At 34.6% G+C, this 144,179-nt stretch overlaps 1 long non-coding RNA gene across 1 annotated transcript; it reads right to left on the reverse strand.

The window, feature by feature from the left end:
- Positions 1–2,092: 2,092 nt before the first annotated feature.
- Positions 2,093–110,454, reverse strand: LOC144246386 (uncharacterized). Its single transcript, XR_013340098.1, has 3 exons — positions 110,381–110,454; positions 2,562–2,740; positions 2,093–2,110 (listed from the first exon to the last, which is right to left on the reverse strand). It is a non-coding gene; the product is annotated as an uncharacterized LOC144246386 (long non-coding RNA).
- Between the last annotated feature and the right edge of the window lie 33,725 nt (positions 110,455–144,179).

The following is a 144,179-nucleotide window of genomic DNA, read 5'->3' on the forward strand; positions in this document are numbered from 1 at the left end:
TTCATATATATTTTCACTGTATAAGATTAAAAATGAATCAGACCTTTTATCTAACATGCAAGCTTACTTGTAAAGGACACTAAAAAAAAAAAAAAGCTGTGTAGAATAAACAGTTATTGCCAGTTTTTCTATTTCACAATGAAAATAAAACCATTTTGTTTTGCTGAATCTATCCAAAACACATTGTGTTTTGTGTGTGGAACCTGGTTGTCCTGAACTCCTGAAAATTTGGCAACAATGTAAAAACGATCATAAAGAAATCAAATCCTTGCTGAAAATCCTCAGCAAGTGGACTTGCATATCCTTTCAGTGAGTTGCTATGAGATACACACTCTGAAAGTTCTCTTCCATCAGGAATTATTTATCCGTATTCAGGGAAGTCGTACAAAACCAGGGGTATCACCCTGATTGCTGAGCTTGAACTTGCCTCTGTCATCTCTCTTTGTCCAGATGATCTGAAAACATCTGTCTTAAAATCTATATCTTCTTCCCCTCTACTTCACTTATAAACAAAAATAAACAGAGGTGAGTGTCGAGATTTTCCATGCATTCCAGCAGGTGAGAGATTGGTTTTGCATAATTTTGTTTCATCTTTAGCATAATTGAAACACATTAAAAGCTGAATATTTATGTTCAATAATTGAAGAAAATAAAATATATGGGTCTCTAGTTTACAAGAGTGCTCACAGTAATTCCACTGCTGCCCAAATCAAGCATTCTTTAATTTTATTCCTGATAGAGAATGTTGCAGAAGGAATAATAGCTACAAGGCAAAATGTTAGAATAACAGAGAACAAATAAATTATGAAAAGACAGGAATTATAGGCAGTATACTAATGTATTTCAGTTTTCTCTCAGATATAAAACAGCTTCTAGAAATAATACTGAAATAAGCATTTTTCTCATAGCAATAACATCAGAAAAGAACCCTCTCCTGACCTGTAGGTCATATACAGAGGGTATTCTGGTTACTCTTTTGTCAAGAATATTTGCCCACAATTTTAAATACCCTCAAGTAAGATGACTTCTCATTCACACTCCCATCCATATTCCGTGTTATATACATGTGCTCTAGATTTGTAAAATTGTTTTCAGTATTTGAACTTGATTCACTTTGATAGTCAAGCAAAACAAACATACCAAGAATTGATATTTCTATAGAATCTGGTTTAATATTAACAAAATAGTGCCATGTTATTCCATAGATACACCAATTTATGTAACTAAGTTTTGTTGGTTTTTTTTTTTTTTTTTTTTGGTCTTTTTGTGCTTCTCATCATGCTTTTTCTCATTAATAATTTAAATGAGTAGACATAAACATCTGCTGTGGTAAGATCCTAGGGCTGGTGTTTGACAGCCCGTAGAATAGAATTTAGATCCTTATTCACTTTCTCCTGTTTTTCTAGGTGCCATTCTTACACTATTTTAGATTCATATAGCAGATTCTAGTGCTAAAGACCACAGTTCCTGTATGATATCTGTTAGAACCTCTAACCAGAGGAACAAAGTCGTGGAGATATAATGAAGTGTCTTGTACTATAATTAAGTGCCCTTTTGTCCATACAAAATGACAGTATAATTGCAGCTGAAGATTTGACTATATCCTAAGTCTTCTAGTTAGAGGCTTAGGCAAAATAAAACAAAACAAACAAACAAACAAAAAAACCCACTTTTTTTTTTTTTTTTTTTTTTTTGCTTCTAAATAGGACTTTAGTAGAATTGAAGTATAATGCAAATTAGGTTTATTAGGTTTTCAGTGCTGTGGGGCACACAGATAATGGAGACTCTCCAGATCCAATAAAGATGCAGAAGATACACCTCCAAGTGCTCAGGACAAAGTCATAATTTAATATTAGTTCTATTTTCATACTACTTCTAAAATGAAAATTAAAAATAGCTGTAATTTAAGTTCTTGAGAGTGGAAGGCAAAAGATTTCATAAGGATGAAAGAACACTAGAAAACAGAAAGTAAAGAAACTGACACCTTCTGTGGACCTTTATTGAACTCTTTGTGCATGTCAAGATAAAAATGTGATCTTTTCCAATTCAGTGTCTTTGGTCATATAGTGTGCAGCTTCCTTCTTCTTTTTCCATATTTTTGTCCATTTGGCTGCAAAAAGAAGGAATTCACTGATTTAGATGTGAGAGAATCCCAGATCTCCCTCAAACTTGATTAAATGTAATAATTGGTTCACCATAGTGCATTTGCTTAATGCACTTATGCACAGTCAATTGTTTTCACTTAGAATGCAACATTATAAGATTAAATTTAGCATGGAAAATATGTTCTGCCTGCTTTTGGGGTAAAATGTGCAACAGTGTCTTTGATAAGCTTACATCATGTATCTATCATGTTATAATTTACATAGACTCGAGTAAGAAACAAAGCAAGTAAAAACCTCAGTAATTTTTTCTGATAGCTTTAGCTCTGGAATGAATTGTGTGCACAGGGCATCCTATCATATAGGTAAGGAATGCCAGCATTATTTCAATAAATCTGTAAAACCACACTTGGAATTCTAATACAGTGACTCAGAAAAACACAGAGACTTTTAGGTCACCTGGCTCAAATTTCACTGTGACCGGTTGTGAGTCCAAGTCACCACTGCCCAGTGTCAGTTTTCCAGCCCATTGGTGAACCATAATGGTCTGATCAGTCACAGGTGGATGTAGGTCTCATGGCATTCCAGCAGCCATTTATTTCATATCAAGTGGGAAATAAAAACCTGCAAACCCTAAGCTGCAAGCATGTGGCAAGTTAGTGCTTAGTCCTCAGGATTTCTGTAGGCTGCTACAAAGTTATACCAATAATGAATAAATTTTCTCTTAGTTTTGAACAAAAAGGAGAGTAGGAAAAGCCATATCCAGGTTTATCTTTCCAGTATTTCTCCCTCCTATAATATGTGTTAAAGCTATGCCCTTTTAAAAAATTAATTCAACCAGTATTATTAATTAGTGTTTGTAAGTGGATTATAAAAATACCATTCATGTTCTAAGCATATTGTAATATCCCATTTAAAAAAAAAAGAAGAGATAAATATGTTCTCACACGTGTTCTCATGCCATGCTTGAATTTCAGTAAGTAAATGTACAGTTGAATGTCATTAACATCAAGGAGCTGCATGGCCACAAAATGTATGCCATTATTTGGTAACTCATTAGCAGAAATTAATGCAGATGTGATTAATTCAACAAGCATAATAATTTTGTACAGGTGCAGGCTTTGCAAATTTGACCTGCAGTCAGTGGCACATGAAATAAGTCCAGGGGAAAGGGAGGCTGCTCTTTCAAATAGCTTAAGGGCACATACTACACCATGAAATTGAAAATGTTGACACAAAATAATCAAATTAATCAGCAAAATCTTATAAATTTATATGGGACAAACACACATTCATGTAATATTCCTGGCTTTGCCTTTAAACAAATGAAAATTGTTAATCCAATTGTGTATCAGCTGTAATTAATGGAGACCAATGAAAAGCAAAACAAGACAAAAGTTTGACCAAGTTACCCAAACCATGTTCCAGTGTGTCATTGTGTACCTCCTGTAAATCTGATTTGTGTGTCCAGATCAGTTTACCTACAAGGGTGAATGCAATAAAACTTGACGTGGTATCTTAGTGAGGTGAGGTTATGCATCTATAAGGAATTCTGACAGAAATTCCATAAAAGTCCACCAAGAAACAGTAGGAATAACAAGACAATCAGAGAAACAAAGTTAGAATCTGTTCTGAAAGGAAACCAGCAAGCATTCCAAGTATGAAAGACTAGGATGAAAATACAAAAAAAAAAAAAAAAAAAAATTTAAAAAGCCTTGTGTTTGATTTCTACTTCACTGAAATGTGATCTATTGCCCAAAAACATCTCCCATTGTAAGCTACTTCAGTCATAAATCTCAGCTACATGTTTAATTAAGCTAAACTCAATTGTGAACACAAACATAAATATTTGTATCTGTCTTATCCCAGAAGTATTTCAGAAATCTTCAGCTTCTGAAACAGGTGATGAGTTATTCCCTATTCCATGCAACAGAGACTGCTTTGTGATTTCCTCTCACTGCTTCAGACCAGAAAAAGATAAAACTGGTCCAAATCTAAAATTGAGACAAATTTTATTGTAAAAAAACTATTCACAATTTTTAATTAAAAACACAAAATGCATTTTTATATCCCAAAAATGTTTTCTAAAGACTAATGAAAACTTTAGAGGAAGTAATTTGTAGACAGAATCTTGTATTTGCAAAATGAGTTGAAAAATAAAGAATCAATCTTGTTGTTATAGAATTAATTTTTTCTCTATTTGTAATGTTTTTTTTAACATTGGAGAATTACTTCAGCATGTTTCAATTCATAAAAATTCAGAAAGCAAATCTGAAAACAAATACATCAGCTTTATAAATGACAGTGTGACTAACTTGCACCTGGGGATAATTTTTTTTGTAAAAATCTTGAAAAGATATTTTTATCTTGTCCCTGTCACTCTTTCAAGAGTTTTGCAATCTGAGTGGTTATTAATGTCTCTCATTAATCTTGGATGAATTAGGGAGCCAGGATCTTTGAGGCTCAAGTCAATTACGTATAAATAGAGTCCATTATTTACAGCACCATTATGTCCCCAGCTCATTTATTACATAAATCTTTTCCTATCATCCGTAATTTATTCATCCTTATTAACTAACATTTCTGGGTAAATTAAAAAATTGTGACTGAGGTAAATCACATCCCGCTAAGCAGAACTAGATAAGAGTTGTTTATTTCATTTCTCATGCTTTTTACCAGTTTTGACTCTTTTTGACAGGAGATGATTTTGAAAAGAGTAGAGGCAAAATTTATGTATATGCATAGCACAAGTAGTTTCAAACATGCTTTCCTCCTGGAAAAGAAGAGGTTGTGTCCTTGAGACCCTTATTAGCTAATTATGTGATGTCATTGGAAATCTTAACAGCAAAATTTTAAGGAAGAGCCAGCCTAAAATTGTTTTTTTGATATTTTGGATAGTTACTGTGTTATTTTTGCCCCAGCTTGAATTGCAAAAAAAAACAGGACATTGGTCAAAACAGGATAATAAACATCACAAGAGTGCTTAACAAATTACCCTTATTTCAATTAATCAGCATAATAAAGACAAGAATACTGAGCAATTATCTTGATTGGTCCTTTCTTTTATTTTCTCTTTTAGCACAATTTTATACTCCAATTTCTTAATTTTTTATTTTTATCTCACAACTACAATTATCTGATTTTTATAACTATAAGAAGGTACAGTATGGAAATACAGGAAAGAAGTGAGAAGCAGAGATATGTATGTTCCAGACACTGTTCATCTTGGGTTGGGTGAGGAGCAACAAATAGCAAGTTCTTTCCTTTAGTAGTTCTTAACCATAAAATGGGTTTATCTAGCATAAGAAAAGGCCTAAGTAGGAAATCTGTCATGCATAGAAGATCATCATGCCCCTCATAGGTTTTGACAAGTTTTACATATGTACTTTAGCATAGGGTATTAACTGATGAAAATGAAATATTATGGTAAGTGATAAAACAGTATTACATATCTTCACATTGTTTGCTCTTTGCTTTATGTATTTTTTAAACCCTCTTATGTTCACTGATTAGCCTTCTTTTTACCCATCATCAGTCAGAGGCTTCTCTAGCCACATGTTCTTGACACAGTTAGATGAAATTTTGTTGCCTTCTCTTTGTTCACTTGTGTCACAGGCTGCAAATCAAAATAGAGAAGATCTGCATTGTTTTGTCTTCAAGCAGAGCTTGAGAGATAGACAATGATGTCTTAAGAATTTAATCTAGCTTCTTCTGAAAGGTTCTCAATCTTTGTAAATTTTGTATATTTATGATTTTAATGGTACAGTGCCAGCATTGTCTATCATTTATGAGAAACACAACTCAAGGATTCATTCATTGTGACTCCTTGTGCATAATGCCAGTTGTTGCTCTTTAAATAGAAAGAGTTAATTTTAGGGAACAAGGGGAATGGTCTGAAGGCTGTATTTAATTTATAGTGAATTGTTCATGCAGAGGAATGGATTTTACAATTAAATGAGATTCCAGACCTTTCAGCTGCTTAATAAACCATATAAATAGAAGAAATGGATTGGGATTGAACATCTCGGCCCACCTGCCTACTTGCACGTTTGGCTGAAGTACTCTTGGGTAATAGAGAATAAAATAACTTCTTTCCTATTCCTATAAACTAAGACACTCATGAGTAGGAGTGATACACAGGCCAACCAACCAGGCAAATGAGATTTGCTGGTGGTGGGATATTTCAGGGGACATGTCTTTGGTCCACTTCACAGTTCAAATAAAATAATTTTTGAGATATGGACCACAAGGCTTAAAATTTCATATATATGGATTTTTATTCATTATTCTGACCATAATTTTGCATGGTTGTGTTCCAGTATTTATACTATATTTGGGCTTCCGTTAATGACAAAAAATAAAAGATACCCACTAAAAAATTTAGGAATTAGATATGAGACAATTATCTCTGCAACAAATATTCCTACCTTCTCCTCTCCCTCACCTCTGAAAGATTTTTTTGTAAGATGACAAAACCAAAAGAGTTTGACCAGAGCTATTTCAGTATTCAGGTTTTGTACCATGGGGTGAATGCAACTATCAGGTAATCATAATAAATCTTGTTCATTATTAAACAGTCTTACTGAGCCATACACTCCTGAAGGTGAAAGTGCAGAGTTAGGTCCCAAACAGTGATTTGAAAGGAATTATTAATTTATTTTCATCCTTTTTTGGACTGCTAAATTGTCTCCGAACCTTTTCAACTTTTCATTTCACAGTATTCAGGTTACAAAATCAGATGAAGTAGAGAAAAATTTCAAAATGCAACAGGAATTTTCTTTTATTTTCCTACTTTTTTCCATTTTGCCCAGGATTTTTTATTCTAAACCTTTTCGAGGTACCTGGGAGTTTCAGAAATATATTAGTATTTAGAACTATCTTAGGTAACCTCCTGCTGTGAATGCTAAATATCAGAATTGCTATTAATGAAAATATTTTTGCTCAGTGTGTGGATTAGCACATACAGGTAACCAAGGGCAACCATCGAACCCCAGCTGAAATGCAAACAATGGGTTTATTTCATTACCTCACTAACAACATCAGGTGGCAGAGACACACGGGGACCTAGGTTCCATGTGGCTCAGCTCATCCTAGCAAGGGAGGGGGATCCAGGGGCTCACTGCCAGCCTCACTGTAACAAAAGGCTTTGAGCATGTCTGTGAACATGTGTTATCTCTCCACAGGAGTTCTACTTCTCAAAACAGGCAGAGGATGAACAACGCAAGGCATAAAAAATGTAGCTTGCACAGTCTCACCTGCAAGGTGACTTTGAGCAAGTTTATTCCCTCCTTGCTGAATCTCATGGTTTTAACACTTTGTTTCCAACAGTCAGTATTCACATTGATTTTTTTGCTAGCAGTATCATAAAATCATAGAATCATAGAATGGTTTGCATTGGAAGGGGCCTTAAAGATCATCTGGTTCCAACATCTCCCCACTATGGGCAGGAACACCTTTCAGCACACCAGGTTGTTGAAAGCCTCATCCAACCTGGCCTTGACCACTGACAGGGATGGGGCATGACTTGCTTTATTCTGCTGTACTTCTGGCAGTGAGACAGGCTTCCCAAGCAGGTACATACTTGAGTTCATTGAATTCTGCCATCCTATCTGGTACATTTGATGTTCTCTGATTTCTTCCACTATGAAGCTAGGGATTTGATATTAAACACTAATTTGAAAAATAAATTGGTGAAAATATGGAAATTGCTGGTCTGATAGATTCTGGTCTCTACTTTTTCTACAGTCTTATTCTAATAAAGAAAAATATCCAGTTTCCAAGAGGAAAATGTACTCTAAATTGTACATTCAGAATGTGCATGTTTTTATAAAGGAAATTTTGAAGGAAAAAAGCTCAAGTAAATATAAACTCTGAAGCCATTGGACTTTGACCCAGTTTTTGTATTGGAGAAAAGCTATGTATGCTGTCTACCTGAATGTTAGCAAAGCCTTTAACACTGCTTCCCACATCATTCTCCTGGAGAAACTGGCTGCTCATGGCTTGGACAGGTGCACTCTTCACTGCGTCAAAAACCGACTGAAATGCTGAGCCCAAAGAGTGGTGGTAAATGGAATTACTTCTAGCTGATGCCCTGTCACAAGTACTGTTTCCCAGGGATCAGTACTGTTTAATCTCTTTATTGATCATCTGAAGAAAGAGGTCAGGTTTACCCTCAATCATTTTCCTGATGACAGCAAGTTGAGCAGGAGTGTTGATCTGCTGGAGGGCAGGAAGACTCTGCAGACGGATCTGTAGAGGCTGGATCTGAAGAGACTGAGGACAAAGTGTGAGGTTCAACAAGGCCAAGTGCCAAGTGCTTCTCTTTGGTCACAGCAGTGCTACAGGAAGAGTGGCTGGAAAGCTGCCCAGCAAGAAAGGACCTGGGTGTGCTGGTCTACAGTGATTGAACATAGACCTGACCTGTATCAGTAACAGTGCAGCCAGCAGGACCAGGGCAGTGATTGTCCCCCTGTACTTGACACTGCTGAGGCCACACACACCTAGAATCCCATGTTCAGTTCTGGGATCTTCACCACCAAAAAAGGACATTGAGGTGCTTGACTGTGTCCAGAGAAGGACCATGAAGGTATGAAGGGCCTGGAGCACAAGTCTTATGAGGAGAAGCTGAGCAAGCTGGGAGTATTTAGACTGGAGAAAAAGAAGATCGGGGGAAACCTTACCTCTCTCTGCAGCTACCGCGTTGCAGTGAGGTGGAGGTTGGTCTCTTCTCCCAAGTAACAAGATATGAAAAGAGGTTGTGCCAGGAGAGATTTAAATTGGATATTAGGAAAAATTTCTGAACAGAAATGGTGCAGGAACAAGATGCACTAGTACAGGCTGCCCAAGGAAGTGATTGAGTCATCATTTCTGGAGGGATTTAAAAGATGTGTAGATGTGGCACTTAGGGACATGGCTAGTTGGAGGACATGACATTGCAGAGTTAAGAGTTGGATTCAGTGGTTTCAGAGGTTTTTTCAATTTAAATGAATCTATGCCTCTTGTCTGTGAAGTTTTTGATTTAATGCTGACTCATCTGAAACTCATCTACTAGTTTTTCAAATAAAACAAAATCAATTTTCCTTATTTTCCATTATTAAAAGAATTTTGCAAAAGTAAGATTAATTTTAATTGCCTTCATTTTGTTTCTGTAATTTTTAATTTACAAATCCTGAAATGGTACAAAGTGTAAAGTAATAGTTGAATATCAACAGTAAGGTATTCTACTTGTCTATTTAAAAAAAGACATGATATTTTAGACTTTAAAATAACAATTATTTTTTAAAACTATTAATATACTATATATATATATAACATTGTGGTTTGGGAAGACTTTTGTGTCTTTTCCATCCAGCTACATTAGGGACTTTGGAAAGGAAAACATATGTAAATATATGTGGTTTGGTTTAAAGGCCACAAACTTTTGAAGTTGTTGTTGCTTGTCGCTAGAAGCACAACCCTCTAAAATCAAGGACTCACTATATTGACCAGTGGCATGAGCATTGCATTATAGTGATCCACACAAAGCATAAGCATTGTGGCCAACTAACCTAGCAGAAGTTCATGAGAATGTTTCAACTTTCATTGTCTTTCTCTTGCTCTTCCACTTTTATTCTAATTATGCAAAACAGCAAAAAAGGTGAGTCCTCCCTGACACAACATGTTCTTTCTATAATGTCTTCTGCCATGTAAAAAAAAGACAGGACCATATAAAGATATCAAAGCCACATAGTTGTCATTGGGTGTTTTGGCATTAGGATTCTTTTACATCAAAAAAACAGGGTAGTCCAAAAACCGAGAAGAGCTGACTCAGTGACTAAGTAATTTAGTTATGTCATAAATTAGTATTGAGCCTAAAATATATACAATTGAGTGTTTCTAGAAATAAATACCTGATGTTAAAGTTAGGTGAACTCATAATTGTTATTGTCTCGGATAGAATGAGTTAGTGCCTCTGATCTTCTCAGGCTCAGCATAAAATATATGAACTATGAGTTACTTCCTTCTTTGAAAGCTGTATTATCTTGACACCACATGGAAAAATCTTTATCTTATAAAGACTTCAATCTAGTCTGATTGATATTTCTTCTTCCTGTGAAGGGTATGTATGTTTAAAATTTTACCATTGATATGAAGGTTTGTAAATATAGAATTTATTCTAGAATGTCATATTCAGGTTCATCTCAACTTCACCAGGTAAGAAACTAAAATACTAAGCAATTAAGCAGTTCACCACAACCTTCAAATGTCCTATTGAAAATTAAGACAGTGAATATATTTTAAATACAAATCCGATAGTAATCAGTGGAATGGGGGATTCAATAGTGTTGTCCTGTCAGGGAGCTACACAAAAGACTCACACTAACTATAGCAATTACTTCTCCACTAAAACCACTGGAGATTAGATAATACATGAGAAAATGCTGTATAGTGATGGATAATATTTCATGTTTGTCACATTACTTGCATGAGAAAGAGGCATCTCATCCTGACTCACTTTGAATGTCCAGATAATGAGAAGTATACTAAGAATGTACTTTATTGAAAAAATGCTTTCTTTTTGAGGTTGTCATTTCATCATTTGTGCTTCAGCATCTGAGAGTGTGTTCTTCAGCATTGTGGTTTGTTTCAGTCTTTTTCTGGTTGTTTTGTTGGATTTCTTTTTCTTCTAATCTTCTACTACAGAGCAATATTTTTAACCTTTGATATGTGACATTTCAAAAGACATAGTTCTTAAAAGATGTGGCTGCTCCTTTTGCTAAAATCTGTGAAAGGCATTAGGAACCAATTCATTTATACTGAAGAAAAAAAATAGTGAAAGCACAATCTTATTTAAAAGGTGAAGGATTATGTTGTAGTAGAATATATTATCTGAACTGCGTTTTCTGAGGGATGACAATGATCTTTATTTTGAATACCTGTACCTTTACCAAATCCCAACAACTTGAGTAAAGTATCTACATAAGCCACTTGGAAAAACTTACATGTAAACAAAACATTAAAAAGTGTTTTAAATATCTCCATGCAAAGTTCACAGCTATCTAGCTAAGAAATAATGGTAATCTCTGAATTACAGAAATACATTTCAGGTAGAGTTTCATCTTGCTCAATCATCACATCTTAAATTTGTTATTTTCCACCCTAGGGGAACCACATCTACCTCCTTTTAATTTCATGCCATTCTAATCTTGTGTTCTCCAAACTACTTGCCAGTAATATTTAATTCCATTTTTTAGTTTAGTAAAGACAGCTAAAACGCTTATATTTTGTAGAATGTTAATTCTACTTTGACACCTATTGGCTGTGCCATAACAGTGAGGAAGAGTCCAGTTCAGGCTAAAATATCACTGAAGTAATTTTATACTTATTTTCAAAAACTCACAAGATATTTTTTACTGTAATATTTAAATGTAGTGCACAGAAAATGCCCAGTACAATCAAGAGCATGCAAAGCAAAAACAACCTTCAGGTAAGCAATCGGGTAATTAGACCAAAAGCTATTATCAGCAAATAGCGAAGATATGTACAGACTAGCTTAAGAAAAGGTATCTATGGTCTCAAATATATGTCCAGCTTCTCACAGGTAAACCAGGACCAAAGTGTTGGAAAAAATTTGCATAGAATGAAATGAATGTAATGTCTTACATCAGTTGGTTTTCTTAGAGTTATTTGCCATTCTTCAGGACCATATATGTAATTTTTAGCCATAATTAACTGAATGTAGACTGTCCCTTTCACCAGGCTCCAGACCTCCAAAACTAAGTATTTTTAAAAACCTTTTAAAGTTTAAAGTTTTTAAAGACTTCCAAATTTATTTTATAAAAACTTCCACTACACAATGCAAGAACATTCTTTCCATTCAGAGCTTTGACACTACACAAAACAAAGCACCACATGAGAGATACTGAGCACCTCCATTTTAAATTAAGTTCAAACAGAAAGGAGGGCACTCATAAACTCAGTAGACCCAAGGAAATGTTCCAGAATAAAAGAAAAATGAATTTTCCAGGACATTTAGTTCCCGTGATGTCACAATAGCTGCTCCTCTTATGGCACGATTCCTAGTCAAATTATTCAGTGATTATTCTATTTCAGTTTCTCTGTTGAATATTCAGTTTAATTGCTCAAAGAGAATTGCTTTGCTATTGAATATAGGAAAAAAAAGAAAGGAGAATAATTTTTGGCTGAATCTATCCTGCTGCTCTGAAGCTGTAGGCTATAATTTTTAGTGTTCAGCTTAAAGAAAAAATACCTGGTTCCTGTCTTGGTTGTAACCATGAGAGATTAAAAGCATTTAAGAAATTGATATATTGGATATATACTGGATATAGAAATGGATATATCAAATGTATAGTCTCTTTTCATTTGAAGTATGATTGACCACCCCATGCTTCACTGCCTTTTCTTGATCATCATGGCATGTCAAGACAAATTCAAAACGAATCCAATTTAATTTACTCCTGAATTACAGTACAGCCTGGGGACTAACACAAATCTGCCCAAAGAACTGTCTGGTTTTAATCTGACTACCCTTTCTGTAAATGCTGTGTTCTGTGGAAACACAGAAATGCCAGTTTTTAGGCCAATGATTCCCAAAGCCGTAGGGGGAAAGTCCATTGTCACACCTCAAACTTTATCATTTACTTTCCCTGCCTGCTAAGAAAGTAAATGGACATTCTATAGTTTCATGCACTTGATGGAGAACACACTTTGGAAATAGTTTTTGGGGAATATAATTTTTTATAGAAAATTGCTTTATTTTCAGTTGGTCAATGATATCTCTTCCAGAAGTAGAAATTCCACAGAAGACAAGAGAACAGGAAATGAGACACCTACATATCAAACTGAAGGTGAAGAATATGAAAGGTAAGTAAAAAGTATTAGCAATTATGAAAGTGTTACAGAACATATCAAACTAAAATGCAAAGTAGACAGCACATTAAAGAAATTTGAAAGCTTACATAACACACAAACAATTAAAACTACTTTTTCCAGTTCTACATTTCTGAATTGATTATTTCTTTAACCAAATGACTTCCTAATTATACTATAAACCCATTAGTATAAAACTCCTCTCAGGTCTGTAGAGGGACCCAGACAGACTGGATAGGTGGGCTGAATCCAACACTATGGGGTTTAATATGACCAGGTGCCATTTCTTCACTTTGGCCACAACAACCCCCTGCAGGGCTACAGGATGGGCACCGAGTGGCTGGACAGTGCCCAGGTGGAAAGGGGCCTGGGGGTGCTGGCCAACAGCCAGCTGAACCTGAGCCAGGGTGTGCCCTGGTGGCCAAGAAGGCCAATGGTATCCTGGCTCATATCAACAATAGTGTGGCCAGCAGGACCAGGGCAGTGATTGTCCATCTGTATTCAGCACTGGTCAGTACCTAAATGGTTCAAAGGTAATTAAATTGTCTTTCTTATTATGAATGCTATTAAAGCTGTAGAGTTTCTAAATTATTTCCTCACTTATTACTGAGAAAAAAAAATATACAAATATCTATTCAAGACTGATTAGTTATTGACATTAACAGTTATTGACATTAACAATAAGTAACCTTTATCTTAGCCATCATTCTTGACTTAAAGGAAATTTCAAGAGACATCAGTGTTAGGGAAATTATTTTTAGCACAAATTTAAAAGGGGAAAAAAAAAAGCTCCTCTTAAATTTCAGAAATCCTTTGAAGAGTAAAATGAGAAGACAGGACAGTGAAGATGGCACTGTTGGTTTCTAACTGATGTATGACAGTGATATGTGCCAGCCAGATGCTGAAATCTTTTAACAAATGACCAATTTGAAATGGATGTTTTTGTCAGCACTGTTCTGGATGAGTCAAACACAGACAGTGTCAACATTAACTTCCTTACAGACAGTCCTTCTGAGGAGGAATGAGGGCTGTCTGGGATTTCCTAAAAATGAAGATGATTGTACAGAGTTACTCATGTGCAGCAAGTTTGTGATGCCTGAAAGCCCCAGACATACCATACACATGTATCACAGCTGGCCTGTGCCTGTGCCATAAAACCAGTCTTCAAAACACACCAAATCTTTCAGGTATGTGATGTACCAGGGAGTCACACGTGCACAAAGACATACCTGATACTTCCCCAGCTGTCAGGCATATTGTACAGGCACATGGCAGCCATGCAGTGTAGGCTCATTAATCACTGCTTCCATGACACGGCAAGTTCTCTACACATAGCATGCTGTTAATCAACTCACAGTCAAAAGGATTGTTCGGGATTTCCCGGTTCTGGAATGTGTATGGCAGAACTGCTGCTTGTTATATCTGACTGATTTTTTTTGATCGCCAAGCAATTGTGAGAAATTTACATGAGTTTCCTGAATTGATATTTTAAAAGGAAAAAGAAGTAATGACTTGCAACTAAAAGATGAGAACAGCTCAGGGAATGATCTTCCCAAGGTCTGAATGAAAGATCAGCTGGTTCAAATCAAATTGCATTTTAATTTTTTGCTAAGTCTTTATTATTTAAAGGTGTTCAAATAAAAATCCACATACATTTGCATTTACTTAGGCCAACTTATTTCTAAGTATTTTCTTTATGAATTTTAATTAAATGTGATTAAAAAAAATGGGGTTTCTGAATGTTTTAGACACCATGCTGAAAAAAAGAATTAGACCTTTTAAGTAATTGATGTGTTTAAGCCTCAAATAGATACTTCAAATTTCAAATTGTGTCTCTCCAGGTATTTATAATGAATTCACAGCCATGGTGAATGTCATCTGAGAAGCTCAATTCTCTCTAGAAATTGACCAATTAAACTATGATCCTTTTAAGTAATGTAATATGATCAAAACCTGTTTTATGGGTGGCCCATGCAAGTTAGATTATTTAGTATTCTATAAAACAAAGAGTTTGACATCTTCCAATAAAAATATGAATTTTAAACTGTTCATAAGATGGTGGTCAATAGACTTTGTGATATATTTAATAGGTGTATTAGTGCTGCAAATACTCATTTTGTCATGATTGAGAAAAATAATTTGTTCTCCCTTAAGTGATGAGAGGGGATGTGTTTTTCGGGTTTAGTTTCCTTTTTTGTGCCCTGCAGATTAATGTTTCTGTGGCTTGAATATCATCATTAAACAATCTCATTATCTCTGTTTGAATGAACAAGCAATGTTGTAGAGCACCAAATTTCTGCATACAGATGGTATATTAGCTTGTATCCACTATAATGGTGATCACTGGATGTATTTCTTATGAGCTTTGATGCTGAACTTCCAAATGCTGAATTATTTTTCCTCTCCTACTCTCAGTACTCTAGGGTTTCCAGCCCAAATTCCCACAGATGGAGGCACAAGGAGAATGATGGAATGTCCGAATCATCCTCTATCACCATCCCATCAAATGTACAACACAATTCTCTTACAAGCAGCTCCCAGAATCAAGCACTGGCTCTTTGACAGCATGAAATACTCTAGTACTTCAGCAATGTGCATTTAAAAAAAAAAACCCTTCTGGCAGCTATGTTAATTTTGAAATGTCCCTACAATGATTATAAAAAGAACCTTGGGTAACAGGATCAGTTTTAGCTGTAGATCCCTGTGGACTGATGGGTAAGATTTTGGTTGGGTGATCGCATCAGTGGCTAAACAGCTCAGACTCCCAATGGTCATCAGTGACAAGTGGTGTCCCTCAGGGGTTTGTATTGTCAGTGTTATTTAATATTTTCATGAATGACATAGATTAAGGAATTAAGTGCACCCTCAGCAGCTTTGCAGATGACACCAAGCTGAGTGGTATGGTGACACACCTAAAGGACAGGATGCCATCCAGAGACACCTGGACAAGCTTGAGATGTCAGCCCATGGGAATCTCATGAAGTTTAAAAAAACCAAGTGCAAGGTGCTGCATCTGGATCAGATACACCTGGCATCAAAACATGCTGAGGACGAATAGACTGGAGCAGCCCTGTTGAGAAGGATTTGGGGGTATTGGCAGATGAGAGGCTGAACATGACTCAGCAATGAGCACTCACAGCTCAGAAAGCCAAAGCTCAGCATCAAAGCCAAACTTGGCCTGCAAAAGTAGCCTGATCAGGAGGCAGTGATTCTTCCTCTCTCTCCCTTCTGGTGAGATCCCACCTGGAGTGCTGCATCCAGCTCTGGGGTCCTCAGCATAAGAAGGATGAGCACCTGTTGGAGCAAGTCCAGAGGAGGGCCACCAAGTTGATCAGAAGCTTGGACTATCTCTGCTATGACGAAAGGCTGAGAGAATTGGAAAAGGTAAGTCTCCAGGGATGTAATTGTGGCCTTCCAATACCTGAATGGAGCCTACAAGAAAGATGGAGAGAAACTTTTTACAAGAGCCTGTCATGACAGGACAAGAGGGAATGGCTTCAAACTGAAGGAGAGTAGATTTAGATTAGATATATGGAAGAAATTATTTCCTGTAAGGGTGGTGAGGCACTGGAACAAGTAGCTCAGAGAAGCTGTGGTTGTCCCATCCCTGGTAGTGTTCAAGGAGAGGTTGAATGGGGCTTTGAGCAACCCAGTCTAGAGGAAGGTGTCTCTGTCCCAGAGCAGGGGGATTGAAAACAGATGTTCCTTAAGGTGCCTTCCAACACAACCCATTCTGTGATTCTATGATCCTGTACATACTGAGGATGAATTTCCCTATAGGTGAAATACGTCACAGACTTAACATTTTTTGATACAACACTACACAGACATAAATTAATGCTATAATTAGCAAATAGTTACTGCAAGAATATGTTAATACTTTTGTGGTATCAAAGGTTCAGAATTAAATGCATATATTCAATGAGAAGAGAATAAGAAATCCTGCAAAGTCCTCAACATTTCCTATGGCAAATAAATAATAACCTAGTAACTAAACCTTCTGTATACATAAGCAATAATAACAAGTCAGAGTTGAAAAGAACTGCTTGCCTTAGGAAAAAAAAACCACAGCATATGATGAAATCATCAGTCATCCAACATAATGAGCAGTGAGAACAGTTAGAAGAACACATAAAAACTAAATTAAATAATTTTTCTTTCTTAATCAATTTAATAAAAGGCAGTATCTACTCCTGGGGAATAAGATATCTCAGTTGTTGTCCAAAGCTGAATTCTGAAAGTTAGTTTTGAACTACAGGTAAGATTATGATTCTTTCCCCTTTTCTTTTTTAATAAAGGAGGATGCCAAAGACTTAAGCAGAGACTGCTTACAAGTGAAGTCAGAAGCAACTCACCCTACTCTAATTAAGTTTATAATTTTTTGTTTTTCAAATCTGTGTTGACCTTTTCTGAGACTCTCTAGCAAGAAACATCAGCATGATGTGTATCTTAACAATGGATATGTTTGTGTTGGGAATCCTAAGAAAAAACAAAAGCTGCTATTCAGTAACACAGTTTACAAGGGCACTTGGAGGAAATTTTTATTACTTTTTTGCTGGGGATCCATGAAGTTAAACTGACTAAAGGACAATTCCTCTTGCATCAACAAAAAGGTCTTTTTTATGCTAAGGCATTTTAGCTTATATAATAACTTTATTTATCAGCAGTGGTCTGTTTACAGCAACAAGAACTCAAGCCTTAACAAATGTCTTTTCAAGCTTCTGAAATGTTTCTGATTTTTTAAGTTAATTTTATGTTTTCCTATAATTACTAATAATTTTGTATTGATACAAAATGGTCACATAAGATAAATACAATATTTATCACCAAATTGAATGGAGGCCATTAAACAGTGTGTTGCAGTAGTTCTTCCAAGGAGGGTTTGGTAGTATTCCCAGACTAGCCAGTTCTGGAAAAAGTAGCTCCTTTGTGTATACATACTAGACTACAACAATACAGTCATGTCTATCAAAGCCCCAGAAAAAGTAAATGGACAGATTTTGTAATAGTGGGAGTAGAATATTAGGGGTTCCTCATGACAGGTGGGTGAGTGACTGGTTCTGCATGAATAAATTGTAATATTTTACTGCAAAAAGAAAATTTATACAAGTTCTGCACATCACCTGTATATATATGTGTATATATATGTATATATGTATATATATGTGGGTGGAAGACAGAACACCTAAAGTGAAAATGATTATATTTTCTGTGTGAATTGAAGACATTCAATTTCCAGTTGATGACAAATTTGCATTCAGCATGAATAATAGGTATTCTACCCTCAACAACAGGGGACAGTTTCAGTCTCATGCAAATGCTCACTGACTGCATTGTGTCAATTAAAACAGATGGGGTAAGGATGGAAGGGAGTTAATGAAATGGAAGGGAGTTAATGTATTAGGGAAAGCTTTTTTTTTTTTTTTTTGAGAAAATACTATCCCTTTTATACTCTTTTATAATTTTTTCCAGTTTCTGAGACCATGATGCTTTAAACAAAAAAATCAAGTCTGTCATGTAAAAGCCTTTTGTATTGTTCCCATTGCTGTTTTCAAGATTTATGATACAAAATATAAGCTGGCTAATATTTTCCTCATCTAATGGTAATCCACAGCCTGCTTGGCATGGGTACAATTATTCACAGCTGTATGCAAGATGTTGTTAAATGCAGAACAGCATCACTAGCTGCCTCCTGCATACTGTTACCAGAAAATATTCAGATGATTCCTCTCTCTAAATAATTACTCTAAATGACCAAAATTTTTCCTGAGATATTCAGATATGGCAGAATTAAAAAACAAACCAAACCGAAATAAAACAAACAAACCAACAATAAGAAATCAATGGCAATCTGGTCCCATTTTTACTTTAGTTTACCAGAAGTAAGGTGTTTCTATGGACCAGGTCTATTTTATTCAGCATTCCACTATAATTTCATTTTTCATATAGATTCAGGTGAGTATAACCTAGAGAGATTATTTAAATTGAGATGATTTTAATCATCCAATTGCTCAGAATAAAATTCATATTCATTTACTCAGTCACTTCCCTCTATGCTCTCTTTTCTATAATCGCAAGAAGATAATTCACAAAGGTCTCTCTGAATTATTGAATAGCAAAGGAATTACTTTACTAGAAACTTACCCCATGAGTGCCTTTTCTTTCCCAAATTCAGGACATCAATTCTAAAAAATCAAAATAACACTGAAACAAGAAGCAACCCCAAATCCTTTCAGCAGAAATTACTTCTTTAAAAAAAAAAAAAAAGTTGAGGTTTTTGTTTCAGTTTGGGGTTTTTTCTGTTTGTCTTTTTATTTCTTTTTTTTTTTCTAAACACCTCTCCACATCCCTCAATACAAATTGCAAAGGCAATAACAAGAATTTATTCTAGAGAAAAGCTTGTTTTTAAGAGGGTTTGTTTGGCAAGGATTTGGTTGCAAGGGGCTCCAAGGTTGGCTTCCGTGAGAAGTTTCTGGAAGCTTCCTCCATGTCAAGCAGAGCCAATGCCAGCTGATTTCAAAACAGAAGTGCTGCTGGTGAAAGCCAGGCCAATCAGAAACACTGGTAATTCCTCGGTGATGACATATTTAAGAAGGAAAAAAGAATTATTTGGCAATTGTAATTGCAGATCTGGTCACAGAGAGCCCCATCCAGCCTGGCCTTGAACACCCCCAAAGCTGGGAATTCCACAGGCTCTCTAAGCAACCTCTTCCATTTAAGGTCATTCCCTCTTGTCCATCACTACATTCCCTTGTGAAAAGATCGTCTTCCTTCTTTCTTGTAGGCTCCCCTTTATGTCCTAGGATTTGCTATACGGTTTTCCCAAAGCTATCTCTTCTCTAGGCTGAACTGTCCCAACCCTCTCCCCAGGTCTTCAAAGAAGTGATCAACTTTGTGGCTCTCCTCTAGAGTCTTTCCCACAGGTCAGCATCTGTTTTGTGTCAGGAAAGATGAGTATTGACAAAATGCATAGTAGTCTAAAACCCATCACCTTTGAATTTAAGACCTCAGAAGAAAATGTATTGAGCATACTGAAAAGCTGTTTCTTTTAAGACAGCAATTGAACTGAAATAATATGGGACGTAATAATAATATAGTGACAGCATATGTAACCTAGATTTTCTGAAAGCATCCTTGTAAATCCCTAATTAAATAGAATTTTGTTCCTGAATTTCTTGTCTCATAGAGCTTACTTCTTTGCAATTGGTAGGGGTTTTTTTATATATACACTGAATATTTTGGTTTGGGTATTTCAAAATTTCAACAGTCAAACTTCTAAACTCTGACTACAGGTTAGGCTAAATTAGTAAACAAGGTTAATGTAATAAAATTAGGCATTCAATCTGGAAATCATGAGGTTTAACAGCTGGTTAGAACTAGTTACATGTTCCCCAGACAGCTGTTCATTCAAATGCAAACATGAGGTAACTTCTTCAAAAGCAGTATCTTCTCCTAAAGGAAAATGGTTCAATCTGGATGTTTAGAAAAACAGAGGAATTTCTGGTCACACTGAGATATTTAGCTTCCAGTTGCCTCAAGTCAACTTTGAGGCAAAAATGTTCTCTTTCAGAAGTTCAAGTTGTCATCATGTATGAACATAAAGCAATTTGCATTGAATTCAGCAAAGCATTTAAATAAAAATTTACTAAAAAAATTGTGGAGTTTCATTATCTTTGTGCAAGAGATATGCTGTATCTGTGCTGGCATTACTTTAACTTACTCAATGACACTGATGGTGACTTTGGAGCATTGAAACGTGCAGTTTCACACAACTGCCAGAACAGCTAAAATATTAGCTGTGGAATTGCCAAATCATACTAATTTAAAGCAGATCTGATATAAGTGATTGCAAAGGCACTTGTTCCTTTGGAGACAGTTTTTCAAATATATGTTAATTTCAGAAGAATTCATCTCACAATTAGGCATCAGGATCAAACTGTTTTAAAAATTATCACAGCTGAAGAAAAGTGACTACCACTTATATTTTGGTAACATTTCACCGAGTATACAGCACATGCAAAAATTTTAAACAAAGCTTAAGTAAGTTAACAAATAACATATTTGGATCTGATAATATTTTTCAGGTGATTGTGCAGATATACATATCTATCTCTTTTTGTGCAAATATGTCTATCCCATTTATTTTGAGTGCAATAGCTCTTCATTTTATACTACAATATATAATATAGTTATTTTACTCCTGCCGCACTCATTTAGTCTTGTGCTTATCAACATCTTACTATTATCTTACTGTTAACTCCATTACTAGACTTTCAATAAAAAGGACTTCAGATTTCACCAAGTTTCATTTTGGATTCTCTTTTTTTTTTTTGAGTTTTTTTTCTTTTTCCATTTAAATACAAAAAAAAAAAAAAAAATCAGCATTTATCAGTAAAATATAATACAAACATAAAAGCAAATTTTATTTTCATTGCCATAACAAAAGATTATAAATGTGAAGGACCATTCTACAGATGGTCATGCAGAAATCACTACAGCTGTGTGCAATGCTGTTCTCCACTTCTGTGGACTATACCAATTTGAGTATATTCCAGTATATTAATACTACATTTTTAAAAGCAAATTAACACTCTTTAAAATTGTAGGTTCTATATATTATCCTTTTCTTTTAATATATTTTTTTTACTGGATACAGCTGGACACTACATCATTGTTCGATAAGCAGAAGAATAAACCAGAAAATATCTTAAAATAATTTTTTTTTCAATCTGTTTCTGGAGAGGTGTAATGGAGCTTGAAGTACCTTTTCAGTAGAAAATTTTAGTTAAATGCCTCCTAAAAGAAGCAGCCAGATCAAAATCCTCTGAAATTCAAACTGTACATTTTAATTTTAGGTAATTGTATTCAGAACAGAAAGCATAGAATAAAAATATTTTCCAACATGGATGAGAAGTACCAAAACACACATAGTTCACAGTATTGTGAGAATTTCAAGTGCATTTTAATAGGTTTTTGACATTTTTTTTAAATTTTAAAAATAATTTCTTAATGATATTCAGCAGATTCACTCATTTAAGACACTTTCCAAAGTTACTCAATTTAGCCTGTCAAACCTTTTCATCATAGTTTTTAAATAGTTTCTAGAGAGAACAATTCCAAGGTTGTAGTTATGATCTGCAAAAAAGGTCTATACTTCGAAGAGTAGGATTTATTTGCATTTATGGGTTAATTATGCATGTTTCCACATATCCTGTATAAAGCAATTCTATTACATGTATTTCATGTTTTCCTTCCAAGTGCAAATATGGGATAAATCCAATCTCAGTGTTTTTAGGTCATGAAAGCTACCAATATTTAGAGAACAAAAATAGCAACTTTATAAAATTGCACACAAAAACACTTTCCCAATGCAACAATCTGCAGCAAATGCAAAAGAATTCTAACTTGTGCAGATTCATAAGAGGTTTCAAAGTACAACATACAGAAAGCTAAGACAGGTACAAAAGTAAGTGCACTTAAGTATGCACTCAGGGCTTGCCAGTCCCATTGCAATTATGAATTAATGTGTCATCTTTATTTTTATGTACTCTGCCTTTTGTAGAAAGTATAACACGATGAATACCTGGTTGAATATAATGTAACATTACTTCTTTACTCACTAAATCATGTTGGAGCTTTTTATACATAAAGAGACACTCCAGCAGGGGCTTGGTATGCATTGACATTTTATGTACCACTAATGTCAAAAATCACACTTCTTCAAAAACACAACTCATCCAAGGTTTTCAAAGCATAAATTAGTGGAGTGGCATGGAAATCACAATAAGGATTTTGGTCCAGCTAAGACAGATGTTGGAGTAAAAAAACAGGAGTGCTAAAACTATGATTTTCTGAAAATACCACTTTATCAGATCTAGGAGATATGTTGATTGCCAAAACATTTTTTTGTAGGCAAGTTTCCTAGTGTTTTGGTTTCAGCTCTTATAATGTTAATTCATTTTGATCTTGACCATGGTGTTTTTTCGAAACATTTTGGAACCCAAAAGTTTGCTTTCAGACCTGAAATTCTATTTTTTTTCCTCTCATTTTTATGAAAGGAATTTTGAGCTAGTAGATTTTTCCAATATTTAACTGCCTGCTCAGTGAAGAAATTAGTCCTAATGTCCAGCCTGAGCCTTCTCTGGCACCGCTTGAGTCCATTTCCTCTTGCCCTGTTGCTGTTTGCCTGGGAGAAGAGGCTGACCCTCACCTGGCTGCAGCCTCCTTTCATGTAATTGTAGAGAGATCTAAGGCCCCTCCTGAGCATCCTTTTCTCCAGGCTAAGGAAGCCCAGCTCCCTCGGCCACTCCTCACAGGACCTGTGCCCCAGACCTCTCAAATATTCTTGTTCTTCTCCAGACATGCTCCAGAACCTCAATGTATTTCTTGCAGTGTTTCTGAAGGGCCCAGACCTGGACATAGTACTCAAGGTGAGGACTCAGCAATGACAAATAGAGGGGGTCACATAAAGAAGTTTTTAAGTTTTAATCTTTCTGGGATATCATTCTTGAGAAAATACTCTGGGTTCCACCAAATATTAAATCTCAATGCAATGGCATGGCAGTTTTAACAAAGTAGAAGGGCTTCATATGAATATCTGAAAGAAAAAAACAGAACAAATCCCTAGAGCTAGTACTTGACAGATTCACAAAGATATTTGACACCTCTCCTCCCTTCCCCCTTTTCTCCTGTTTTGAACAACATTTGTGTGTCACAGTCTTGGAAAATCTTGAGGCTCAACAGAGTTCAGCAGCAGAGATGGTCTGCTGGGATTCAAAAGGTAACATTTGCTGGGACATTTAAGAGCCACTAATGTGTGCTCTAAGACTATCAGACACTTCCCTAAAGATTCATTGAGCACATATGGTTAACCATGCAGAAAAGCACTGAAGTACTCTGACTTCTGTAATTCCCATTTTTTTGGCGCCAAGTGCAGTGTCAAATCCTGTGGGAGCAGCCCTGCTCCCTTCAGCCTGAGCTGTCACTGCTCTCTGTATGCTTTATGTCACCAACCAGATTTCCTTAAACAATACACCAAGGAGGTTAAAGCTGAATCCAAACCAAGAATCACTGAAAAAAATAAATCTAGATGAATGAACATTTGCCAATATCTGATTTATACAAATCCCCTCTAAATCTTTGAAGTCCTTTTCCTCACCTCTGGGAAGTGTGGTACATTTGCAAGTTCATTTGGTTTTGGTATGGAAATACATGAATATCAGTGTATCAAATTGATAAAGAAAAGACATAATTTGTGAATAACCTGATAAAACCCCGAAATGTTAAAAACCAGCAGTCCCAGACTACCAAAGGACAAAATATAATGACCATCTAACCTGTTCAAAGAGTAAGCTTGAAATGAGAATTACAGCTTTTTCAGTATGAGGTGGATCCACTCTGTTGATTTCTAAAGACCTAATTTACAAATACCAAAAAAGGGATTTTTATGTGTTTTCTACCTATTTCAATAGTTTCTATAATTCCAACTGTGTGCCAAAAGAAATACATTAAACATTTAACCATTTTTCCATTAAATTTGCAATCAGCATGAGTCAGTTGGAAATACTTTAATATCTGTTCTAACACTGCAACTGAAGTCTCAGATTACTATGTGAAAAGCTCATATTTCATTTTTTGTCCTGATTCATTTATTGTCAAAAGAAAAATGTTTCCAGGAAAAAAAAAGCTGAAATTTTTATTCTTAATTTATGGGGAAAGAAAAGTAAAATCAAATTCTGCTCTAAAATCTTATTACTTCATGATAATATTGTCAGTTTTAATGCTTTGAATTTGTATTTACCATAGCAGTTATCAAGTTAAATGTTTGCTGAAGCCCACACAAGCTTTTCTACATTTTAGCTCTGAACAAAGATATACTTGTCAATTTTCTAAGACATTTGTGCTATTCTTTTCATACTTATATAATGTTATTGGAAAAACAATATAGGAAAGTGATGGGACTGCAGTGGTGCATTAAACAAGCTGTCATTGGCAGTGACAACAATAATGCACAAGATGAACTTTTAAGTTGGAATCTCTGAGATTTTCTTTCCAGTATGGAATGTATGACATGTGAAAGAGTCAACAGATGACACAGAAGGAAACATCTAGGAAAGTTGTCTAGGAAACAAAGAACCAGAGCCCTTTCAACTTTGCCTTAGTTCTCAAGTTTTCAACAATGCTTTTACCAAGCTGGATTGTCACACACTAGTAGAGCACTAATTGTGTCCTCAGAAAGTTTTTGCAGTAGGGCTGCTTCTGAATACAAGGCGTATGTAAGCACTAGGACTTATATAGACTCTTGTGTTCTCCAAACATATTTTTATTTTTTTGCTTGGTTTTAGTTTTGTCATTTGGGTTTTTTTTTGTTTGTTTTGTTTTGTTTTGTTTTTGTTTGTTTGTTTTGTTTTGATTTTTGTTTTTTGTTGTTGTTTTGATTTTTGATGTCTTTTGGTTGGGGTGGGGGATTGTTGGTGGTGATTTGTTTCATTCCCCAGATTATAGACTTCCTGCATAGAGGAGAAAATATATTTTATCCTGTATGTGGTTAACTTTTGAGCAAATCTTTCTTAGACATTGATAGGCTACCTAACTGAAAGGCAACAACATTAAACTCACAGAGCCTGGTTAGAATCAGAAAAAAAACCCATTGATTGATGCAGGAACCGGTGAAACAGAGTGAGCTAAACCACCTACTCAGAGTATCAGAAGAGACCAATTGTCCCTAGTGTAAAATCCACCAAGATGCATCAATGGGATAAACTGGAGTCAGAAGCCACATAAACAAAGGGAGATTATTGCCTAAATGTGAATAAGATTTATTATGAGGTCCAGGAATCAGAGAATTTTAGGATTTATAAAATGTACAGCATATTTAGGGAAGGGCTAATGGCAGGGTGGAGGGGATGCAAAAGTGAGGAACATGTCTCAGAAAAAAGAGGTAAAAGGCAAGAAAAAAACCTGTGTGTAAACAGGTTGCTGATCAGCATGCTTGTCTGACTGACCCCTGGTCCTGATCACCTCAGTTTGTTCTGTCTTAAACTCTGTTACTGCTGATTTTCCACGAGTGTCCTCTTTGCTCCACAGAAGTGTGTATTTAATGATCTGCTGAAGAATTTTGGGCTTGTTTGGGGTCTTGCACCTTCAAAACCCTGAAACTCTGTCTATGGTAGGTTCTGAACAGTGTAATGATAGCATTGGCATCAGAATCACATTTCTTTCTGTCTTTTTTTTTTTATATCTTATCTTGGCACATTTTGCTTTACAGTGGAGAGAATTAGGCCTGGTGCACATCAAAGTAGATTATAGAAATTTAAATTATTGATAAATAGAATACAATACCTTGTGCAGACTCAACTTCCAATCAATGTTCAGCTCCATTTAATATGTTGCAAACAATGCCAGAAGCTGGACCAACCAATAGAGAATTTTCTCAGAGAACTTTCTAAAAAAAACTGTATAGTGCTACTGAAAAATCATGATCATCATCTTCACTGCCATCACCACCTGATACACTATTGATAACCACTCGCAGAGGAGGACACATCTGAGACTCCTGTCTAGCTATTGGAGAATTTTCCCTTTCTCCCTTCCTTTCTCTCTTTGTTTCTCTATATTGCTCTTCCACAAAGACATTTCTTCCACAATAATTTCACTATTACAGTTGAGGTATGCCAGCAGCTATACAGATCATTCTTTGTGAATATCAATTTTTCTCAATATCCATTGTGTAACAAGTGGTCTGCATGCCAGCTGTTAAAGTGGAATGATAATTGTGATGGGCATGAAGGTCTGTGAAGCAGCAACTGGAGGAAAGGAAGGACTAGGGATCCAGATACGGAAGACACAACTGTTCTTTATGTATTCATATTCCACTTACTCCATTTGTTTATAATTTTGACCAGCAAGAGATAAAGATCTAGACTGGGACACCAGTGCTGTGCATGTTTGTGTCAGTGGTGTTTGTGCTTGTGTGGACCAGGCTCATGTGGACCTCTGTCTGGGTGGGCCCATGAGGCTTTTTATAAGCACTTTGTGCGCGTACGTGTGATTGAACCAGCACGTATGGAGGAGCTCCCCAGCATTGCTACCTGGTGGACCTGAGGGCACAGAGCTGGAGCAGCTTCCCCATCTATCAGACTGAAGAGGCATCACTGGCTCTAAGAGTGCACCAAAGACAGTGAGAGTAGGCTGGGGAGGAAAAATTTCTTGGGCCCTGAAGTCCACTAGATCTAGCAACTTTTTAACTAAATTTATATTTGTTATAAAAGTCATTGTCATCTCCATCATCAAGTCAAAATTTTCTTTACCTTTACAATACGTATTCAGGAACATGCACAAATTATTACAATAAACCTCCTTTACACAGGACTGATTAACAAAATCATTGCAGCAGAAAATGAAACAAAAGACAAGTGACAGAGGCTTCTCCTGGCATTAAAGGTATAATTGAAATGAATTTTGCATGCTCCAATGAGTTGATGACCTGGCTACTCATCTTCTAACCATGCATAGCTGAAACAAGTTTTGTTCATTTTCAACCTTCTGTGCCCATTGGCTCCCTCAATTTCAGTAAATGGGAAAAAATACTGTAAACATATGCTTTGTACACTTCTGAGCCAATGCTCAAATTTTCAAATGCTATTTCTAGGAAAGACTGTCAATTTGAATGGGAATTATTTGGAATCATTTAGCTGAGCTGGGACTAGTGAGATTCAAGAGGTTAGTCTGAAAAGGTGATGCAAGAGAGCTGAACAGCAGCATGGGTTGTTCAGTTTGGACCCATGCAACACAAGCTCTATCATGAAACAGTAAAACAGTAAAATATTGATCTGGTAACATTTGCTGTACAACACTGTGCTGTAATACTTAATTGAAGGGCAAAAATGAATAAAAACTACTTGAAATTTATAAAACAACTAAATACAAAAGTAATTAGAATAAAAAAAAACCTCTGAACAGTAAGTTTCCCCTCATCTGATGTGACTTTATTACAAGATAAAGCATCGAACAGCCTGTCACAGGCCTCTTATTCTGACAGTGGAAGTCTTCCATGCTCAACTGATAGCCATGTATTTTGAAGAAAGGGCAAGACTTTTCTGGTTTTAACTATGTGACTACAACAGGCAACCAAGTTAGATATTTTGCAATCTACAAATTAGTAGAAAATAATCATATTATATAATTAAACATTATTATATTAGAGAGTTAATATAATTATGCTCCTGAAATAATGAAGTGACAATGGATCAAATAAGAAAACAGAAAGAACAAAGCATTGTGATTGTAGAACACTAGTTTCATGTCTAAAAATACTACTACTAATAAAATTCTCCCTTTGGTCAAGGTTTCTACACAAGCTAAGACGATCCCAGTCATCCTTAAATAGAAATTAGAATGAACAACATTTTACAGATGCTCATGCTAAGTTGCTTAGAGTCTGCAAAGTAGATCAAAACTGGCAGACTACATTTGTCTCATGTCCAATATTAGTTTCTATGTCCAATAATAGTTTCTATGTCCAATATTTTTGAAGCCAAGCTTCTTCTCAATGATTAAATGCATCTTTTACTCATTCAATGATCTATACCAGACTTACACTTCTGGGAGGTAAAATTCAAACTCAGTTTCAGATAACATAAACTTTAAATTCCTTATATTAATTTCCTGTCTGAAAGCTCATCATTCTTTCTAGTAGGATGTGTGGTATTTATCGACCCTTGACCAGACAAGGAATAGAGCAAGATCAGTATAACCAGTATTTTGTCAATAAGCAACTGAAACAAAAGAAGCTGGCACTCAGAGGAAAACATGCCCTGATGCTTTTGAAGCCTTGAGACATTGAGCTGGGACCAAAGCTTGGTGCTGTTGCTGCTGCAACAGCTCCCTAGCATAGCACAACCTATAGTCAAGCTAGCCAAGACTGACACAATAGATATGTCAGGAAATAGTGAAAACCTGACAATGGCTATCTATAAGGTTTTTGTATATAGATTTTAGCATGAAAAGAGGTAGGTACAATCCTGGCTATAAATACACAGGAAGTTTATCCTCTTTAAAAACTAAAAAAAATTCTTAATGCAGCAGGTATCTGTCCATCAGTATCTTGAAATTGACTTTGAATAAGGAATAAAAGGACTCTGTGTTAGTATTACATAATATTAGTCTTAGCATTTGTGAGTTTTATTTTAATCAAAAGGAAAACAGATACTTTTTTTTTTTTTCTACCTGGCTATTGGATAGCTTAAAACATTTCCCTCTCATACAAGTTTTCAGGTGAAACCTTCTAGTGTTAACATTAGAGTACTGACAAACAGTCTGCACTGCTACCTCTAAGTTTGACTGCAATTCTTATGGTTCCAATGTTGTTTTGCCCCAGAACCTTGGCTGGAAATATTTTTCTCTGTAATTTTACAGACTGGGAAAAAACAGGACAACCTATACAATGATCTACACATGGCTAGTTCAGCACTTGAATAATGTACAAAAATTCTTAACATATGTGTAAGCCCATAGCATTTCAGAGTGCTTTAGTAATATGCTTTAACTGCTTTTCCACTCTCTTTAAAAAATAAATCACAAGTAAACAGTGTTTGAGCCATTTAAGCAAAGAAAATAAATATTCTCATTCTTTCTAAATAAGTATACATAAATAAGTATATATAATGTTTACAAAATCATTTTAGAATATCATGCTAGGCACTTACGTAAAATGGTTTTAATAATGAAGACTTAATATAAAAGGAAACAGCCCCTTGATTTCAGGAAAAACTAGAAATTTTTGACTGTGTAATTCTTCAAGAAAAAGTTGAAGTTTCCAAATACCAAAACCTAAGCTAACTATGAACACAATAGAACATCAAACATTCATCAATGTTTGTTATAAAATTCTCTAGAAAATCAGTTTAAACTGTGAGCATTACATTCCCTTTAGATAAGACAGGCTCACTATGGGAAAGAAAAAAAAAGGTTATTCTAAAATAGAAAAAATAGGAAAAAATATTACTGAGAGTCAATATTTATATTTTCAAGGTAAACAAATGAGGGGAAAAGAGATGTGAATGTACTATTAGTGACTTTGCTTAGATAAAATAAGAGCAAATTGTTTCACAGTCAGACTGTGCTGAAGCAAATGCAGAAATAAGTCTACTAAAAATCCACCAGTTGGATTATAAAAATTCTGAAAAGGAAAAAGTATAAGATGTCTATCTCCAGGTCCGGGAAAAGATAGATCTTGCATCTGTTTAGTTTTGTGTATTGCCACATTCTTCCCTCCTGCTCCCTGGAGGGACTCCCAGAACATGTTTCCATAGAACACTTTACTTTTACTTCTGAAAATGCTAATGGTGTAAACTAAATCTTTTTTAATATTTGCACCATCATTAGTTTTGCCCCTTATCAATATGATCTGTCTTATAGGTAGAAGTAAGAAAATAATTGGCCTCCAATTATAAGTGGTAATGCTGAATTAATAACTAGATTTGAAAGTTGCAGGTAATTTGTGATTCTTTTTAATGAAAGGTTTTGAATGCTCAACATATATGAAGACATCATGACATCTAAATAATAGTAATGTGGATTTGAGAATGTAATTCCTACTTTTAGGAAATTGTATGTAATAAAACCCATACATATTTCTTTTGTTGACCAGATTAAAAGGAAGATATATACATCTGTGGCAGTAAATATTAACAAAATTCATGTAATATTAAGTATTTAAATATTTTTAGGGGTTTTGTTGGGTTTTTTCCAAAATATCACTTTTTTAAAGTGCTTTCAAACAGTGCCTTATGCAGTTTTAAAGTCTAATCTTTAACTTAGATAAGTTCTAAATTTTAAAACAAAGTCTAAAATCAAAATTAGCATTGTTCTTATTGAAGTACAAATCCAGAGAATTCTCAGTTTATTTTCTTTTGTGTAGTCCTAGACTTCATCTTATATTGGGCTGGTGAATTCCTTTCCCTTGGCTTTCCTGGTGAGGCAGATAAGAAAGGTACCAATTAGCTCCTTTGCAGAGTTCATACAATAACCACTACAGTTCAGCTGGTACTGACAGCCTCACATGCCCTCATGAGATGGAAATTCTTTGTTGCTGTTTTTAGGCAAAAAATCTGTGACTGTTTCAGGGAGCACAGAAATATATATTTCCCAAACTTTCAGATATAGCATGCAATTTGAAGAAGTCCTGGGGCAGAAGGGCAATTCTTCCTTTTCACTCCTTGCCTGTTTTGTCACAATGACATTGTTGTGGGCAAGATGAATTACACAGTATGATCAAGGATGTGGTAATATTTGCAGGTGTTTCAAGAGGTTTTGCACATTGATAGAATGTGCAAGAATGCCTTTACAGATAACAGGAAATAGATAGCAACATTTCATTGAAGCAGACATTGACAGTGATGCGTGCATTAGTTTGGAAGGATGTCACTAGTGAGACAGATATACTGGCTGTTTTCAGTGATGTTGTATTGCTGTCTTAAACAGTGTTCTTGCATGATAAATGCCCTAACTAGAGCTTCCTTGAAAAATGAAATACCTAAATGCAATTGATTTGGTAGTTTAAAACCACTTCCAATTTGAATCTCATCCTAGAAACCACCCTCAAACTAAATGAAACAAAGCCAAAAGACAGAATCTTCCAGTTATATATTTTTCTTTTCACAAGGGTCTTCCTTTATAAGAACTCTATGCTGCATAAAATTTTACTGTTTCGCAGGCAGTTTATTTTGTAGTTTTACTCAGCTGCCATAGACTGCTGAAACTGAGACTTCATGTTGGAACTTGTTGCCCTGCTATTGTAGATTATTGATTGTCTGCCTCATGTGTGAATACTGAAGCAAAAAAGTCCTAGCTGAATCCTTTTGTCTTTTTTGTTACTGTCCTCCTTTCTGACCATAAAGGGTCTTATCCTGTGATTCCCCTTGCAGGATTTTTAGGAAACTTTACCATCATTTGTTTCAAGTGCAAAAGAATATTCTTAGCACATGGGAGAGGAGAAATCAGTTGTGAAAGGTGTTCTAGAGGTGTCTGTATTTCAATGATTTATCTGTTGTCTTCTGTGGAAGGCAAAAGCCTAAACTTAAAGCAGAAGTCATGATTTTCCCCACATTTTTTCTGACAAAATAATGTTGTCTTAAAACAATTCCAGACTTTAACCAGAAATATTTATTAATAACAAATGGTGGTATACTGCAGTTTGCCACTCCAGATAACAGGTATCATCTAATTCTAAGAAAAAAATATATCCTATAAAACAAGAAATATACACATGAAAATGAATCCTCTATGTGCTCATATGTGTATATATATGTGTATTATATTTCATGTAATTTAAGATATTTTAAGACATATTACTTAGAAAATTGAAGTATGAAAACTAGGTCAGGACCGGTGCAAAGTGTATTGAAATGTTATAAAGTGTAAGCTAGTGGATCTAGAAGCATGAAAGAGATGTGTTTCATCATGAGCAGGGTAGGAAAGTAACATTCCTTATGTGATATCTAGTATAGTATAAATTAATGCTTGCACATTAAACTGCACTGAGAAAGGAAAACAAAGATAAATGCTAAATAAGAATTCTTCCATGTCCTTAGACCAAACCACTAACTGGATATCTCACACTCCCAAGCAAGCTGTGCCCTGTTTGGATTGCACTCTGTAGCAACATCTCCCATGCAGTAAGAAGAAGGACTTGACTACCTATCCCAGGAACCAAAATACCTTGCTTCAGTTCACTGCTGACAGCTTCAGGTCTAAAACAGGAACAAGACAATACTATCTACATAGGAAAGTTAACAGGAAAAAGAATTATTGAGGAAATGGAGAATAAAGGGTATTTTAAAGACATGAAACCTAAGAAATCTTTCTAAATGAAGTCACAGATACATGAAGAGTACAAGAAGAAAACTTAGTTGTTATATGTACTTCACTCTTATATACTGTAGGTATAAGTATAAATGGTCAAGGGTTAGTGAGAATGGAAGACCCAAATTCTCCTAGCTGCATGACCAACAAGTCACTTCTTTTCATGGCAGAAGGTACAAAATCACTTAGAAAGTAAAGTACAGAAAGCCCTTAAATCTGTATTTTTTCATTATCGGCCTTTACTTGATCTGCTCGAAAATTAAGGAGTGGGTTCATAAAAAATAACAGATTTTAAGTAATTGAAAAAAAATAATATCTTTAGTACTTGGAATCATTTACAATCATGGACACAGTTAACACCTGTGCTGCTTAACGACAAGTTTGTATTCTTTACCACCAGGAAAATGCACTTTCAAGACCAGAGCAATAAAATATGCTAAAAGAATTTCCCACCTAATACATACGAGAGAGAATTTATATCATCAGCTTGTAGGCATTTTGGAAATATTAGGTCTTATTAAATGAGATATAGCGCTGGAGGTGGTTTTATAGCTATAAAGCCTTGCAAATATCTAAAATCTTGGGTAATCTGCTGTGGCAAAATGAAGTTCTCTAACTCCTTGTAGGTAGGTCTGTATTTCTGGTCAGAGGTCAAAAATAATGTCTGTTTAACATCTCAAATTTTGATCAATTCTATGTTAGGAGAAATGTGGCAACAAGGTGTTGGGGTATGGGATGTGGTGTGACCACAGCTTGAAAGATGTAGGAAGCATCACTCATCATCCTGGTACTTGTGAATGAAATCCAGGTGTTATGTGTATGTTGCTACAAATTGCTTCAAAATCTGAAAGGCAGCTTTTATTTGCTTTCTTATTACTAAAAGTAGGACTTACTAATTTAGCGGAACTTTGAAATATTTTATCTGTGAAGGCTATATTGTACTTCTAAATCAAACATATTTAGGTTATGAATTTTATGTTCCAAGTATTAAAAATTATGCTTTGGAAGAATTTCAGAAACAGATGAATGCTTAATGTGTCATTTGTTCATTTTTCAGCTCAAATCCAACACAAAAATCCTTTAAATCACAAATATAAATTCTGATGCCTATAATTTGAGGTTTCATAGTGACCAGCAGAAGAAATTTTCTTCCATTTTCAACAAATCAATATTCCAATTGAACAGAATAAATGGGTCTTACTTTAAAGGCTTTAATATTGTAGATTTGATTATCAACTCTCACACATACACAAAAGAAATAAACAAAATAATAGTGGAGTAAGACAAAAAAAGCCACCAGAAAATCTCCCTGACATCTGGATATTTCATTGAGCAGCTCAGTGTTCTGTAGATTCTGAAGCTGTATGGAAATTAATTTAACAATAATTCTAAATATCATCTATGTCATGATAGAAGGTGGAAAATCTAGACTGTGTGAAGGCTGCAGATGAAGCAGCCATGAAAGGAAGAGTAGTGAGTGTTGAAAAGAGGTGAAATGAGGTGATAAATGAGATATGTATTTTCAGCAGAATGGGCCCCCAAAATATCCTGGCCATATAATCATTGTGAAACAGTGGTAGAGGTTGCCCAGAGAGGTGGTGAGTGTTCGATCCCTGGAACTCTGAGGAACCTGGTCTAGCTGAAGATGGCCATGCTTGTTGCAGGATTGTTGGACTAGATGACTATTAAAAATCCTTTTCAATCTAAACTATTCTACAATTTTGTGTTTTAACCTGTAGTTTAAGAGTTAATATTAAATACAAGTCAAAAGGAATGAAGACAGTAGTACCCCACACTGTCCTTGTAGAACCAGGCTTCCTCTATCTGTTTTTACTTCTCAAAGAGAGAAATCTTAGAGATAGGTTTATACAGGATTGATGGCATGCATGAGGCAAGTATCTGTGACAGACAGTAAGGCAGTATTTCAAGAATCTTTTCCACTAGATAGCAAAAAGAGATTAAGTGGAAGTTTGCAGTAACAGATAAGTGTATCCCAAGAGATTAAAAAATAAAAGGAAAACAGAATTCGTGACCAATTAAATGGAAAAAAATAACAAAAAAAATCATTATTTAAAGGTAACACTTTACCAAACTAAACTTTAGCTGCAAGGCTGCATTAATGATCTGGGTGTGGGGGACTAAACAAACTGTGATTACATTATATGTTTTCTAGTCTGTGGATAAACATAATTGACATTTGCAGGGCAAATTTTTGAGACAAGAGCTTACAACTCCATGTTTCTTTGTCTGAGGATAATGAGCACAAAGTGACATTTTAGAAAAAAGGAAATGTTTTTGGGAAGAAAAAAATCTAGAAAACCTCCCTGACTCTATGAAATTTGCATTTAACTATTAATATGATTCTTAACTGTGCAATAATTTCTTTATAGTCAAAATTAGTTTTTAAATAATTACATTCACTGTAACTATAGTTTTCTATTAAAAACATGATTGTTTGCAGTATTTGTATTTTTGATTTCATAATGATTTTATTATTTGTATTCTGTTAAGAAGTTTCTTCCAAAATCAAAGTTAAGAACACTGGGTTCATAGGGTCTGGATACTTGTAAAATCTTTGCTTCATACACTATTGACCTCAGACCTTACATTTTATGAGTAATATTCCTGTCTCAAAGGTTATATCCTTGAACCAAAGATAAGCATATTTTTGAAGATCATATAAACAGAATATTGTATAGGTGACAATTTACAGTCAGTTTGAATTTGAATTCAGTGCCTTCAAACTAAACTTCCTCTTAAGGGCTTAGAACAGTTCAAGTTTTGTTGATAGCGCCATTAATACACATTAAATATCCATATTTTCTCAGCCTATGGAAAAGGCCATATAGCTCAAAATTATTTTCTGTTTAGATCACTTGAGAACTTTGAATAGAAATTTAAGTAAATGAAAAACAGATTAAATAGCATTTGAGTTATGCTCCCATTTATGCAATTTAATCTGTCTAGCCTGATAGTCACCCAGGCTGCTTTTATAGCAAATAGAGAGAAAACCAGAAATGGATCTCAAAAGGGAAATTCATTCAAGCCTAAAGGATGGGTTATGTTATCTTGAATAGACTCCTAACACAGACCAGAGTAATTGCCTCTTGGAAACACTTTCAGTTTACTAGAGAGGTAGTTGATGTGCTTAGGTTAGAACAGAATCATATTTGAAGATTTCCTTTATAAATCCACTTTTAGACAGTTTCTGATGAGAATCCACTGCGACACTGTCCAACTGTACTTCACTTATTGTTATAAATAATTGATTTGGAATATATTATTAAGCACATTTGCCCTCTCTCTTTAAACTTGGCTTAGTAATTCTTGCTTTATTTTTCTACAAAAGAAAGATTTATATAATTTTTTCCCAATTTTAATTAAAGTCTGAATAATAATGCTCTTATTTCTCTAAGGTTTTGATCCATCAGTTAAAAAATGATTATGTTTTGTAAAGAAAAATAATTATTTAGATGTGTCTTCTGACATTTATTATTAATAACAAAACACTATCAGAACTGCACAGACGACATTAAAAAACCCCAAGAAATATTTTCTTTTCAATCCACAGATTAGGGGAACATGCAGTTATATTTAGTAAACCTCTAAAATTCCATTTCAATAAATTCATTTTCTAATTTCTGTTTCTATGAGAACCATTTTCTATGAATTCTAAGCTCCAAAGATAATTATTTGACTCTTAAAATCTACAAAGTGGATTATTTATTAAAAAAAAAAAGCAAATTAACGTATTCTGATTGCATCTTTTTGATTTCTTATTATGACATTGAACTACAAAGCCCAAAATGTAATAAGCTAGGTAATGTATTTGAGATTATTTTCTAGTCTTTCCCCAAAGAGGTTGCTGGATCCATTTGGTGTAGCAGCATAAAATATAAATGAAGTCATTTATGAACTGCTGTAGCTCAAATCCTGTTCCAGACCAGTGCTGAAAATGAGACCTAGTCTCATGTTTTCCTCATATTGGGGAACATAAATAACATTGTTTTCCAGCACATCGGCAAAATATTACTAGTTCAAAAGAAAAAATAAAGGAGAAAAAAGTATTGAGCTATTTGTAAAGGTTATATTAAAATACAAAATCATCCTGAATGCCTTTCCCCTCAAACAGCCTATGGCTGTTTACAGTAACTACATGATATGAAAGTGAAAATTGTGCTCTCTTGGAGAAAATAGTCTGAACTTAGGTTAGATAAATCATGAATGATCCAGAATCTAGATAAGAAATTCTCTTCAGAAGGATTTATACTGAGATGCAGAAAAGCAGAAAGAGGTAGTTGGACCTTGTTTTTACCAAGGTCTTTAAAAAGTAGAAATTTAGAATAATGATGTAATTTTTTAATTTTGATATTATTTTCATGAGACATCCAAGTGAAGTCCTCATTTGAAGAATTAGAAGAGGTTACGAATTCAGAAATCCTCTTGGCATTCAGAGTTCAACTAAGAATTATATTTAATACAGTAGCCCTTGTTTTAATTCGTACTTAAAATACTATCTGCCTCTCAGTGCAGTGGCACTGTAAGATAAAATAATCCTTTGTTTTGTTTTTCCCCTGTCTTGTTCATTTCTATTCATCTTACATTTGCAGAAAGTCTTTAACATTGCACAGTCTACTTATTATTAGTCTGATATCTTAAAATGATAGTTTCAATAAAATTGCCATTACAATCAAAAAAATAAAAAAAAAGCCTTATACTTCAGTTGGAGAGATATATAGGTATCTGCTGTGAACATCATTTTAAGGGTGGAATGGGAATGAAAAGGAGTCCTTAAATAATGGAATACTAGTCCAGACCAGATTATTGGAAATCATCCAATCCACTTTGTCAGAGGAGGACTATCTGCTAAATCAAGCATAAAAAACAGATCAGCTTGCATTTCCAGTAAAGTTGTGAGGATCTCCAAACATGGACACTCCTCAGCTTCTGAACAACCTATGCCAGTGTGTTACTACACTTACAAGGAAGAAATATTCTGATTTTGTTTTATGCAACCTGAATTTATTTTATTGCATTATGTGGTCATTGCTTTTTACGTTTTTGATGTAGATAATTAAGTAAAGTCTTTTCTTTATCCTCCAATTAGTCAAGTGAAAACAGACATTAGATCTTCCCTTAATCTGTTCTTCAGCCTGAGCAAATTCTATTTATATATCAGGTGCTCTGACCCTTTAAACATCTTGATGGTCTTCCACTGACTTGTTCTAGTCTGTCAATGTCTTACTCGTAGTGACAACCCTAAAATTTTATGCGATGTTCTAAATTAGGTGTCTAAGAGCCAAAGGAGAAATAAACAGTCTTTTGACCTACTGACTACACTCTTGAGGTTAGCCTTCTCTGATGCAAGGGTACATTGCTGATCTATGCACAATTTTTGTCTACTGAGACTACTATGTCCTTTATACAAAACTACTTTCCTGTCACTCATCCCCAAGCATGCACTGTTGCATGGAGTAACTCTGCCTCTGGTGAAACAATGCATTTGCTTTTGCTGAGCTGTGTGAGCTCATCTTAATGTCACCCATGAAACTGCTGAGGATGCAGTCTATCCTACTGTCTAAGTTGCTAATGATGATTTTAAACAGTATCGATGCCACCACAGTCCCTATGCGAAATGTCCTCATTACTGGATACCTGTCCAAATTTGAACCCTTAACCTCTACCATTAGCTGCATCATACAGATATTCCCCCCCACCTCCCACAGCTGATAGTTCAACCATACAGATCATAACTCTTCAGTGTGAGCACTCCTGTGTCCCTGTCACATGAAAAGGGAAGGTTTTGTTTATTCTTAGTGTGGGGAGATTTTCTCAACCCTTAGTGTTTGATTTTTTGTCAATTCCCAGGAAAGCAGACTTGTGCTGACCAGTCTGTCAAAGTCTTGTTAGGGGGACCCTCCAGTGAGGAATCCTACTGGATCAGAGGCAAGTTCTACTTAGGGACATACACCAACAGTGTAACAGAGACCCTTCAGTGGATCTTTCACTTTATTTGATAATGTTACCCACTGCCAGTGACTGCCAGCACTTAGGAAGGACTCACCCCAACAGTTTACAGAATAACACTCTATTAATATAAAATTGTGACAGGTTAAGTTTAGAGGATTGTCAGTGATAGTGTCTGAAGTGTGGTTCACCTCCAGTAGGTGTCCATATGGAGAAACCAGTTTCAGCCTGCTGACTGACACAAGCAGTTGCAAGGGAGTCCTCCTTATCTTCTCCCCATTCCAAATAAGTATATTATTTATATACTACTTCTCTATGCTTAGGTGGAGCATGAGTGACTATAGTCATAAACACCTTTGTCACTGATTAGTATAAATTGTTTTCATTTCACTTTTAAATATACAATCAAAAAAAACAGAGCAGGTGCCCAGTGAGGGGTGGGCATACTCTGAGTGTGGGTGGTGTGGAGGTGTGTTTTAATATTATAATTAGGCTATAATGAACCAAGTCAGTCCAGGGAGAATGATTTTGCTACAGCTGTTGGCTCAGCAGCAGGATATCTTCTGTCTCCCTCAGCTGACAGGTTTCATGCAGTTTCTCAGCTGCAAAGTGCTATTAAGGTCCCCTGCTTGCAAGGATTTCAGCAGAACCTGGCTGAGGAGTTTCTGCTCCACTCCACCCTTCGTTCCATTACCCTTAGCAGGTGCTGTGGTTGGAGATTGTTGCTGTGGGGAATCACAGTTTCAGGGAATGGTTTGTGAGCATGCCAACTGCATTCCATCCAGGAAGTAGCAGCTGCATTTCACTCTATAATTTCACTCTATAATTTCCGTACCTTTATAAATTTGTTAGGATGTGAATATAACCTCTTAGTTTCCTCTAATTTTATCCCCCAGCAATTTTTCCACAGTCCCCAGCCATCTTTCCACAGTTTCTTAATCAGTAGTCTTTCAAATTTCATTTCTAATCTATAACGACTCACAGAGGAGGAAGTTTAGGTTTTTATCCAAAGGGAATATTTGTTTAGTCACTGAATGAATTAGAATACCTCTTTGCTGTAATCCAATCCCTTGAATATGTGATACAAGAAAGGCAGAACTGTTTAACATGTGATAGTAATAGTCTTCTATTTCTTCCTCTGTCTATCCATTTGGCTTTCAAAGGAAAATACATGAGGCATACTGAAAGCAAATGGGGCACCATGATTAATAAGGACATCACACAGAGAAACATAAAACTGCCCTGTCTCCTTCATCTGTTCTTTTGGTGCAGTGATTAACCTTTGAGTTTATGAGTATTTTTGCACTTGTCTGAAATAAAATATTTTATGACTTCTTACCTCCCAGGCAACTTGGATTAAACTTATCAGGTCTGGGAAGATAGTGGCCCATAATGACTGTTCCCTCAGAAATCATATCTACCTCCCTACCACATTATCAGATCATTTTTTGTGCAAAACAGATGGAAACATCAAGACAAGAGACAAGACAACTTATTAAGGTCAAATTCCACCTTCCTATACATCATTCATGCTTAATTGATTCCCAACCATTCCTGAGATAAATTGCCATACATTATGAGAGCAGAGAATATGAAAAGATCATTTTCTTTTCCCCATTAATTCTCATTTAGAAAGGATTTTGTCTTTGCTAAAGTTGCTTTGACAGTGTGCTTGCTAATGACCTATCACTGCCGATCAACAAAGAAATAAGGCAGAGGCAAGTAGACTTATTTTTTGACAAAATTATTTCTCTCTGATGCAGTATTTTGTGTATTCTGCTCTCAGTGTCAGAAAGAAAAAAAATATTAAAAAGTAACAAATAGAACAAAACAAACACATTACCCCCTAAAAAACTCCAGAGAAGCCAAAGAGATTCAAAATAAGTGACAAGACAGAATCCAAAAAATTGTACACGTGAGCAGTTTAAATTATACTTAGAAAAAGTCTCATCACTGTTTAAAGAAAGCTGCTTAGCTTCCCCCTCACATCTACATGGCACTTCCTTTCTGCACTGAACAATAACTTTGATGTATATCTCCTGAACATTGTGAATGAAAACTTGAGTATCAAACCTGAACTTGCTCATTTAGGGACATTTGAGAAACATCAGGAACAACAAAAACAACAACAGTGCAAGCTGTGAAAAATGTTACCAAGGTTCTTGGTCCTTTCTGAATATGTTTTTTCTTCTAATTTCAAACAAATATAATGTTTAGGAGATGCTGTCTATAAAGCTGTAATATACTGATAAAGGAATAGGCGTATCAGGGCAGAATGATAGATTCAGTCTTCACACAGGACTGCAAAGTTATCTTCAAGGATCTTAAAGTCTAAGTTTCCTCTAGTTAAAACATTCAAAACTATAAATGTTAACCCAAAAATTTCAGGTAGCAGCCTGAACAGAGAATATTTTATTTGTAATCCATACTAGTATAAAAAACTGCATTCCTGGAGGTGGAAAACTGGTGTCTGGAAGTGAATTACTCATTCCTTTTCTCTTCTGCTCAAGCTCTTCTGCTCTAAGAAAATAAGTAAATAGAAATATCTGCTGGCTATATAGTTCTTCAGTTTACATAAAACATAGAAAAGCACTGCAAGTGTTCCTGGCCTTTATAATATTGTCAGGTTCTATTCAATAGGAATCATGAGTATGTTAAATTTGAAAATGTTCCCACATATGAACAGCCCTGCATCCCAATTTGCCATCAGCTGCATTTTGAATTATCGGGCCTTGAACTATCATTTAATGATATCACTATCATCCTTGTGTTTTCAACTTGTACATTTAAAATTGTAAATTAGAATATACCAAAGATCACACATAAGGATTACTCCCTATATTGTGCATTTCCTCTTTTGGAACAGAAACCAGATGTTCCTTGGTGGGGTAATTTGGAAGTAGAATGAAGTGGAGACAAGGATCTTTTTTGGTTACTGTTACTAACACCTGCTTCATTTCCTTCAGCAGTCTCAGGACCTTTTCATGTGCAGTAAAAAGAAGGGAAGAGGACAAGGAGGAAAACCAGGGTCTCTGTTTACTCTATTCATTTCAAAGAGCAGCTTCACATATCAGTTTGCTGTGAAGTATCATCTTTGTATTTCTGTTTCTGGCAGAAATATAAAGCATAAGCTGTGAAAGCCTTCTTGTATTTTCCCTAGAGCACAGCCATTTAGATGTAAACTCTTACAGCTTCATTGCAAGACACTCCATGCAGAGGAACTGTCAGGTCAGAAGAGGAGAAAAAAATGAAACAGATGAATTTTCTTTGCAGTTTCTCGGTGGGAGAGCTCTGCTGAAATGCTAGTCCGGCTCCACTGGTTCCTGCATCAACAGATGGCAGACAGCATTCCTTGTGTTTGCGTCCCATTTGGTAAATCACAGGTCACATCTGGTCTGGCCTTGTTCTTTCTGAACAGATGGAAGTACACATTAGTTATCGATTGCAACAAGGAAATGGGGAGATGATAGGTAGGAGTGTACGTGGTGGGGGGAAGGAAGGTGAGAAGGAGTTAGAAATAGAAAAGGGTAAATGAAAGAAGGTTTAATAAAGGAGAGAAGAATTTAAAGCATCCAGTACCAACAAGTAACACAGCTGGTGATAACTAAACATGGTAAAGCAGCAATATATAGATAAATGGCTATTAGAAATTATTTAAAGATGTAATGTGTTAGAGATTTTTTATGTGGCTTCCTACCAAAGGCTATTAAATGAGAAACTAAAAACCTGTTTTCAGGCATAATCTCTTTCCACATGAGGTATAAAAGAAAAATCAGAAAACAGACAGAGAAATTCTCTAAGACACTCTCAATCATAAACTATGTTTTAGGAAGAGAAAAAAATAAAAACTTATTTTGTAACTCTCTTGTAATACATAAATATATAAAACTTTTTAGATTTTCTCAACTGCCTATTAAAATTGTGTTTTTTCTGATTTTATTAGTGGTTTATGAAAGTGTGTGAATTTTTCAACTTTTGTTGCTACATTTAAGCAATCATAACTACATGCAAAATTAAATATTTCTAGTGATTTTGAGTAGATATTTTAAAAAAAATTTATAATTTGAATTTGAATTTTAAATTTAAAAATTTTAATATTATAATATATTTGACTTTCAAAAATTGTGAACAACATAAAGCTTGAAAGTAAATTTTCCTCAAAACCACACAGAATAAACCTTTATAAATACAGAAAATTTTATGTTAGTAGGTAAATGTACACATGAAGCACAGAATTTGTAAATGTGCAAAATACCATTACTGTTGATCCTTGGTCTAGGTACAAATATATTTCACATTTGCCAAATACTGCTATACTAATATAAACTTTTTTTTGGTGTCAAGAAGTGAGGTAGGCATGAATAACTTGGTGCAAAACATTGTACTTCAGACATTCCAACTCTCTAATTTCAGTTATGTATGAAGAGCTCCATGTCCTCCTAGAATGCAGCAACTTTAATTTAGATCATTCTATTTGAATGGGGTCTTTTGAATCTGACCTCTAGTTGTTTTACATATTTATACAGTCTTAAGGTATATTTTGACATGAGGCATTAATTGATCACACTATCTAATACTACTACTACTGCTGGAAATTTAAGCATATTTTAAATAAAATGTTCAAGAATTTTCCCATTTGGCCATTCATGTGTTTCTGTTTTCCTTCAGCTCAAATAAAGCATGATTTAGGGTATCTTTATAAAGAATAAGCTGTGTTGAAAAGCCTAGAAGCTTTTTAAGCTGGGCTAAGCTACAACAGAACCCATATACAATCTGCTTTTTTTTTTTTCTCTTTCTTTTTGTTTCATGTCAATGTGAAATTCAGCAAGGATATTTTTACCTAAACTTCAACTTAGCAGCAATTCCAAAAGAAAAACTTTTTCTGGACAATGGCACATATTTAACACATACTGTTTCTATCATCCTAGCACTTCCTATTCTTGTAGGAATCCCCAAAAGAGAGAGAAAGCTTTTTTTTTTTTTTTTTTGTCAGACTGTTCTGTTGAGAACAAACACTTTTGTATGCTTATACAAAATCAGAAATAAGCTTAAAAAACCTGACCTTTTCTAAACAAAATTATTGTTTTTAAATTGTTTCATAAATTCATATTATCAAGAGCTGGTGTGGCATCTAATTTATCAAAAAAATTAAAAGCTTTTGTTTTGAGCACAGGAGAATAATTTTCTCTTACTTGATCTAAAAAAGGAAACACATAATGATAAATTTGAAAGCCTCCACTGCTGCAGGTGTAGTTACAATGCATAAACCAGTCACATATCAAGAACTAACCTTACAGATCACAATAGACTTGAAGTGCCACTAATCCAAATGTTCACTATTTAATTCCTGGATAATTCTATCTTCAAACAATTTAATTATGATTTCTGTTTTCTTTTTAGAAAACCACAGTAATTCAAATATACTTTATGGCTTCTCAATTGCAGACAAATGGATACCTTTTTATCCCTACAGCCTTTCAACTGTTGAAAACCTTTCCTGCTCTTAATAAAAACTTACTCTTTATAAAACATCATTTATCAAAGTTTTAAAATACAATGGACTGATTTTTTTCTGCGTATGTTACTTGCTTTCTCCACCCTAACCATATTAAATATTTTTTTTTCTTTCACACAGAATGACTCACACAAGTTTTTTCCTAAAATTCATAATTATTCCTACTGTAACAGGAGATTGCATAAGGAATAAACCCTGAAATTTTCATTTTGTTATGAGATTTATCACATTAATGTCTGAATTTTGTGTCCCTCTTGCATGCTGATGATAGAATACAAAATGATCCAAATGGCAATCATGACTTAGTTGTACATGACATTTATTCTATAATATTGTCATTTGAGAGTTAGCTATGGGTCCCTGCTCTGAGCAGTGACAAGTGTGGTATCCATTAAAACCTGAAATGAATAAAATCTGTTAAAATATGTTCCTGTTATTTCTATAATAACTGATGGCAAGGAGACCAAAAGTGAAGGTCAACCACTCCAGCACTAGCAATTTAGATAATCACAGTTTTTGGGACTAGAAAAAAAATGGTTCCATACAGCTTACTCTATACTCATTTAAATCTATCACATAAATGTGAACAGAAGCATCCAGAAGGATTTTGAGTTCTAAAAAAAATTGGTGTGATTGTTAGACAAAAGTGTAGCACACATACCTAGTGACTAAATACTGCAGTTCCCAAGTTTCACTTCCATATGCCATTTAACATAAATACTGACATGCTTAGACTTAATAGCTTTGATTACAAATCAGTGGTCACTCTTTGCTGAATCAAAATGCTTCTTTATTCCTTTTCTTTCTGAATTAAGACCGTGATGTACCGTGATGTAGACTGATGTAGGTTGGGGTTCTTGTATTTGTAACAGGAATTACACACAGGGAATTGAAAGCTATAGATTACTTTGCAACTGCAAAAAGTCTATGTGACAAAGAGGCAGGCATATTTAAGGCACCCTGGAATAGGAAAGCAATAATTAGGCATGATTAGAGCATCTTATTTTTCTTCTCTTGTGAGTATACAGTACAACTCAATTCAAATAGGCAATTTGAATCAATTCCTGATTCAAAATGCCTACAACTTCTTTCCTGTATGGCATTCAAAACCTTTACTTGTTTCTAAGCCATTTTAGACATTTTTACCACCAGCTTTTTAGCATAGGCTTTATGATTTATATACTGTGCATGACTCAACCCTTTACGCCTTACAGCCCTTGTGTTTTCCTTATCAAGTTCTCTATGAGGCTGTAGTTTCCTTCATAGAACCCTGTATTTCCTCAACATCTCTTTCTGCTTATGCATTTGATATCCATGTGAAAAATAGGCTAGGAATAGAGAAGGAATTTGGTGTGCAGAGAAATCATAGTCAAAATTTTCTAGGTACAGATGTTTAGATATTCCTTGCCTTTATAACGTAAAAATTCACAATATACGAAGTGTTCAGAGCACAGTGTTGTTAATTTGTGGCACTACCAGCTTGTCACTGCAGCAAATCGGACCTCCAAGTGCTCTTCTGAAGAAATGAGGCACTTGATTCAGAGGTTAAACACCAAGGAGAGATTCCATTCCCATTATCCATGACAAGCAAAGAAATAGAATACCATTTTCCAAGATTCTGGTCAGTTGTTCAGATTAGAGGTGTTAATTGGATGCTTCTAATTTCATTTTCCTAAAGTCAAATCCTGATTAATTTTCCTCAGTTTTTAAAATTTTGTATTGAATGAGCTATTAAACTGATAAAAAGCAAACTCTTTTACTTCATGAACCTTATTTATCTCCAGTATTTTGCAGTAAATAAGTCAAAACATCAGTGAAAAAAATATTATATAACTAGATAGTTTGAAAAGGAAAGGTATATTGCATTTAAAATATCTCTGTATTAAGTAATATATATTAAACTGGTTTAGAAGAACATATATTTGTTATTGTTTATAGTTGCAGTCATTCTTGCAGGTTTCTGTTTGGGTCAGGATTTCAAACACCATCAAGACTAATTAATTGATCTTATATTTTATGATTAGTAGATATGAATGACATGTCAAAAATATTGATGTGTGATAAAACAAAGATTACAGACTAATGTACTTTCTGATTGCAGGCCATAGCAGTCAATCTTGGAAACTTGTTAGATTTACTGCTAGAAAGTTTGAGCTCTATAGCGTAGACTGAGGATTTATATAATGGAGGTGGTATCTAGAATATGTTTGCTTCAGTGTTCATGGTGAGCAGATGGAAATTATTTAAGTGGAAGTTAAAGACAGTTTTCCAGGGGGGAAAAAAATTACTTGTCTATACAAAACAAAAGATAGGGAGAAGAATGTGGATGAAGGGCTCAGGTATACCCTGTGGACAATATGGCTTATTTTCTAGCCACTGTGTTAGACTTAGATTTGAGTTAAATATCATGGAAACCCATCCTTATTAATGGACCTTGTTTGCCCTGTGCAGGTACAATGAAGGCTCTTGATATTACAGTTAAATGCCTTTAGCTATGGACCAAGCAAGAGGTTCTGGCAAAGGATCAAGGACAAGGGACAAAACAGGCTGGTTCACTGGAAGATCATAATTTGTCACCATACTTTGCTAGTAATTTTGTAAGTTCATCTTTACAATTTTCTTTCAGGGCTGTGAGAGGTAAAAGCTCCACTCTATTTTATGGTACTGTCCTAAATGATGCAAGTTAACCTATATAGGTTTTATTTCTGCAGACATATACATAAGCCATATGTGAAATTGGAAATTGGCAACAGTCTAATTTACAAATGCGCTTTAAATCTGTACCACTTTAGTATATAAACTTAGTATTACCTTGGATTACGTGAACAATTAACACTACTTGACTCTTTTCACTTTAGAGAGAGTAGTTGGTGGACCCATTGAGAAGACAGAGTCTTCATTGATCTCATTGAACAATTTTAGAAGACCATGAATTCAAAGCCACCTGACCTGAAAAACTGGATATCTTTTCAGCTGCTATGAAAAATATGTTTAAGAGTAAACAGATCTTTCTAAAACTGATCATAAGGTTGGAATGCTATAGCACAGCAATCAAGTCATGAATGTCTTCATTTATGGAATTACTAAAATACAGGTCTTTCTCCTCCCATATTTGATTTATAATCTAATAGGACTTTGTTTCTGTTCATTATCTTGTGTATCATCTTTAGGTCAGTAATTTTGGCTTAGCTTCCATTTTTGGTTTGATATACCACAGACAGCTGTAAGTGCTCCAGGTAATGATATACTTAACCCAGGTTTTACCTCACTGCATGATTCCTGATTTAAGTCACCCCTTAACGGTAAGTAATATCAAAGCCAGCTGAATCATTCCATGAAGCTACTGTCCAAACAGCCACAACTCTTAAGCACACATATTAATACTGCTTAACACAGTTCTACTCCTTCAAGTCTGTATTTTGTCCTGGTTCAAAGATCTTTATTCAAACACATTTAATGAATTTAAAATGCCAAATTAAATTGCACAAAGTACCATTTGACAACTCTAGTGTACATAATTTCCTAAGAAGATTTCATACAAGTACACATACCTTATTTACACAAAAATTGCTGTGTAAAACAGCATATAAGAAAACGTGTTAAATAAAAGCACTTAAAATACAATTGTATCCTTCTGGATAGCAAATGGCCATGTCTGTGAAGATATATCATCTTATATATAATGGGGCAGATAGACAACCAATAAATAATTTAGGAATAAAGTTATTGACTTAACTATAAAACTGTACCATTCCCTTAACTTCCAGAGAAGAATAATATTTCCTCTTAGTGTAATGTTTTCAGAAAGATGTCAGTTTGGGTGAGATTCAATACAGGTATCCACATGTGAGCAAGGCATCTCAGGACCACTTAAGGTCTGAGAATATCCAAACAGTACATTCAGTAGCAACTAAGAAGTGCCTTGGCTCATTCTAAACCAGCTCTCTTATACTGGCTAACTAAACAGCACTCCAGCTCCGTTGAATATATGGGTTGTGACAGAGCCTAGACACTAAAATCTCCTCTAGACAGCTACAAAGATTGACTTAATCTGGAACTGATTTTCTTCTTTTGTGTGAACAAAAGTCTTACACAATGTCTATGCCTGTTGAAGTGATTCAGACTTAAGAAATTCTGATCCTCTGTCTAAACACTAATATAATTAGAGGGAAAAAAGTATTTATTTCACTCACCCTCTTACCTAAAAAATTCCAGAATAAAATCGATACTGTTTATGTATCCAGTAGAATTTGAGCTGTTTATGCATCCAGTAGAATTTGAGCTGGAAAAACAGAATCATTCTTGTCTTTGTTGAAAATCCAAAATTCTATTACTCTTGGGATCAGAAGCAGGAAGGATACTAATTAATATTTAAAATTCAAAAGGAAAATTCAGAAAGAAAGGAAACATTCCTGCCATGAAGAAACAAAGAAAAGAGGACTTTCAATAAAGACCAATAAAAAGGCAGATTTTGAAAGTTGAAGAGAAAAAGCCATCCTGAAGAATAATATATATTAACTAGTTCTCGTCAGGTTTATTCTCACAGTCTGTTTCTGAAAACTCCCTATATGGTAAAGGATAAAAGACTTGGTCTTGTGGATATGTCTGAGTGAGCCACAGAGAGGTCTGAAAACCTCTTAAAGCAGAGCTTTGAAGACAGGCTGTCATAGGAGAATGATCTAGATCTTTTTATTGCTGAAAACATGGTCAGCTATGAGACCAGACCAATTCTTGAGGAATTTGTCTAGTAAAATCTTCAAAATCTCTAAGTATGGACACTTCTTTGACTAACTTGCTCTACTACTTGACTGTTCTCCTGCCAAAAAACATTTTTTTATCTATCAAGCCAGTTTCCCTTTATTCCTGTTGTTTCTCATCCTCCAGCCATACATCACCATTCCAGGTCATGGGTAAAGATGTTAAAATATCCTATAAAAAAGATACCGAAGATGCACAGGTGGAAAAGCGGGTTTTATAGGCCACCCTGTCCCTTTTTAAGTTCCCTCTTGACAAAAGCCCGTTTCTCTGCTAAGATGATGGAATGTCAAGCAGAGAAGGCAACCTGATTTGTACATGATTTCTGAGTGAGTGATATCTCTCTCCACCTTTATAAGCTTTCCTTGTGATGCCAAGAATGGCAAGAGCTTATTTCTTTGCTCTTTACTCACTCTGCCTCTCAGGTCCAGTTTCTGCCTCTCCCTGTCATATATTATTCTTAGTTCTCCAATTATAGCATATGTTACCATACCTACATAAAAATCAAGGATCTACATTACTGCTGGTGATTTTCCTTATTTCATGGTTTTTGGTTTTTTTTTTTTTTTTCTGTGCTCTCTTTTCCTTAACAATGTGTAACTAATATTCTCTTTCATAATTTCTGTCTTCCTTGTATTTCTCCATCTGATTCCCAGTGATCTGCAGCCTGAAATGCATTGAGGCATTTAAAGTAGGGTATTTCCATCAATGAACAACAGTTTGTTTGAAAGCACTCCTCAAAACTCATGAACAGGGGCTTGAGAAATGATCAAATAATTTGTAATCTTATTGCTGTTGAGAAAACCACACAAATAAGACACAGATGCTGAAGAAGTCACTTTAGCTCATTTAAAATACTTACACAATAGCAAGCCCATTAAAAAAAAATAAAACACCACTCCCATGTCCCTCAGCTGTGTGGTCTGATTTTGATTCTCATATGTTTTTAAAATCAAGTGGTGTTTACACTTCAGAGATAGATGTTCCCTCTTTCTTTTCTATGGCTAAGGCTTTCTGAGACAGCAGCCTGGCCTTTCAGCCTGTGAAATGGAGCACACGGAAATACTAATTATGTTTTACCTATTAAGTGAGAAAATAAAGAGTTTCGGTGTCAAAGGGTGCTAATCTGGCAGCTTTCACCAGTGGCACAGTTAGCTGAGAAAATATATGCCTATGAACAAAATAGTGTTAAAGTTTTCCATGAAGGTTTGTCACCTCCTTTGAACACATGAAGAACCATGTGGGAAAACTATTTAAAATCAGATTGAGTAAAAAGATGCATATACTAAATTTCAGGAAATAATTTTCCCCTGTACAACAGAACTATTGTTTCTCAGTTTTTGTGGTGGTGCTGATGTTTGTTCACAGTTTTCTTGTCAGAAAATCCTCATGCCAGCATCAAAACTGAGCCAGAATCATTCCTTTTAATAAGAAAAATATATCCAGGTTTGCAATCCATCTGCCTTTTATAAAATGTTTGTTACAATTATTTTAAACCTAAATAATTTTGCCTTTGTCCCTGTGGGCCTTTGTATCATTTCTGCATTATCTTCCCACACCACACCACAATCCCTTCTATTGTAAGTCTGCCCACAGCACCACAGGCTTGGTCCTGATCATGCTGATAATATGCAAACATTCCTGTTGCTAATTCTGATTTCAATTAAGTGATACAGAAGGAGACTCCAGGGCCTCAGACAAAGGTCTCCTCAGAGCTGTTTTTAGTGCACAGACTTTTATCCCACCAAGGTATTTTATTATTTTTGCAATGGGCTCCTCTGGACACAGTTGCTTTTCATTTCTGGCTTCTCCTCTCCCCTCCTGAAATTGTGAACAGTTCAATGAGAGTCTAAGGGAAAAAAAAAAACCAACAAAACAACTGAAAAAACCCATACCAGATAAAATAGGGGTTAGAAAGCTCAGCAATTCACACAACAATCAAATTCTGTGTCTAGATTAGAAGTACAGCAATTAAGTTGATGTTATGACCATTAATAACATCCACATAACACAAGAAAAGCCAATCTTATATTAAGGCATAAAGTATGATTAAGATTGACAATTGGAATATGATAGATTCTCAATACAACCCACAACACCAGACAAAGGCCTAGAGGGTAAGGAGCTTTAACTTAAAATAACTTTGTTTCACAGGATTTACCATGGACAGGACAAATACAACTATAAGAAAGTTACGCAATCATCTCTAAATTATTAGGAACAATGACCACTTATTTGCCATGATTTTCAAATGCTTGTAACCTGCAGATTTTCAAAAGCTTAATATTGATGAACTTTATCTGTTGTTCAGATAAATAAACTGACACTTAGAGTATGCAATGACCCCCAAAAAAGTCATAGACCTCCACTATCAGTCTTAGTTTTTGTTCATAGTCTCAGGATGCCTTCCCTTTGTATTATCTACATTTTCTGTACTACTCAAGTACTGAACAATGATACAATGAAGGATTTAAGTTTAAGATTTTTTGAAGCTTTATGATAGGAACTTTAGACTGGTTGCTTTACTCTTTAAATAACTTGCCTGAGCATGATTAATGAAATTCCTCCTAAGAATCAGATACCTTTGTCAAATTTCTGTTTGTATCTAAAATGACTCATCTGCACATTAATTCTACAGTGCTTTGCCATCCAATTCTAAAAGCTAGCACACACAGTCTCACATAAAGCTGAAAGTGGAACAATTCCTCTTTCCTGTTTATAGGTAAAATGTGATTTTCATCACATACTTCAAGGCAATTTTCTTGTACATTTTTCTGAGAGTAAAATTCAATATGTATTTATTAATACTTTATACACTTCCTGTGGGAGAATGCTAATCATAGCTAAATCAAGTCTTTCCTCCCATCACCTGCTGAAAGTAGAAAAAAGTCAAGCAAAATGGAACTCCATAACTGCTGCTGGGGAGTAGTTCTTTCCCTACGATCAATAAGGAAGGCTTCCAGTCATGCTTTCTTACAATGTAGGAACATTTCTTTGGTTTCTGGTTTTTTTTATTCCACATCTTTCTTTCACTCTTTTCTTTTACTTTTTCTTTTTTAACTCACATTCATATTTTTAGACCTTAATCCTATGGACTGATATGGTTCAAACCGATATGGCTCAAACTGATGGACTTTGTGTCATCATTTTTTAAAAGACACAGTATTAGGAGTTGTTTACTAGTGTCAATTCTTTAGATTTTCATGAGGAGATTAGAATCAGTTCTCTGTATTGCTGAACTTCCAATTTAACATTGTATATGTCTGTATTTTGCTGCTTTCTCAATTCTAGCTGGTAAACTGACTAGCATTGTAAAAATTCACGTGACATTCACTTGAGCCGAATGACATTCAATTGTGCATATATAATTTTCAGATATAACTACAATTTTGAAAAATTTGTTGCCTGTACTCACTGGTATTGGCACTATCTTTAAAATTATTTTCTAACAATTCTGAAAATCTCATCTTTTTTATCACACTCTCTATTCTGACTCCTTTTGTTGAATCACTTTAGAAAAGAAATCAGGAATTTTCAGGATTTTAAAGCTAAATCTAGACACTCAACAATATTTAATTTTCAGTGGTGCCGCTACACCACTACACATCATATCTGTGTGTAACTGTATGTTTTGATCATACGTCTTTTGAAATCTATTATTTGCTTGCCCCTAATTTTTTTTCCCATCCAGATAAACTGGCTACTAAAAAGTCTGCTGCTTGTAACAGGAGGTAAATGACACCCCAGAAATGGTAATTCCTAAAACTGGTTAATCTAAGATGACCTGAAAATTATATTTTTATCCTTTGATATAAACACCATAGTTTATAACTGGGAAAGCATTTCACTCTCCATCCATGACTTTGATGTTCAGATTCCTTTTCAAATTCCTTTCAGGCATTCTATAACTTACACATACAAGTTTCTTTGTTGTCACACCGAAGTTAAACAGAAGCTCATCCTGGGCAATGATAAAGAGAATTTCAATGTCCCAGATTCCTAATGAAGCTATAAAGGACAAACCACTCCACAGCATATTCTGGAATTAAGGTCAGCTGTATAGGACAAATAGGAGGGCAAAGGGAGGAATATAATATTCTTCTTCCAATTCTGTAATAGTTGTCTTATATTTAATTATATTAAAGTAGTGACAAACAATGAAAATTAGGTGCTCAGATCCTATGAACCATGTTTTCTCTTTCCCAAGTTTCATCTAATGAGAACACAGAAGTGATCCTGTGAGGTTTGTGTTATGGTAGATTTTACTGGTCTAGGAAGAGATGCCATTAAGTAATTTAAGAAAGAGAGTAAACTGTTAGTAGTCTAGTAAAAGGATGCCTTCTCACTTTTGCAGTTCAGTTTGGTGAAAGAGCTAGGCTTTTCTTTCTTGACATTGGGCTGATATAAGGGTACTTGACCATGGCCATCACTTAACATGATGTTGTTAAGGACCTATGGAATTGTTGCTTCTAATAAATGCCTTTGTAGTTTATCAGCTAAGAGGTATAGGACTGAGACAATGAGAAAGCAGAAATTTCAAGTAGTAGGTTAATTCCACAAAACATTATTTATATATATATGTAAAGCATAAAGCTCAGTTTTAGAAAGTAAGGAAAATTAAATGTGTGATTAATATGCTTTGTGTCTGACAAGACTACCAAATAGTCTTGAATCAGGGACACGTATATCTGGAAATTCAAGAATTCATGAAAACAGATAAAAAAGACATATAAACAGTATGAAAATATTATATACATAGTGTATATGGATTTAAGAGCATTAAATCCCTATGTTGGTATGTTCAATAACCCATATTTCATTTTCTCACTGTCCTTTTCACAATGATAATGTATCCTCTAATGGTAATGAGTTATTTATTATATGAAGAGGTTCTGCATGTAGTGAAGGCCTTATTTGTTTTGATTATAAAATTACAATATGTTCTATATTTGCCCGAGCACTTATTCCTAGAATTCAGAAATGTTCATTAAATTTGCTGAATATCTTCTGTAATGTTTTGCAAAGACTATTTCTACAGCAAACTAAGAGATCTAGTCCTAGAAGACAAAACAAAGGCTAAACAAAGAAACCATTTCCCATACTACTTTTTGCATTCTTTTATCATTCCTATATCTTCCCCACAATGCTATTTCCTCTATCTTTTCCTTTCCTTCATAGTATTTGTTCTTCAAAGAAAAGTCCTTGCAAATCTGGTGAGGTTCAGATAATGAAAGAGTAAAGAAAAAGCAAGCAAGAACTTGTAGGAAATTAGTACAACCTGGTTTATTGCTAAATATATAGGATTAACCTTCTTACAAGTGTTCTAGAAATCCCCACCAGCACCACCAGAAATAAATGTATGAATGACAGACTGCTCCATAAAATCCTGTAACTAAGCTTACAATCTTTGGCACCAACCATAAATTCTAAGTGTGAAATGGGATTAGTTCATTCCCAGTGAATTAGTGTCTGTGTTAATAGAGTTCTAAATATATAATCATATAAATGCCAGTAAGAAAAATCTTAAACAGGCTTTCACTGTGCAGTTATTTCCAGTGTGGACTCGGGAAACCAGCCAGGTTCATTCACCTTTGGGAGCAATGCTTCAGACTTCTCCACTGTTAGACTTTCTTTCTAACATTCCAGGCAGAAAAACAGGCAGGTCATGGGTTTTATCAAGCTTTGTCAGATCTTTAAAGCATCAGAACTTCCTTAATTTTTTCTGTCTCACTCTTGGATTTTTGTGGAGTGCAGATGCCAAAAAGAGAGCCTACAGAGAGTGTTTGATTTGGACCACAGCCAACTTCTCAAACTTGGTAGGACAACATTTCATCCAGAGAGCGATACAGCTCTCTACAGGTAGCGAAAACAAGCTTCAGCATTCTTGGCTTCTTGAACTTGAGCCAGAACGGTCTATGACTATCTTGGTCAGCGTAATGGAGTTTAATTTAAACAATGCACTTCAGAAAATCACAGACTCTGTTTGGAGAGTTCAAAAACACTGTTTTCCCCTGAAAGACTGTCTGAAGCCTTAAGTTTTCAGTTTATGTGAGGCAATCAGATGAGCTCTTTTGAGCTACTTGAAGAGCTAGTGTACATTGGATTTTGAAATATTGTGTTCCAAAATAGTTAAGCTTCAGATTTCAGCCATAAAATGCACTGCAGTTCAGACAGAGCTAGTGTTCTATCTATGGCTTCCTCCTCTTTGTTATATTTTACCTCATAAATATAGATACAAACTCATCTGTATTTATACATTCAAATCAACATTAGAAAGTCTTCAGAAAGGAAATTCTTAATTACTAACTATTAATTACCTGATTATAAGTAGTCGAGGAGGAATCTAGGTTATATATGTATCCCAGAGAGAATGAAAGTAAGTGTGCAAATAGATATCTAAAGTACCTGATTTTTATTTCTGTTTGAAATAGTAAATTATATCTTTGCAAGGCAAATATTTTATTGAACATTAAACAAGTGAGATTTGTGACTTAACATTAGGGGGAAGAATAACTGGTAGAATTACAAGCAAAATTACTAGGCTAGAAGTTAAAAATTATTTACATTATTTTCTAACTAAAATTTCTGAAAATTTTGTATACACATGATTCAGCTCCATATCTGGTTTACAGTCATTTACTATGTGAATATTTAAACACACATATTGATGTCAGGAAAACAGTCTAGAGTTTTACAAGATAGAAATTTGAAATTACTAAGTCCTTGATTATACATATTAGGGGGACAATCAGATTCTAAGCCTTTTCTCCCCTAGAAACATACTGCATGCATACACAGCTTTCTAGGGCAAAATTTTTGATTAAGAATTAAATAAAAGACTATTCCTTTATATCAAATTGAGAAAATCTGTTATATCTAGATGCAGATATGAAAACCAGTCCTAACCTCTGAGAAATTACATCTGAAAGTCCTTATTTCTGTCCTCTAGCTGAAAAGGACGTCTACTCTGCATAGTTCTGGTACTGAAATCAACAGTGTTAGGTGACATGAACAAATCTGATTCTTTACTTGGTTTCAAAATCAAGGAAAGTTTAAACACATTTTGGGTAAATTTTATCAACAAAGTCTTAAGATGGCCATATTTAATTGTTCCTCTTTTTTAATTTAAGATATGAAGTATAATGTCACCAATAAGATAAAAATTAGCCTGAAAAAAAAATTTTTACTGGGAAAATATTAAATGATTTCTATCAAATAGAGTTTTTCACTTTAAAATTCTCTTCTAATTAGGCTAGCATCATTACACATCTTTTTTTGAGAAGTTAGAAGAAAAAATTTGCTTTCCAGTCATGGAAAGACTAGCAGTCTTCACCAGTCCTTCTAGCAGATATGATATAACAGAAATTCAGAAGCAATCCTGTCAAAGTAATTACTCTTTTGTAAGTGAAATTCTGGATCTCAATCAGTCCTAGAAATAAATTTATTTTGATGAAAATTTAATTTATCACACATTTCTCAATGGAATAAACCTTAATTATCTGAATTCACTATTAGTCAAAACATTCAATGTCAGCATAAATTTTTTACACATTTTCTGATTCAGTCTGCTCCAAACAAATCCTTCAGTTTATTTCTGAATTCCCAGCTTCCACCAGCTGTTTCTACAGCTCATATCCAACAGGTGATAGATGGATAAACTAATAGTATGTCACAAAGAACAAGGAGCTTTTTAAAGCTGTATTTTCTTTTCTTGTGTACAGAAGCACTATGGAGCTTCCTTAGGCTACAGAATGAATAAATCAAAATAATCAAGCAAGGAAGGAATTAAGTGTATGTGAAAGCTCATGGAAAGGGATTTCCTATGAGATTTCCCAACCAGTCTTGACCTCAAGACTTTCAAATGTCTCAGTGTCTCTTTAATACCAATCTCTGAGACTTTACTTATTTTTCTAGCATTAGTCAAACTCTGTTTTACCTTTAGTAAGAAAATGAAACTATGGGATATACTGCAATTAAAATATCAAGGTAAATAATTTTTTATCCAGTTAATTTATCCTTTGAAAATTTTTCAGATTAATACCTCTAAATTATTATCTCCTATCAAAATTTCAGTGTGTTGAGAATAATTTATTTTGAGAAGTTTAGCGATATCTGCAGTGATATGGCAGATTGAAATTTTCACAAATATAATTATATTGACAGAACTGCAAAGATATACCAGATTTCAGGAGCCATATCAAGCTCAAGAATTTGCAAAACTGCTGGAGAATAAAAAAAAATGGAAATGGAGAATGAAATGATAGAATCATTGGGTCATAGAAGTAGATCTAAAAATTAACAGGTTATGCTAGTACACTAGCATAACCATGATCAATTATTGTAATATTAGATGGCTTTCAGTGGCTTGTCTTACAGGCTTTAAAGACTTGTATTACCTGTGAAGCTATTGCTTAATTGCTTTCAAGAAATATTTGAGAGGATACAACTATCCCTTTAAAGACAAGAAAAAAAATCAAGGATTAATTAGCATAAAAATATTCCTTATGGACCAATGGAAATCCTCTATATTGTAAGCAAATCAATTCCATTTGTTTTCCTTTCCACCCATGTATTTTGAATCAAAGTGTGCTGCATCATTACAGTTATTAGGTGATGGATAGCTTTTGGTGCTACATTTAGCTATGAAACAAGTCAGATACTTCAAATGAAACCAGAGAGCCAGCAGGCTGAATTACAGAGGACACAGAAACAAGCTATGGCATTAAAAAATAAAAAAGAAATCATAAATGCTTTTCCATATGTTTTGTCATTTACTTAGATCAGATCACAGTCCCCTCCAGTGAATTTAAAAAGTCTGAAAATGGTTGAGATAGAACATAATGCTGAAGGGTTTCACTAATAAACTAAAAAAATATAGATGTGAAAGGACAGAGAATACAAAATGGGAGAGAGCTGTGGAGGAAGGGAAGATGTTCTTCCTCAGGCAACACATAACACAGTGAATAAAAGCTGAAGAGGACACAGAAATGACAGGAAAAAAGAAGAAAATATCAGGTCACTGAAAATGCAACAGACAATATCTGGAGAATATCACAGATCAAAAAAAGTAAAACTGAGTCATAAATTGATTTGATACTATTGGTTTGCCTTTAATACTAAACCCATGAAGAGACCAAAACCTTACCTAGCATAAATCAGTGATGGTTGGTTTGGATTCAGATATCTCCAACTTTCACTAGGGACATTCTGAGTCTGAGATTTTGGAAAAGAATTAAGGACTTGAAAATAAATAGAGATGCAGCCAATTTAGATTTTTCATTGTAGCCATAATTTTAAAATAGTGATACCTTAGTATTGTCCATGACTTTGAATGTGAAAAAATACTCAGTGGTTCCAGTTTTTAAAAAGGCAAAAAATTAATTCCTGAGAGGAGAGGGCAGGATGCATAAGGAAAGGCCCTTGAGGACAGGCTTCTTTAAAGTAACTATTTTGGTGACTTCTGATGTAACTGTGGGAATCACTGGAGATACCTTGATTCCTATCTCTCACTTTAACTTTTACTTGCTAGTTGTCTGAAATAAATATAAAAGGGCAGCACCCTCTCACTCTCCAGAGCTGGCAGTGCTCCTGAGCACTGAAGGGTGATTCTGATTGTAGCTGCTCTGTAGCTTTACTGATATCAAACCAGAGCAACAGCACAGCAAACAGCACTATTACACTAGTGCACCAAAGTCAGTCACAGAACAAGATGTAATAAAGAGCAGCTATTGAGAGTGAAGGGCCAACTCTTAGGAGGAATTTCCTGATGTTTTGTTCAGTCTTCACTTTTGTTCAGTTTTCAGGTTTTTTCAAGCAGTGGTACTTCCTGTCTTTCTTGTGATATATGCTCTTCAATCCACTAAGTCTCACCAGGACACTTTATTTTGCAGACTGGTTGTATGGAAAATTTCAAGTGCAGTGTTTTGTCCACTCATAACAGTAACTCCACATGTGCAATCTTTCAGTGCTGTACTGATGCAATCGTTGGTTTAGTCTGGTGCATGAACAGCCACACAACAAAATTATTGCAATGCAAACTCACTGCAGTCCAGTCTTCAGCAGCCCTCCCACACACAGCTGAAAGATTCTTCTATCCAGCAACTGTCCAGAAAAGTTATTAGCATGCCACTCTGCCTAGTATGAAAATACAGAATTATATTCTTATCAGAGTTCTTCCGAACCTGTTATTCCAGAGTGCCTTTTAGAAAGTTTTTAACACTGATTAACAGTACGTCACTGGCTTTTTAATCAAAGTTGGATGAAAAACTTGATATCTGCAAACAGGTAACCAGGTATTTTACAGTTAAAGTTGTTAAAATAAAATTTTTAAAAAGTTAAAATAAAACTCATTATAATAATTTAAAAATTGTCCTTACTTATATCTCTGTAAAACCCTACTCTTTAATAATAAGCTCATTTGTAAAATCCATCCCTTTTTTGCTGCTATTGACACCATTTTACTGAAGTTCTCAAATATGAAAGATGTCTTGGTATCTATTTCCACTTTTTGCAGTGCATTTCAAACACTGTTTCTTAAATCCAGGAATAAAAAATAAACATGAATGAAATTGTAGCAATTTCATCTTGATTCAAGATTTTTTGATCTACTGTTTTAAACTTTCAGGTGTTTAACTGAATAACTGTGAAGGTTTATAATTTGGAAGCGAAGGATGCCTGCGTAAAGCTCTTGAATCTCTTCCAAAGCAATATGTTAAACAGACTTTTTTCCTAACACAGGGTCTTTGATCACTTACTGGTGAAGATATACAAGGTAATAAATGTATCTTCCATCTGTTGCTACTGCCTGCCTACCACAAAAAAACAAAACAAAACAAAAAAAACCCACATAGAATTCTAGTATTGTTTCCCCCTGTGTGATAATATAAGTCAAGATTTTATGGAGAATAAAGTATTCACAAATGCAGGATATGGATCCTTTCATCACTTAGACCTTTCAAGGCAGTCTTGGACTGAATAAATAAATTATGAGGAAAACATGATTTTTATGAGTTTATGGGACAATAAAAGTTAAATAATAAGCTCTCATAAAATAAAATCTCATTTTATTTGCCTGTTTGCCCTATGCTTAAGTAGGTTTTTATGTTTAGACACTGAAGGGGTATTCAGAATAGTTTCACTGTGAGGAGGACCAAGCAGTGGAGCAGGTTGCTCAGAGAGGTGGTCCAGTTCCAATCTTTGAAAGTTTTTAAGACATGATTGGACAAAACTGAGCAATGTGTTCTGCCATCCTAGCTGGCCCTGCTTAAAGCAGGAAGGTGAGATGGAGCAATCCTGAGCTGCCTTTGAACCTGAAGTGTTCATCAACTTTGTGAACCTGTGAATTGTCCATAAGGCAGTGCATACAATAGTTTCAACATCATTGCCTTTAGGTCAAATCTCCTAATCCTTGTTTAAACAACTGAGTTAACTGAAGTCAGAATAAATTATCTTTTAGCATCCTGCATGACTGAAAAAGGACAGTCAAGATTCAGAACTACCTATAAGATTCAATTCATGTTGGCTTGCTGGGGCACCTATCCTCACTTAATTTTTTTAGTTTGTTGTGTTACATTAGTAACATGGTACTTGCTTCGGATGGGAGAATCTTTGATGGACCCTCTACATTATGTTATGGTTTTTTTGTCTCTCCTTTTTGCTATATGCTCAAATTGTATTGTTTTAGCTTTTCTCATCTTATCCACATAATTGAGTAAGATTCAACTGATTTAAGTTCTATATATTTGAGTTCACGTAATGGGCATTATTTCAGGTTCTATGTTGTTCCTTAAAAGGCTTGTTTGATTTGGGTTTTTTGTTTGGTTGGTTTGTGTTTTGGGTTTTTTTTTGTTTGTTTGTTTGTTTTTTGTTTTTTTTTTTTACATTCAAAGAAACAATTGGAAACAGGATGTCTAGAAAAAGAACCAACTTTAGTAAGTCAGCCTATGCCTTGATGCTGCAACTCATCTTTCTAATTATAGCAAAGTCCAAATGGTTGGTCCTGGTTCATTGATACCTTTTGTTTCAATACCACACCTTAACAATATTCTGGTATATTGATTCACTTCCTCGCTATCACAAAGAAAATCAGTGGGCATCACACTGAAATAGTATCCTAAAGCAGTTTGTAATGAAATATTCCTGTGGTGTGCAATCAGATACTTCTGCAAATAGGTAGAACTACAGTATCAAGAACAGACACTATACCAATTAAAATTCAGCTCATGCTAAATCTCTTCTCCCCTCTGAAGTTTACTTGTTTCAGAGTATTTCTTCAGCAGATACAGTACTGGATGATTAATATATCAACCTCACAGTATGAGAGCTGATTTAGTTACGAAATACATGAAAGCTATACAAATGTTTTTGCCTTAAACTCTTCATTTAACATTTCTCCATATGGCAGATAAGCCACAAAATCTGGTGCAAAGATTCTGATTTATTGATATATTTCATTCCACAAATGGAATTTGTAGCAGGTGCGCTTGAAAGTCAAGGAAGCATGAGGAAAGCAAGTTAAATCTGTATGCCAGTTTCCAGTGCTTACACTGGAGCAAATTTCAAAAGCTTGTAGAAGAAATATATTGGAAAAATAAAGGCAGATAGTCCATTATTTTTGAAAAAATCCCAGTTAAAAAAATAAAATTAAAAAAAACCCAAAAAAACCAAACCAAACAAAAACAAAACAAAACAAAACAAAACAAAACAAAACAAAACAAAACAAAACAAACAGCAGAGAAGATTCAATTAATAGAACATCTGGTAACTTTTGGAAAACATTTAAATATCTCCTCTATAATAGGAAAAAATAATTGGAAGTGTCAAAGCTCTGTCCTTTAATACCATTCTCAAAGATGTGTTCAGATAGGCCAGGCTGGATGGGCCTCTGAGCAATCTGGTCTAGTGGAGGGTGTCCCTGTCCATGGTAGGTGAGTTGAACTAGATGCTCTTTAAGATCTCTTCTAATTTAAACCATTATATTATTCTATGGTTCTATACTTGGAATAACTTTACAGTCACAAAACGAAATACAAATCTCCTAAGTATTAAAACCACAAAATACAGTGAAACAGCTATCATAAGGTTAATTTACACCTCTCATATTGGTGATATCACACACTAGGATCAATCTGAAAACTTTTAGATTATTTTTCATGGTGCCCAAGTTTATTGCTGTGATTTGTCCTCCTGAGCAAACTTTTTTTCTGATTATTCATAGAACCTTCAAAAACTAGCTAAGCCAGTTGATATTTTAAGCGTGCAGCACTTATCATTTCAGCACCAAAGATAGGCTTGAGTGAGAACGCAAGTTGTATTTGTAGCTTCATTATCACTCCAGAATTTTGCTATCTTCAAATCTAGTTTCACACAAAGAAAAATATGCATTGATCTCACATGTGAATTGTGATTGCCAAAATGTGCTTTAAGAGTGGAATGTACGATTCAAGATGGCTAAAGATTCATGCTGAAGCAATTCTTTTTCATATATTGTAGCTGGAGTCAGCTTTGCATGAGAAAGTGAGTTGATTGAGTGGCCAGTCAGACCTGAAAAATCTGTGTCTGTCAGCCTGTATATAAGAGTCAAAAAACCAGTACAACTGAGTTTAAAAACAAGGGACCAAGTTATGAGAAAACTTTGTTTTCATTATGTCCAACCTCCTGCTACCCACTAGTGTCCTATCTGACCTCTGATAGCAGCACTGATGTAGCTTTCACAGCCTCCCTCAGGAGTTTAGTCATTTGGACCATACAGCTCAAAATCTCTTCTTAATGTCTAGCCTAAACATTTCCTTCCTTAGCCTCAGGTCACTGATCTTTGTCCTACATCTTCTGAGACTGTGAATAATTTCCTGCATTCAATTTCCACTGCTGTATTGAAGGCATGAGACTGAGAACAAGAAAAGAGAGAAAAAAAGAGGAAAAAATGTCTCTCTAGTCTAAACCTGCCTCTACTTCAGCTTTACCACAGTCTGTGAGTTACAATAGAATTATCACGTTTTTCATACTTTCACTTTTATTGGGAAGTTGTAAAGATCAGCCTATTATATAGTACTATAAAATTAACACTACCCTGGATTAAACAAAAACAATCAATAGATGAGGTCCATCAAGCACTGACAAGGAGCCTTTTCCTTTTATTCTCTTTCCCTTTACTGGAGGAAAGCCAGCCAGCCAAATATACTCTAGTCTAAAAGAGTTTTTAATCAAAAATCTTTGCAATGTAAGCTTGAACACTGCTGTTAAGGCTAAAAAAAAAGAAGATAAAGTACTCTGTCATGAATTTATGTGAGGCAATTAAAATTCATTTCCATGTTGTATAAACAGATGACAAACTGTTTCAAAAAATAATAAGGGATGAATTGAACTACAAAGCTTAAAGAATTAACCATTTGCATTAGGATGCCAAGGGCTATGGAAATCTGAGTCAGATCACAGAGGTGATGAACCACTGGGCATATTTCATTTTTCATGACAGTGGACTAACTGTTGGGGAAATACTGTAAAATATAGATCACTGGTACCTGATATCACTATCTCCTACTCCCCTTCCTCACCAAGAAAAAAAATGAACAAAAGAACATTCAAAAAATCACATGCAGTGATTCCGTGATTCTATGAATTGCAATTAATGAATGTTGGTTATTTATCCAACATTTTACTTGAAATATTGAATCTGTTACAAAACTGTATAGTCTATTTGAAGCAGCAAAGAAATTAACCATACCTCAATGGAAAACAAGTTTTCTTAGACAGTTCAGTTTCTTATGTTCAGGTGATATTGCCTGAGCTCATCCCATGTAGGATCAATGTATCAGAGTACAGTTGTTTAATTTAAAAAAAAAAAAAAAAAGTTAATAGTTTTGGCTTATTTTCTTCACTGTATTTTGGGGCTGTAGTGCTAATATAATTTTATTACACATATACTTTTTATTACATTGGTTTATTATGGTAGATAGCTACTACAGCTGAACAGGGCAAAAAATATCACAATTTAAATTTTCATGAAATGCAGAAGCACTTACACTTCATGCCTAATGTTTAAGTTGATATGACAGTCAATATTCCTCCACAAAGATCCAACTCAGAAATTTCACCTGGAGTTTCCTCACGCATCTCCATCAAGATCCAGGGCATAAGTTTACTTCAGCCTATTTCTAAACTTGTTAAAATGTTGATATTTGAGGATATGTACCCTGAGAGAAAAATCCTGCCGAATTTATTTGGTTATGGTGATTAGATAGTTGTTTAAATCTATTAATCTATGATTATTTCCATTCATTCAAAATGACAGTGTTCATTATTAAAAAGGAAAGAAAGAGAATCCAAACCTACTTCCCCAGCAAACTTGAAACTTGAATGGAGAGAAATTCACGTTTAACAATGACAAATCATTTTGAGCCTATGTAGTATACTGTATTTTGCATTAAGATTTTGACAGGATTAGATCTATAGCTGTTTAAGTGAACCAGGCAAAACTAAAGAGGAAGCATATCAATGCAAACATATTTTATCTTTGATGAGAAAAAGGACTGAGATATTTGAGGCATTGTCTTTATACTTAATAAAATTGTATCTTTTAGAACGTCTAGGTTCTTCAATTTAATAAATTTGATGTCTTTCCATGACACCTAAAATCTTATCACAGAAGAGTTGAACAGAACTGTTTCAGATCTTAAAGAAGAGGTTTACCATTTTAATATGGATCATATCTGCTTCCATATATACCACTGACACCAAAAAGAAAAACATCTTTATTTCTTACTAAGATTAAAATTAGTACATTAACCATATTGAAACTTCTTTTGGATGCATTCTCAGTAAAGCTGAGATAGAGTCTGTAGTGCACAAATTACCCCTATATGGTAAAGACTTTGTCTTTTCTGTAGCTATTCAGAGATAGTATTATTTTCTTTTCTTTGTTGTTGCTTTTTTGCGAGTGATTAAGTTTGAAGAGATGAAACTTTTTTTTAAATCTATAATTTATACTGAATGTATGGGAACATGATCTGTATTGAGCTTTTCTCATGCACCTCTGCCTCAAAGTAACAATGGTTATGAGAGACAGCTGGATGTTGTTCCCTGTTTACTCTAGTGAGAAAGGATGGAAATAACATTGCTCAAGAAATCAACTTTCTTATGACTCCTGAAGAGCAAAGAGGAAACCTTACACTGATTGCAAGTGGAGTGTCTTCAGACATTTCTTTCCCCTTGTGTTATGCCCAGCCTATAATAACTGACCACAATAACATCATCAGGAGTGAAAAATGATGAAGCAGCCAAGATAACATTCCCTAAACCATTTTAGACATCCATGGATATTCCAAATAATGTTTTAGATTTGCTAGTCTAAGATCGGCTTTATCACACTTACAATTGTGACCTTTTAAATAACTTATTTGCTACAAAAAAAAAAAAAAACCAAAAAAAAAAAAACAAAACCAAAACAATAGAAAAAAAAGGGAAGAGGACTCTTTATAACCTGAATTTATTGCCTATAAAGTCAATTTCCAGCAAGAATCCTGATTATAATCAAATAAACCACCAAAATCAAATAGTTTATCTGTGATCAAGTTAGCATGGTAGTAACAACCTAATAATGGGCAAAAACACATTCAAGGTTTGTGATATTATCAGGAAATTCTGCATGGAAATTCAATGATGCATAACACATAGGGATAAATTAAGAATTTATTATAAAATCAAAATTTTCCAATGTCTACTTTTTTGGAGAACAGCCATATCTTCTATTATAAATCTTAAATCTGAGATACAAGTGTAATCTCAGTCCAGATATTCATGCAAGAACATGACTGCAGACCCTAGAGATTTGTAATAATAGGAGTTAAGCAATCAAATATTGTTTGGACCCTCATTTTATCCCACATCACAAAGCAGAAATAGACACATACAGCTTTAAGAAGAAGAAATCCTTGTAGAGGGAACTGTTTTTAAATTTATGGATATTGCATAGATACATATAGAAACAAGAGAATCTGAGCTGGAGGAAAACCTAAAATAAAGCTTCTGGGGCAGAGTAACAGACTGAGGAAACTTCATCTACATTCTGCCCTTCACATCAGTATTATCCCTTCCTGTGTTTTCATTGTCCATTTTGGAAAGGCCTATTTTGTTGTCCTTTCCAAAATAAAGCACTATACAATCTCCTAACTCTTATTCTGTTGTATTTTTGAATGATATTTTATTTCTGGTATTTTAATTTTTATTCATAATATTCTTCTACTGTTTTATTATCCATTAATAATTGCAGAAGCCTTTGGTAACATTGGTTTTATAGCAGTACAACACAAAAAGTTAAACACTTTTCACAAAAGCTCCAATGGAGTCTGTAAATTAAACTGTATTATATTATCTATTTCAGATTCTATTTGCATTTGAGAAAGGGTCTTTCAGGATCTACCTGATGCCTGCTGCTGAATAGTGCTCACTGCAATTTGCTTTTCCTGCAGCAGTTCCATCCTTTTTACTTTAAATGTTATCCCTATCTGTCTATAACACATTAATTTCTCCACTATGTGCCAGTATAACTTGTTGAAAGAGTAACTGTAATTTACTTTGTAGGGACAAATAAAATCAAATTGCTTTGCTCAACCTGCTCCAAAATTAAGATCATCCCACACTCCTCATGCAGCAGAGCTGAGAGGAACTAAATTCTAATTTTAGCATTTCCATACACTGAGAGGAACAAGCACATGAAACTGTGATGCCTTTGACAGCACAGTCCATTCACGAATCCACAACCTTCCCACTCCACATCAGCAGCCCCATCAGAGAAGCTGCTGTTTCAGGAGATGGAGGAGTATAAATGGATCAAGAAGGATGCTGATGTCAGTCCAGAGAGCTCATGGAAGACTGGGGTCAACATTTCTGTTCTGAGCTGCTTCTCCCACTTTTTTCCAGTTGTGTAATACGACACCAGCATTCTGGCTCCTCTTTGCCAAGCTGTGGGCAGGCACAGATGGAAGCACTTGGCCACTTCAGTGGCATTTAGACATGGATTTTGCTCCAAGGTCAAAGTTTCACTGGGGACTCTCCTAATTTTTAAGACATTAATGAAATTAATCATGCTTTGTGTAAAGATTCCTAGCTGCATTATTAAATTAATTTCCAGTACTAATGTTCTTCAATTTTACTTGTTAAAAAAAAAAAAAAGAAAGGAGAAAAAAGATAACCTCAAACAGTAATAAAAAACATATAGTATGTTATGGACAAAAATTTAGTGGCAGAGATTTATTTTTAGTCTGCATTCCAAGCAGGTTTTTTTTCATTCTTCATGTTTCTTCCATGTTGTTTGTATTTAACAATCATACTTTCCATAAACCTCGATATTTAACAAATTCTAAATGAGAGTGATCTATTGAAGAATCTGATGTTAAATTCCTGGATTTTGTGCTTTTTGTGCTGCAAATATAACTGTGTAGACACACAGTGCTCTCAATGATCATGCCCATGCAAGATGGACCTGGACAGCTCTCAGTCCTTCCAGATCAAAGAGGTCAGCTCAGGTCGATTTTAAGTGCAGCACATCTTTGAAGTTAGCTCAGTATACTCTACAGTGCACTAAATACACATCACAGATGAGAAGTTCCTGGTGGAAAAAAATAGCCTGAAAAACAAGAAAGCAAGCTGGAAATATGACATCAATAAACCATGGCCTAACTGGGATATTTCCAGACAAATAAACGTGTTTCATTCTGAACCACGTGACTGTTCATATCTCCACAGTTTTTGCACGTTTTCAGCCCACAACCTCTATTTTTGTGCATGGTATGGTAATCCAGATATGTCATATTTCCCATATTGTCCAACAGAGAATCTGCTTATTTTTGAACATACCATGGAAATGTTATTTTCTTTGTTTAGTTTCCATTTTTCCTGGTTTCCATCTCCTTCTGTTCCTAAAATGTAAGTTAGTTTCTTATCTAAATTCTCCTGTTAAATTATTGATTTCATGAAGTGGCACAGGGAGCAATAATGTAATCCAGTGGATAGAGGAAAAAAAAATCAAGCTGGTCTCAGCTATACTAGGAGACAAAAAGGAAAATATGTTGAAATCCAAAGCATTCATATCTGTCATTCCTCAGGCCAGGTTTCCAAAGAGCAGGGAACTTAATATATTTCAAAACAATTGTCTGCCAGTGTGGCTACTCACTGTTCTTCTTACTCTCCCACACCTGTCAAATACAAACTGTTCTGTAAGTTTTTTTGATATTACACTTCTAGAATGTTTTTGTTATTAGTTACAGGAGGTGTAGCAGCCCTGAGCTTTTCAAGAAAAATTAATTATTATTAATAATAGCATAAAAGAGATGACTGAAATAGTAATCCATACCTAAGGGAGGATTGGCTTGACTTCATTTTGATCACGAAGTTGGGATTTATGAAATGAATACGTATAATTTTTGTGAAGTCAGCTAAAAAAGCTAATCTTTATTTTACTCAGAAGGTACATTTAAGAAAAGGAAAAAAAAAGCATGTTCTTACTTGAAGTTTACTCCCCTGCAGTGACATTCAAGGGGAGAAAAAGGCTTAATCACCAAGAAAGTAAAGCTTTAAAGAATTCAGTTATGCATGCATTATTCACAAAAACACAGTCAGTGATTTCATAAGCAACTAGGCAATTAAGGAGTTCAACAAAAACTCAATAGGGACATTTAACAGGGTCAAAGATTGGATTTCTAAAAAAGGTTCGGAGTCACGACTTCCTCAGCTGCTTTCTTTGTGGGAAAGAAAGGGAAGGAGAAAGAGAGAGGGTGAGAGACTGAGAAGGGAAGGCAATAAGAAAGAGTGATGGAGGAATAAAAATATATATAAAAAAGCAAAATTTCCTTACTGGAAGATTTATATTATGGAAATTTAAAAAAAAATATCCTAATATGAGACTAATTGTGGTGTTCTGCACCTTTGGTTATATAGCTGACTGAACTAGAAAATTAAATATTTCATAAATTTAAATTATTTACTAGTTTCTTGGAAACAATTTAAATGTTAAAAAGGAAATTGAGAGAAAAAAACACTCATCTTTTTACATTTGCATTATATTTCCCTCTTTCTAATACAATATACGTCAGGAAGAAACTCATTCCAAGGGATATAATCCTTTCATTTCTTCTTGCTCTGATAATAAAACCAATAGCAGTCTGTAATTCAAGATTGCAAATTGTGACTGAAAATGTCCTCAAGGCTGAGGGTTTGTAACTATTCTTTCTGGACTTTTCAGGCTATTGTTGACATGTGCACTTTGAATCTTACGGAGCACAGTGTAGTAGTCCTTTCCTCCCTGGAGATAACTCCAAAGTAACTGGAATTGCTGCACATGGCCTGATGCTGCTAACAGCAGCTGGAGGAATAGAGCTCTGCCTTAGAGATTAGAACACCAGGAGTACAAACTAGATAGATGAATCAAAATAACTATGAGAAAAGAAACAGGTGAGCAAAATCTGCTATAGGAAAAAAAAAAGAGAGACAAAAGGTGCAGATGTCCTCTAATGGATACTCCGAAACAGCTCTTCCCCTGCAGACCTGCAGTCTAGCATAGTCTATGTAATGCACAATACAGGGTTGGGGGGGGTTGTTGTTTTGTTATTTTTAAAACTCATTTTTAAATGCCTAGTTTCAATTATCCATTACTATGACTACTGTATCTTATTTTGATGGGCAGATCTATGTATTTAACACAAACTCATGGATAAAACTGGCATGACTTTTTTAGGATATTCTTCCCATTTGCTGATTCTGATGACTTGCTAATTCTAATGATTTTATCATTCTTTTGCCAGAACAGGTTCTCTTAACTTATGGTTCCACCGGGAAAACCTTTAATTTTATTATTTAGGGGCCTAACGCTGAAGGTAGTTGCTTTAGTTTTCATTATGGGATATGGATGAAGATTAATGGGTTACTAGTGGGATAATGTTTCTACTTTTGAGTACTGACAGTCTGTCAGATCTGTTGTTGAAGGATATTACTCACTTATCAACATCATTTTACCTTTTTGAAAGGGAAAATTTAAAGCAGTTATCAAGGTGGCTAAAAAGACATCTCTAAACCCTCTGCTGGTATAAACTAGGCATGTAGGAAGAAGAAAGAAGCATTGCTGTGCAACCAAGTGAGATGAGTCCTCATGCCCCCCATCCCTTTCTGAAGACACAGCCTTAATCAACCCTTCTTGAGAGAGCCCCTGCATTGTGTCATAACACTGGCCATGACACCTCACATGCACACAGTCTGTCATGTTATGATTTCTAGTACCTCTAGAGACGCAGAGGAGAGCACCAGGTGTGGTACCTCTTCCAAACTGAGGAATTAATTTGTGTTGCTTTCTCTGCATGGCTGTGTTTCATAATTTTGACAAATGGTTATCACTGGTAATCACAACTGATTGCTGACATTCATCTCAGAAAAATTACACCACATTGTATTTTCTTCATAACTTTATGGTATCAGGCTGGCTGGTGAAACTGTTTAGCTAGCTACTGGTTTTTCTTCCCAGGCTGTTCCAGACAGTATTGCACTGCAAATTTGTGAAGGTGAGTGATTTAAACTGGTGGCTGAGAAACTGGTATTCTTAAAGCTATTCACCACAAACCTGTTTAATTATTTTTACAAGGACCTGGATGGTTTTAGCAACCCAGACTTCTGTACTCCTACAGCCATAATGCAAGCAGTATCCAAAAGAGTTTGTTTAATGAGGTGAAAAGGAAAAAAAAAAGAAATAAAACAAATAATCTGAGAATGGCATAAGAATCTGGAACAGTTACCAAAATGGTCATCAGAGCTGTAAACAAACAATTTTACAGAGACATTTAAGTTGAAGTGCCAAGAAGTAAAATAGTTCAGACACACATTTATTCAGTTCATTTTCTCTTATTAGGGCCGAACCTGGGAAGTGGTGAATTAATTCCTTGTATTGCTTTGTTTTTGTGCATGACTTTTGCTTTATCTATTAAACTGTCCTTATCTCAACCCATGAGATTTTTTTACTTCTACTCTTCTAATTGTCTTCTACAATGTTACAATCCGGTTTAAACCCAGAAAAGCAAAGTAAGCTAAGTTTCTGTGCATAAACTGGAAATAACTTTGAAGGTTCAAAATATACCCAAAAATGAGATTTAAACCAAATGAGGTTAGATGTTGGTGCCATAAAATTGATGTATTTTATTTAACAGTAAAAGAGGCTTAGAGAAAGATTGAGAAAAAAAAGATTGAGAAAACAAAAAGAGAAAGAGATAGAGAAAGACAGAGAGAGAGTGACAGGGACTGGGTGTAAGCATATCACCTATCTGCGGGTCCCAACAATGTCTCATTCCTCCACTCTGGTCTTCTTGGAAGTAAGTGAGCAGCTGTGTGGTTCTCAGTTATGGGGTGGGGTTAAACCATGAGTGTCTTATAAGTATTTTTATAGTTAGAATTATTTTTATGAGTCATAAAATTTTAAGATCCTGTTTCAGAACAATACTTTTAAATCTGTGCGAAGTTCTGTGATATTAACTTTTAAGTAAAATATTTATTATATTTCTCATTTAAAGTGCCACAGTATCACCACCTGATAACCATATTATCTGCTTTAAAACTGCATATTTTTACCACAATTGCTAAACAGTGAAATAGTGAAATCAAGTATGTTCCTCAGGCATTCCAATATAACTCTTTGTCTGTATATAGAGAAAACATTTCTGCCTCCACACTTTCAGAAAAGCACCACAATATTAGGAAGCCATTTATTTAAACTGCAGAGTTTAGTCACAAATTTTATGAAAATTAGTGGGGTCAACAAAAGACTAAATTCTGTATTTCCCTTCATTAAAAAACCAATATTAAGTCTACCAATATAAAAGAAATTACATAATTCATAAAGCAATTCTTAATACAATACTTTTGAAACTGTTACTGAATAAAATGACTATGTGTAATTTTGGTAGCAGAAAATACCACAGTAAAAACCCTGTTTGTGTAGTAAATTACTTGACATAACATTTGTTTAATATTTTTAATGGCAGTATTGTAGTGTTGAATCAGGTATTGGCCAAGATGTGAACATTTAATAAATTAGTACTTGGGGATTGTAAGACTCAGCATCAGTTTCTCCTATGAAGGTTAGAAAAGGGAAAGATCATGGGAAATAGTATTGGATAGGTTCAATTATTTTTTGTTGCAGTCCTATAATTGTAGCCAACCGTTGAGTAGTTATAGGTTGTCCAAGAATATCTGCACCCCCATAGGACTCATAATCAACATTTTCCAGTAAGCTTACTAAAGTAAATCTAACAAATGTAAAATACCATAAAACACCAAGTTTGGTCATTTTTCTGTCCCACAGAAAGACTGCAGAATTTTTCAAGGTCATCATTTCCATGTCCATAGTAGATGAGAATTTGCTAAACCAGCAGAACTTCCCCCTCCCCCCCACCCCATTTGGATTAGATTAATACATGACAAATCACAAACATCAATCCAGTCCTTTGTGTCTTAAACGTGAACCTCCATAACAGCCAATGTAGCCACTAGTACCACATATTCAGTGAAAATGAACATAAAATCAATTTACTCCTGCAACACTTGAATCTTAAAACATCTTTTATCTTTTTTCAAGCCAAGTTTGAAAGACCTTTGCAGTTCCAGATGTTTAGAGATCTTCTAATTTCCAATTCTAACTCTATACCTGGACCTCTCATATACTTCACTTTGGTCAGGTATCTGTACTGACTTTTAGGTTTAAGTAGCTCTATTCCTTCCTTCACATCTACCCCTTTACATCTGAATGAATTAGTCAACCCCAAATTTGTTACCATCTTTTTCTAGCTGAGGCTGTGTAAGCCAAGTTCTAAACCTCTCTTGCTCAGATAAATATTGCATTCCCCTAATTATCATAATAGCTGTTTCCTACACCTATTCCTTTATTATGTTAATCTTTCTTGAAAATAGGTGACCAGAACTGTATGTGGCATTGTGAACACAGGCTTAATCGGTGACTTGTAAAGTGAAATTTGTATTAACCTGGCTCTGCTTAAAATATTATTTCATCTTTTCTAGAACTTCATAATCCTCTTTTACTACTTAAACACCACAACATTTTGGTCACTTGTTAGGTCCTCAGTTAAAAGAAAAAGTATTGTTCTTAAATCTCTGGTTTGTGTAAACTCATTGAATTTTCATTACTTAAGGGATAATGTTCAAATAATTTAATGTATAATGTAAATAGTACTTGTTCTGGTTTATTCACAGGTTACTTGTTTATAAAATCTGAAAATGAAAACTTTAAAATATGAAAATGAAAACTTACTTTCAATGTAAAGGAAACAGCGTTTTGAAGATAAGATATTCCAGTCTATTTCCTGATGAGAGTGGAATTGCATCCATTCTCACAGAGTAAGATTTTTTTTCAGAAGAAACAGGGAATAAGAAACAAAAGGTCAGGTATCTTCAATAGACAAATAATAAGCTATTTAATATACCATATAACTCTTAATGCATTGCTAGATTGCAGAATCATCTTAAAGAGACTGCAAATACGCTACTGTGTTTGGTGAAATATGGATGACTTCATTGCCTAAGGGTTTGGAAAGCTTGTTAAAATCTGGTGACATCCCAGCAATGACTTTCCTCATTTCCAGAGATCATGAAGGACAGATATATCTTGCTTTGCAAGGAAGAGGAGTACAAGCTTGACACTGTATAAACTTCTGAACTAGAGTATCTGTCAACGCTCTTTAAATGACTGGCATGACACTAATGAGCCAAAAGAAGTAAATGATTCATTAAAGGACAGTGTACATTAAAGCATGGCAAGATTTGAAATCAGAAAATAAACTGTTATAGAAAATTTGAAATTTTCTGGTCCAGAATGCTTTATTTTTCTTGTCAAAAGGTTTCTTTTTTTTTTTTTTAGCCAGCAGGTTTTAGTCTTTCCTCCTCAAAACCAGACTGTATCAAACAGTGAAGGACTTATAAATCACATGTATTTGCTTCTTCCATTCCTACCTACTCTTCTTCCTTCACATTAGAAGTTTATGGATCTAATTTTTTTGAAGATTGATTCTTACAATCTGGTACAAGTAAGAACTGAACTAAAAATCAGTATTCCTACTTGTAATCTTTCTTCCAGTGCAGGATGTGAGGCCACAGCTGAAACACTAGAGAAACCATAGTCTGGTAGTTGGTTTCTCACTTCTTCCTCATGCTTTGTTTAGTGTTTTTCCAACTGGCTTGTGGCTGTGCTACCTAGAAATTCATCACACAGTAAACCTGGGTAAATAAAACCAAACTCAATCTTTTGACAGAAAATACAAACCTACTCAGGAATATCTTCAAGTGAAGTAGCTGCAGGGCCTTAACCATCTTTGTTCCTTTTACTTACTCTGATGAAGAAACAGTATTTGCATAGGTATTGTATTCCTACCTGTTCAAGATAACTATGACCATCTTTCCAATGGCATCATCCAAAACTGTTATTGAGGTCCAGGTTAGCGCATTTCACTACAGCATTATGAACAAGAATAACTATATTTGATGTTAAAAAATCTGAATGATAGATCCAAATAATGTCTCACAATAAAAGATAATTACAATCTAATGTCAAGTTCAGGATGTATGTAACACTCAGGATGCCTTTAGGCTATTTCTTATTCTCAGCTATAGTCAAGGCGCATTTTCATTTTGCTGTTATTTTCCATGAAAGCTAATGATTTGTCATAATTGATAAATGTGTGCTGCTAACAGCCACCTAAAGAATTTATGCTTATTCTTGGACCAAGGAAAAAAACTCTTTACCATTTCAGTCACTCAGCTCAAAATAAAGTATACCTGGTATGAAACTTATTCACTTTTATTTATCCTGTGTCATCCATAGTTCTACCACTCAAAAACATTAACACTGATGAAAAAGTTTAGTTTCCAGCATGATTTTTTAGTACAAGAAAAAGAAAAGAACAAATTTATTTACTAATATTTTTCTCGTGTCCTCTTTCAGTTTCTTCCTTCCTTCCTTCCTTCCTTCCTTCCTTCCTTCCTTCCTTCCTTCCTTCCTTCCTTTCTATTTCCTTGTATTTCTACCCCTGTGTTTGTTGTTATCAGTTGGGAAGAAATATCCACCCTTCCCTAAATAAAAATCTAAAGCACTTGGGCCATTTTCAAGGTATTACTCTGAGATAATTCTGCTTATCTGCTGAACAAATAACTCATGTTCTCTTGAAGTGTAGAACTCTGTAGAACTCTGTAAACTCTTTCTGAAATATTCATCTTTTACTCACATACCATATTGTAGGCTACATATTACAGTGAAATCTTAGTGACTATTTATAGCCAATAACTACATGCTTAGAATTAATGTTTATGTATTTAATTTAAATATACAAGCTGTTGATATTTTTTGAGGTAAAAGTAGCAGGAAATCAGGGCTAGAATTTCAGCTGAGTTAAAAATCTTTAAAATTACAGATGTTATTTCCTTCCTTATCACTTAAACAACTAAAAATTAGGTTCCAGGACTAGCTGAATTGTTCACCATTATTTTACATTCCATAAAAACTGCAAAGCTTCTCTATAGGATGATCATTCATCTATCCTCACAATCTGGATAGCATAAAGCATCTTTAAAAGCGTGTGTTTTTTCACTGAATATAGAATGGCCTTAGACTAACTATTAAAGTTCCAAAATTTTTTTCAGATTAATCCTCCTTTTTTATGTTTTTTATGTTTATTCAACTCTTCCTGCATTATCAACCACATTGACCACATGTACAGGGATAGCGGCACCATCCCCCCAAGATTTCTGATTGAGCATTTCAACACTACCTAGTTCCTGTCTCTGCACAGAGATAAGGACACCATTTGTTGGTTTTGTGGATGCCCAGTAAAGTTTGTTCATGTGTCAGTGCTCCAGAACTGATTCAATATGTCCAAAAAACCTGATATTTCTATATATGCAACATTTGAGAAGGATGGAAGGAGGGTCTATCATTCAGGTTCATGTAGTTCAATTATTTCACTGCTGTAAAATTTTGTGTGTAATGCAGTGTTTTAAGAATGCCACAGTGGCTGGCTAATCTAGCCTTCTACAAGAATAGCTGAAAAATTATTTTAAGGGGTTACAGAATTGTCATTTTTTACTCTAGATTGGACAAGAGTTTTTCTGTAATAAGAAGTCCTTCAATGCAGGAAGTATGGTACCACCCTTCAATGCAATTTGAACTTGAACTTTAGCTCAGCACAACTACTAAGTTTGACACAGATTTTCTTCCAGAATGTAAATTTTAACTCTAATTGCATTACAGCTTTATTAATTTCCCAATATTTCCAGCATGGTTTTATCAGCATACTTTGCAAGTCATTAATTGTGCATTCTGCCACTCTAGTTTTAATGGCATTGTAATTTATTCCAAGACTGCTAAAGAAATGAACTGTATAGTTTTCATTAAGTGGCCTGAAAAAAACTAATAAACACACAAATAAATGCTTACTAATAAACAGATTATTTACAATCATTTCAAAACATTGGAAATATCTCTTAAGACAACAACAAAAGAAGAAGAAAAAATACAAGTGGAAGTTTGAGATCCAAAATTTCTTTTATGGGCAAAATAAAACATCATAAATCTTATCAGAGCTTTCCATCAAACTATTTATCTCTTACTTTAAAACTATGTTACCAATGTTGAAATTATATTTGTTTTGAATTATTTTTTCATATTATAACAATGTTCCTGGCCGTATAAATACAAATGACCCTTGAAAATCTCTCATTATTACCTCTAGATGTTATTCCTTTCTCATGGCCTCTGAAATTTTAAATAACAGTAATAGTAATTTCAGCCTTTTTTCTGAGTGTAAAAGTCATTTGATAGGAATGTTCAACAGAAGTCCAATTATAAAAGCAAATTTTCAATGGTGCATGGAATAACTGAGGAAAACATAATAAGGTGCATCTCAAGACCTAGTAAGAATGAAAAAATGTGACCAAAAAGACCCAAAAGAAACCTTTCAGGCTACAATGAAGGCAAACTGAAGAGTTGGACTGGGAGAAATACACTTAACTGAGCAAATACAGTCAAGCATCTGCCACCATTTAACAGAATGGACAAGGCAGGAAAAGTTAAAGGACTGGAAAGCCTTAAAGGATTTATTTGTTTAAGGGATTTTAAATGAAAGCTTACCTAAGAATTTCAGCCTGAGTTTTATTAATTATTTTATTTATATAATCCCTCCTTCTTTTTTTTCCTTCCTCCCATCCTTCCTTTATTCTTTTCCTCTTTTCTTTGATATGTCTTTGATCTGGAATAGATCCTCTTGTTCCAAAGTGTCTCTTCGCAATATAAACTTGTGTCTGAATAAAATCAACCTGGACAGCACTGTAGCCGTTCTGAGGGCTGAGCACATTTGGTGTAAGAAAAGTGACTATCCATGTCAGAAAACTTCCCAGAGTCAGTGTAGCAAAATAATTTTGCGATTATTGCCTTCTCTGAATCCATGTAGTCCTCCACAGAAAGAAGGTTTCCAAATGCCTTCAGAGAAAGCAAAATACAAGTTCCAGGCTTTTAAATGAGATAGCTATTTTTGATGAGTGGAGAAACAAAGGATGGCAAGATGTAATAAGTTCATGGCATCTATTTTCTCTTGATTACAGAAAGTTCTTTTATAATCTGCCTATATATTTAAGAAAAAAAAAGCCCCTGAAGTCTACATTTTGCATATACCTCTAGAATTGTGGAATATTCCAGATGTCTGCCTAAATTTGGCATTGGCACTGTACTGGTCTGTAGGCTACCTATTGCTACACATTTATATGATTATGTTAATATTGCATGTCCCTTCTATGCCCTCATTGTTTTCATAGGCACAACACAATATCTGACTCCAATAAGATTTTAGAAATATAGAATTATTTATGTTGGAAAATACCTCCAAGTTCATTGTGTCCCAACATAAAGTTAACAGTGCCAAGTCCACCACTCAACCATGTGTCTAAGCACCACATCTACATGTCTTTTAAATGCTTGCATGGGTGGTGACTTATTCACTTCCCTGGGAAGCATGTTACAATTCCTGACCACCCTTTCAGTGAAGAAGATTTTACTAATATTCAATCTCAACCTCCCCTAGTGCAACTTGAGCCCATTTCGTTTTTTCCTGTGTATTGTTACTTGGTAGAAGCGATTGCCCAGCCCCCTTTCAGTCATTTGTAGAGTGATAAGGTTTCCCCTGAGATGCTTTTCTCCAGACTAAACTCCCCCAGCTCCCTCAGCTGCTTCTCATAAGATTTGTGCTCCAGACCCTTCACCAGCTCCATTGTCCTTCTCTGGACACACTCCAGTACCTCAGTGTCCTTATAATGAGGGACCCAGAACAGAACACAGGATTCCAAGTGAGGCCTCACCAGTGCCCAGTTCAGGGGGACAGTCCTTGCCCTGCTCCTGCTGTGTTGCTGGTGCCAGGATGCCTGCTGTCCACATGGGAACACTGTCGACCAACACCCCTGGTTTTTAAAAACAGTGTATTTCAAAGAAGACTTAGGAGCATGTTTCTGGCCTAGAATTTCTTAGGTGACATAATTTTGACACCATAATGATTTTTCACAAAAATTAACTGCCACTATCTTCAGATAACAAATTGGAAGGACTTTTATTTCTTCTGAATTCTGAAATACTGTGCATTAAATCCATGAGCTTATATGACCATTATATATATATGACCATTTCCTACCTCCACCTTTATTCCCAGTTTAATGCCTGAGATTTTTTTTTGTAAATGTCCTTCTAAAGCTCTGAAGTCTAGCAACAGTAGCATATTGTAAAGATTTTTCTTGATACAACACATAATATCACATTATATCTTTATTCTATTTCCTTTGGGCTTTTTCTGATAATATCTGAATTGCTTTTGAGACATTTGATCATATCTTTAAATAAACTTTATTGTCCATTTTAACATTTTCCTTCAAGAAAAGGTTAATTTTTGCTCATCGAGCACCCATTGAGCAGTAGAGTCTCTTCTGTCATCCCTTAATTATTTCCCATCAGGCTGCATCTTATAATTCCTTTAATACTGTTCTCAAATTTCCATTTCCTTAATTTTTTTCCATTTTTTTTATTTTTGTTTATTATGGCCCTGATTCACTTTTCCTTACCTATTGTCACCAGTATTATCAACCCACTGCTATTGTAATTGTATTGCTTATCCCTTCTTTATTTTTTTTCCTTAGATATATTTTGATAATCTGCAAAATCCTGCAAATCATTTTGGAAGGCACCTACTTCTCAATAGAATGCATTTTAAAAGAGTTTGTAAAAAGAATGCATTATAAATAAAATGCAACATTATTTATATTATTTTTCCTAATTTTGTGCAGGCACCAGCTGCTGTTCTTGTGAATTGAGTTATTAGGAAGTTAGAAGTGTCAGCATATAAAAAAGCAAGAAATGTCAATAGGAAGATATTTTTAAATCATCTAAAAGACCAAGGCATAAAAAAAAACAACCAAAAGCCCCAAAACCCAAAAACTGGAATAGATTTCTAGCTATCCTAAATAATAGACATTCAAGCCACTATCTAAATTTTTAGAATTTTGGGGAATAATTAATTACTCAAAGGAAGCCTGTATTTGATGAGTTATCTAATAACATGCTAAAATAATTTCTAAAGGGGTTGTTTTTTACCTCCTATCATTAATTCAGTTGCAGCTGTCTCCCTCCTTTATAATATTCAAATTCTAATGCTTTTCCTCTAAATTCTATGTTTATAGGGATGACTTTTGTTTTCAGGAATATTGTCTAATTTGTGACAAGAAAAGAGAATATATCCAAGAATTTTCTGTTCATGCATAGCACATCAATCTTTCCTTGTTTTATGGTTACTAGTTGTGCTTCTAGAAAGTAAACCATTACCAGACATTTCAGAATTAAAATATCATTTATATTTTAAATCATTGCCAAAATGTCTTTCAGTCATCAAGTTTTGTCTTCATAAAAGGCTTGCATATTTACTGAAAAACTAAAATTTCACACTATTCTTTGAAGTGCTTTTGAGAAAGACAATATCCTGAAGGTATAACTCCAATTACATAGTTTCCATTATATTAGCATAGTTAAAGTTATTTTTATTCCTGAGGGGATAATTTTTTACATTTCTGGAAAAGGAAAAACATGATACAGTAAAATTTACAATGAAGTAAGAAGGCAGCCAATTTCAGATACTTCTATTCTGGAAAATCTCATAGCTCTGGCCAAAATCTGTGATAGTTTCAATAGGATCCGATAGAATTTCTGATTGTTCCAAATTTGTATTTAACTGCTTTTTCATATGTAATTTTTACTTCCTTAGAACAAATTGATCAGTGCATTAGGTATAAAGTAGAATATGATAATATGTTGTTCCAAAGGGAAATTTTCTAGGAATTAGGAAAAACTAAACACCAGGACAGATCAATTGTAAGAGATCAAACAAACCATTCTGATCTAAAAAAATGCTCATTAACCTCTCCAAGATTCAAACATATATATCCAGACTAACCTAATTCTCTTTCATATAGTTTTTTGCATTCATATCTGGAAGGCCAGGTATTGGGATCCTACTGAAAGGCATGTGATGGAGAAGACATTGAAAGGAAAAATTTTCAAAAAACAATACCAAGCTAAACTGATACCTGATTAATTTTTGATAAGTATCAAAATACAACTCCTCTTTCAATGCTAGAAAAGAGTACATAATATAGAAAATTGATAACTATTCTTTCAGCCTACTGTAGATAACAGTGTGGTCCTCTTCCACTGGCTAGACAGCTGCAATTCATTTGACTTTTCCTCATAAAACATGTTTTCTACAACCTTCACAGTCTTTGCTGCCCTTCTCTGACATGAGAATACATGAGTGTTTTTACAGAAATGCAGAAAAAAACCCCAAGATTCAGCTGGACAATAAGAACTTAATATCTTTTGAAGAATAATAAATGCAAGAGCTGAAAACAAGCCATATAGGCCATTTATATTTTAGACACAGAAAATGAGAATAACTTAATATAAACTTCATATACCTGCAATGCAAATTCCAATATCTAATCTAGTCTATCTTGTTTTTTATTTAATTGAATGGAGTGAATAAGGCTTTTTGGGATTAACTCGATAAATGCTATCTGAGCTATCTTTCTTAAGATGAAGCACATTACAGCTAGATCCAATTACAGCTCATGTAATAGCTGATTATGATTATTGTATGAGACAGTACACCTGACCATTGTCCAAATAGCTTTAGGAATGGACCATTACCATAGTAATCTTTGTGTAAGGATATCTCCATTCTTCACAATAAATCCGTGAAATCTATTATAGGCACATATGGTAGGTTTTGAACATATTATCAGTTCAAAATTAGACTACAGATATTTCTGAGGCTGTGTGGAGAGAATGCTATCAGTCACAAATAAGTTTTTGGAAAAAGAAAAAGGTATAGAAATTCTTTGTGTACAAAACATTTTCTTGTTTGTTAACAAGAACTTCAGCTTTGGATCTGAAACACATCAAAATGCAGGGTTTTTGCAAGATCCAATTTTGGATTAATTTTATTGTTTTTACAAATTAACCAAAAGTAATTATTCATGCACTAAAATTGATAATTTATGATTTATTTTTCTGTAAAAGGAAGAAACAAGCAAGGAAAAACTGTACTTTTTTGGAATCTCTGAAAAACTCAAGAGGAATAGTTTTAGATGAAAGTAATTTCAAGAGTTTATTTTTTTTTCAGACATTAAACTTGAGACAGAACAGACAATGTTTCATTTTATCCAAAAAATTGTGACATTTTAATAATTATGAGAACATGCTGACCATGACTCATTGTAACGGTTTTCTTTATGTGCTAAAGCTCTTTCTTTCCTCACAGTTTATAAAGCCATTAATCAGCTCTTGAGCCACTGCTTTAAAGTTTAGTCCATCTCAGAAAAATATGTCATATAATTTAAAAGAACATGATGGCTACAGATATGTAAATGAGTAACCTGGACATTGTATATTAGGACAGACAGAAATTAATGCCTCCAGGCAATTTTAAACAAAGATGTGATCAAATCCAGACATGAGAGGAAAAGAGAAAAGCCCTCAACTTTTCTAAAAGGTATTTAAACTCCAGATCTACAAATCAGCCAATTGATCAGAGATCAGCACACATCTAAACTTCTCCATACAGTACATCAAATTTACTCATTTTTCATATACATATCTATCCAATTTCTGTTAAGTGTAATCTTAATTTTTTTGCAGTACTTAGTTTTAAGGGAAAATATTCTGTAATAAAATTTGGACCTCTGTTGAATCATAGGGGTTAATACAACTTGTTAATGATGCAAATATTCTCAAACAAATTTGGTGCCCTACTTAAATGTAAATTTTAATGTCAGTGTTTAAATCAAAATCTATCTCAAAATACCTGTAGAAGCAGCAGACATTATAATGCAGTGGTTTATAACAGATAATCTAAAAGTTTATAATTTAGGAAGCCAGGAGAGAAATTCATTTGTTAGTGTCCTTTGCCCTACTTTAAGGAACACATATTATGGTCTCCTTCATGCAAACTTATCAAGATCCATATTTAAGCTGACTTCCCTGTTAGGAGACTGTTTTAAAATCTCACTTTTCTGATAGTCAAAAATTTCAAATAATTTTTCATTTTGAACTGATTTGTATGCAATTTACTTGCCTTTGCTATACATGTACACAAAATAAGCAGGTACTTTGGTCAGTACATTCTCAGGGGCAATAAAAACTCAGACAAATCTGCCTACAGCAAAACCCTAGAAAGTCTTTTTAATGCTGAAGGAGAGGCATGAAGAACAAATTATCAAGTTAGCATGCATGCTTCCAACTGTGCAGCCTTTTCATAACCATCTCATATACTTTGTTTCACTGGCAGCCAGAAGCTAAGACAAACTATCCCTTTTTCTGAGAGAATGTTAAGCATAATAATGTGTTCTTTCTGTAGGAATATGTGACTCTTGCTGCAGCAAATGCTGCCAATGCATGAGACAATATGTTGAGATTATTTATTTTACCGTATGATTGCCATATTCAGAAAAAATCCCAGAGAGGTACTTTATTACTTTTCTGTAGTTCACTTGGATAAATAGTTCACTAATCATGTATCACAAATTATTATTGGCAGTGTGACGACCAATTTTGCAAAGTTAATTTATACAATACTGTATTTGCTTTTGTAGTGCTGCTCTGGGTCTTTCCTTTTCTCTCAAAGAAAGCTCTTTTGAAATTAAGTTTTAGTAACATCAAAGCACCTTGTTCATCATGAAATAATTTTGCAAATTAATAAATCATTCAGCGGTAATCACTGTCTTTATAATGGGTTTTCTTAAAAATGGACAATTGAAACACATTTCAAAGTATTGAGTGTGAGTCTCAGAACATATTAATATTTCAATTGTTCCAAATGTTCTTAATTTTAAACTTAATGAGGATAGAACTGAATCACTAGAGTAACAAATTAATCATCTTTTAACTTGTTCAATTAGAATGATCTTCCTTAGAGAAAAAGTGTCAAAAATTTCAATCAACTGAATATGCATTTTGTTAGATTGAAGGTTAGTAACTCCAGGAAATATGACAGGTTTCATAGTCTGCTATTTGCGTTGGCTTCTTAAATGTCCAGAACTGTTGGCAATAAAATGTACAGTTATTCTGTGGTAGATACAGTTTTGTAACATCACTGTCACATTAACATTACAGCTCTTCTGAACCACCAATTCTTAAGGACAAGTCTCAGTCAATATGTAAAGAGTCAATTGGAATTGGGAGTGTTTGGAATGTAAATTTCATCCTGAAAGTTAGGCTGCAGATCATGTAAAGCTATACAGACTTAAAAAACAAAAAACTATTTTTGTTTGGGTTTTTTTTTTTGCTTTAACTCTGCTTTTCCAGAGGCATACTTGTTTGCCATCCCGAAATTTTCCTCAACATAGTGGAAGGAAGCAAAGTGGAGACCACCCCAGTCACTCCCAAAGTATGGACTCAGGCTTCAGAGAGAACACATGTTCAAGAAGCCAAATCAAATTAGACAACTTTCCTAGAGTCAAGGAAGAAGAACAGAAATCAAAGTTAAGTACTCCCCTTGAGGGTACAAAAGAACAATGTGCTCTGAGGACTGGTGAAAAGAATGAAAACAATAAATGTTTTAAGTCTGAGGGAAGTTTAGATTTCATAGATTTAAAACACTGAAATCTTGTGACACTCTGGAAGTGAAATATGACAAAATTTTCTCACTGGGTATACAGTTTTCAAAGGTTAGCTGATGGTAAGCTCTTGACACTCAATTGTCTGCTTTTTTTTTGTCATGCAGTAGAAAATCAAAATTTTCAGCAATGTATAGGTTAAATTACTTAGTAATCAAAGTACATTAAAATGATCACTGAGAGAATGTTGGAAAAAAATGTAATATATATGACTGAACCATCTTGGTAACAAGACACTCTTGATCCTGAAAACAATATTCCAGAGATAATATCCTTGAAAGGAAGAAAGGACAGTGAAAATGCGTTTTGATTCATGCAATAGAAGAGATGTCTGCCCACTACTTGGTTTATTGTAGTAGAACTAGCTCCATATATTGGGAACATCTAAAGAACATGCCAATTCAGTATAGTAAGAAAAAACTGATCCAGAAACACAGGAAAGACAAACATTTCTTTTTGCTGTCAACCCCCATTGTGATATCACTCCCTAGAATGTAACTACTCAAAAATAAATGAAGTGTGTCCCTTAAATTTTACTGGTAATATTAAAAATAAAATAAATAAAATAAAATAAAATAAAATAAAATAAAATAAAATAAAATAAAATAAAAAACAAGTTGCTGTAGCTTAAATGTAATTATAGTGCATAATAATTATAATATATGTAATTTATTATATGTAATTATTTGATAATTATATGTAATATATGTGTGTATAATATACATATTATTGTAATAGATATACACAATATTGTCACACGATATATAAAATACATATTATTTACATATAGTTATATGTATTTTATAATACTCTATAATGATGTGTTCTATTATTATGCAAAGTTATGTTATAAACTAATTATTTATAACAAAATGACTATATAATGAGAAACTTAAATTATATTTAAAGTGCTTATATCCTGATTAGAATAACAGAGGTATATCATGGAGTACAAATTTCACTAAAGTGGGTAAGGGTAAAATATTGCACTTGAAAAAATTTCCAGTGGACCTGGAAATAATCTAGGAAAAACAAGCAAGCAAAATTCTTGAGGATACTGCGAAGTAAGGTTAGCAATCCCTGCTAGGCTTACTCAGTTTTTATTTTCACAGAAATGCCACATGCTGCATTTTGGAACACAATCTCTCTTCCCTGAATTAACTGGTTTCTTCGCTCTTCGTTTATTTTGGCTTAGACTAGTCCAGTGTATGGTTCTTTATAAATTAGAGGTCTGGGCAATCACCAGCCGTATGAACTTCTTCACCCAGAGGGTGGCTGGGCCCTGGAACAGGGTCCCCAGGGAGGTGGTCGCAGCACCAAGCCTGACACAGTTCAGGAAGCTTTTGGACAATGCCGTTGGGCACATGGTGTGAGTCTTGTGGCTGTTCTGTGCAAGGCCAGGAGTTGGAGTCAATGATCTTTTTGAGTCCCTTCCAACTCAGGATATTCTGTGATTCTATAATTATATGATTCCTCTAAAGTTTAATTTTCATTTCAAAGAACAGCTGAAAGAGTCCCCTGTTACAAATATCAGAGCTAATAAAACTTCCTGCCTTATAAATGAATTGTCAGTTTCAAAAAGACCTTTAATATTCTGTGCATCTTGACAGGAACTGACTGCTACCTTATTCTCCCTTCAATTTCTGATAGAGTCATAAAAGGAATTTCAATGAACATGATTGTGGGCACTAGGATAAATATTTATGTTTTAAATGTAAGAGTTTGGTCAATTGTTTTTATTTTATTTGGGGCTTTTAATGTTCAAATTGGATACTAATATCACTGTTGATTTTTTCCTTTTTGATATATTATTGCATACTAGATTTACTAGTGTCCTGTTACTCTTGATCCATAACAGTAAACCTGGATGTGAAGGCAATAAAGAGTAGCCAGAGGAAAAACTAGATCATATTTCAAGCAAATGTAATTGCCACTAACAGTTGGAAACCAGAAAATGCACATATTTCTAATAATGAGTTAAAAATTAAATTCAAAACTTTCCTTATATTTTGAGGCTATAAGTAATTCATTATCTTAAAAAGAATAAATGAAGAGAGTTCTCTATGGATACTTTATGAATACTTTGAAAATCTTTTTAGTATGGATACTATATGAATACTTTTGAAAATCTTTTTTAGTCTATGGGTTTTAATTAGGGCTGAAGTTAACAGAGTGCATGGAAACCTTTTGCACTAGTATTCTGTTAGATAAATAGTTTGTTCCAGGAAATAGTTAAAATATTTAAAATCTGAATCCCAGAGAAGATGATTCTCATTTTAGAGTGATTTTTTTTTTTTTTTTTTTTTTTTTTAGTTCATTGCCACTGCTTTCTCCACTAGTGAGAGTATTTCCTTTTTTTCAGGGCTATAAGCACAGAACTATAGTGAAAATGCAGAAAGAAATGAAGAACCCCTTCAAAAAAGAAGGAAGCATATGAGAGGTTTTTCTCAAAGAGTGATTCTCTGCAATGTTACACACTACAGTGCAACTACACAGCTCATACTGAGCAGCTGTCATCCTACTGAGGAAGAAACAGAGAAAGAAAAAAGAAAACTTAATGAAAATTAATATGAACAGAAATTAAAATTAGATCTATGAACTACTAAGTTGTAGAAAAAATTTCATATACATGAAAGACTCTATTTTAATTGACCCTTGTTAAATGTAATTGTTCATAAAAGTAGATACATGTGTAACAGCTTTAACTCCTGACCACATCAAGTGTTTATGGAGACACTAGATGTTCACAGATGGTCTCAGCTCATGAGTAACTGCACAAACTCTTTGGGGATCCATTTTCTCCAAGGTATTAGAAATTACTATGGAGAAGAACATGGATTGCTATTCTTAACTTGTGGTGGTCTTTGCAAACTAAATACACTAAAAAATTTACATCTTTCTTACCATTTTACTTCTGCTTTTTACTGATCTTGAGTTCACAAATTCATGCCTAGTGTGTGAGAACTATGTTGCTAGCTTTCTTTTTTCCTTTTTTCTTTTTATTTTTTTCACTTGAAAATTCATTTATCACTCAGTACACTGGACCATCATAAAAGTATACAGAATTACAATGTAAAAAAGTTTGATTAACACCAGCCTTCTTACCAGCTGTAGCAAGCAGTTGATTAATATCTGCACTTGTTGTATACCATAGTTTTATCAGTGGAAACCTATATGAACCATAATCTAGAGCATTTCTCCCATGATTTGTAATACTAAAATAAATTAAAGTGAAATATAATAAGCATACCAGTATTTAAAAAGTAGTACCAGTTTCCTTATTAGTGACCTGGTTGCTTACAGAAATGACAGATAATAATTTGAAAAAAAATCCACTCAAAGATTATTTTCATACCCTGAATGAATATGCAAAAGTGTAATCAGAACATTTCTTGTGTGCCTCTAAATATAAGAATGCTTCCCATAGAGGTGGGAATACAGTCTTACAAAATATCCTTGAGGTTTGATTTTTTGCAAATAAAACACAAATTGTCTCTCAGTATAGTTCCAACTGAAGGGCCAATTAGCTGTATTTTAGAGATGATTTCAAGATATTTTAATTTTTGCTAACTTTGTCAAATGCTCTTTTTGTAAAACAGCCTGATTGCAGTTCCAACTAAGGTTGAGATAGATGTTCCCTTCAAGATATTTTTGACAGACATCTTGAAGTAGAAATCTTCTTTATTAATGCATTTTTCTTGCTGATTTATCACTATAACTAATCACAGATTAGTAAGAAGTTTGGACACCTACAGGAGAACACAAGTGTTACTGGTGAGAGTTTTTATTTGGAATCTTACATATAGTAACCAAGTGTCCATTTCACAACTAAAAATCCTTAACATGGAAAGCTGCTCTGATACTCCTCATGATTCCAGGATACCAACACAAGCTTTACTACCTGCAGCCACTGGATCTCTCTGGTTGTCTGTGCCTGGTACAGCTCATCCCTTTCTTTTCCCCACTCACAGATAAGATGTATAATGATACAACATTCATTATATACCCTTCACCATCTTTGTGGCCCTCTTTTGGACGGCCACTCTCCAATAGATGGATATTTTTTTTTAATATTGTGGTGCCAAAAACTACACACAGTACTCGAGGTGAGGCAGCATGAGTGTGGAGTAGAGCAGGACAATCCCCTCCTTCACCCAGCCAGCAATGACACCAGGACATGGTCGGCCCTTGCTGCCAGGGCACACTGCTGACTCACATTCAACATTCCTCAGTCTGTAAATACTTTCAGGATAACCCCATCCCAGGTGCAAAATCTGGCACTTGTCTTTGGTAATTGCCAAGCCCCCTAATTTTCTTGATATTAGGCTCAGCCATTCTGACAGGCTAGATCATGAGCTGATTGGGTCTGTGCTCTAACGTGGTAGTGTCATTCTTATGATCTGTGATAAAATATTCAAGATACAACCCAAGCTTGGTCAAAATATCTTTGTTCTGTTTCTCAGAAAGTGTTTTTATAGACTTCAATTGTAGCATACAAAATTCCTTATTCTTTTGTGATGTTTTTTTCTGCTTTAAGTGTTTTTGTCTATAACTTTTTTTTTTTAATCTAGATTTTTATCTGTTAATTCAATACTGCTAAATTATTGATGGCTTTATCTTTCTGATTCATTCTCTGCAACAGAGTCAGAGAACAGTAGTGTCCAAGTGAATTAATTATGGTCAGCTTAATTTTGAAAGACTGTAGAGCTCTCCTACAACTCTATTTCAAGAATTAAGACAAAACACTGATTCACAGTAAGTGTCTGTTGAACACACAGAAAAGACCCTGTACCAGGAATAAAAAAAGGAAAGACTGTAAAGTATTGACAAGTTGCACAGCCAGAGCTCAACTGAAAAGTTTTTCTCAGACATCTAAAATTCCTACATTACTTTTATTAAATTATTACTTCACTTATATTTTTAGATCTTTAGTGTTGCAACAGAGTCCCACACCAAAGACACTTTCCCTGCAGTAGTAATATTTGTTTTTTAATTGACTTCTGTTTTTCTCAAGGATATTCCACTTTTGAAAACTGGACTGGCTCAGGATTTCTACAGACAGCTTGTAGAGTACCTTTGCCTTTATGACTGTGAACATCTAAGTAATGGCCACATATTTATTTTATTTAGATGGCACCATTTTCTTTATATATGTCATTTTTAAAAAGGTTAGAAATGGTTCTCTGAAAACAGAGGCAGAACATCTATCCAAGTAAGTTAGTTGGTAGATGGTATGAAGGATAACAAATCTTCAAGGATCTTCCATCTGGACTTCTCAGTCTATGTCCATGTCAGCAAAACAGGGTAAATCTCATTAACTCAGTGCTAAGCTTAATAATGGCTATCTCTAAGTGGCAAAATACTTTTTATCTTGCAATAGAACATGTTTTACTTTCAAGAGAGAATCCTTTGTAGCACTAAAAAAAAAAAAAAAAAAAAAAAAAAAAAAGGCAGGTAAATGCACAAAGCCATTAAGATACACTCTAAAAATTCACCTTTTCAAGAGCAATAGAAAGAAGTGAGCTCAGAGATAAACTTCCATGAAACAGAAGAATGCTTCATTTAAGAATCAAAGCTTAGCAAATGCCATGCAAGGAGCCTATTACTGCCGTTCCAAGTGGTTTGTGCAACAGGAAGCATCCTTGATTCTTGGCTAGAAGGGACCCACAAAGATCATTGAGTACCATTCAAATTGAATAGCCCTTACAAAGATCTAACCCACAACTTTGGTGTTGTTAACAACATACTGTAACCAGCTGAGCTAATCTCAGGGTATGTAGTCCTTCCTCATGCATTATTTAACATCCATCAAGTCATTGCAAACATCATACTGCCTTTGTCATCATAGTTGTGCCTGTGTGCATGCAACTTTCTTCAGAGGTGAAAATACAATACTAGCTATAAATCAATGCCCAGTGTCAGGGAAAAAAACCCACAAAAAAAACAATTGGTTGAAATTAATTTAGAAATTAATTGACACCTTCTAAGTCATTACAACTTCCTAAAGGTCAGTGCAGTTGAGTCTATTATGGCCTGTGATGGCCCATCAGCAGAGATGACCATCTTCAGGCTAGTGTGAGAATTCTTCCCCCTCAGGGGAGTTATCACAGCTGAGTTCACTTGTGTAAGGACAGGGAAGCAGTTCCAACAGCTTGCAGAGTTTGCCTCTATTAACCTTTTTGTATATTTGAATTTACTTGGTTTTTTTCCTGTATTTTTTAAACTATTTTCTTACTTTGTCTTTTTTGGATTGTTTTCCCCTTAAAGTTTGACTGTTTACCCTGCATTACAGTACACCTCCATAAGAAGCTCCCATAGCTCCAATCTGCACAAAAAGGTTAAAATATTAAAGATGTTCTCTCTTTGCTTCTGACAAGATTCTGAGTTTAAACTTATTTCAGGGTTAAGTGCTTAAGACTGGCAAATAATAAACCTTTCTGAATGCTTACTATCTTCCCCCCATGTACCCCTGCCCCCTTTCCCAAGAAAGAGCAAAAAGGTATGAGAATGTCCAGTACTAAATTTTAACTTCTTCCTTGATATTTTTGGATGATATTAATGTATGATGAAACAGATGTAAATGGCTCAGGCATTATATTAAGGGGAAAACTGGGAAAATATTTCAAGCTGTAACACTAAAGTCCATAACAGTTTTCTAAGGGAGTTAGGACAAAGAACTAAAAGTTTTAAAGATTGTTCCCCAAAAATGTATCTAACTGATTATTTGTCAATGTAGAAGTGATACTGCAGATACTATATTCAGCTTTAATGGGTGACTGACTTTTCTTAATTCTGAGGGCATAATGAAGGAAGAGTTGAATTATGTTTTTGTATCAATATTTTTTATATTATATTTCTATCTCAAAATGTATGCTTCAGGGTCTCCCAAACGTAAAATAATGATTTTCCTTCCTGACTGCCAACACCCTACCACCTTCAATTTTAAAATGGGGAAAATATGAAGAGGAAAATCGTCTTTTGAAGTATTAGAGTTTTCTACAGCTGGACCCCAGAGAAACCATGTTAATGATTCCAGCAGAATTACAGTTCTGTTGTTGTTTAGAAATGTGTTTTATTCAGCTGTAACATTAAGGAACAAATTTCATTCAGTTCAATTTGTCAAGAAAATAAGATATGTTTTGATTTTGTGATTTGCCTTTATCACACAATGTAGTCTATTCTAGAAGGAATGAAGAACAAGGAAAATGTTTTAATGTCTTCTAGTTTATGCTATAAAACTATAATTTTCTCCATAAAGAATGAAGGAAGTCCTGGGTGGCTTCAGGAAAGAAATTCCTTATGAACCTGGATGGGAAACCCTAGCAGCTCTAGAATTCCAAGTTTTCTTGATAGATCATTGAGAAATATAATGTCTAAAATAGCACACTGACTAGGGGAAGTTACTTTTGTGAATTAACAATAAGTGTTACACACATGTTTGGCTCAGACCCAAACACCTCAAAATATGTAATGAATGTAAACTTCTGCTAAAACTACCTGTTGTTATCCTGTTGTTATTGAGAGGATCATGTGGAAACAAGCAACACTCCACTGTTTGAATACTCTTTAAATGATTGGATGCAATAATGGTGGTTTTGTTCCTTCTTCATTGTGTGGTTTATTAATAAGAACCAAGTAGCAGAGGCAAGCAGTGATCGGGTAGATGGACCTTGATTCTCCCTCCATGCTCCTAAAAATAATTTTCAGCAGAGATTTTTTTTTTGTAGGGCTTACTGTTTCAAATAATATGTACCAAATGGTATAAACACACAAGTTCAGTGCCTTTTCTTGTTAAAAATAAAGATATTGGCATTTTTTACAGTATTGAGGCTCTTGCAACAATGAACTCTCTAAAGTGTTGAACTAGAATCTCAAAAAATAAAAACTGTTGGGTTTTTTCGTAAAATTTGGATTTAAGAATCAGTATAGATCTTCATTTATCAGCAATATTGTAAAACTTTTAGATACCTAAACTTCTCTCTGTAAATTTGGATTCTCTTAGAAAGAGTTGCTTAAATAGCTTGTGTCTATTCACACAAAGGAACAGCCAGTGGTAATTACAATTAAGCCTGTTCTAGTAACATGCAGATACTTGTCACAAAGCTAATGTAAAATGGACAGTAAAAAACAGGCTGGAATTAATAATTAATTGCATAGGGCTCAGAAGACTTACTGTGAATTCTTCTCTTTGTGCCAAATAGCTACTAAAAGTCCTGTGTGCTGTTATTAGTTATCTGCAAGCTGTTCTGGTGGTTTCCAAATGTTTGTGATTCCCAGCTATGTTTCTGATGTGCAAAGTAACAAAGTCCGGTGAAACTGATAGTTTTTTAAAATGCCAAATTTGAAATAACCCAGAAACCTCTCTGTTTAATATGTTACAGCTCCATTCCCAAACTTACAAGCAGTATGGCTATGTAATTATCTTTTCCCCTACACATTATTTTTTTACTTCAAGGGGTTTTATTTGTGACTTTTGAAAAATGTTGATGTTAACTCTCCTGTCTCTATACTTTAGTACCTCAAACTACCATAATTTGGTGTATCTTCTCAGATGTTAGTTTTCTTCCTATGTGGACTTGTACAAAACTTGTACAGAACCAAATCCACTTTATATGTGCGGCTAGTGGATGGCATGACAGTCAAGAAAACTGAGCCAGTAAAAGTAAAATAAAAAACTCTTCAGTAATCCAGTAATATTTTTTAATTTCAATTTCATTGGAATCATTTTTATATATGTCTCTATTTTATTTTTTTAACCAGACTTCAGAATAATTCTAAAAAAAAAAAATTGTAGATTCTGAAATCTAAAAATAAATATTTTTATAAACTTTCTGTATTGTGTAGTGCTTCTTCCTGCCTGAAACAGTTCCTGTAAAACAGTTATTATTTTAATGACTGGATAATTGGAAGATAAGTATTAATGAAATGTTGCATGTTATCAAAACTGTATTATTAGTACATTCTTAAGTTTATTCATAAATCTCTGCCAGAGACCCAAGTTCTAAACCATGGAACTATTTATAGTTTATAGTTGCACTATTACCAATTTGATAGTGTTTATTAGAAACATTCATATATGGAAACACCTAAATCATTTGCTACGTCTGAAGATACGGCTGTTTCCAATGAACAAATAATTTTCATCTCACCAAATTTTTCATTGCTCTATCAATTTACTGCAGCATTCATTGTGAATAATAGACTAGGGGTTTTTTTCAGATTCTTTGCTAAATTGGGCAACATTGGCTTAAATTAATCTCCCTAGTCAAATTATTATGTCTGTATCTTAAGTCTTAGCAGAGTGGCTGCCCAAGAAATTACTGCTCCAGACCCATTTCATGTGACAAACTAAGCAAAAGAATGGCAAATGAGTACTCTGCTGCACTGGTCTTTTTTTTCAGATGTATTATAATACACTAAAAAAATACCTTTAGAGAATGATTGTCAAATAAAGTATCTGTCATTTATGATAACCTACCATGATTAACAGTTGTAGTTAAAACACTACACATTAAAATGCAGAAAAGAACTTCAATAACAGGTATAAAATCAAATGACCAGAACTCTTGAAGATCATCTTCAATCCAGGTAGTTTTTTATTTTAGGAATAGAAGATATATCACTGGGTCTGTTTCATGAATACACCAAATCTTTTTTTTCTACTGAAAAAAAAAAATCAGTCTAAAGAATACCTAATTACTGAAAATGCCAAAAATTATTCAAACTTCCATTTAAAACTTAAACCAGTCACAAGCCAATTAGTTCAGTCAATGAGAAACAAAACTCCTTTTTTAATACTTTTAGCATTACAAAGTTCCAGATAAACCAGCCAGTTATCATTAAAATATCAGCCAAAACATGTAACAGCTGGAGCTCATTTCACACTAACATTACTCAGGCATTTTGCTTAAAGCAGTTTCCTAAACTCCCTAATAACAAGAGATATTGGCAGATAACAACTTAGGTCATGACTTAGGTGTTTATATCTTTCCAGTGATTACAGAGGAAAGGAAATAAGCAAAGTAGCTTAGACGAGAGGTTTAACTTTTTCTGGTTAATGCTAGGCAAGATTAATATTTTTTCCTCAGATATTTCTTTCTAGCAAACTTATTACATTAGATCTGACTTTGTACTTTCTATGTGCTTGAGGTATTGGCACAGTGATATAGAGTGGTACATTGTCTTCTGCTGCCTTCTGCAAATTATAAATTATTTCACAAAACAGTCTAGAATAAGATGCTGGAGTAGCTACTCCCAATGGAATTATATCCGTTTCAAATATCAAGGGGTTTTTTTAGTATTAAACTCATTTGGAAACATATTAGCCATTCCAGAACAAGCCAAGCAGCATGGTAAAAAGCTTCTCAAAGCCAAATTAGCTAATGCCTGAATTAACAGTTATAGAGTGCTCTCAGCATGGTACTAATTAGTGCTGCCTAAATCACCCACATACATCTATTGTAATTTTAACTGATGCTACGCTAGCAACAGCTACAGTTCCTTCAAAGCTATTTGAATGGTGTCTATTCTGCATTTTGCAGTACAGAAATACCCACAGGCACACATATTAGAATCCAGATTGAACCTAAAAGAGGAGCGAGCTCAGAAGCTTTCTACTGAACTAAGCAAATTCCTTCTTTAGTTTCTATTCTGAAAGGCTGTGCAGCCTTGCTATGCTGGTCTGTCACTAGGAGATCTTTCTGCTTGGAAAACACTGTTTACATTTAAGTCATTTTTATCCCTTCCAGAATTTTCCCAGACAAAGGTACTGCAACACTTCAGATGCCCTCGGGGATCTCCAACTCTAATTATTTACGTGAGTGAGATTTTAAGACTCTAAGAAAGATTTTACATCTCTAAGGAAAGTATATTGTAAGGATATTAAATACAATGCTGAGAGACTTCAAAAAAGTTCCCATCAAGTGAGACTTGTTTCAGTCAAACTAAAGTGGAAAAAGCTGGAATTTTAGCTTTAACTGTGGGAGCTCTTGCTTTTGCCTATTTTTGCTTGGATCTTTAATTTTATTTGTATCCCATGATTTCTTATTTTATTTAGGCTCCAAGTAATGAAAAGCATTTGGACCTGAAATCTCATCAACATATCCAGTAAAAAGCTATTAAATTCTGAATATTTCAAATATCAAATAATTTAGGAGACTTATGTGCTTTTAAATATTTAAATGTGAATAGGTAAAACTATATTTTTTAGGTTTAAGGCAAACTGTCACACAACTGAATTATTTTCCATGTCTAACTCTTAATCCACTTGTTCTTTTTTTACAAAATATTTCATTTTGGCTATTGTATAGACATAAGCATATAGTTCTGAAACTTGTTAGAGAAATTAATTTGTTTATCAAGCTTCTTTGGGGTGGGATGACCAGGGGGTAAACCATTTGCAATATACTCAGACTAGATGTATTTTTAAAATAAAGCTGTTTGAATATTTTTTTAAAAATAAAAAATTGTCAGGGTTCAACAGCAAGATGCTTTTCTAAATAGCTGTATTCCAGACCTATCTTCACAGACCTGAACTTTTAATTGCAAAAAATCCACAAACAAGCCCCCCAACCAACCAACCAACCAACCAGAATCCTACAATCCACACACACACAAAACCAAAAAAAAACCCAGACAAACAAACCAATCAACCTAACAAAAAAAAAAAAAAAAAAGAGAAAAACAAACCAAAACCAACAAAATACAAAGCAAAGGAAAGCACCCTTTTCAAGGCCATGTAAACATATTTTTGATGTCAACTCTCTTAATGAAATTGCTGATTCTGGGTCTGCAGACAAAATATGTACTTCAGAGTCACTGAGATAAGTATCTATAGATACCAAAAGTGAAGAATAGATGTTTGAGAACAGGAAATCCCCGCTTATGTTGATGCAATACATGAATGTATAAAAATACTGTTAGCACTTTTTGAGCCCATAACAGGTCACAGTGCTCCCTCTGTAATGTCATTCTGGGAATTTTGTAGATAAATGGGGGAGAACAACTTGGTGATTAAATTAGTACCGAGAGCTCTAGCAACATCAGTAAGTCTCCTGTAGTGTGTTGTGTAAGAAATACATAGGTACTTCAGTCTACTCATCTTAAAATGACATGCATTATTAATTCTTATTCTCCAGACAGTTTATAAAGGTGATTTAACAATCTTGCCATGCTATGCATCATAATTTTTAGTTTACCAAATAATTGCATTAAATTATAAAAGGGACAAAACCGTTAATTTTTATGTATGTTCTCATTGTGTCTGTCAAATACTATTCCAGAAATTTTCACTGTATCAGACTGAGATTCCTTGCAATGGGTTTGTTAGTGGATAGTCAGACAAAAATTTTCAAAGGTCACCATTATCTTTCCACATATTTTTACTGAATTTTTTCCTCTGTTAATATGTTAAAGGTCATATTTTTAAAAGTACATTTACATTCCCTTCTTTTAAAAAAGAAAGATTTTTTTTTCTGCAGTAAACCAGGGGAAGAAAAGAGATTTTCTTTCATGGCTATTTCTTTTTTTTTTTTTTTTCCTCAAGTAATAAGAAAAAAAGGATTTATTTAATAGAGGGTAATATCAGCATCATATCAGTAGAGATGTTCCCAGAGATATCAAAGCTGGGGGTGGGTAGCACAGACTGAGGAGACTCATTCCTTTGTATGACTGCATACCACTGATAAATCAGAGCCATTTACCACTCAAGAATATTACATACCAGCTTTTGTTACTCACAGATTATAAGATTTCCATGTCTTGAACCTGTATTTTCAGTACTTTTAGTCACTTTGTGATTTCTACATAAAGATATTTACTTCTATTCTGTTTGTCTTTCTTTTATGTAGAAATTATATATAGTGGATCAGAGGACAGTAGGCAGTTTTAATACTGCCTCAGATAATACATCTCTGAGTGATGAAATGAAATAGCAGCCATGTGAAGCATCTGAATGAACATCATGGCCACATGCACCATCCTACATGGTTTTCTCAGTGTTGTTTTCACAGTCTTGAGTGAACCTTTCAGAGTCTATATGGACAATAGTATAATGATGGTTTCTACTTCTATTCAGTACTGTTTAAAGGCCAAGCTAGCAAAAATTTAATGTAGCAAAAATGTATTTGTTTTTAATTGAAGAAAAATAATTTCCTGCCTTTAAATGTGATGTTAGTTTCTTCAAGTACGGTACAATAAAAGGACATTTCATAAAGGTAAGAATACAGCTTAATCTGATAAAATACTTTAGATAACAGGCTCTTCAACTCACGCTTCAACTCTACAATCTTACTGCTATTCAGGCAATTTCAGTCAATGAGCTAGTCAGAATAGTTTAATGCAGTTGAAGTTTTGCAGATTTTCAGTAAAATTCTTCCCAAGCAAGTGTAAACAGTTTATCATTCCTTGTTTTCACTTGCAAGCAAGTTGCACTTTGAGCATCAGCAGAGGAAAATCCAAGTTTCTTTTAGGCTTTAGAAAATGAAGTAAGTTGGTTTCACTTAATTTCATTTTTGTTACCTTAAAGTGAGATACCTATTCTGACTGAGATAATATAACCTCTCTCTGCAATCAGTGGTAGCAGATAAACTTTCCCATGCGGTCCTGGAAAAGAGTCTGTGAAAGTCTGAGACTTTCCACTTATAAAGATATGTCAAAATCTTAGTTCAATCTGCTTGAAATTCTGTTTGGTCTTTATTAATCTTAAATTATGTTTCAGTAACCTTTGGTGTTTATTTATGTCCTGAATAAGAAATAATATTTTCTTGAGGCAGTATTAAAAAAAAAAATTACATGGTGCACATAAGTATAGTTTAAGCACTGAAAATTATTTCCCAAGATGCTACACTCTCTTCATACACAGTAAAGTATGTGTTAAAGTTCATGTACTTCATTAAAAATGACCAGGAGCATAAATTTGTTCCTTTTTTCTGAAAACCACTTTTAATGTAATGCGGATTCTTTTCCTTATTATCTCTTTCAGAGTGGGCACTTCAGGATACATACAAAATGTGCTATTCCAGAGGGGCAGATGTCCTGCTTTCCTCAAGCCTTCCTTATGAAAACAACACTTAATGATAGCTACAGGTTTTCATTAGTGGGTAAACCACATTAATGAGGTCATTTTCTTCCCTGCATTTAACCCTGAAATAACAACACTGAGAACAGAATCAATTTGACTAAGACTATCAGTTCAGTGACAGAAGAAAACATATTTGTCCTGAATCTCATTCTATGTCTCTAAACTAGGCTGATTCCAATAAGGAAAATGTAGGACAGTCACAAATACTATTTGATTCTGTCTTACTTTCAAATATTTCTTTACAGAATAGTGGTCATTTTTTGCTATAATAATCACATGCAAACAGAGATACAAAGTAAGAAAAATATCTGTAATTGTTGCAAGCACATATCCTGAGCAGTTCCCTGAATGGGGCTTTTTTAAAGGTTTGCCTCTTGCCTTAAGAACTGCTGATATGTAATAGAATTTTCTAAGGAAGAGGCTACAGGAGATATAAGATTTTAAATAATTATCTCATGTATATCGACCTTTTTTCTGAAATTCTAAGGTCTTTTGGGGGTTCATTCCTCATAGAAATACATACTTTCCCAATGTGTTTGAGTTTGTTGTTTTGTTGGGGGTTGGGTGGTTTTTTTGGTTTATGCAGTCTGCAGTTGCAATGTGATATAGACAAAACAGAAGCTGAAGAAAAATTCCAATTTTCTGTTAAACTACTATGTCCTAATGCTTTGTGGTTAACCATACACCTCTAAAGTATCTTGAAGAAAGTATTTCTTTCATAGTTTCCTAACAGTTCAGTGCACAAAGTAACAAAAATAAACTCTGGTTTCTGCTTCTTTAATAACCTTTCAGCTCTGAATTCAAGCTAAGTTTAAAGATAAGTACTTTCAATACTTGAGCATTTCACCAGCAGAAGTTGAAGAGTGAGTAGCTATAACTAAGTCAAGGAAAGACTATTTCATGTGTATCAATTCCACATACTGTGTTGATGAAAGGTATTTTTTCATACTGTTTTCTTTCTTCGAAGAATCTTTCTGTCTGTTTAATCAAAGGATAGAGGTGGTGTTTTCCCAGATCTTACAAAAGATTTACCAGAAGTTCTCCAACTTCACTTTTCTCCTGGGAGCCATCAGACTTCTCATGTATCTCTAGGTAAATATCTGTCCATGTTTCTTTTGTCATTATGAGGCTTTTAAGTCTAAAAGTTTCCATTAATGACTTGATTTATATGCTCCCATTTTTTTTTTAAGAATTACACATCTGAGAACTGTGGCCTGTATAAGTATTTTCTTAAAAAAACAAAGAAGTCTCTAACCTCATGATTTTCTTGGAAATATCTTGAGATGTAGTGTAAGTAACAGAGATGGTACCAGTTGTCAAAGAATCCCATCATTAATCTTTTATAATTAAAAGTGTTGAGAAGCTAAATGCAGTTGTCATTTTCATCTGTTTCTTTAATAATTCTTTTCACCTCAAAGTGCTTCACATGCTGAGCCTACTTCATTCAACATGGAATAAGGATTATCCAAAATCAACTGCTATTTTAAACAAATAGAAATATCAGACATACTTGAAGATAGAACTTGAAACAACTTCTTTTTAAAAGAACAGAAATTTCTGCAGTACTTTTGCAAAGGAAAAAGGATATTCACTTGTAAAATGATAAGAGATGTGAAAAAGTATGGTAAGTATCAGTATCTTTCAATTATTTCCTATAAACTAGAAAGCATTGATAGGTGTATCTTTATCATTTATTGCTTAATTGGTATAACAAAGCTGTTCTATGTCTAGATAAACTGTATTATTTTTTTCTATGGATAAACATACGGGGCTGCAAAATTACCACCAAAGAGAAAAAAAATTCTGAGCTATGAGTTCTTCATGTTTCAGGGATTTTCTCCCCCAACTGTGTATGAGGAGAGAGAACTGCTCTAATTCAAGTTCTAGTTATCAAAGAGGGGATAGTATGCTAGAAAGTTAATGTGCCTACTTCCCTACAGTTGCCAGGGAAATTAATTAATTTTAAAATAAATTAAAAAATTAAACCAAGCTTTCATGATGGTATTTAACTACATGTAGTAGGTCAGAAAGTAGCAGGTTGTCTTTTAAATTTACTTTTGCTCAAAACTAGTTCAGTTTACAATATTTATTAGGGAGAGGATTACATCAGTACTGCGTAAGATTTAGCATAAAGATTCATATAGATTTTCAGCCTAATTGGGGTTTTATTTTTATGTTGTCTCTCTTTCATATTTACTCATACACAACACTATATAGACAAATATTTAATATTGTGAATTCTGAAAATTACCTGCTGTGTAAAACTGATTTGGTTTTTCAGGTGGTATCTAAGAGAAACAATTAGTTCCTGACTAGAAAAGACTATCTGGAGGTTCTTTGCTTGGTTTTGGTTTTTAAAGTCAATTCTGCATATTTTATACTTGCAAAAAATGCCGTCATCATGTATTTCATAGCAGTTCCCATGGAAACTCTGTTGCATTCCTTTGTGTTTTGGTTTTTGATTAAATGTAGTAACAGCTGGTGGTCATCCCTCAAGTTAAATTAAATTAAGAGTTCATTGATTTTACTGCCCTCATAGTATTTTTCTCTCTCAAACATTGACCTTCTATTCATATATTGGCTAAGAAGCACATCATACTGAAGGACATCTGTATAATCCCCTAGGCAGTCACTTATGCCATCAGAGCAAGATACACAAAGGAACATTAAATTATTGGTAGGACATGTGGAAATAAACTGAGCATTGACAATTTCATTATGAGAGGGGTGAACTGGTACCTAAGAAAAAGATATGAGCTTTTCATGTGGCCAAGCATAAATAAATCAGCTTGGGTACAACATGAACTTCAACAAATGCTTAGATATATGTTATTTTTGTTCAAATAATATTACAAAAAAATGGTTTAAGTTGCCATGGGAAAAACAGTCTTTATACCAGGATTATCACTTCATTTCATTTATTTCCAACTGACATCAATTTTTATTTATGATCGCAGGTACTGAAAAATGAAAGAAAACAACCCTAGGAAAAAACCCTACCTTTTGTGCTTGTTTCTTAGGTTTTCTCCAGACCACCACCTTCCTTCCCCCTTTTCTCGTTTCAATTTCCCTTGCTTTTGTAGCACAATACATGCAATCCTTCCCGCACATTTTTGGAGAGGCATTGGGCAATGCAAGAGGTTGAGGTCAGTGCACAACACTTTTCTTTCTGGTGCCCTTTGCATCTTACTCTTTTCCTCCACTGTTCATCACTTCTTAATTATTTTCTGTGCTCCGGTGTGGAGCACTCAATGGCTGCTGTACACTTCAGGGTTACCCTGCCTTGGGAAGGGCCCCAGTCCCTCTGGGCTTGTCAGTACCCCAGTCCCTCCACAGGCTGCATTCTCTGTAGGTCTGTTTCTTCCCTGCTGTGGGATCATTCCTGGACCCAGTCCCCCAGGGCCATCTGTGATCCAGCATGGGTTCCCATGGACAGTGCCTCCTCTGCCAAACCTCAACTCCTCCCAAGAGTGTATTTCCAGCCTGTCTCCATCAATGTCCCCTTCATATTCCTCTTCCATTTCATTTCTGCAGGCAGGCCTTTTCACATTTCTCCTCGCGTGTCCTGTTTTTGTATCTTCCTGTGTCTTCTCTCACATCTCCTACTGCTTCCCCCTTTCTGTGGTCTCACGTGCATCCTGCACCAGTGTCTACCACCCTTTCTCATACGTGTCTGAGCCAGTGCACTTCTCTAACAGGCTGATTTTGCTGCATCCAGTGGGACAATATGTGTCACTGGGATTCCCTTGCTTTCTAAATGAATTTATGACAAAGCTTTTGTTCCTTTTCTGATGCTCTCCTAAAAATAAGAAACTCAATGGGTGAAACAGCTGAAGACCTTGCAATCTGGAAATCAGCAGAAGTCTGGGCATTTCTATGTCATAACCATGCAAGTCTAAATTAAATTCATAGTGAATCAAACTTCATTTTCATACATATGGTCAATATTGCTTCCGATGCCTTCTACAATCTCCTGTGACACCTCTAAAACAACATCTTGCAGTATTCTCTGATACTTGGTCCTTATATTCTCCCCCTTTCAACTCAGAGGTAGAACTCAAGTAGATAGAGCAGCCTGCAAAAATTAGGGATCCTAATTTCGAACTATTATGAATTAATTTATTTATGATACAGATACTTTTTTCTGTCATTCCTGACATGTATCTGTGCACATGGATTTGCAAAAAAGTGTAATTTGTAAGGAAATACCTGCAATAACCTGGTAAAATTGAAAAATAAATGCTATTTGGTGCCATTTTGGCATGTGAGGAGTTTGCACGATGTCTCCCACACTCCAAGCAATGGAAATTTTTTTTAATGTAAAATTATATAAACTTTCATTTGCTAATCCCCAACTGACTTTCTATCAATCACTCATATAGTGGTTACAATAACTTCTATTATTTTTTTCTTGGTCTAATTATGCTATTTTGAATCCCACTGTCAAACATTTTAGGCATAATTCAGGGCATAATTCATTTCTATCTCTCTTCTCTCACCCCCATCTTTCCTGCAGATTAACACCAAAGCAAAAAATCTCTGGGAACAAGAAGAGCTAGGCAATTTTGTTAGGCGTGTTATAACTTCCTTACAGGCATCACGACACTCAAGAGGAATGAACTCATGACCTTTTACTCTGCTTATTAAGGAACATCTTTATTACTGGCCATAATATCAGACAGTAAAGTAAGGGTGTAAATTCCATATACCAAGAGATAATATCAGGTCTTATATTCACAGAAGACTAGATTAAGCTGAGGGTGACATTAGTTACTGCAGTAAGGTCTGAAGATCTTTTACAGAAAAAAAGTGTACTTTCACTCTCTCCCCTCTTGCACGTAAGCATTCCACACACACATGACACGACAGGAGAAAATTACTCGCGGATGTTCATTTGCATGCTTACAATTTATTATTTACTGCATCTCTGGCTGCCTCAGGTAAAAATATTACTAAAATTATAATAATATTCATTGCAACCATTGCTTAATTATAGTCAACTAGCTTCTTACAAAGCTATGTTTATTGACTATGAGAATCAATCAGAAAAGATGCTTTCTTTCTCTCCAAATTTTACTTTGTTTCTAAAAATCTAGTAGGATTACATGGGTAACATATACTATGAAAAGAAAATTTTAAAAGTAGATATATAATCTGAAAAAAAGCTTAAGTTTAATTTGCAGCTAATGACGTTTTATTCTTTTAAGATAATCTTTCTCTTTCAAGGTGCAATTTCTTTCTCTTTCAAGGTGCAATTTTAAAAACAGTTTTACCCTTTTGGAAACAACAACAAAATTTTACTCTATATCCTGTACAGGAAAACAGGCCAGACACATGCTAAGTACCAAGATCATTGCTGCCCTAAAAAATTTTTTTTTTAAATTATATTTATATTCAAACAGATGAGATAATTTTTTAAATGAAAGAGAGATTCTTCTGCAGACATGTTTTTGATATATTTAACTTCCTTGGATTATAAGGATGTAGATGTACTTTTAGAAGTAGAGAGCAATAATAAAGGTAAAGTGTCTGTTCTGAATTCTCTACTTTGAAGCTTTAGTTATTAAACTAGAGAATTTACACACCTATCCTATTATCAGTGGAGAGATAAGTGGCAACATACACAGGTTTAAAAATTATATTAATAATATTTAAATGAATATGTATGGAAATGTTGTTTGTGTGGATATGCAGATGATTGCATGTTTGATTTTTTTAAAATAATCAACTATGTCAGTATATCAATATAAAAAGCATAAAAGACTTAAACCTGTTATTGTCATTGCTTCTTTCCTTGGCAACTACAGCCTTGAGAAGTAAACCTCCTTCCACTCTATCACAATTTTTCTTCAGGATTTTTTTCTCTTCCATTTCAATGACTTATTGTGCCCCAAAATATCTTAAATGGATTTTTTTCTAAAAATTGACTTATTGTTACATGTGGTGAAAAGATTCTGCCACTCACTCTCCTCAAAATATTGAGGATTTTGTACTATAGTTGTCAGTGAGGATTTTATAAATCTGCTTAATTTAATCTTTGCTCCTTGTTCATGAGAATGCTTAGAAAACCCCTACTGATGCTACAGATATAACAATCTACCTGTGCAAATCACATAAAAAAGGACTGAGTCCAAGAACTGTTGGTGATTACATCTATCTCATGTCCCTTTCAAATAGATTTCCATGCTATTTTTCATGCTAAACCAGATACTGCTTTAGATGCACAGATGCCCAAGCTTCTGCATGTCTTCTACATGTAAGCAGTTACCAGACACCCACAGGTAGACTGGAGGTGAGCACTCGATTCAATTGTGTCACCATGATCCTGTCCACTGGATATCTGATAGGGTTTTGGTGTCTTTCTCTAATAGAGAGACTAATAATTTCTCTCTTTCTCTCTTTTTCTCTTTTCTTTATTCTACTTCTCTAATAATTTCTCTTTTCATCTTGATCTCACTCTAGTCTATGTTAATATTTCTTCAGTATCTATAATCTGCAGCTGTATAAACTACACATGGGACAAGCAAGGTATGACATGATTTATTCTATCTTTTAATCAAGATAATGATCTATTGATAAGAGACAATGTTTAACAACTGGAAAACCTGACTGGAATCAACTAGTCACATTTTATAATAAATTTTAATTTGGATCATAAATTGCAATGGGAGATCATTGCCTAAAGATATGAAGAGGTTGAGAAGACGAAACGTTATTTTTTCTCTCTGAAAAAGGCATTTCATTCTATTACTGTTTATTTTAAAATGCTTATTTCTATACTACTCAAAAATTAATGTAAGTATCTTTTGAATGCTGTAATGTGATCCACGGGCATGAACTTTGAAATACTTTTGAAATCATTCATGTCAAGTGATTCTACAAAGATTTACAGGTTTCAAAGCAAGGTTGGAGTAATGCTTTCCTTTGTAAATAGGTTTAATTCAATAAATCTAGGTAATTTCAAATACACAATGACCGCTCTCTGGGCTGGCATAAATCTCTGTAGTTCAGTTGAAATCAGTACATCCACAATAGAGCAATCAGGGCTTTACAATGCATTAACTGAAATCCCTACTCCAAACTCTATAGAAACTAGACAACAGTGCTAGAGAAAGTAGTTACTTGGGAGTTAATAATGTGGTGAGAGAAGTAACAGAGGCAACCTGAAAATGTAGAACATCAGAAAGGATGTGAAAGAAAATCACAAGTAATTGTTTAATGTAGACCAGAAATGTCTTTTAGAATGAAAGACAGGAGGCTAGAATCTCACAGCCAACAGTACAAGAAAGAGAGACTACAAATAAACAGAAATACAGGGGGCACAGGAGTGAGTGGAAGAGCATTAGAAAATTAGGTAAAATACAGTAAATAATGGTATGCTTTTAATCAGCCATAATCTCATAGTTTTATCATGTGTTTGAGGTTTTTCTTTATATTTCTTGCAGAAATTATGTGGAAATATCCTTAAGCCATCCTATAAATTCACTAAGACGGCTTTTGACTCAGATACTCTCTTTTGAAGTTATATGAAAATGACAAGGTTTTGTTGCTTGAATTACTCTATTTCCCCTTTTATGCTCATATATGGTTTTTAGTTCCAAGGTTTCTGTCTGCCCAGATTAAACAGAACTCCATATGGAAATCTGACCATGAGCTGGCTCCCTTTTTATACCTCAGAGCTTTATGTTTTGGCCAAACTTTCCCTTTATGTCGTGTGATAAGATTTAATTCCATATCTGCATCTTTTTGTATTCCCAATCTAGTTATGTTCTATGGTTAATAAGACAATTATTTGCATAATTGATTCAATTACCTAAAAGAAGTCTGTCAAACCAATATTCTTATAATAGCTTTATTGGTGATAAACTGTAGAATAAATCTAGCTGCAGGAACCTTGCTGTGGCCTTTCCTGTAGGTATTTGTAAACGTAATATCCATTACCTCACTTTGATCTCATACTCTTTCTGGCAGTATCTCCACCATACTCCAGTTTAGGGAGCCCTCTCTACAGAAACATAAAGACTTTTTTTTCCATACATGTCAATTAATGTATCATATTTTGCCTTGAAAGAAAATTGTGTAAACCCCAAAACTTAAAATAGAAAGCAATATCATGTTAATTTCTGGTGTTTCATTTAAACTAAATCTTTCAAAGATCTCCTTGGTACTGTAGAAACACAGTCCAAAAAAAATCCCTCCAATAAAGCACTACACATTCTCTCAAACATCCCCTGAAAGCATTTAGAGTAATTTGTTTCCACATCTTATGTGGTGGAAACAAATTTTAGGGGAAAGTGCATTTACAGATTGAATTTTGGGATGTTAAAAAGGCACTAAATTAATTTTTTAAGAAAAAAAAAGGATTAAATTAAAATTTTAAGGGAAAAATAAAATCTGAAGCAACTCCCAGCAAAGCACTTAACCACTGTTTAGACTTAGCATTTATTACAATTGCCAGAACATTTGAGTTCCTTGTTAGACAATCAAAACTTCATGCTTTCAATTTTTATGTAACCATTTGCTATACATAAATAAAGAGATACTGGGATTCATGGTTGTGGAGAGGCAAATAGAACACATGAATTACTAAATAATACTTTTCCCCAACTATTTACTATAATAGCCATACTCACTCCTTGTATATAATCTGACAGCTTTGCATGTTATTAATATTTTCCAGAAATATTTGTCATGGCTTTGTATTTCTTCAGTACTCCAAAGGCACACAGCAAAAGCAAAAACATTTGGCTTCTAGATAGTAGTTATCATTCGCCATAAGAGTGCAGATGAAGCACAGAACTGAATCTCTTGTAAGAAATATGCATCTTTAAGAAACTGTCAGTAGGAAGGTCATACAACTTACATACTATTTACAAAATTGAGAACAGTATCTTTCTCTTTCTTTCTTCAAATTGTGTGCAGATGATGTCTATCTACCTTAGATTTTACAGAACCTTCCCACAGAAAATAGAAGTGACTGAAAGTGGAAATGCAGTGAAAATGTGAAAGACAAGCTCATTGCAGTGAAGAGAGGAAAGAGACAGGGGTATTTTTTGTCATAATCTAGGTGTTTAAATCTCTTTTTGGGTAAAATGTCGCTGTAGCAACCATCAAAAGTATCTGTGTTCTACTGTCACTACCCACTCGTAGTGAGAAACTGTAGGTGCCTCCACTTAGCTAACAATTGCAGAATGTATGCAGCACACACATGCAATCCTACAGTCCAAGATGTTAAAATGCATCTATGTCTTATTATCAAACAGACCCTACTTCCAGATATTCAACACTCCTTTCTAACAAGGACTTTATTTTTGGTTTGTATCCATGCTAAATCACCTTGTGTCTTAATAGTAAGGCTTGTAAAACAGCAAAGCCAATCTTAGTAATTGAGAACTAAGAATACCCCATGCAAACTCTTCAAGATCTTCATTTGTGTGGACTAAATGAGTTGAAAAATCCAGGAGGTATTGTGAAATTGGATTTTTTTTGGTTAAGGGGGACTTCTAGCTGGTTTCTTGGTTCTCCTGTTAGACCGTATTTGGCTTTTCTCAGTCACTCTTTCATGGTCATTGTTTTCTCTTCTACAGATTCCATTCACTTTGGCACCTAAGGAATATGTGCAGGAATATACACAGAAGCAACAGATTTCTTTCTTCTTACATGTGTTCTGGAACAATGGTATCTACAGAAATGGTCTCCAAGTCCAATGCTTTGGCCGTACTTTTCATAAGATATTGCTACTACTAATAATGTAAAGGTTCAAGTGCTCTAAGACTACCTTGTGGGAGTAAGGGCACTGATGATCTCTCTGGTCGTTATTTTAAGGCCTTCATTCTTTTTTACTGGGTACACAGTACAGTGTCCTATTCACAGTAGCTACCTTGAAATATCTTGAAATATCCCAAGGTATCAAGAGGTATCAGGTTAGGAATTTTTATGGTTTCATAGCTGAAATAAAAATGAAGTAGAAAATAACAAATATATGTGGGTATACAGGCTGTAAGAGAGTAGTGGATGTTTCTTTAAAAGTCAGTCCCTCCGGTGGAAATGTTTGCTTAGGTGAAAAACTGTTTGAATATTTGTAAATATTTCAACAGGATTTTCCTCACACTTAAATTGTTACAGCAATTTACACGTGCAATTCTTAGGGAGAGGAAGCAATAAAGGCCTTGAAAGGTATTTACTAAATATTCCTCTGCAACAAGAATGATTTATAGCTTGCTCATACATCATTTTTTCAGAGGCAGCGTGTCAAATGATGTTACTGTCTCACCCACAGCCAGCTGTGTGTTGTTGCCTCCTGCCAGAGGTTGCCATGCCTGGGCTCTGCTTCTCAGCTCGTCCCTACCCCACTGCAGTCAGAACAAGACAGCAGCAGTTCCCTGTTCAAGCTGCCTGTGCAGTCCATATGGCAGGCTCTGATTTGAAAATGCTGAGCAATGCAACTCGAAGGAAATCATTGGCCTTCAACTGGGAAGTGCTTCAAGGAACTAATCAGTTGTGATGGGCAAATAAAACTGATTTACATAAGACCTCAGAGGTCCCTTTGAGCTTGATGTTCTACAATAATGCAGTTCTCAGGTGCAGCAAAACAGAAAAGGATTTGAAGTTTAGGTTTATAAGTTCAGTGCATAAAGAAATTTTAAAAATTTCCTAGCTTTATATTAAATGAATTGTGTAAATTTTTCCATATAAGAATATTTATAAGAAAATAAAGCAGAACATTCTGCAATGATTGAAGATTTCTATAAATAATTATGATTGAAAAATCATAGTTTTTCCAATGTTTCTGTTGCAGGTAATACATACACAAGGTGGTATGTGCATGTATATATAGGTCATAATTCTGTGAAATAATATTTATCAGCACTTACAAAAAATGAAAAAGCAAAATTACGGTAAATGAAAAAATATACTCCAATACTCAAGACATAGCTGAAAACAATGAAACAAATTCTTAGTGCTAGAAAAATTGACATTTCTTTTTAAGAAAGGGACTTTTTCCTTCTTTTCATTTATAAGTAGCATTCTAAATTATCGAGTTTTTATTTAGAAATTCATGTAGCTTTTTTTTAAGAGATAAAATCTGATAAGCTAAGATATGATGCATTTCGTTTTGATTAATGTATTTAATTAATTAATATTAATGGAGATATTACAACAAATTGGAATGTGAAACTGAAAATTAAACTACGTTTTTCATATTATAGCAAAAAGCCTTTGCAAACACATTGAGCAATGGGATTAGAACTCCAACCAACTCTGATAATTGGAGAAGTGAACAAAAAATTAACCAAAAGAACTTTAATATATAGAAATACAAAGAACTACACCCAGGAGAATCAGATGAATTAATACGAAACAGAATACTTGAGTGTCAGACAAAAATATGTATATTGCAGTGGAGAAGGGCCAAGCAGAGACCAGCAATGTAATGGGAAAAGTATCTTTTTGGATTATATTAGAAGGATAAAGAACAAGAAGAGAAATTGTTCTGTTCTACTCATTAATGTGAAGACCTCTGTCAGAGTATTGCAGCCATATATGGAAGAGACTATTCTGAAATATTTCATCATGAACATACAGAAAGTCATGTAGAGTTTGTAAAATAAGTTGTTTCTCTATTTCTGGATAGATTATCTTCTTTGAATTCCACTATGCATGAAGAATAAGCAAATTAATATCCTTGCTAATTCATTCCTTTAATTTTGCCATTAGGAATGCTTGGAAATCAATCAATCATTGCTACATTACAATAAAACATGAAGAAAAACATGAGAACATTTTTAAAATTTTTAGAGGCTGTTATAAAAAAAAGAATAATTTCCTGTAGTCTCTGCTCAAGTAGATAAGATTTTTTTTTTAATTATTTTTTAGATAAAATTTAGGATACAAAAAACCTTTTACCTAAAAGGTCAAAGAATAGAAATGAACCAAGGAGAGAGGATGAAGAATTTCCTTTATAGTTTCAACTGCATATTGATAAGTACCTACCTTAGACAATCCTAAACCATCTTTGAACAGGAGGGAGGCTGGATGTTCTTTTGAGTTTCTTCATAGTCCTCTGGTTTTTTTTTCCATTAACTTCATGAATCTGATACAAAATGTAAGAGATTTAAACATCTTTCAGAATCTTTCAGTAAGGCCACAAAAATTACCAAAATTTTGATGAGTTTATGTGACTATAACTTCAAAATTGCCCAAGGCTTAGTTGAGGTTATTACAAACAAGCTATTGTTTAGCTTCAGAAACAAATTATAAGTGGGGTTTTCAAGTGTAACTTTAGTAATTTCTGCCTTGAGTGGTGCCTAGAAGAGCAAAGAAAATGAAATTAAAAGAAAGTGCAAAGAAATTCTCTGCAAGTTCAAACAGAAAAGTAAGAGAGTTTTAACATAGTTGAAGCCTATGTGTATTATACAAACCCTTAAAAATGGGTATAAATTTAGGATGTTAGTATCTCATAAATAATTCCATAAGAATACCAAAAGAATGCCAAAATAATGTATGCATTTAATGTAGGGCATAATAGATATGTTATGTACTAGCATTCTAGAATTATAACAAAAACTATAGTGTCAAGACAAACAAAAAAAAAAATAGATCATCCACATTTATTGTAAATAAGACTTTGACCCAAATGCAGTGATCATGCAAGATACATTCTGTTTGAAAATAGTTCCTTACAAAGGCTTTGCTTTGCTTATAGTACATGGGTACCCAGTGATTTGTCAGCAGCAAAGTACTTAATAAAGGAAGTATTTTTCATTTAACATGTTAAAAAAAAAGACTGTATTAAGTTTTATGACCAAAAAATTACTAGAGTAGGCTTCATATTTTATGAAGAGTTCTAGACTAGAACTTCATATTTTATGAATATAACAGTACCTAGATAGGAAGTTATTTTGATATTTGACATCCTCTTCTTAGTCCTTGTAATTAATAAGTGTAGGATCATATAATGTCCTCAAGGAAAAAGAAAATATTAGTGTCAGGGATTGGTTTAACTCCTTCAAATTAAAAACAGAAATGCATTTTTGTTAGTTCTGAGATATGCAGCTTAACAAATCTTAAACACTAAATATATCCTTGTCAAAAAAACCACATCAACTGCTTATACACATAAAAAAAAATATTGTTCTCAGATAAAATGATCTCTTTTTTGTCTTTTAAAACTTTATATCACAGAATCACAGAATGGCCTGGGCTGGAAAGAACCTCTGCTTCATCTCTTCCCTGCAGAAAATCATCTGGTTCCAACTCTGTTGCATTGCCATGTGCAGGGACGGTTTCTGATAGACCAGGTTGCTCAGAGTCCCATCCAGCCTCACCCTGAACACTTCCAGGGATGGGGCACTGAAAACTTCTCTGGGAAACCTCTTCCTGTGCTACACCACCCTCATCATAAATAATTTTTTTCTAATATTTAATCTAAAAGTATTCTTTTTCTTTTTGAAACCACTCACTCTTGTCCTGTCCTTACAAGATGTCTCTATCCATCTATGTTGTTGTTGAATATTGTGTGCAGTTTTGGTCACCACAATATGAGAAAGATGCAAAGCTGTTAGAGAATATCCAGGGGAAGGCAAAAAAGATGGTGCAGGGCCTTGAGGGGAAGCCGTATAAGAAATGGCTGAGGTCAGTTGATTTGTTCAGCCTGAGGGGAGACTTCATTGAGGTCTTCAATAGCCTCACAAGTGGAAGAGGAGGGACAGAAACTGATCTCTTCTCTGGTGATAGATGACATGACCCAAGAGAATGAACCAGGCATGAACCTGAGTCAGGAAAAGTTTAGGCGGCATATTAGAAAAAGATTTTTCACCCAGAGGGTGGCTGGGCACTGGAACAGGCTTCCCAGGAAAGTGGTCACAGCGCCAGCCTGACAGAGTTCAATAAACATTTGGACAGTGCTCTTGGGGATGGCGCAGTGCAGGGCCAGGAGTTAAACCCCATCATCCTTGTGGGTCCCTTCCAACACAACTCTCAAATTCTTTTTTTGTAGGTTTATCTGTGTACTGGAAGGCCACCAGTAGGTCAGCCTGCTCTTTTCCAAGCTGAATAAACACAATTCTCTTAGCCTTTCCTCACTGGAGAGGTACTCGATCCTCTACTGAGAGCTACTAAACCAAGCTAGTTACTTAGTGTGAAAATACTTTCTTTTTCACTCAGTAAGGACTTAATTACAATCAATGCAACTGTGTAAGGCTCATACTATCTGAGAAGTTAATTCATCATTCTTTGATAACTAAAAATCCCAGATGAGATTTTTAAGGGCCTGTTAGAGGTGTATAAAGGATAATTACTTAATTTATTAATGAAAGTCACCAAACTTTTGGATAGATTGTGTGGTATATGGCAGAACTACTACTGGAATGCAATTTCTAGATAAAAAATAGGAAAATTAACAACCAGAGCAGCTTATCACAAGCTGAAATGAGGGAAAAGTCCTACAAGCATTCAACACTCTTTCAGAAATTGACTTGTGATATTTATTAATCCATAAACACTGTCAGCTATGTCAAAATCAAAAAGCATCATCTGGCTTTTCTTGATGTTTGCTGTGACAGCAGTGTTTACTGCATCTTTCTGCACTCTTTCCTTCCTTTCTACTGTTATTCTCTGCTTTGTCTCTTCCCTGTGGCCAAATAGTACATTTTTCATTGCAGGATCTCAAAATTCCAGCTTTCCAGAAATACATTTACCACTAGTTAAAATTTTTATACAATCATAATTTTTTACTTTTTAAACATGAAATTTTGATAATTCATAACATTAAGAATAAATTAAATGGAAGATTGCATTGGCATCAATGTTGTAAAGTAAGTCAGATTAATACATTAACATATAAAAAGACTTATGTCTTTGCACTATTAGTATTGTAATTGCAATAAGTAATATAAATATCTTCAATATTAAAAATCTTTATTCACAGATTTTTGCAGACTGATTTTTCTCTCATGTGTATCTAGTGCCTCCAAATCAGAAGTCTGAAATCTTTATAGAAGTAGAAAAAAAAAAATCAAGAAATATGTTTATGCAACTATAGTCAAAGCAAAAAGAATACAGATGTCCTTGACTAAGCCAGTGAATCTAGTCATACCTCACAGTTCCAGAGTCCACTCTTCTCCCCTAAAGCCAACCACATCCAAAGCAGCATGGCCAGCAGGGCAAGGGATGTGGTTCTGCCCCTACTCTGCTCTTTTGAAACCCCACTTAGAGTTCTGTGCCCAGCTTTAGGATGCTCAACATAAGGATGGTGACCTGTTAGAGCAAGTCCAGAGAAAGGCTACAAAAATAATCAGACCACTCTCCTTTAAAGACAGGCAGGGAGATCTGGAGTTCTTCAGCCTGGAGAACAGGAGGCTTCAGAAAGACCTTGTGCCTGAAGAGAGGAACAGGAAAGGTGAAAAGGAAATTTATGGACTGACAGGTCAAGAGGGAAATGGCTTCAAACTGAAAGAGGATAGTTTTAGATAAGATACTAGAAATAAATTCTTTAAGGTGAGGGTAGTGAGGCACTGGGAGAGGTCCCAGAGAAATTGTGGATGCTCACAACAGGAGGTGTTCAAGAACAGGTTAGATGGGGCTCTGAGCAATGTCGCCCATTGGAAGGTGCCCTTGCCTATGACAGGGGTATTGGAACTAGATGCTTTTTAAGTCCAACCCAAACAATTAAATGATTCTCTGATAATTTCTCCAAAAAGTGAATTTCAGAAGAAACAATAAAGGATGTATAGATTTTAAGGGAGAGTAAAGTCTGCAAAAACAACAGTCACAGCTAATAAAATATCACAGAACATAAATATTTGCTTCCAATTATTATTTATACCATTTAATACAGCAGAGAGGATTTTTGCTGTGCTATTCGCTGAAACAATGTTTTTTGCACCAAGCAACCATCTAATTTAATGTTGTCTTTGTGATGTTCTTCATTGAATTTGTAATCAGTGTGGAAAAAATGTTCCCCTCAATTTGTTATACCAATTATCTTACTAAGAGAAATAAAATGACCCTAAAGCAAATTCAACACAAAAAGAGTGTGAAACATCTGTGTACAGTATGTTTGTGTTCTTCTGTGAGTTAGAGTCCCTTTAGATATATAGACAGTATCACGACTTCATCCCTCTCAGTTCCTTAAAGGAAAAGTAAGCAATGAATCAATATTCCAAAGCAGGGGAAGGCTGTTACACATTTGAATGTTTTACAGCATGCCAGATGATTAACAGCATGTTAGGTAATGATGTAAGTGCCATAAATTAGTTTATATTGTACAATGTAAATACTCAGTACAACTGATGTCTGAACAAAGAAATCAAGACGGAAAATGAGAATTTGGACCAAATCCAGTGTGCTCTCCAATTACTTGGGTTTTGTTTTGTTTTGATGAGTAAGTCCAGAATAATTTCTTGTATGTATATATAAAATATATAGTGAATATTTTTTATATGTGTATATATTCTTTTTTCTAATCCAAGTCTCTCACTCTCTCTGAAAAGTTCCTCTCCCTCTCTGCAGACAAATAAAATTTATAATTATTTTTACCATTTTTTAAATACAAGCCTTGAAAATTAATTTTGATCAAATACCACCGGGTTTATCTTTATAACTTGAATAATTAAAAAATAAAATATAGTGTGGTAGTCTGTTGTTTGCAGTTTGTTCTTCTGTAGTAGGTTTTAAATATTCCTTGCTATAAGTTTGTAAGGGTTCATTCCATATACCCCATTTGGTTTCCCTGGTGGTTCAGTCCTGGGTTGTTTACCCCAAGATTCTCCCGCTAAGTGCACGTCAATCCACCTGTCAATCTCCTTGTAGCGCCTTTGTTCCCTTCTGGAATGTTCCCTGCCCTTCATCCCTTCCTCGAAGCAAGATTGGGCTGCAGGGTTGGCTCCTTCCCCTTGGTGGCTTCTATTGGAGAGCCCTGACCTGCGCCCCTCCCCTAATGCTTCCTATTGATAAAAGGGTGTGTCCTCCCCTTAGTCCCGCCTCTCCTTAAAAGCAGCTTTTTGGCCTAATTGTCGTCCTTTGTCCCTGAATCCTCAGGGGATGTAAACCTTCCTTGGAGCCCAACCTGGTGGCCCCCTGTATTCCTTTGCCCGGTTCCTGGTGCTGTGCTGTGTTCCCCCAGCACACCCGGCTGCTGCAGGAGCTGCAGCCCTGCCCCAGCGCCAGCCGGGCGCTCGGTGGGGATTTGGGGCGGCCGCTGCCGTGGCTGCGCAGCGGGCTGGGCGCTGGGCTGGAGGGGAGCAGCGTCCTGGGACCGCAGCGCGCAGCTGATACATAGCATGTGTAAATGTTTTCTGTGAATGTATGCTCATAAGTAGCACTGAATGAAGTCAAAAGGTCGGAAAATAATTATTTAAATAGTGCATGATTAAGCTACTGACCATACTGAAACCAAGGATTCTAACAAGGTTTAGATATCACGTGGGATAATGAAAATGCTTACAGAAAAATATCATAATTGCATAATGTAAAGAAATGGAGAAAAGTATTACACACTTCTGTTTATAATTCAAATGCTATTTAATAGGTGTCAAGAGGACATGTCTATAATTGCTCACTCTGAGGGTTTTGGAATTTTTTTTTTTTTCAGATGAGGGAGAGTAGAGAACTGGTAGAGAATCCAGCTAGATGCATTTCTGGCGTGGAATACTTTTGTTACACTTCTCTTGAGATTTAGTCTTATAAATTTACACCTCAAAGGGTGACAGGCTTGCAAGCATTGACACTGTATATAAAAAACAGTCTAGCAGACTTACAAATATGGTACCAATGTGCAATAGCAACAAATGTGCAACCAGGGAAAATTTCTGGTTATGACAGTGGCTGCTGAATTAATTTTTTGGTATCTATATTTAATTTCTTTTCAATTTGGTAGCCTGCAAATTCCATTACTTGAGCATGTTTTGCAGGAGTTGAAAGAGGGTCATAAGCCTTTTTCAGTATTGTTCACAAGAGCTGGAAAGAAATGACTTTTTTCTGAGTAATTCTCATACACATCTGTATGAAGGGTCTCCAAGTAATCTTTGTTTCCATGTCCAAGATTTAAAGTTAAACCAAGGAAATTCCACATTTGAATAATGTAACATTAGTGAAGGAAACTTATTCTTCTGTGAAAAAGCTCATACAAATCTATTATTTGCTTCACTGTAATGGTCCAATGTTCTAAAATCTTGAAACATTCTGCCTCTAGAAATATGAAAGCAAATTCCAGTTCTTCCAAACCCTGATTCTAACCCTGAAACTATGAATTCTCTTACATCTTTCAAGACCACAAAACACTGATTGCAAACAACTTAAGTAATTTCAGTGACTCAAATTGCTATTAAAAAATACAGGTTATAACTATCTGCAAAAACAAAAGATCACCTCGGGTGTAGGTATTGTCACTTTCAACATTTTTCCTCACCTTGCTCCACTATTTTTTAAAAATGCACTTTTCTTCATTGAAATGTGTCACTTTAAGAAAAAAAAAATAACTACGCTGCTACTTTATATATTTTATTCTGCCGTCTATGTACAAAGTAGCTTTATTTGTAAAGTTGCTTAAGAAAATAAAATTTAAAAAATTAAAGCAATTTTATTCGCTTTAGCATAAATTTCAAGTCTATCTTTCAAACATAAAATAGGCAGTGTGTGTTAAATTTCACCAGTTATGTAGGAATAGATTAAGAAAAGGTCATTCAATAAAAATATGACATTCATACTAATAGAACAAGAGAAATGAGATGGCAGGAGACAACCAATATTATAATGAGAACTCAAACACAGAATAAAACCCATATATTCATGTGATGGAAACCCAACTTGTACATGAGTACAGGGGTTTAATAGGTTTGCAGTGACCAAAATTACTTAGAAAAATAGAAATCTGTCTGAACATATGAACCTGAACTCTGTCAACAAAACCATAGTACTTCTGCCAAAGCTGAAAAAAGGAATAAACCCATTTGCAAACTGATTAAGAAAACAGTAAGTTTTGTTTTGAACATCTTTACACTGGAGCTGCTACAAGGCCATGTTTAGATCCCTTTGTTGAGAAACCCTCATCAGGTTAATCTAGGGATTTGATTTTATCAGAGGATCTGCAGTTTCATATAGGAATAGAAGGTGCTTTTTCAATAAAATAAAGATTCCAAGAATGGCAAGATAAACAAATAAAAATAACCTTAACATTCACTTGGAGGCAAATAAGTAACCAAATATTCAGAGTAATTAAAGAAATCCAATAATATATTTCTAACATATTATTGTTTAGTAGGTGACTCATTTTACAATTCCTGGAGTTTCCAAATCCTCTTATTTTTAATTATTTAAATCAAGGAATGTGTTTATCTTTATTCCTCACTGTCTTCTACCTATTCCATCATGTTCTTTTTCTTTAATCTAGAGTATATTATACAGGGTGTTTTTCCTTTTTCCTTCTTTCTTGCTCCTTCCCTCTTTACTCTCTCTCTTTTTCTAGTCAGATAATTTAGTTATATTTTATTAGTGCTTGTTGAATTTAACTCTGCTCTTGTCCTTCTGCTAGAATACAAAGAGGTCATTTTTAAAAAAAGAGTACAAATGGATAAAGCTTAATTCTCAGAGTATCACTTCCTAATAGCCTTTTGCAGTGTTATATATAGAAAATTTTGACCATGGCAGTGAAGTTTTTCAACAGTGAAGACAAAATAAACAGCAAAAGGCTTAGCCCTGTGAAAAATAATTATTGATAAAAGTTGTTCAGAGATTCCCTTGTAACAGTATTTGCTTTTTTGAGAGGGTCTCTGTCTGTAAGTAAAACACTCCTCAATTGTAAGAAACAACATGGCTGGTAAAATCATCCATTCCAAAGGAGTTAGCATAGCCTCTGTCACAGATTAGCCCCATTAATTTTAAGCTCTCTTTCCCATAATCAGGAAATATCATTACATCAAATTTCCTTTTATATAGCTTTTACTTTCTTTTTATTTTGATGTCATCAATCCATTATAAAACAGTATTAAAAAGCAACAAAGCTGAATGCTGTCATATCTATGGGGTTATTCATGTTTGTACCAAATACTGGCATGGAAAATCTGTTCTTTTTCTGGTTTTAGAAGACTTTTTTAATGAGTGTTTTATGATGTTTCTGTTTACACAGTATTTTTACAACTGTTGCAAATAGACACAAATATCATAAATTACAGGAAAAATCATCCTCAGCTTCCTTCAGGCTTAATATAGAACAGTTACTAAAAGGGAAAATACATAAGTGCTTCTAAAGCCTGTTTGATTAAATCCACATGGAGATTCAAGTTGCAATCTCAAGTCATTAGAAAAATATGAAATTTCATACCCTATCTTCATATCTTATTTTCAAAATCAACAAAATCCAACTATAATTATTAACATATGCTCATTAATTAATCTGGATCATAATTTTTAGGGAGACTTTGATACTACCAAAATTTCGTGATACATGGGGATTTAAAAAAAGCCTGCTGATTTCTTTGGTCCATAATACCTGATTATTATTACTTTGGAGTATGATAAGACCACAAACATTACTCCTGAAGAATGGAGAGGCCTGAATCTCATGGAGGTAGAAACACATCTCATATTCACTAACTGAATTTAGTATATTTATGTCCAGGTAAAAGTTCAGGTAAAAACAGTGATTCATATATAATTGAAAAGGTAACTAGATAAAGATCAGTAAACGTTGCTGAATTAGATTGTGTGGAGGAAATAGAAGATAATGCATCAAGGAGCATTGAAATTCTGATCTCAGATGAGCACTACCCAGAAGCTGCTCAGAAAACAAGATGGAAAGTCTTTACAGGAGAAGGATTCAATACTTCAAGTAGTTTCATTGCAGTTCCTTTGAAGCTATTAATCACTCTCTGTTCATACAAATGGCATAACAAGGCATATTTTTGCAACATGTTTGTAGCATGAGGTTTTTTCCAAAGTTCTTTTATTAGCACAATTTTCCTCCTTGTGTCCGTCAATTATTTTTCCAATGTGATTGACAAAACAGCCCTCTGGAAATGCAAGCTCTTATTTCTAATATTCAAACTCTTGTCGCTGAATAAGGGTTTATTCAGGCTCAGCTGAAAATCCCAGCTGTGATCCATAGAGCAATTCCAAATCAGGAAGTCCTTTCTATTTCTGTTAGTTGATAAACACAAAAGTCTTTAAAAATATAATTTTCTGTGGCATGTTTTCATTGCCAAAGATTCAATGTCTATGAGCGCTACAGTTGTAATATCTTCTATACCAAATATAATTTGTCCCTAAAATATTCAGGTTCAAGTAATCTTAAATCCCAAAAACTCAACAGATTTTACCACTTAAATCTGAACATCTTATGCACATCCGTCCTGTATCGTTACAAACCACTAGAATTTGATCATTTTTGCTGTGGGCAGGGAAAAGAGATGCAATTATAATAATCTTTTCTCCTTAGTAATCTTGCAACTTTCCATATAATGAGCTCTACAACTGTCCCAACAGGAGTGTGTGATCAGAGAGGTGAGATTGTCCACGGTAGAAATGTCAGTTTAAGGAGTGGCACAGAACAGGACAGAAGTTAAAAGTCATTGACTAGCATAGCCACAGCTATATATCAAAGAGCACTCATCATTCATTCTCATTCATCTCAGAGCAAGCAGCAATGCATTTGTCAGTACATCTTTTTTTTTCCCCGCTGGCTTCAACTTTCTTTTCTTTGATCTCTATCTTTGGAAGACTCAGTTTTACAAAATAAATGCCCAGATTCAATTCATCATTTTGATAGAAAAGTCAACCATAAACCTGCAGAAAATTCATAGAAAGTTGAATAACAACAGGCTTGCCAACAAATTACTGGTATCTTCAAACATTTCTCACCAGTTTGGTCAGAAATTAATTTAAAAAAAGAAAATAAAAAAATAAAAATCAACCTATGAACCAACTGCAGAAGAGGAAAACCTTACTCATTCAAATAACAAGAAAACAGAAATAAAAGCATCCATTTAACTAGTTTCCTTTAGTGTAAGAAAACTTCTTTAAATGTTATATGGCTTACATTATAGGCCACTATTAGCAGGATTCCTCCAACCACAACTACTGTAAATAATATAAAAAGATTTGCCTTTCTGCAGTATATTTAGTATATTCACATCAGTTTGTTTTCCTTCTGAGCATGAGAAACATTTCTGGCGCTGCAAATGTCATTAATACTTCAGCATACATTAAGGTCCATTACTCACATTCCTGACTATTTGCACAAGATAGACCAGTATCTGATTCTAAATCATATAGAAAAGGTAAGAAAATAAGAAAATAAATATGTAACTAAATGCTCCATAAGTCAATGAAGTAAATTCTGCACGTTAATTTGTTTATGGAAAACAAGGTTTTGCCTAGAGGCAAATTTCAGTTTGTGTCTTTTTTCAGTGCACAGTTATTTTTTTTCTTTATCACTGTATGAATTACCATTATAAACTACTGTATATTTGATGCTTGCCTATGGCTATCCAGAGATCTCTGCTGATGGAAGGCTGAACAGCATTAGGACTACATTAGAAATAGCATGTTTTATTTAGGGACTATGTTGGTAACTTAGCACCATATTTCCTTTTGCAATTTGCTTACCCTAATTGTCAAAATATTTCCTTCTTTTGCAAAAGTGCAGCTGTTACAAATGCCTACAGATGAGGCAGAATAGGCCCTACTAATAATATCACACTGTTGATTCATTGATAGCTTTTGCAATTTTTTGTTATGTAGTCCAGTTTATTTCTTTAGTCCAAAAAGTTTCAAATATCATCTCTAAGACTATTATTTGTGAATAGACAAAGCATTCTGAAACAAGCTGATTTGCTTAGATCTCTTAATTTTAACAACAGAGGACATTCAAATGACAAAGATAGAAGCAAGCCTTTGGAAAACATAACTTCTTATGTGACCTGCTTGAAACTGAATTACATAACTGAAGGAAAGAATACATTTTCTGGAATTTAAAATGTTCTTAGGTTGTTTGTTTGATTGGAGTTTTATGGTTTTTTTTAATTTTTTTTTTTTTTTGGGTGGGGGTTGAGTCGTAAATCCTTTCAGTTGTCTTCAGAGACCCTATATGAACTCCTATCTGACACATTTACTAGGATTAAATATTTATTCTTCAACAAACACTATAATTGAAGTCTGTTTTAGCCTGAATGCTCTACCTTGCAGTCATTGGAGGCAACTTCATCCCTTTCAAAAACTGACTTAAGCTGACTTTAGTTCCAGTGATTTTTAATCTGACAGCCTGTGAGAATTATGATAAAGCAAGTTTTTAAATCTGAATGCATGTTGGCAAAAGTTTGGATATTTACCCATTGCCAGAAACTTTGCTGATGTATTAACATTGGGCTTGATACAAAGTGATATCCTAAGGAAAAAATTAATACTAAATACAGTTTTTACCTGAACAGTGAAAAGAAAAACTCAATGAAATTATGAACTCTCTGGCATGAGATGCACTTTTATATGGCTTGAGATCAATGGCAAGATGTCAAGGAATATTCCACAATTAACTACTTGAAAATTGCTGAAACCTCCACTTGTTTGCATGATTCAAAAATGGATTATACTAATCTCTAGGAAGCATACTCCTTGGAGCAATCCAGTGTATGATGAATGTAAAAAGGAGACCAGGACCAGTAATTTCATAGTTATAAGATATTAAACCATTTTGCTAGAAATTGAGATTAAAAAAACTCCAAAAAATACACAGACAAACCCCAACCATTCATGCTAGAAAAATTTCACATTAGATGTTAGCTGCATATTCAAAGAATCATAAATTTTGCATTTCAGACAAAGTTAATGTAATAAATGGAAATACAAATAAAAGACTATGCTTTTTTTTTTTGTTTAAAAATCTCATTTTCATTTCTGCTTCCTGACTTATCACCAATGTGATACTTGAGTATGCAGTGGAAGTCCATCACTCTCAGATTATTTTCAGCTCCAAATTATCTTCTGCTGGTATAAGTTGCTATAGTATGCTTTAAAAATCAATACCTGCCAGCAAGAATTTGCTGCACATTAAGTTAATGACCTACTTGTGTAAGCTGTACAGTGTACATGACAGTGTTGTATCAAAGACAAAATAGAACTTTTGCTACAAATATAAAGACAAGTCATTCACCTCCATAAAACAAGGACACATTCTATTGGCAGAGGGTATAGATTTCTTTCCTCATCACAAACTATGTATTAACAATAATATATTGTCTTTATCACTATGTTGGTTTTAATCCACCACAAAAAATTATTCTATACCACTTGAATGGACTAGTGTACCATCTGAGACCACAAAAAAAGATGGCGCATTTCAACTAGTTATTTGCTTTGCATTCAGTTGCTCTAACGTGAATCAGAGAAATTATAAGCTAGGTGATGTGGGATTTTACAGTAAAGAATATTATAGGTGCAAGTAAGAATAGGCATTTTTTTTCGAGATTGTGAGTCAAGAATAAAGCCAATGAGGAATGTCACCTATATTTATATAATTTTCTAAATACAGAAAATATATATGCTTGCAGTATTATTGTATAGCTATGATAATTGCATGATGTGCAGCAGAGATACCCTTCACCATGACAGCTTTAAAGAGAAATGCTTTATTCTAGGTCATATGGGCATTGGCTTCACTGACAGCACTTGAAGCGATAACATACTAGGTAAATATGTCATGGGCCAATCTGCTAATATCTACACAGATCCCCTGCAGTCTATTTGGTATTAGAAAAGAAGGAAATATTGTTCTCAGAAAGGTAGCTCAAGGAACACCTCACCAAGTTGCTTATATACAGATATAGGCTGTCTGAAGGAAAAACAGCATGGGCTTGGACAGGAGAACATGAGAAACGTACACCAAAATATCACAAGCATCAGCAGCCCAGGAGCAGGTCACCTGTTGAGTGACACTAAAATTTTTACAATGTGTAAGCACCAATTCTATCTCACCCAAAAAGGTAGCAATCCCAATTTCCATATTCTTCCCTCCTTACTGTTATCTTTTACTACAACTGGCTCAGGGTTAAAAGGGCTGACCACCTGAAAAGTGCTTACATTTTAGAACACTGAAAGAATGGGCAAAAGTTAATGAGAAGTGAATGCATAAAATAGAAATGAATGTATACAATAGAAAAGGAAACATCATGATAATAAATATTACAAAATAGGGAAAGTATCCAAGAGTAGAGAGACTATCCTATTTTCTGAGTTGTTTTCAGTTACACTGTTACCTGAAAATTCAGTAGAAATGCTCAGAAAATGTATAATTTTATTTGTTGGTAAAAAATACATATTTATTATTACTTTTAAGGCATATATCATTTTTAGCTGCTCTTTGTCACAGAGAAGTCAAAAGTAAATATTTAGTAAAAGCTGAAAAAATTCAGTGATGATATTTCTCTGTTCTTTAGCTTCACTGTTTCATTATTATACAAGAGATTTAGGATTGTCCTCCTAGTTGAATAAGAAAAAAAAATCTAAAGAATTTCCAAAATCAAGAAAAGATTTGACATAGTGCTATCATTGAATGTTTATTCTTTAAAGGATGTAAGGAATAATTTCTACAGGCAAAACATCTTCTCAAGTATCTCTTGAGAGTAAGTAAAATTTAAGTTGTGCTGCTCACAGTTATAGAGTATACCCCTTTTTTCCCTAATATAATGCAAATAGTCAAGACTCCATTTTTTCCTCTGAGCTACTTCACATTTCCTTGCAAATTGCTTCCAGCAGTATTTCTCCAATAGCTATTAGTGCTGGGTATTGTCTTTATTTTTTGGTGTGCAAGTATTGTCAGTTATGAAAATAGGGAAGATATGTGCACTAAAAAGTCAGACTAAATTAATCAATATGTTTGCTGAGAAATGGGTAGGATTATTTTCCTTATTTAGATATCTCTTTCTTTTCTTGCTTCATGATTTACACAATCAATAGAAAGCACCTTTGCAGCTTTGCTTAGAGAAGGATAGCTTACAACAAAAAAAAATTGTAAAAAATGTATATGTACTTGTGCACATAAGAATAAAAGAAATGCAATGCTGAGTACATTTCATGAAGAGATGATTTGCTTTGAAACTGAAAGTCAAACCAGAAATGCCAGATGTTTGAAGGTTTACCTCTGTGGAAATTTGAAAGATAAATGATTTATATATTTTCATTTTATAAGCATCTTTATGATGGGAACAGAGTGAGGTGAACTGTTCTGTAAGTAATAAGTTATGAGATGTTGAAACATACGCTGGAAAGATCACTATCTTGAATTCCAAACTCAGTTTTTCTGACTTATTCTTTACAGTTGGGCTCACATAACTTCTGTTTAATATATTTTACATTATCGAATATTCTTAATCTTTTACAACTTCTATATAAAGACAGAAACAAAGCTGCACAAACTTTCTTAGCTCTATTTCAAAGAAACCTGGTGACATAAGGAAATATTAAGTGCTAGTGAAAGTAAAAACTGGCTAAGAAGGTTTTTTCACAGAAATATGTAGAATTTTGCACACATCCAAAAGCTTCCAAACTTTAAAATCTCCATATGAGTAGACTTTATATGGCACATGATGCCAAGCCAGATGACTGCAGTGTCAAAAGAGCTGCCAGTAGGATTAGAATATTTTCATTTTCTGGTAGACCAGTAAGTTAGTGTAAGATGACCTTGTTGCCAAACCTGTGTCATTACTTTGCTGTAAAAACTAGAATAAATTATATAGCCTGTTTCATTAGAAAGACCAGCTATTTCTGTCTTCTATTACTGAACATGAACTTTGTCTTTACACTTTTCTTTCTTTTTTTTTTCTTTTGCCAGTCATTTCTCCTTTTTTTTCTTTTCAAACCCCAGACTTACACTCTACTTCAGTAATGATCATTTATCTGTTGAAACAAAGAATATAATTTTGCCATTTTTTAAATATCTTTGACATTTTATGCTAATTTTACAAGTATTTCTTTCAAAAGTTAATGCAAAAAAACATTTCTTTCTGTTTTCTAATTGATTGATACATGTGTATGTCCCCCAATTATAAGCACAATAAACATGGAACAGGACAAGCCCTCTGCTAAAAGCCAGTCAGATAACACCAAGACCAGTCATGTCTGGTAAATACTTAAAATTCTGTACTTAGGAAACTCTTTCAGTTTACTGAAGTAGGGAGAATTCCCAGAGAAGGGAAAGCACCATAAAAGCACAAAAAATAGTTAAACCTGACTTAGAGGCATTTTGCTATATGCTTGATGTCCTCCCCAGAAATTATATAGTACTTTGAAAATTTACCAGAAAATAACAGTCTTTCAAATGGAACCAACCATATAAGTTCTTCCCAAACCTATTGTTCTCCAAGGAGAAAAAATTTGGTTCCCACATGAGGGGTAAACATTAACAAATAAGTGAAGCAAAGTGTGACTGGGATGTTTTCTGTTTTGATAAAGTGTAATATCTATACACAGGTTTCACTCCACAATCTGTGGAGATATGGTCCTCTAGAAGGATTTCTTCATTTAAAAAGAAAGAAAAATTAGTATATGGTTTCAGGAGTATGAAACCCTGATGTCTCACACAACCCCAGCTACCTCAGCTGTTCTTCACAGGAACTCAAGCCCTGTGAAGAGCAGCTGAGGTAGCTGGGGTTGTTTAGCCTGGAAAAAAGCAGGCTCAGGGATGATCTTATCACTCTCTACAACTACGTGAAATGTGGTTGTAATCAGGTGGGGTTGGTCTCTTCTCCCAGGCAACCACTGACAGAGCAAGAGGACACAGCCTTAAGCTGTGCCAGGGGAAGTTTAGGTTAGATGTCAGAAAAAAAAAAAATCTTCACTGGAGGAGTGATTGGGCACTGGAATCATCTGCCCAGGGAGGTTGTGTAGTCACTGTCCCTGGATGTGTTTAAAAAAAGATTGGACATAGCACTCAGTGCCATGTTTTAGTTGATGGGGAGGTGTTAGGTTAGGTTATGGACTTGATGACCTCAAAAGGTCTTTTCCAACCTAGATCATTCTGTGATTCTGTGATAAGAGGATGGTGTCCAAGTGTCACTAAATGTGGCATATTAATTCTATGGGGACAAAGGCAGGCACAAATGGGTGATGCTGGAAGCACAAAAAGACCCTCAGAGCTTGAATTTGAAATGATGGGGAAGGGAACTCAATGAAAACAATATAAAGATCAGAGTGATGGTCTCAGTGCAAGCAATAAGGAAGATAATTTGACTGCCATTTCTCTTTAGGTTCTTGAAGAAAAGTAAATACAAGACAAAAGAAGTAACTCAGTGGAATGAAACAGAATATTCTGGGGATTCTTAGGGAGAATGAACAATAGATATCAATATGCCTTTGACAGACTGGTCAAGAGAAGTGTAAAAGATGGGCAGAAAAATTCTTTGCTGTAGACAAAAACAACCATAAGAAAATCCCTATTAACTGTTTCACACACATTAAAGTGTTTCTGAATCAGTTTTAAGTGAGAGTTATAAATATGCTAAGCAAAAAATAAAATTCTCTATAAAAGAAAAATTCATTTAAGTGAGCATTTGTACAGAAAGTCTCAAGACTATGATTTATTGTATTCCTCTTACAGATGAAATAGCAGAACTGGAATGGCAATTTCTATTGCTAATTTTTCAGGTAGTCATAACATTTAAGCAAAAAAAAGGAGGTAAAGACCCTTAGTGGACTCAATGTCATAAAATTTAATATAAAAGTGACAAAATCATAACACTCTTGTTCATAAGTTTATTTGTCATATTTATTTTTTTAAAAAAGAGAGCAAAACTTCCTCAGCAATTGCCAAAATATGATGCTCTGATACCTCTCAGTTTGACTTGAAACATAAAATGTGAATTTAACTAAGTTTGGGGACAATTTTGTTCAGGTATTGATTTGAAGGTAAAGAGATAAGGTAGATCCTTCACCTCAAAGAATATCTTAAACATGTGGGGTAGTGTGAGGGACAAAGAAAAGCTTTAAATTAGACTGCTGAAAGAAGGACAAAAACGTCAACACTTGTAAAAAAAAGAGAGCATGTAGGGCAAAACAGGTGAATATAAGCTCATTTTACTTGTCCACTGCCGCGCTCCACAGTCCACATGACCAGGCTAAGACCTGGGGACAGCTCAGTCATCTTCAGATTGTATAGGATGCATAAAACTTACATGTTTTTTGCAATTTCTCAATGAAGTGAAGTAAGAGAAGTGTCACAGAATAAAAAGATAATTACTCTGAACAGCAATCAGGCACATCGGGCTTTTAGGCCAATTCTGTCAATGTGATTTTGAGAACTGATTTTGTTTTTAAGTGGATCAAGAAAGACCATTTCTTCTTTTCCTAACAATAATGATATTTGTTTTTAGAAAAAACAAATAGATTAAATGAAATAGAACTCTTATTACAAAAGTGAAGGTAATTACCAGTAAAAATTTGCTCCCACAGAAGGCTAAGAACAATCATGGGTTGCTCATAAAACTAATAATTTATATATGAATTGTTCTAATGACAAATGAAAAAAATCTTCATCTCATACCTGTGCTGATAACAACCTAATTTCCAATCTAAGGCTCTCTCTCATTTCCCTAAAATTTATATATTATCGTCAAGATTCATCAGTCCCAGGTGATTAAATGCCTCTCTCTGTAGTGGAATAATCTGTTTTCAGTATGACTGAAGATATCTGATTATGATTCAGCAAATAAAACTCTCATTTGAACCCAGGCAACTATCAAATTTTGGTCCAATATCTATATATATTATTAAGCTACAATTTTAAGTGAACTTAGCTTTTTTTATATTTTTCCAGCAGAAGAGTTAAAGGATAAATTTTGGCTCTAGCTTTACCTATTGCTTTCTTTATACAAATAGACTTGAGGAGAAAAATCTTTCTGTGAAAGATGAACCTAAAGTGAAGTTTAGACACATGAAAAATATTCAGAGAGCTGGAGAAATAGAAATAAGTGGATGGAGAAAGAGAATTGACAAGCTGCCCCAATACAGAGTGGAAACCGTTCAAGCTTGTTGCTGACTCTTATGTAAATCCTTCCACTGTGACCGGACTGACTGCTTCAAGAAAGTAATTTCCTGCTGCCACAGAAACTTGATTAAAGAGACCAAAACACAAATAAAGAGCAATGCCTTGTGGTCCTCTCCTAAAGGGAAGCCTGCAGGGAAAGGAAGCTTAGAAACTGTGGAGCAGGTTGGTGCTAAACAGTCTGACTTCATTCTTGAATTTGCCAAGAGTGTGTTGTCCACCACAGCTTTTCATAATTGCAATGTCTCCATGTAATCTAGATGATTCAATTCCATGTCAAGTTTTATTTCCCTACAAAACTAAAAAAATGCTATTTTCTAACTAAGGAGTTACAAATGTATGCCAGCTAAGAACACTCTTATCATGCACTGCAGCACATCTTCAACTGTTGTATTATCATTATCTGAAAAGCTACCACTTGAACAAGAAAAGGAGTATGATTTTTTAAACAGAAGAATTATTGAGTCATTCAGAGAAATGTCTCCACTTTGATTAGAACCAAAATGAAAAAAAAATTCTTTTTTCCTTGAAGAAACCATCTCCCTCTACATAATAACCACATAGTGCTCTATGAACATTAAAATTTACAACTTCCTTTTTCAAGCTACAAACTCTAATTACATAATTTTTCAGGTGATAAATCTAGAAACTAGATTCCAAACCACAGACCAATCTACTGTCATGTTTCTGTTGACTGGAACTTCAGACAGGTAGAACCAGGGTAAATTTAAGAGAGAGGAAGGGAAGATTTAGCTCAAAGAATGTCAGCAGAACACTTTCCACTAAGATACATATTCTTGCAAGTCGGTCCTATCTCCCAAGGCATGACAGAACTGTCCTGATTTTGCAAAAAACTGCATGAGATACATATATATATATATATATATATATATATATATATATACACACACACACCCATATGTATAAGGTCCAGCTATTTATGTAAAATGTAGACATGTAAATGTATGTACAACCTAAATTAATGAAGATTATAGCTTACCAAACATATGTGCCAATCTCTATTGGAGGGAAAACAGAGCAGGGCATAAGCAATCCCAGACATTCCTAGAATATGTTGATGATAACTTCCTCCTCCAAGCCACAGAGGATCCAGAGAGGAGGTGCTATGCTGGACCTTGTTCTCAGCAACAAGTAGGAGCTAGTGGGGAATGTGACATTCAATGGCAGCCTGGGCTGCAGTGACCATGAAACCATGGAATTTGAGATTCTTGCTGCAATGAAAAGGGCCCAACAGCAATCTCACTACCCTGGACTTCAAAAGGTCAAATTTTGGCCTTTGGAATCTATTTGAATAGTTGCCCAAGAAAGTTGGCTGATATATCCAGGTACCCAGCCTCCAAGCTCAGAAGCTTGGAGCATACCAACAAAGAGGAAGTCAGAAAAAATGCCAGGAGACCTTCATGGAAAATTTGATGACAATGCTAAATTGGGAGACGTGCTGACGCCCTTCAGGACAGAGAGGCTCTGAAAAGACACCATTAAAAATTAGAAGTCTGGGAAATCACCAACCTTATGAAGCTTAACAAGGGCAAGTGCTGGATTCTGGACCTGGAATAGGGCAACCTTGGTGGTGTGTATAGACTGGGGTAAATAATAGGATGGAGAGCAGTGCTGTAGAAAGGGACCTGGGGGCCCTGGTCAATGGAAAATTTATGGAACAGTTTGCACACTAGAGGGAAGCAGTGCCATCCAGTGGGACCTTGACAGTCTTGAGAAGTGGGACCATGCAAACTTCACAAAGTTCAACAAGTGCAAGGTCCTGCAACTGGGCTGGGGATATTCCAGACACAAAAACAGACTGGGCAGAGAATGGATTGAGAGAAGCCCTGAGAAGATGGGCTTTAGGCACTGGTTGATGAACAACTGAACATGAGCTGTTTCTTTCACAGCCCAGAAAGCCAAACATATCCTGGGCTGAATTAAAAGCAGGGTGGCCAGCAGGTCAAATGGGGTGATTCTTCCCCTCTACTCCATTATTGTGTGACCCCACCTGGAGTGATGCTTTAAGCTCTGGGGCTCCCCAGTTTAAGAAGAATGCTAAGGTGTTAGGGCGGGTCCAGAGAAGAGACACTGAGATAATCAGAAGGCTGGGGCACCTCTACTATGCAGACAGGCTGAAAAGGATGGATTTGCTGAGCCTGGAGAAGAGAAGGCTCTAAGGAGACTTTATAGCGTACCAAAAGGGACCCTACAAGATATATCTGAAGCAGTAATTTTCTTGTTGGGTAAGCCCTGATGTTTACAGGTATTTCACATTTTTTTTCCCCACAAATGTCTACAGGTAAGCTCTGCATTTTGCTAGATATTTGAAGATTATTTTGTTTTCTAAAAGATAAGAAGACATACCTCAAGCTATGCCAGTAGAGATGCAGGGTTCAGGAGGAATTTCTTCACTGAAAGAGCTGTCAGGCATTGGAACAGGCTGCCCAAGGAAGTAGTGGAATCACCTAAAAGTGTTCCAGATACAGATACAGAAATACAGTTTTTCTTTCAGGAGAAAGTGAATTTAATTAGGTCAAAAACTCCATGTTTATGGCAAAGACAGTGTTTGAATTTCAGTTTGGACTTAGCAGCAGAATTCGTACAAAGGTTTCTCACAATGGTGAGAGGAGATGCATGGGCATCTGGAATTGATCTTTCTCTACTTGCAGATCGCAGACTTTAGTGAGGGTAAAAAACAGTAATAAGTAGCAACTTGCATAACATGCATTTTATCCAAAGCTATCCTAGAATTAAAAATTACTAACTCAGAAAATTTGTTTTCATCCTAGAAGCTAGTCCTAAAGTTTTACAGTTTGAGGGGTTCATATTACAAATATCATGCTGGGTTGAACAGGCCACACTAGCACAGCACTTAAAAAGTGCAGTGAGTCTAAAAAGGACTAAAGCTGGCCTAGAACAAAGGAGATACAAATTTCCATTTAGACTCATTGATGCAGTTGTATCTCAGGCCAAGGAAAACACAAGCAGAGGAGGGACCGTGTTTGTGAGTGGGGTGTATTTGACAAATAACAGGAATCATGTCTGGCTAGTGGAAAGCTTGTTTGCTAAAGTCATTACCCCTTCTTTCTCTTACTCCTGTATCTAAGCTTTCTGCCATTCTTCCTCTTTAACCCAAAACACATGCCTTAATACAGAATGTTCTTTTCTCTTTGAAATCCCTCCTATCGGATGCAATTAAATAGATTGCACATATTTTAGGGACAAAAACCAGAGGAAAATTAGTCTCAGACATGCAAAAAATACATATTAACTTTCTGCACTCACCCCTCTAATAAGTTTTTATAATACTATGAAGTGCTACCCAAAGAACTAACAATATGGTCTCCGTCACAGATTTTGAGTGAAAGCAATGAGGTGAAGGAAAAAAAGAAACACGCCAACCCACATTTTCTCCAAGTGTTTCAGTACTTCAGGTTAAATGCATTTCATATGGAAAAAACTAATTTTGTATTTCCTAATCTAGATAATTTTTAGAGAGGGAATTTAAGTTGATTCCTTGTCTTTCCATCAAGAGCCTATTTTTGTTATAAAATCATAATTAAAAATCTTTTGGTGTTCCAGAAAATATTGCATGACACTCAGCAGGTAAAGAAAGCCTCCTTGTGCAGATGAGTTGTTTAAGAATGGCTCTTTTCATATCCACCTGTACATTCTCTTCTAGCTCTATGTCTCCATACAGGTCAGAATAATCCAGAACACTACACATTCAGCTTCCTCCAACATGTACTGTGACATCTTGAAAACTGTTTAAAATTTCCTAGTGGGCAGAAACTTTTCAGAAAATTAAAGTCCTGGCTAGCAGATTGCAAAATTAGAAAATACCTGATTGGATGCAGTTACACCTCACTTTATATCAGGCTGTTTGGTAGCATGAGTAATTTCTGTTGTTGAACTGTGTTAACAGATAATTCATTGTGTTGAAAAATTTCAAGTCAGCTTTCATACCAAAGGATATGTAAATATACTTCTCCAGAAACCTTGGATGCAAACTACTTTTGCCTTATTAGTTACAATAATGTGATTGTATCTTTTGTCTGAACTGCTACGATATCTGAAAACTGTGTTTTCAGAAAATTAATATCCACTAAATTAAAAGAATAAAAGAGCTCCAAGCCCTTCGTTAGTCCCAGTGTTTGGATAAAAAGCAGAGGAAGTCCATGACCAAATCTACAACAAGTAATAACATAAAAATAATATGCTTAGGAGTTTTTAGGAATATTGCTAATTCTGTGATGCAGTATAAAATTTGACCTAGTGTTACTTTACCTCCATTTGCAATGAAATAATTTTTACACAGCTGACTCGATGTCATCTGAAATTCACTCAGGAAATGGCTTTTGTTCAATGACCTCAGTGAACCCTAGAGAAAGAAAGAAGAATCTGAATAGTTTAATAGTTACTTCTTGATCTGCCAATTGCTGTCAGTGTCAAGAAGCTGAACAAACACTCTTCATTCAAATGAATAGAATAGGACAAATGTGTATGATATTTTCTGAGAAGTATCTTAGTGCCTCTTTTAGGTCCCTATTTTGTTCTGTTAAGGTTATGAGTGGCTGATCTTAAATGGAAATCTGGATTTATTATAGATAGAAGAAAATTTAGATCCATGAAATACAAAAGTTCCAAACATCAGCTGAAATCAATGAAATTGATGTGTTAAATATTTCTTTTCTGCAGCTTAGATTTCTACATGATTTTGTTACTTAAATTATTAATAAACATGCCAACAGATTTATAAATAATAGCATTGTTAAAATGAGACAAAATAAACATTTTTAATAAAAAATATTAGAATTATTGTTATAGAAGAAAATTAGGGGCTTAGAATGGTATTTGTTCTGCAGAGAAAAAAAAATTAGGATGTAGCAAAATGGGGGTCAGCCTTTTCCCCCAGGCAACTAATGACAGGATTAGAGGAAATGCCATCAAGCTGTACCAGGGGAGGTTCAAGCTGGACATCAGGAAGAATTTCATCATGGAAGGGATTGTTAAGCATTGGAACAGGCTGCCCAGGATGGTGGTGAGGTGTTCAAGAAAAAACTGAATGTGGCATTTTCTTCTTGGCTCAAAATTCCTTACATTTCTGTGTGCACATCTATACATTATTCCAAATCAGTCTGTTTGCTAGGGAGGTTTAGGGCTGACACCTACCTCTCTGAGCATTAAGCAGTATGCTATCAATAAAGTCAACCAAACTTAGAACACCTGAAAATACTCTCTACCAATAATTCACATTTGTATGTAGCTTGAAATACAAAAGCAAAGAAACAAAAATCCAGTTAACAAAAAAGGAGAGAGGGGATTAAGTCTTCAAATATGGCGAACAGTATAAGTTTTTGAGCATGGTTATTGTCACTGCAAGAAAAACACACAAACCCAAGAATATACCACAACACCAACAGGTTACCTGTGCATATTTCACACTGTATTAGTTAGCTTCCAAAGATTAAATACCCCAAATTGACTTACTTCCAAGTGACCACAGAGGTATCACAACCTTTCTGTATGTGTAAGTAAACCATAGATTTAAATGAATAGTCAAAATATGTGTTAATTTACATTATTTGTTCTAAGTGATGGCCAAAGATGTCTCTTTTGTTGTTCCTGTCCTCCCCTCATGGCTATTGAGTGAGTCACCTCAAATTTCTCCTCTTATAGAAAATATAATTTCCAGCAAGTAAAAAGACTAACTTATCATTAGGCTGGAAAAAATCCATTGATTCTGACAGCCTGAACAATGCTACTAGCTCCAGCATGGGAGAGGCAACAGCAACAAAAACGGAGAAGAATGGAGAATATAAGAACACAGATGCTATTTTTGACAGGACCTGGATATCTTTCAGCAGTAGGTTCTGACTTCTGACTAGGAAGGCAGGAGGAGTCTGGTCAAGGTAAGGAAACATGATGGGAAAAAAATGCAACTTGAAAGGCTTATCAGAATACACCTAAGACAACCCATTCATTTGTTGTTGATTTCAGAGAATACAGTATTCTCCTAAACTTTTTGTACATATTTCAACATGGTAAGGACATTGATAAAACCAGAAACTCACAGTAAATATTTTGAACAAAACCAGTTCTATTACTATCACCATCCCATTAATTTGCCAAAGCCACCCTTCTGATCCCATATTAGTTGCCAAGCTCAATACATCTTAAATTTCTTTTATATAATCATATAATATGTAATTAGAAATTCTATTTCATCTGTGAATTTGCCATTATATTTAAATCATTGAATCCACAATATACCATTCTTATCCTTTATGGTCATTTACAGCATTTCAAAGAACTAATATAATTTAATTGCAATTTCTCACGGTAGTGTGGAATGCACTACGGACCTTGATTCTGTGTAAGTGCTGCTCAGCAATAATGAAAACATCTTTGTGTTAGCAGCACTGTTTTCAGCACAAATATAAAACATACTAAGAAAATTAAATCTATCCCAGAGAAAATCAGCACACAGTTTAAAGTGTGAAACACATTAACAACCGGAGTGTTTTTGAGGCTTTTCAGTTGTAAAGAGGATTTCTTTTTCTACTGTAAAAAGGCTACACTTTGAAGCAGAAGCACTTAAACCTTAGTGGATCTATTGAGTGCTACAGAATACACTTACTATGCCTGATTACAGCACATTTTAGAAGTACTCTAATAGATAGTGAGGTTACTTTGGGCATTGCTGTCAACTTGTATCGCAGAGTGCATCTACCATAGGCAGCACAGGAAAACTGAGTAGAGGAAAACAGAGCAGGTGTCGTGTCAGTAACACATTACCATGCTCACTTCTGGGGCCAGGGATGACTGAGGAATTTTAAAAAGGATATTTAGTCTTTTAAAGCAATAGGAAGAAGACTGGAAATTTCTATCTTCTTGACTTGCAATTCTTCTTGACTTGAAATATAAAATGAACTGTGCCATGACGCATACATTTATGCATCTTTTTATGCATGTTCCTTTAGAAGAAAAAATTAAATTAATTAACACGAATCTTTACAGTTGTCTGATATTGCAGAAAGAGAGAATCATACAAAAATATTCTTGTATTTCTCTTGTTGAAGTGGGAGGGTTCCTTGTTTTATGGGAGGTAGATTAAGTAGGGGACCTAGATCCAGCTCAGTGACCAAAGGTCTAGGAAAAGATATTGCTGATTTTTGTCATATATAGATTAGGTCATAAATAGGGCGGTATATAGGGGAAAGAAAAAACAAAGACACACAGAAAGAGAGAGAGGTAAGGCTTTGACATTTCTAGAGCCAGTTTTTCAAGGTTTTAACATAAAACAATTTAGGAACATATAATCTTAATGTCTGCTCAATCCTGGATATTCTACTAATTCTTTAGGTTAAAATAGAGAAATACTATTCATACATCTTGTGTATTCTTTAGCATCATTGTTTTCCATGTTGTTCCTGAGGTAGTCAGATCCAAATAAGACTAATTATAACCAAATCCAGAAGAACAACAGAACAATAAGCAGTCAGTCATGTCACTGGAGCCAAACACTCGGATTTTCAATATTGAATGCAGGGGATATTCCACTGATACAAAGGAAAAACTATGACTTGGGATTATTGCAAAAGGATTTTCCTACATAAAACAAGTTACTCAACGTTTATGCAATATTTTGTCACCCAAAGACATCTAAAATAAGGACTAACCACCTAACTTGCCTCTTGAACAATCCTGCCAGAGATCACAGAATCACATAATATGCCAAGTTGGATACTAGATTACTAGAGTTGTGTGTGGTCTAGATAGCCTGCACTTTGGGAAACATTGCACAGCTCTGCTGTGCTGCCCTGCGTGTTCAACCAGCCGTCCTGCCCTCCTCTGCAGTGCCCTCGTCACTGTTTCTCCAGAACACTGCAGGGTTGGGGCTTTCCCCATGCAAGACTGAGGATGAAGTGTGGCAGAGGGAAGCAGCCACCTCAGAACTTCCCTCTGGTCCCTGAGATGTGCAGATCCTTCTCCTCCTGCATGGGCTAAGCCCCTCAAGTCCCCGGGTGGAAAGACTGTGTAGGGGGTTTTGAGAGGAACTAATGTCTGCTCCCTGGTTTCTGGTCCCAAACTATCAAACAAACAGCACAACTCTGCCTGTGGGGTACACCTGTGGGCAACAGCATTTTAGTAAAATCTCACAAATGTGTCCACTGTGCAAGCAACGTTGTCAGGATATTTACAGCCAGCCTTGGTATTTGTATCAAGAACTGAAAACACAGTCACTATTAACAGTATGTGACTTGTTTTTTTACCAAATTAAAAACCTATTTATTGTTTGCTTTCTTTTAGAAGAGTAAAAAAGCAAGCTCATGGAATGAAAGGTGAGAAGTAACTTCATCAAAACTCAACCATGGTTTCTTCCTCAGGATAGCAACAGTGCCACTGTGTCCTTTTGCATGCCATTACTACAAGCTAAATTGTAAGTTCCTGGTTAGAAGATTCCTGTCTGCATAAAGGATTTATATTCTTCTCTTCTCAATCATTACATATTAAAAGTCACAGGATCACATGAATTTACTCAGAATATTCTCTTGTTTACAAGAGAATAAAATATGTGTTTTATGTATAATAAATACAAAATATGTTTTATGTATAATTATATGTTAACTAAATGTACCTGTATTTTAAATAAAAATGCAGGGAAAAAAGGTAACTAACAGAAAAACTTGTAATACAGAGTATCCATACATGAAAAATTACTGATTAATTCTTATTCAACTTGTCAAGTTACCTAATTTTGACAGTGAGATCTCTCAGTGGCATTCAACATATCACCACTCACTTTGCAGTGAAATTAAGTATCTACTCAACACTAAAGTACTTGGCTGTTATCCGACCGTGTTTGCTCTTAATGCTTTTAAAATCCATTAGCTCTCATGGCCCTTATTCAGATTGACAATGTTGTACAGAATGAACTGTTACCATTAACAGGAAGACAAAACAAAACAAAAAAGTTAGCTGCAAAAACATGAGAGTTTATATGTATTGATCAGGAAATGCCTGCTACAAAATAAATGTAAACCCACATAAAAGTGTGGGAACAAACTGAACATTTTTATCAGGGTTCCTCAGAATCACTTTTTCTTTTTTCAGAGAATTGAGGGAGTAGATTGATACAAGGTATAATTGATTATGTATTAACATTAGCTGAAGATAACATGAGGAGGTAATGATAATGTGTTTGATTTATTATAGCTATATACACTGGGTAATGCTGCACCAACCAAACAATTATTACTGGCTGTATCAGCTCTCTGCATTGAAGCTGATCACATGTTTGTTATACAAGAATTTATTTATCCTGCAAAATCTTGACCAAGCAGACTATTCTTTATTATTTAAACAAGATGTGCGTGTTTTATTAGAAATTACATCATAGTAAATAGGACTTGTGAATCAACTCTAAAATATTAGTCTCCCTGTTTTGAGAAATGGGCAGAAAATTTTCTCAGATCATAGTAAAGTAAGTACAAATGTGTTTGACTTCAGAAAAATAAGCAATAACCCTTCCTTCTCAGAAGCATTTTTTATTCAATAAAATCCTAAAGATGCTACAACAACCCTCCAAACCCTTCCAATTCTTTAAGTAGAGCTTAAAGGTATGTTTTAAAGTTATCTGGATATTGAATAGATCTGACTCCAAAATAAAGCCAGGTGCTGTGCAGGCTGACCTCATGGACATTCAAACACAGACCAAGCTCCTTAGCTTACTAAAATCTCTGTAAAAATTTCAAACAAAGGCATAATCTAAATATTTTGAAGCTTTTGGTGAACTCTGTATTGGAATTGTCTCCATTATCTTGACCTGCTCTCTAAGTTTTAAGGGTTATCCTAAGAAAAAATATGAGAAACATATATGCTAGGAAAAACTTCATTTAAGATATCATTTCCATGGAATGATGAAAGAAAAGCTATTATATTTTGCATGTTGAAAGACCTAAGCTTATAGTTTGCTGTTGCTGTAGCACACCATGTCTACCCTATTTCAACCTTTTTTCTTGACAGCAATTCTTAGGAATTCAGAAACTCCAGCAGTATAAATTGTCTAAATTGGTTTTATAGCTCTAGATCAAAAATTACAGCTTTCTTAGCAATGTAAGAATTGAATTTTTTATGCCATTCTCTGTGAAAGAATGGAGTGTCATGGGCAACAAGATTGAAGGATGACTTGGTGGCCTGGTACTGGTATACATCATAGGAAGAGATGGATACATACTAATAAGGCAGGAGAGAGCATGAAATGAAACTGCCAGAGCAGGAAATCAGTGCAGATCAACACGAAGGTGTGATCAGTGCAGGTCAGCCCTAGACTGGATAGGGCCAATGTGTACACATAAAACCCAGGTATCACTGCACTTGCTTTAATGGGAGAACAGCCTGTCCCTGCTGCTCCTGACAGTGCTCTTCTGCTGCTCTGTTGTGTACCAAACTTCTTGACACGGTTCTTCTGTGCATCAGTGAAAGTAGAATTATTTAGATCTATTCTCTCTAGGATTAGGATTATCAAATTTTCCATAGTGAGCATGGATGTTGCTACACATGCTAATGCTATGTATTGAAGTAACAAGATGCTAACATGTAATGTAAGTAAAAATGAAATTGCACTAAAAGTGCTATGGAAGAACAAGCAAGAAATTAACAAAACATTCAAATTGAGCAAAAGGGCTGTTAATAGAAAGTGGAGCTTTGATAATTTGTTACATATTGTAAAAATTATTTATTTATTCTAAAATATGAATATCAAGTTTGAACACCTATTTCTGCAAAATTAATTTATCCTAGATGTGAAAATATTCCCCAGCACCAACTCTGGATCTGCTGAATGATTAAGCAAATATAGTGATCTCTTACACCAACACCCATATTGAGTAACCCACGTTTGAGTAGCAAATTTGTAGTGTTTCCTTATAGCAGAAAGCAGGTAATTTAGCTGTGTCTTTGGACAGTTTAAGAGACTTTGTTGATAGATAAAGACAAAGACAATTAACAGATAGTTAACATAGGCTACACTTGTCCAACTCTACTTCTAATAAAATTAATAAAGGTCACCCTTAGTATGCAGGTATCAAGAGAGAGAATATGCTAAACTGTATGCCAAACTAAGCTGTATGTTATCCTCCTACTGCTTTAACTGAACTGGGAACTGCTGAACTGGAGCAAAAGTGAATGCTCAGTTTGCTTTGCTTGAATGTGCTCTCCTTAAGGCAAGTTTGACATTATAGTAAATTTATGATTTGTGAAAATATTCTTATTACATCCTACACAGATAAGCATAAACAAAGTTTTCTGCAAAGCTGCATACTAAGAAAGAATTTTGGAAAATTACAGGAAAAAAAAGTCAACTCGTAAGTGTAGAAAATCAAAGTCATATAATCCCAAACTTTAGCTTTCTATCCATCACAAGACACTTACCTCTATGTAAGTATACTGCTAACTGACTCTTTCTTGCAATAACTGGAACAAATCTCCTGAAAATAAAGCCCTCGTATATATGAAGCTGCTTTCATAGCATTTTTTTTGTCATTGATAAGTTTTCCCGAGTCACCTTTTTTTACCTTAACTTTCAGCCTTTTTACTGAGCATCTGTTAGCTAAAACGAGGCCTATAATAAACATTTATGTCCCTCTTTATGCTGATTGTTGTTTACACCTATGTGGCAAGGCTGTAGGAATATATTGAATATTTATGTAGCAAGAAATTGCACCTCCAGACTATTAAACACTGAGTGGAGCAGCTGGGATTCTCTAAATGCATTCAAGCCACTAGCAGTATCCATTATTTATCTGCATTACTAGCTGCACTTGCAAAGATTGTTCACTCTTTCTCCTCTAACACCTGATGACAGCAGAATGGGAGCACATCTTTTTTTACCCCATTGACAACCCAATTTGTTTGGAATTGCATTCTGGTCTGCATTCTCATTAAAATGAAGAGGCAATGTGAGAAAGTTAAAAGCCACTAATTTTAAGAGATAGAAGATATTATGGGGATTGCTGGCTTCCCCCCCTACTCTGCTCCACTGCTGTGAGATGTCACCTGGAGTAGTTTTCAGTTCTTGGGCATTAAACACAGGAAGAATATGGACCTGCTGGAGTGAGTCCAGAGGAGGGACATAAATAGATCAAAGGGCCGGAGCACCTCCCTTTTGAGGAAAGGCTAAGTGAGTTTGGATTGTACAGACTGAAAAAGAGAAGGCTTTTGGGAGACTTTAGAAAAATACGTAAAGAGGGTTACAAGAGAACTGGAGAGAGACATTTTACAAGGCATGGAATGATGGGATAAGGAGCAATGGCTTCCAACTGAAAGGGAGTAGGTTTAGATTGGATATTAGTAAGAAATTCTTTACTGTGAGAGAGCTGAGGCACTGGACCATGTTTCACAGAGAAGTTGTGGATGCCCCATGCCTGGAAGTATTCAGGGCAACAGTGGAAAAAAAAATGAGCAACCTAGTTTAAGGAAGGTGTCCCTGTCCCATGACAGGATTGGAAATAGATGATCTTTAAGGTCCCTTCCAACGCAAATTATTCTATGATTCTATGATTATTTAGCAAAATTGTGATCAGCTGCAGTAAGTCAGTGCCAGCTCTTTCATTTGAGTAAAGTCAAAAGAACAGAATGAATCAGAGTACAGTCAAGAGAAGACTGTTGTCTACAATATCTCTGGAACTTTAAATTTTCTTTACATTTATTCCTCATTTCCAAGTCAAATCTCAATTTGCATTCATGTTACTGAAAAGTATATCCAGAAGTTCAAGGCATTATCCAGTCTATTCCTTTTCCTCAGTTTTATGTGTACAACTACTCAGATATACATTTCAAAAAAATATTAATATAAATCATACTAAAAGTCCACTCTTTTTCATGCTTATAAATCTCAGAAGTGGGGTCTGGAACCTTAATAGCTAACTCACTTCTTTATTATGTAAAATTCATTAACAAGGTTTTGATTTCCTCTATATGTTTGGTTTTTCACTTGTTTCTTTCATTGCATCTATTATCTAGTAATACTAAAAATACATGAATGTTAGATGATGTCCCATTTTTCTAGTGAGACTTGTTAATGAAATTACTTTCATTATACAGTGATTCCTCACCTTTAATTTATTTATGGAATTCTAAGAAATGTACTTGCCCTACTAAAATTCAGACTTCAATAGTGTTTCTGTTCAGCTTAACAAGTGATTCCATACATTCAGAATCCACTTTCTGCTCTTTGCTGATTTTGTTTCTTGCATGATTCTTATGAAAACTCAATATAAAACTGTCTTTCCTCCATGATTATGTAAAATATCATTTTTTACTGCTTTTGTTGTATATTTTTAGTTGCATATGATATGTTGTTTATTATATGTTACGTATTTATTTTTTTTAGTCCTGGTCATACCAGATAAGGAGTGGATTCTTATGATAACATATTCTGGGAAGGCATTTCAAGGAGGCTTGTCAAGTTCAGCTTAAATACATCACATTAGCAAGAATTAAGAAATTTGCAATATAGAAGAAATAATACATTTTCTGAGTCAATGTAATCAGAAAAGAAATAAAAGGAGTGTCTTTCCTAATGCACCTCTTCAAGAACTTCTTTAAAGTCTTAGATTTTCTGGTAACACAAATAGCAAACTATAATAATAAGTAGTAACTATTTGTAGAAACCTGGTCTCTATGAAGTTAGTAGAAGAAAACTTTTCCACATTTTTATTAACTTGGAACTTGGACAGATGTCCAGCCTTTGAATTTTTTGGAACCACCTCTCAAAGCTAGACAACATATCACAAGATCACACTGACAGAGACAAAATTTATATGTAGCTCAGTATTTTAACAGAAAGTAATTTGCTATAAAAGGATAGTACTTCCAACCTTAACATAACTCTTCAGATTTCAGGATGGCATTCACAAAGAGAGATTTTCTGCATCCTAGCCTTCTTCTAGGTATACCAATATCAAGTTCTGATAAGCATTGACATAGCATTTCTTCAACTGACAGTGATCTTATAAATTTTTAACTGAATAAGCCCAAATATGCAATATGCACTGCATTGAGTAAATATGTGTAGATATATATTTCTATTTCTGGAATCTATGTCAGAACAATGAGATGATCAGGGAACCATAAACTTATATGTTTGTATCTTTTCCAGGTTAAAAGAGCATTCACTGCACAATTCCAGTTAATTCTTGAGATACAATTCAGGGAGTTGGGAGTTTCAAGCCTTTAACTAATGTGTTTACCAGTCTGTTATCCAATTGTAAATATGCTTGTTACTTTTCAGAGCAATCATTTGGTGATATATTTATTAATGTCATTATACCAAAGAGCTTGTTGGACACACTGGGATAGAAGCAATATGTTTGCTATGTGCTTATGTAGCTTATCAAACATGTCTTTTGCCAGTACCAATAAAGGCTGCAGGCCTTGTGCTAATTTGACAGTGTAAGGCCTTAGAATTTGTCTGAGCTTGCCTTGATTTTTTAACTTTTCAGGTTTTGCAAAAGTATGTAGGCATTGCATGATAAACAATAGCCCTTGAAGTTAAGCCAAAATATTGACAATTCATGGTGGCATCCCACCTAGTCTGTACTCTAGGAACACTGGAATTGTCAGCCTAGAATCCAAAGGGATTTTGGAAAAGACACAGTCATTGATAAGTCTTATTTCATAATTGTTTTTTAAAGAACTATTATTAAGGAAGCTTTTTCTGTATTAGTTTGCACTAAGACTGCATCTAGGTTAGTAATAGCTTTTTGCTGGTTTTAATTAGATTGTTAGGATTTTAAGTCATATGAAAAGTTGTTGGCTTTATATATAAGGTGTACTATATTTTTACTTATATTGATATGGTCCACGTAATATTGGATGCACACATACTAAGAAACTTGCAAATTTAAGATAATTTGTATCCAGTGGAAGTGTGTGTGCACCAAAACATGTCTAGAGTATATGGCAGCCTTCTGAATAATAGTGTGACTCAGGTTGTATGCATGCATGAAAAGGAATGTTTCAACAGGGTAATGTTCTTGATTAGCAGTTCAAAATTGCCCTAAATCAAACAAAGTAGTAGAGAGGGTTAGACTGACAATGCTTTTTCTAGAACAAACCAGAGAGAAACCACAATTATTTGAAGACCATCTTAGAGAGGAAACTATTTTCTGCCTAGATTTGTTCACAGAGATCTGCTAACACATGCACTTTGTTCCTTGCAGAGCCCAGTTTGATGTTTGCTGAAGCCTATGAATTTAGTCTTGACAACAGCCTCAGTCCACAAACCCCTGCCCTGAAACTATGTGGACAAACCTAGATTCTCTGTATATCCATTTATATCTATTTCCCCTTAAAGTCCTTAAGAAGTATGGAAATGATCTCTCCTAGAGTTTAAACATAGGGAAGTAAAGACCTGAAAGATATGACTTTGACCAGGATAATTCAATGCCTGTTGCAGAGGTCTTACTTCATAAGACGTTCTTTTTAGGATTATTTAAAAAGAAAAATAGCATACAAGTTATGCTATTATTTTCATTATGTAACCATGTTTTGATATTGCCCAGAACTCAATTAAAATCAGGCCCCATTATACTGAACACAATCAAAACCATATATCAGAGAAAAATTTATGCCATATAAATGAAAATGTCTTTAATTGTGCTTTTCAGTGCTGCATATACAGTCTTGTGATAATTTCTACTGAGATTATTTTTTTTTCATAAGTGGTCAAGCCAGTAACATTTCTAAAATTGCAGGTTC

Source organism: Lonchura striata, chromosome 6 (assembly GCF_046129695.1).
Source record: "Lonchura striata isolate bLonStr1 chromosome 6, bLonStr1.mat, whole genome shotgun sequence".
NCBI classification, from domain to species: domain Eukaryota; kingdom Metazoa; phylum Chordata; class Aves; order Passeriformes; family Estrildidae; genus Lonchura; species Lonchura striata.